The 144,179-nt window shown below is 41.2% G+C and overlaps 2 long non-coding RNA genes across 6 annotated transcripts; one reads left to right on the top strand and one right to left on the bottom strand.

The window, feature by feature from the left end:
• Window positions 1–60,729: 60,729 nt before the first annotated feature.
• Window positions 60,730–92,272, bottom strand: LOC132325124 (uncharacterized). Its single transcript, XR_009485839.1, has 2 exons — window positions 92,078–92,272; window positions 60,730–63,345 (listed from the first exon to the last, which is right to left on the bottom strand). It is a non-coding gene; the product is annotated as an uncharacterized LOC132325124 (long non-coding RNA).
• Window positions 82,997–119,036, top strand: LOC132325123 (uncharacterized). Of its 5 annotated transcripts, XR_009485838.1 has the most exons (7): window positions 85,541–85,795; window positions 86,357–86,467; window positions 87,514–87,632; window positions 93,411–93,729; window positions 107,486–107,646; window positions 111,174–111,273; window positions 115,299–119,036. It is a non-coding gene; the product is annotated as an uncharacterized LOC132325123 (long non-coding RNA). The 5 variants fall into 5 exon arrangements; XR_009485834.1 differs by lacking the exon at window positions 115,299–119,036 and adding an exon at window positions 82,997–83,103 and having other exon boundaries at window positions 85,618–85,795; window positions 107,486–112,500; XR_009485835.1 differs by having other exon boundaries at window positions 85,470–85,795; window positions 107,486–111,273.
• Window positions 119,037–144,179: the final 25,143 nt, after the last annotated feature.

The raw sequence follows: 144,179 nt of genomic DNA, 5'->3' as shown, positions 1-144,179 counted from the left end.
CCTTCCATTATCTTCTCTTCACATGAGTTTTCTTTATATCACAGCCTAACAGTCAGAAAGGTTTTACACAGAGGATTCCCACAGTCACTTTGTTCCCATAGCAGAGAGGTTTAGTCCAACACTCCAACCAGAAAAGTTGATGTTACAACAGCTGTCCTTGCAAGGAGCCCTCCTTTGAGTTGACCCTTAAGGAATGTGGGATCCAAAGTTTTGCATGAATCAGAGTGTGTCAAACAATGTCAGTGTGCTTCAAAATGTCATTAATATTAAAGCTAGAAATAAATTATCATTATTCAAATTCCAACCTACCTACAGTTTAGGCCATTAAAGCTTTACAGTCTTTCATTAGAATAATACAGGGATCTTTTCAAACAAGAGGTACTGAAATAACTGTATTTTTTTTTAACCAATCTTAATTAATTTGCATGGAAAGAATTTCAAGCCATTTTATGGACCTATTATTTGGTACATTTTTTTGCAATACATCTAAATTTGTACTGTTGACCTGCAGTTCAAGCATTTTTCTTAATAACCTTCTTCACTTATTTCTGCTACATACTTGAAAACTTTTCAAAGCCCCAGTAAAAAGCATACATATGAACTGACTGAAGCAAGACAAAAATCTAATAAAAACAGAGCACAAAATAAAAGATATCTTTCCCATCTATAAGTACAAAAGCCCCCAGCTCTTCCCCAATCAGTCATATAAAAATAATTTTGATGGCAACAGTAGCTGGTGATTTTGACTATCTTATTTGTGTCCATGAAGTCTCAATTGAGATTTGAACCTGAACTATTTAGGTGCTGTCAGCCTCTTTTCTCTACCCTGAAGAGCTTGCAATCTAGACAGCTGGCCAAATGATGCTTCTTGCTCTAGTTGAGGTAGATTCCCATTCAAATGTTACACAGGAGTCTGAGTTGCAATGAGTTTGTTTTCCTGCATACTCTTTTAGCATCCAGTACTGGTGCAAGGTAGCTCCCTAAAAATACCTCCTGAAAAGGTCCCAGCCCACAGGGATGCTGAAAGAGTGCTGATGTGGGTAGGTGCAAATTGAGCCTTTCCAGAACAGGATCCCCAGGGTCATGTTCCCTCTCTGTATCACACCAATAGTCAGCTGGCAGTGGGGCAGTGGACGCGGGGTTCCCATTCCTCCTTTTGAATATTGAGTGTTTTCAGAAAAGTCCTCATGTGCACCGCCTGACTGACAGGGATTTTTTCAGAAGACAACTGAACACCCATGGCATGGTTTGTACAGTGTACAAATATATGTGTGGCCCTGAAGAGCACAAGCAGACAGGTTGTTGGCGTCTGAAAAAGCAGCCCCTTGACTACTGAGCTGCAGCATCTGGCTGTACACACAGCTCCTCCTCCGCTGGAGCTGGGACATTAAACACTTTGCTGCTGCTGCTGGTGGACACCAAACAAATGTCTGTGCACACCTATTGCAAAAATAGGCTGTCCCTGTGCCTTGCACAGCTCACCACCCGTGCTACTGATGTTATGCAGAAATTTGGGTTTTGGCGTTTGCTTGTGGGAGACACAAAAGCAGTGAAATAAGTGCTGGATTATGGAGCACAGCAGGTTCCAGTCTTGGGCTGCCCCCTCTTCAGCCACTTCCTGATGGGCCACAGTATGAGAACAGGCTTGGTCATGCTGGAAGACACCTATAAGACAAACATGCACCATGGCACTCTTGACTTTGCAGGGCAGGCAGAATCTCAATTTGTGACGCTTTTTCCTTTTGCAATCTTTTAATGAGCTGGGTAGACTGGAAATAATAGCTTGTCAACACAGTATCTAGCATCTTCTGATGCCACTGCCATGTCAGCAAGACTGTATTAAACACTTCTGACCACTTGAAAAAAACTTATTTTGGTGCTGCTGCTGTTAAGCTGCTTAAAATGCCTGCATAAATTTCAGCCACACAAACCCAAGCAGAGGTGTGCTGCTGCTCTTTCAAGGAAAGGAAATTTTTATTTTAGAGGTGGAAACTTAGCATAAGGGTCAGGAAAGAAAGAATAACTGTTGTCTTGTGTATAACTGTTGTCTTGTATATGAGTTTGTCTAGCTGACTGAGTTGCCTATTTTCTCTTTCTGCATTTATCTGTGAAATGGATATGATTATTCTACCTTGTAAAGATATTTTGAGTCTCGGTTAATTGCTTGTGAGCTGATCTGGAAATCTCTCAGTACAGTCTCCAATAAACATTAAGATTTATTGCTTTTGGAGCTATTGTTTTCTTACTCCCTATATTTAATAGTCTTGCTATAAGGGCAACTGTTGTAAATAACAACCACTAGCAATTATTTTGTGATAAGGGCTATTTAGGAAAAAAAAAAAACAAAACAGTGTTATTGATTTGATTTTGCAACACAGTTTTGCTGTTTTAGGTTTTTCTTGGCTTTCCACTGCCTTAGCATCTCCATTTACATTTTTTTTTTTTGCAGAGATGGTTCCTGTTCTCCTGTTTTCTTCTTCTCTACATCAGCCAATTTGTAAGAAAGATATAAGCTTTCCCCTTGCTTTCAGTTCTCTGATTACTTTCTCTATGGACACAACCCTTGACCTCCCCTGAGCTCGTAACCCTCATCAAAGCCATGTCTTTAATTAGTAGATAGGGTAACATATACACAGAGTTGCTCCAAACTCATAGTCCTTCCCAGTCCCTGCAGCTCATATTTATCAATCTCCCCATTTGGCAGAGGAATCACATTGATTTTTCAGCAGACACAGCTGTCTCCTTTCTTAGTATCTCACTTTGCATCACCAGTTGACACACAGCTAAGGGTATCCAAAACCCTCTGTGCTGTTCTTCTTGCTGACATTTTCTTGCATCACAATGTTTTTCAGACAATTTGGATGTTTAGACTAAGGGTAAATGATACTGAGGCTGCTGAGCTGAGTTACGAGAGCAGTGACAACATCGTGTCTGGGGTAGAATTGCTCTAAGAATTTGACTCCACACTCTGTGGCATTTAAAACACTGTTAATATGCACTTGGCAGAAGACTGGGAGATCTCACAGCTGGCCCTTCCCCAAACAGAAGCCATGCTCAGCTCTGAAGGCATGTAATGAAGGCAGACCAAAGCACTCTTCAGGCTCAAGCAATATCTAATCTGATCTTGAAAGGAATGAGCCAGAGCAGGCTCTCAAAGGAACCTCCCCCCATTGCTATTTGATTTTAGTGATGGTGGATAATGAGGACCTGAAAGTAGTGGTAAAAGAGCTGAGAACATGTTTGGAAAAATCTAGTTAGAATCTGAAATTAAAAAAAAATTTCTCAGAAAGAGTGAGGTAAAATAAAACGTAAATCTTTAAATGAATTCTGCGCTCTGAGTTTTCCAGCAGGACAATGATGTACAGCATAGAAGAAAAAAACTTATGGGACTTTGTGAAGAGAAAAAAAACTATCACATCTGAACGGAGATCAAATTTTAAAGAGTTCAGTAGAAAATGAAATACCATGCAACATGCATTTACCAGTATGTCAAACTCTCCTGATGTCTTCCCTTGATGAGGCAAATGTGGATAATCTAATCCATATGGTCTTTAGTAACTCAGCAACACAGTGATAACCCAGGGGAAATAAGTTAAAATGGTGAATAAGAAAAGTCTTACAAATATAATCATGAGATAAAGGAGCAAGCAAAAAGTGTATTGTCAAGAAGAATGTTACTACTGGAGATGGGTTTGATACAGAGCCTAGGCTTGTGCTCAGAAAATTTGCCAGTGGCACATAGAGATCTGCTTAGCAAAATAGGCCTAGAGTGGGGGAGAAGAGTGGGAGGGAGGTTAGAATTGTGTCGCAGACTCCATGAGAAAGAACTTTGAAGGAGGACCATATGGATGCTTTGGTAACCCCAAAGAGATCACTTGGCCAGCAAATCTGACAGCTGCCTCTGTCTGCTAGAGTTACTGGGCAGGGGAAAGTCTACCCTAAAGGAAGTGTCTAAAGGAAGTTGTCTTCTTTAGCCTAGACAAATACAGCTGAAAGAAGAAACGACTGCTCTCTATAAATACGCCAGTGGTTGTATATATGAGGGAAGGGCACTATCTATATAAGTTATTGCTTTGTGTAGTAAAAGAGCAAATGGGAATAAATTGGTCATGTGTAAAACTAGGCTGAGAATGAAAGGAGGATTTCTAAATTTTCAAGCAGAGGGATTTTTCCAAAACTGGAAGAGAACTGGGCAGCTTCAAGCATTAGCTTGACAAATTTGTGACAGGAATTACGAGATGTGTTTAGGAAAGAAGATCAAGCTTAAGTTTAAGGAGTATGGATGTGCTTTCTAGTATTACATTTTTTATGAGAGAGAATGGAAGAGGTTAGAGGAAGGAGAAATGAACAAGAAATAAGATTTTCCTCTCTCAATCTTTTCTTTCTTTCTTTCTTTCTTTCTTTCTTTCTTTCTTTCTTTCTTTCTTTCTTTCTTTCTCTTTCTTTCCTTTTCTCTCATTCTGTTGCCCTTCCTCTATTCTTCCCTATTTCTTTTTCCTTTTATTCATTTTATTCCAAGCTATTATACTTTAGTTTTAACAGCACTTTAATATATTAGTTTTGAACAAGGGACTCACAGATACTTTCTCATCTAGATGTTGCCAGTTTTGTCTCATAAATATTTTCCTGTATGCTAGATGAAAACCAAAATATTAGCAGAGATCCCAACCCAAAGCACATTTTGGTTTAATGGGAAGACAGAACAAAACAATTTTTTTAAATGGAAAACCAGTACTGGAGCGTTGCACTGGTTTTCACCCATCGTCATTTTTCGTCCCATGTATTTACTTAATAGGCTTGATCAGGAAACAGTCGATAGGGAGAAGATGAGAAAACTGTTGGTCAGCTCAATGACCCTTTGCAGCAGGTTTGAAGCCTGATAGAGATATAAGGCCACCTTCATCTCAGTTACTGTAAAGCCCCACGGTAGCTGTGGTCTGCAATGCTCTGGTTATAGACTGATGAAGGCATCTGGGGCTGTGGGGGGCAAGGCTGGGAGCTTACAGCTTTTGCTGATGCTGAGAAAAGCCATGGATGCTCAGCACCTCTTCACACAGAACAAGTGAGATGGGAAAAAAATTCTCTGCTGCAAGTCTTTGCCTTATTTGCAGTCACCCAGGATCCTTGTCTCTAAAAATCAGCTTTAAAATTTGTGTACTTTTGTGACATTGGCCCAAGCAGCTAAGAAAAGCAGCAGTATAATCAGTCATCCCATACAGAGCTGAGATTTTCCCATGGTATAGACATTTTGTCTCTCATTTTCTTCTAGGTAGGCTCCCAAGTACCCTAAATAAAATGCATCTTCAGCCCTTAAACGAATTTCTAGATTTGTAAAAGTGGCAGAGCAGAGAGCAATCCCCCCACAGCACAATCTACCAGAGGGACCATAATCTGTAGGAACTCAGCTGGAAGTACTGCATTCAAAGGCTTTCTGTGTCACTAAATTACTGTAGCCCTAAAAACGGCACTCAGGTAATTCTGCAGTCCCCTCAGCCATGTATTGCCTTGGGCTCTAGTGCAGCCTGGGCTGTCATCTTCCTGCATGATGATGTTTACGGGTTAGTCTTTTCAGCTCGTGTATGGAGAAAGCTGCTGGTATGTAGTGCCATCATGTATCAACATAGAGAGGAGAAGGACATGGCTTCCACAAACCGCTTCTTTGGAAAAACTGCATAGAAACAAAGGGTGCTATTTTCTCTTCATTCTTGTGCGTTCGCTTTGGCTTGACCTAAATTGCTAATTAATGTAAATTTTCTCAGTGAAAAAGGATTATGGATATTCTTTCCCTTATCAGGTTGCAGACTAACAAATCCTTAATCCCTGCAATAAACTTCTTCTCTAAGACATGCCCTGTTTCTTTTTTTTTCCTTTTATGGAAGACAGCTATTTCTTTTCCCATTTATCAGTAATTTATCTTCTTCACATTCTGAATAAATTAGTATTTGGTCTTGGTCCATACCTAAGAGGATAACGAATTTCCATATTCACTGAGGTTAGCATATCATGAGCACAGTATTTAAGTGGCAGGGATGGTGCATCATCACTCACCCTGGTTTAACCATGTTGGTTTGGGTTGTGATATATGACATGGCATGTTGTTTTAATATGAAGGAGGTCGTATAGTGTAAAACACTATATCCAAAATCTTCATAAGGTAGGCCAGCGCAACAGAAGAGGCAGTGCAAATACCTCAAACACCCACTTGCCAAAAACACATCTGGCAGCGATGGCAGTAGGTGAAAATGGAAGACCTCTCTGCCCTGGAATATCCTGTTGGCTGAAGAGGAATAGCATATTTGTAGGTTTACCACATTCAATGATCTTTTGAATTGGGAACATCCTACTGTGTGGGCAATCCTGCACAGCTCTGAAGGATGAGACCTTTGCAGGTCTCACAACAGAAGGATGTGACTTCTGCCAATTAACCATCCATTTTTATTTAACTTTGGGAAAGTCAAGCTGCTGCTGGAATATGAAAAAAAGAGATTTCCCAGCCATTTATAGCCAAAGCTGTTTAGTGGGCTATTTATATCGGTATTCAGTATGCCATGGCAGTGGACAAGGAAAAGGATGGTAGTAAAAATGAAGGTAATTGTGTGCCATCAGATGAAAATGTCTTTTAACCTCCCAACCTTATCAGGAGGTAATCCTTTTATGTCATGGCCCAATATTATTTGAACAATGGTGTTTATAATTTATCTTCATTAGATTAATTTCAGATTTCCTCCTTGGAAATCTGGCCCATCTTCTTCTCTCCCCTTCTCTTTTTAGAGTTGTGCCATCTTTAATTAAAACACAATATTTAACCATTAAAACTTCTGATTCGAGGCACAATTACTTGTTACATCTCTTGCAATGAATAAAAGACAGGCATTGTAAATCCATTGGTTTTCTCCAAGCTGCATCCATTTTAAGTGGATGAAGTCCCTATTTTGTTGTTCCAACCCCACCAGAAGTGAATGCTGCAGGCTATTGTGCAAAACAAATAGTTTTTGTTTCCTTTTTTATTTTAATTAAGTGTGTTGCCCTTTAATTTCAGCCTTTCCTTCCTGTTCTCTGACCTCTGGACACGATTAGTCCATACCCTGAATCATCTGACACAGCAGGCAGCGTCCCAGAGGGGCAGTACTTTGTCATCAGAGAATAAGCCAGGCTTAAAAAAAAAATCTGTTCCTGAAATTCAAGTCAATGTTTGAATGTACTTTCAGCCTAGTCTAAATCCACAGAGCTCTGCCTGTCCTTTCTGCACTCTTGGACACAGCAACCAACAGAATTGCAATTTAATGAGAGCATAAGGCTCAATGGGAAATGACAACAATGAAGATATATCTGGCATTTTCTTAAAAAAAAAAATCTAACTGAGTTGAAAAATAGCAGAATTTCCCAAAATTTACTCTACATTTACTCTGATTTGGATTTTTTAGAATTAGACTTGGAAAGCACCACTACTAGAAATGTGTGCTTTTGAGGAGACCGACACAGTGATTTCAAACTGGAGAGATCAAAGCCCCATCCCTTGTTTCATCACAGACCCTGGGATCTGATGATCTGGGAGAAGCCTGTGCAGTACCCAAATAACAAATCTTCTTCTCTGCCTGAGTTTCAGGCATCTGTCAGTGAGGAGGGATAGCAGTACCTCACCCAGCAGCCAGGACTGCTGGGCTCTGCAGTGCAAGAGCTGCCTCCCGCTCGGGATGGATGGAGGATGCATCCACTGGGGTGCTGCTTATGGAGCACTGGTGATGTGGGGATGCAAACCATCAAACAGCTCCACCACACACTACACTCAGACCAAGAAACCTTGCAAGTGTGCTTCTGTACACGCAGGATTCTGGTGGTTGTCCAGCCAGTGTCCAGATCACTGGCAGGGGACCAAATCAACTCTTGAACCATCTCTCCCTGTTCTCCCAGTAGTTAACATGCAATGTGTCAGCAGTCCAGCAAATGCAAGATATATTTCTGGGAGCCAGAAACACTTTATGAGCGTGTAGCTTTTTTGGTTTGTGTACGTTCCAAACACTGGCATTGAACAATGGGGATTTTCTGCGAGGAAGGCAAGAAGGGTAAGAGAAACATCAATGAACACATATATCTCTTAACAGAAAAGTGCAGGGAGAGAATTCCCGTCTTTGTGTCTCTAAATTGATTTTACTGATTTCACCTGTCTTCATCACAAGAGCAAAAAGGCAACATCTCTTAAAATGAAATCTTCAGAAACCAAAGGCAGCTATTTGTCCTGTTCCACTGTCCAGGACTGTATCAGTATGCCAGTTTCTTCAGTTATGACTACAAATAACAATCTCTTTCAACAGAAAATTCACTGATTATCGGTGTAAATCTGGAAAAAACCACACAAATCACAATTTTCCCTTCTTCTAGAACAAAATTAGGTAGAGGTTTCCAGTGATAACTTCTCAGTGGCTCTAAACAGATAGAAGACAGTTGCCAATACAGGAACCTTATACAGGAATTGCAAGCCAGTTACTTTCCTCTTTTATAATACAAGTATAGTGAAACCTTCAAGCAGTTATTAAAAATAAAAACAGATAACCTTGCTGGTAAGCTGAGTATCAGATATACATGTGCCAATAGTAATGTACTTAAATGAGAAGCATGTTGGGATAAGAACCATTTTTATGGGGTGAATTTACATGCTGTTTGAGTTATCAGTCTGAGGCTTCTACAAACCACCTTGGAAACAACAATTGTTGGCTAACACTGCACCTTTTTCCTCTGAGTGACCCAGCTAGTATTTTCTACATCTGCCCTTAAATGTGGCATCTCGGTGCCTGAAAGGGTTTGACCCCAGCTTACAAATTACTTACTGGTGTAGACTTCATTATGTTTTTGCCTGAAGGGTTAAAAGGACTGACCATATTCTTGGCATAATGGAGAGAGAGAGAATGAATGGGGATGAATGAATGAATGAACTAATGAGTGAATGGAGCAGCTTATCTGCTCCTACTCCAGTCTGTTTAAAGAGAGGGTTGTCCTTTTAATCACTCAGGAAATCCTTTCCATAGTGTAGTCCCTGCTAACAGTCTCTTTCTGATGCTTTGCTTCTGCTGTCTGGGTCTACCCAGACTTATCCAGAGTACCTGTCCTGCTGCCATATGGAAATGACTTTGTTTTTCAAGTTAAATAGAGTGTGCAGTGTTGTCACTAGAAAAGAGTCAAAGAAACAGAAAGGACTTAGCTAAAGTGATGAGTTAGACCTGCATTTCTTTGAGGAAATCATCAAATAAAATGCATAGCAAATATTTTCTAAATCCTGATATATCTAAGTTAAAGAATATGAAAGAAAATCAAATCCAGGTGTAGCTCAGTCCGACTCTTTTCTCCTGCATGAATTATGATTACAGGCAAATTACAAGCTGCGAAGTATTTTCCTGAGCTCACAAATGCTTCTTTGTTCGCTTTTTTCCCCTACTTTGTGAGATGATGAATGGATGAGGGTAATGCTACACTTCAGGAAAGTAAATGGAAGGTGTGGAGGGAGTCATAACCTTAGGTGGATGTAGAGGAGCGAGTCAGAGACAAGCTGCAACATCCCTGCACACTGCTTTGGAGTGCATTATCCCAGCCTGAATAGCTGCCTGTATTGCGTCAAGCCTTGGGGTCAGCTGTGACAGAGATACACATTCCACAGCAGAGTGCTGATGTAATGCCTTTGGAGCCCCCAGCCTTGTCCCCCTGCCCTGCTCCTCTTCACCTACACTGCTATTGCCCTTGGTCTTCAGTAGAACTGCCCATGCCATGGGCTCCATAAAGTAGGAGACCAATGCACTTTCCATCTTCAATGACTTTCTCTCTGCTCTGGCTAAGTAAGAAATGCAGCAATAATAAAAGAAAAAAAAAAAAAAAGAAAGAAAGGATTAAAGGAAAATCTTACCCTCTTTTTAAAAAACTGAAAGGCTGAGCACTTCTTGACTGGAAATCCATTCATGTCTTTGTTGACCATTTTCCACAGTGAAGGGTACACAGTGATAGATCCAGTGTGCCAGTGTGGCACTTGCTCAGTGCATCTGTTTTCCTCTGTATTCTTTCAGCTAAAGAAGATAGAGCAGGGCAGGAGGCTCACCGGCACGGCTCAGGCAGCTGTCCTTTACACATCCATCCTCCTGCAACAGCTACTGCAGCAGCAGCAGCAGCAGTGGCAGCAGCAGCCTTTTCCAGCTTTCAGATGCAGCTCTCTATTAGCTTCTTAAAGCCATCCCCTAAATACATATACTCCTGTAAAATCCCGTGACAGCTCTCAGATCAGAGGCAGCAGACCTCAGGCTAAGTGGGGCTCACATGAACCCAGGTCCATCCACTGTGAGAGTTACTGGTGCCACATGCTGTATAAGCACAGAAGATATCGTGCTCAATTTGCTATTCTCCTTCTTCAGGTGGTGCGAGTCACTGCTGCTTGAGATGAGAGCTGGTTTTGATTGTGCAAATTTCAGTGGGAGCTGCAGTTCAGCAACAGCAGAGAGAGAGAGAGGGAGGGAGGGAGGGAGGGAAAGGGGGGGGGGAAGGAGAGAGAGAGAGGGAGGGAGGGAGAGATGCACAGGCAGAGCAGCTGAACACAAATAACCATACAAAGGATAGTAGGAAGGCTCAGGGAAAGAAGTGCTGAAAGGCAATATCTTTCCCCTGGGAGAGTGACAGGGTAGCTGTCATTTTATATGTGAACAGTCTTTGAGTAAAAGAAACACAGGTCAATTTAAAAAAATGTTTTTCTTACGTTGTTCTGATTTAAACAGTGGTAGTTTGGAAGAAAGCCCATCCAGTGATCAATGCCATACTGGGTTATGTGACAGGACATGCTGTAGAGAGTTCAATGAGCTTAAAGGAAACCCACAGTTCCTATAAAGTACATTTTTTATATGTGGTGCAGATAAATGTGAACCAAGCAGACACAGACACATTTGTCCAGATATTTCTGTAGAAACATAGATATATAGCTTTTAAAACCCAAAGGGTTTTTTCATTAGAAATAGGACTGAAAGAATCTTGAAAAGGCGCCTTTTTTAGCTTCCTTTTTATTAAATTCAATTGAGTTAAATGTCACCAAGTCCAGTGAATCCAATAATATGTGTTTAACTAAACTGTAAAATATATTTTAATTAAGCTACATTTTCCAGAAAGGTTTGGAAGATAAAATGGGGTTTTCATGACCTCCTGTCAGCCTATGTTCCAGGTTAATAAAAATCAGTTTCAAGAAAGCACCTAATTTCTAATATTGATCTGGCTTCTCATTCAAGCAATAACTTCCAAGACTGGTCAGCCCAGTAATATAAAGAATATTATATATATATATATATATATATATATATATATATATATATATATTGCTCTAATGTAAATCATCTCTATGTTTAGGTAAATAGACTGAGCATTTCACATTTTTCAGTGGAAGCCATTTTCAGTAGTCTTTGAAGATATTGTGTCACTCTTCCCTGTCTCTTTTATCCCCTCTTTTGAAGATCCTTTAATCATAAGAGCTGTATATCCTATCCCAGTGCGAGGTTCCTCTTATTGCATGTAGAGAGGTGAAACTATGAACTTACATCTACTACCATGGCTGCTCCCCAGAGAATCCCACAGGTCTTTGGACCTATGCAACTCGCTGGAGACCCCAGCCAGAGCAGATTGTAGGCTATGACCTTTTTGCAAGTCAACAACATGTATTTCCCAACTCCGTACCTTTAGCTCTCCCTCACTATTTATAAACAATTTGGCTGCACTCATCTTAGACTTGGAATTTCTTAAGGATGTAGTACCACAGCATTCATTCAAAACCTCTTTTCCCCATACCTATTTCCCCATTTTTTCCCTTTTTTCCCCCATCCTTTCCCATTATTTTTCTGTCCTTTTCTGTCTTTCCCCTTTGTCTTTAATTGCAGTAGTCACAGCAGTCCCAGTAATAGTCTGAGAAATATGTCTTGGGCTCAGGTTAAAAATTCTGGTTAAAATTATGAGGGGAAAGTGCAGCCTGATCCCAGGTCACAAATGAAGACACTCCTTGGGAAGCTACAGTTCAACATCCAAGCAGCACAAAAGACATAATCTTGATTTTGGATGTTCTTACCGAACTGTCTGAAGCAAGGGGCTGAAAAGCCAATATCTCATCAGAATTGTTTCACTTTATATAACTAATTGTCACTGGAGCAAGGACAGAGGGAATTTTCCACTCTGCTCCTCTGTCTGGGGCTAATGGATTTTGCCAAGGAGCAATTCAGCCCAGCCCTTGAAAACTGATCAGCAATTCAGAGTGCCCAGCTAGAGGAACATTGAGGAGATTTTTAGAAAATATGGAATTCTCAATATGCCTCTGCCAGGCTTCCCTGAAGTGAGCACCACCCTCCTCCACCTTGCAGCCAATCCCTCAGGCTCACTGATCTCTCATTAATCCTCTGCTGTGCTTTAGAGCTGCCAGAGCTATATTCTGGTGCTTACACATAGAGATGTAGACAATGGCGAGTGCCCAATTTCTACTGGTGGTGTCTCTCACTATTCTGAGCACCATGTGCTTTGCTGGCTAATCTGAAATGCAAGAAAATGATTGTCAAAAGAATGACTTTCATTCAGGCAAACCAGGAAGCTGGCTAGGCACGTACATTTATTTTTGAGATCTTTGATCTATTCAGCCACAGCTTTGATCTGTCTCTCAGCCTCAGATATTTCTCCTGCAGGCACTGCCTTCTCTTTCACAAAAGCATTTGTGTTGTCTCTACCTCCTCCGTAAGATTTCCAGGCTGCTGACTGAAACGCCATTCTCCTTCCAGCCTCCTAAACCCGGCACCCTGCAGGCTGCTGGGGGTGGTGGCTGCCCCTGTGAAGATATCTCATGAGTCCTGGGCCAGGGCCTTGACCTCCAGACCTTTTTGCTGTTTATTTTCTTTGGGTGTTTGCCTCTTTTCAGCTGAACAAACTATGCACTTATGTTAATTTCCATTAGAGAGAAAAAAACTCCAGCTGCTTTTGAAGTAGCCTGATCGTTTTAAAGTACTGTAGGAGTTATTTTTCAATGCAGGTGTGCTGCTGCAAGGGGAGTGACCTAGGACACTATCCCTGAATCACAGAGAGCCCTCCTTGGCCTCTTCAGGATATCCATATTTGGATTAGAATTCTTCTCAGTTGAAATCCCATTGGCTCTGTGGCCTCCAAGGAGTTTATTTGCAAGAATTTATTTTTTACTACAAGTATCAGAGTGCAACTCAGTGTCTGCAGAGCTGGTATCTAGCATAGGAGATCAAAAATCTAAAAGAGGAGGAAAAGGGGAATACCACATATTTGTTTTTACACCAGAATCCAAAGATTTAAAGCCAGAGATATTTTTACAAGAAAAAGTGTTTGACTTTTTTTATGATGCCAAAAGCATGGCTTCATAATTAAACCTCAAATGAGCACAAAACTCCGTGTTCACTGCATTTAACTTCAATAAAAAGGCATAAAAATTGAGTAGGAAAATAAGAATTTCAGCCAAGACAACCCACTCAGCTGTGCTTTATTGTGATTGTCATGAAACATCAAGGGCTTTCATCAGCTTGGTGGACTGCCAGATATACCAAACACTTTAAACAAGTCCTGCAGGTACTTCATGCTTTAACAGCCTTTAACTGTTCCCATTAAATTGTCATATACTCCCCCAATGATAAAATAAGTTTTTTATTAGGGCAGTCAGGAGAGAAATACACATATATTCCAGCTACAGAATTTTGGAGAGCTGCAAAACACATGGTAGCATTTGAATCCCTGTGAAGCAGCCCCACAGGGAGAGCATGAAGGTGCTTTTCTTGAAGATCTTCTTGAAGAAATAATATAACCTTTGAGTGACATAATATGCAAAGGACACCAAGCCTGGACCAGAATTCTCATTCTCTTGCTGTGCCTCTTATGAACACAGCATACCAATAATTTGCCTTGCTTTTAAATGCTTACAAGTGTAATGTCACAGATAACAGGTGGTAAATCAATCCAGGGTTTATCATGGAACAAGTAGATTACATTGACGAGTTTAATTAGCTGCGACCTTAACAGACTAAAGCTTTTTCTCCCACTGACTAAGACAAATGCTCAGTATGAAGTCACAGTTTTTAGTATCACAGTCACAGTTTTTAGTATCACAGCCCTTTTTTGTGGTTCCCTCTGCTGTGCTTTCAAAGTTCCTTACATCTCTGGCAGGGGCCAAAACCACATGTGGCAAATCATTTCCAGAATGTTATGGGCTCTTACACAGCTGCTCAGTCTGTGAGTGCTGCTCCCCTCACTTCCTTTGTGGGCAGGGAAAGGTGGATAGTTTCCAACACCCATGACTGGTATTTTACCCTGGTATCCAGTGATGGAGTAATGCACAGCTCATTTACCAGAGTACCCCAGGACCAGCTCAGAAAGTAAGAACAATAACTGAAGAGAGCAGAATGGGAGTTTGAACATTTTCTATGTCCAGAAATGTCTAGTTGAGTGTCCAAATGTCTTCCATCTCAGCTCTGCCTTAGAGCAGTTCTTGACACTTCTGTTGTTGCTCTTCTACTTTTGGCCTTGTCAACATCTACCTTGGAGTCCTGTTGTGGGGACACTACCCTTCGGCCAGCTCTCACCTGTTCTTCATCTTGTATTGCTCACCAGCATCACTTGTTCCCCAGTTTCTACTTGTATTTGCCAACCCTGCCCCTGATCACATGCAGCTCAAGACCTCATGGACTGCGTGGTGCAGCTTGTCAGCCAAAATTCCCCACAGTTCTTCCTCTGTGCTTGCTCTGTGTTCTCCCAGTCCCTGTGAGGAGTGGGGCACTGAGTGACATGGCAACAACCCCAACAAACAGCCTCCACATTCACACAGCAGAAGTTAAAGATGGGGATACAATGCCTAGCAATAAAAGACTAACATTGATGAAATTGTTGGGAAGAAAGAAAAGCATTTTTGCACTTTGGATGATTGCTCAAAACCAGCACTAGTTTTTTTAGGGAAAAACCAAGGTTAGGATCCTAGAGAAGTTATGGTACTTTCCTGCAGTAAGATAACACTCATGGTAGTGTAGGAAGACAGAAGAAAGTGGGTAGGGGTGTTTCCCCAGCTGGGAGAAAAGAAGGATGAAGATTCTTCTGTACAGTGCTGTCCAGAAATATGGCACAGCTAGAGCTGGGCCCTGCCAGAGCACTCCACTCTTTCCTTCACCTGACCCACTTGATTACACCCAGTCTTTCACAGCTTGTGCTGGTTGAACAGAAAAGGAAATCTAGCTCTTCCCTAGCACTTAAAACTTTTTAAAAATGGCTTACAACACTTTCTATTCATACACAATATCAGAAGCAATTTGAAGGTCTGATGGTCTGAAATCCTTCCAGGCCTGGAAGCAATTATTCCATATTTCATAGGGGAGCTGAAATCCCCTTCTGTCCAGCTGCATGTAGCTCCCATTTCTAGCCTACAGAGAGCAGGGGATATAAAACCTATTCCACAGGAAGAAAACATCAATCTATATCCTATAGGCCACAAAACAATCACCAGAAAATAATGAACTTCGCTTGCTGCTGACCTGAGCAGAATTCAAACTGCGAAAATTTCCATGTCCAAGATCAGTCAGCTTAGCTAAAGTGCCTAAGTGAGTTTAATTTTTGCATACTTGACTTTCACTGTTTGATTATTTCAGGCATCTCATTTCCTCGAGTATTACTTAGAGGAGGAATGAAAATAAAATGATACATGAAACCATGAAATGAAATAAAACTGACATTCACAAAAGAGAGAGAGAGGAGATCTGCTTCTAAAGCAAGCAAAATTTCACTGGAATAGACAGTAATGCTTTGTTTGTGCCAGGACTCTGTTTTTCCCAGAGAAGTCCAATGTAGGAAAAAAAAAAAAAGGAAAACAGGATAGAGGAAGGTCATCATTATTACTGTAGGCCCTTAATTAGATTTCCTAACTGTATCTTGATTGATCTGTAAGGTTTTTCGAGATAGGGAGCCAAAAAGCATTAGGGGGAAAAAAATCAAATTTTATGGAAACCCTACTGAGTCAGTAATTTTCCCTGGCTTCTTTTTTCACTCCTTGAAGCCATTCAAAAAGCAAAACCTCCTTCCAAGCCCAGCAGTGCCTTCAGGGCAGTGCCTGCCAGAGCTGGAGCCAGGGCTGAATGACCTCTCTGTGCCACTGTCCCTGAGCTCTCCCTGCTTCACCCACGGCACCCAGGCCACTGCTGGCCCTGGCCTTGGCACAGCACTCCTGTGCCACAGCCCAGCAGCACTGGGATTTTCCCAGCTGCCTGCAAAATACCTTCACAAATGACAAATAAAAAAACCATTAAAACTGAAATAAAAGTCTTACCATGAGAATATTTCACTTACTGTCCTTGCTGTCCACCAGGTTAGGGCTGTGTCATAACATTTACAGGGATAGGGATTTATGAACCATACGGCTTCTGAGCTGACAGAAATTGGTAAAGGTCCAAGCTGGGACAGATTTAAACAAATCCATGGTGTTTTGAGAGCGGGTTAGCAGCTGCCATGGACCGAAATCCAGAACTGAAAATCACTAATAATACCTAGCTCCCCACAGGAGACTTTAACTCAATCCTCCTCCACTGACAACTGAAGTGTGGATCTTTACTAGGTTTAGATGACATTACAAATAAGCATGCTTTGTGGAGGATATCATAATTTTGTAAGGATTTGGTAGTCTAAGCTTCTCACTGCAGGTTCATTCAAATATGTGCATTTTGTTTAAAAAATAAAAAGCAATCACATCTAGGACACACACTTCTCTAGGACATTTGCCACTGCTGTCAGGGTGGAGACACTGTTCATTTTCCTCAGATGGCTCAGCATGCATGCTTCAGTTCTCATGCTGTGGAAATCTGCTCACTCTGACTAGCAGGTGGGGAAATGAATTGCAGCTACCATCCCTCCAGGCAAAAAAAAAAAAAACAAAACTATTGGTTGTCACAGCAGTTAGGTGCGAGCTCTCGTTGTCCTTCACTTTTGGAGAAATTATTTTTGTCTTCTTCAGATCAGCTACTATTACTATCTACTCATTTTCCAGGGTGTTGTTTTGTCTCAGCTGCCTTTTTCACTCATATCACAGAGCCATTAGACACAAAGTGTACTGGATTGCCTAACCAAACCTCAGTTTTTGCTCCCTCTCCCTAGCCAGCTGGCCTTTGTGGGAGTACCTCTAGATGTCCCCTTTTTGATTCCTCTTCACCTATTCTAGGTCAGGGCCCCTACACTCCCTAAACTATAGCAATTTCCCTCTGTTTCTTTAAAAAAACAATTCAGTAGAATGGGAGTTTTCCAGCTACTTCAGTCAAGTAAATAACAACATTTAATTTGGCACTTGAAATTCCTTTGTTTCACTCTGCCTTGCCATGCAGAAGCAGAAGAAAGACACAATGGTACAAAATCAACATTTTGTAGACAATAGTATGTAGTTCATCTAAAATGGGCTGGCTTATGACTCTCTGGCACAGGGATGAGAAAAAGATTCTGTTGTTACTAACATCAACTTAGAAATATTCTGAAGAAACATGATCTCTCAAAAGTATCAGATGAGTCACAATTACTCATTCTCTCCTTCAGTTGGTTGGGGAGAGGGACTCAGAGAAATAGCTTATTAATGCTGGCTCATAATATCTAGCAATTTCAACAACCCACGTGTGGTACAGTTACAGTAGCTGTCATGTAGGGGAGACAGAGCCAAGATCCACTCAGGCTCCATTGCTTCTCTCCCAAACTCGCAGCTCCACCATTTCCCGTTACAGTCAGACCCAAGGTATGAGCTGTCTGTGTAGGAGTGTTTGCAAGTGGTATTTCTCCAAGGCAGTGTAACACTGACACATTCTGATAAGCCACATCATCATCCATCCCTGCAAAAGGGCAACTGAGGATAGCTGATTTTTGCATTATTGCTTCAGAGCTGCCAAACAATCTCTGCCTGCTTGTAAGACTTGGGCTAAGCCATGGTGGGGTCCAAAAGAGCGTGTGACACATTCTCAGGAGGAAAGGGGGATAAATTGCCTGTCCAGAAGACTGTGCTTTTAGTGGTTTGAAGACAAAAGAGGCTTGTACCAGAAAATCTTTGTGTATAGGCCATTTGAAAACATTCAGGTAATGTTACGCCTGAATTACTCGATTCTATTTTCACAGTAAACTCTGCTATTGCAAAACTCCCTTTATAGCAAGGCAAATTAAAGTCACTAATTGTTTCATATGTTCAACGTGGGAATTGCAGTTTCATTTATAATGAAACTTTGATTACGCTGTAATTGTTCTAGCGGAAAAATTTTTCCATTTTCTGAGGCTTCTGCTGTTTTCAGACTCTGCCTGTGTCTGCAGTAATTTTTATATTTCTTGACTAGCATTGTGTAATCACACATCTTTAGGCTTCCCCAGAACTGTGGTTCATATTGCCTGATTCTGAAATTCTGAACAAACTCAATGGAAGCACTCTTCTTTAGTGGGAAAAGCTAACAGAAATGCAGTGTTTTGGATAGCCTGGTAAGTCCTGACCTTTCTGTGCAGAATCCCAGAGGAAATACCAACTCATGGTTTTTACTTTACTCGAAAGTATTCTGCACTTGACTTGTCCTCTAGTGCTTTTCCTGTAACAGAAAGCCACTCTTCCCTTCCAGAAGGTGCTTCTGGGACCTCCTACTGAAGTTTATTTAGTAATTGCCTACAAAGTGTGAGCATGCCTGCACTGAACATCTGGAATGAGAAGGCATCATTGAAAAGACCTTCACAAACTTGTTCCCAAGGTAATTAAATACATGAATGACATTCCTCATGACCTTCTCCCTACTGTAATATGTTCTGCTTCATGCTCATCCATGAAGGTCATCTCCAGGTGGTTATTGGCATAACTTTGAATGTTAGAGTTGTTGATATTTCTCCTATATGTTTGTACTGGTGAAAGAGCAGTTTAGGACTCTGAACTGTTTGTAGAAAGGATCCAATTTTCTCGGATTTCTGTGTCCAGTGCCTACAGGTCTGAGAGCTTCATAGAATAATACATAGTAATAGGCTGATGTTTATCACTTCTGTTTCCTTTACAGCTTTTCCAATGTCCTCTCCTATTACAAAGGAATATTGTAGCTATCAGGTGGCATAGGAGGGGAACCCCTTTAGTTCCTTAGAAACCCTAGGGTAATTACACACTTTGCAGTGAAGGAAGAAGTATTTGTAATTGATGTCAATGGATATGGGCATGAAGTGACTGACGACAATGTGCAATTGTGGCCCAAAGCAGGGGGACTTGCAGCTGAGACCAAGGGTGTTGTTTCCTGTCACTGATATCAGGACTGAACTGTGAAGTGAATATTCACATCACTGGAGTGAGAAGTATTCAAATCCTCAAGATAAACTCTCAGTAGTCTGAAAGTGTGAAGAAAATGTGTCAGGCCACTTTCTGGGCATCCTTTTCTGAAAATGAAACAGGTTTTCAAGATACGAGAAAATTAACACCCTAGATAAAGCTGTTTTGCCAGATGACTTCAGCCTTTTCATATTAAACACTCTTCCACAGTAAGACTTGAATTCTTCTGAGTAACAGTTGTGGGTCTCAGCAGTAATGTCCTTTAGCACTTAGCTGGCATTACTAATGAATTTCTATGTATGACATACCTCTGGGTGGGAAAGCTACTATATGAACCATTGAAAAGTGGAACCATTTGAACCTGGATTATGTAGAGGCTTTTCCTATGCTTCCATTTTATAGATAATGATGACATGTTCTACTTCTCACTTTATAAATTGTCCAGATGACACAGGCATTCACTTCTAAATATTTGAGTTCTGTGCTGAAAAAAATATGTCACTATTTTAGATCTCAGTGCTCTCAACTAGAGAAACTGATACTTCTAAAGGTCTGTTTATCCCTACATAGGACTTGCAGTCTTCTGAAAATCTCAAGGATGGAAGTCTGATGCCATTAAAAATCTGTCTTATAATTTCTTCTTGTAATTGGTGTTTTATTCTGAAGGTTCTACGTTAGTCTTATATTTACCTCCTTGAAATTTCAGTAATTCAGCATATGCAGAGGCTGAATTTAGAGTAAATACATCTACATATTTCAGGTCTCGAAGTACCAGGTAGGCCAAGGAAATCCTTTGATCAGTTATAATAAATGTCTTGGTTCAGCTAATGTCGAAAATATCCATTAACAAATAACATTAGTGCTGAGATACATACCATAGTGGATTGTTTCCAACTGTATTCTTGATGAAACATGGAGACATCTGATGATGCTGGAAAAATATAATTAGCAAAATTGATTTTAATATAGCATAAACAAAATTAACATATGGAAAATGATTCAGATAATACTTTAGGAATTTAAAGAGAATTCTTATTATATTACAATGTCATATGTCAGACAGTGCCATGAAAAGAAAGAAAGGCAAAACTAATTAGAGCATTTCCAGTAAAAAGCACTTTTCATTACAAAGTTCCATATGTCAAAACTGAAGATATTCACAGAAGATGGTTGGTTTTAGCTAGTCCCAGGATAATTTAAATTTGAAATTGTCAAAATACCTCTTTTGGTTCTTTAAAGAAAAAGTCTTCTTTTCTGACATAAAATTATTTTTTTTTCTTCAGCAGTTTTCATTACTGTATCATGAAAAAGTTAAAAAAATAAAAGTCAGTTATCCGGAAAAAAAAGTAATGTTTTAACTAAAACAGTCTTTTTTATTGTTATAACATCACACATAATTTCTTTTCCTTTTCTTTTTCTCCTGAGTGAGCTTAGAAATCTCAAAAATTCTGGTAGATCAGAGACCTGCTTTGCATTCAGCTCTTGCACAGGTGTCAACATTTGATTATCTCAGCATACTGTACCATTGCTTTTAGTTAGGAGTCCTGAGGCAATGTCAGTGTTGTGAAACCTATCCAAACTTACAAATTCTTTATTTGAGAGCATATTTTTTTAGCATTTCTTTTCAGACAGATGTGAGTTTAAAATGGTTATCATTTTGGCCTTTTTTTTCTCCCTAGACCTTTTTACATTAGAAAACCAGTTATTATGTGATGCTAGGCCTTTCTCTATCATCCAGCAATAGGCAGTTGATCCATCAGTGTGTATTTCATGTGCAAATCCTTTGATTTTCTGTTACACAATTCATTGCTGGTTCCATGATTTTTTTAGTGTCGTTCCTTTGATCTTAAATAAATTAATTTGGAACCACAAGTAATTGACTGATTTTCCTACAAAAAAAGCATTTAATATATTACTTTTTGACCTCTTCTCTCTCACATGCTAAGAGGAATGTTAAAATTCATGTCACGTTTAGCAGAATTGCAAATCTCGCCTTCTCTACTACGCGCTGCTTAACTGGATGTTTTTAGTTAAGACTACAGTGTTGTCATGGCCAAAAAGAAACTGCCTCTTCAGTAACAGCTCTGAAATCAGTGCAGGGAGTACGTGATGAAAGCAAAACTTTGACCTTCACACAGATCCTTATCATGAACCAAACCTAAGCATAAAAGCACGAGTTCAGTGCACAGCTGAGACTTGAATCAGGGGCAGCCATCTGCTGTATCAGCTTCAATTTTGCAGGATTTTGTCATGAGCAGGAGAGCTGCCTGCTCCCAAAGTGACTAAGACTTTTGGTCAAGAGTGAGGCAACACCTGTGCTGAGTGTTGAGGCAAGACACAGCCTTGGCCAGGGTTCCTGGCTGGCAGATGCCTGGAGGCCCTGAACCAGCACGGGTATCCAGTGCTGCATCTTGGCTTTGAGCTCCATGACTGATGGCTGTCCCACATTTGTTTTACTCAAAGTTTGACAAAGCAATCTCCCTGAATGCTGTGCAGACCTATCCAAAGTGACTGCAAGGAAGGCTTGTACCTCTTTCATCAGCTGCAGATGGAAAGGTCCTCAAAAGTGTAAGAGAACCAAATGTAGGTGGCTGGTGCCTCTGGGCCGGTGGTACAGTGAAGCTCTTGACAGTTGTTGTAATGTAACTCATTCTTTATCTGTTCATCAGCTAATTACTGCTGGCAGGACAGTCACTGAATCTGTGCAGGCACCATGTCACTGGTTTTTGGTGTGTGGCAAGGCTCAGAGCAGATGGACATGAGGAGCCAGGAATCATTAACATACTGATACACATCTATAATTAACGGAGCAAGGGTCTTATGCATGTTCAACAGGACAGCTAAGAGGTCACAATGCCACACAATAATGCTTTTAGGGCAACCTCTGATCCTCTCAGGCATCTAGCAAGGAAAGGAACAATAGCTTCAAATCATCAAAGAACCAATTAGGGTCACCTTGTCTGCTGCTGACAGATTCTGCTGATTTCTACACTTAGCTGAATTAACCTAACTTTGACCTGGACCAAGGTCTCCAGGTCTCCGTGTCTATGACCCATATAGGAAACCTTGGACTTTACCTCCAGGCAAGCAAATTGATAGAGTTTTCTGCAGGATCTGGGCAGGCTTGAGTTGGGGCTACATAGAAAATATTCCTCTATGCTAGATAAGCTTTCAAATCTCCCTGCAAGGCTCTTCTGAGGGAGAGAAATGCTCTCCTGGCACTGTGAGAGCTGATGAGAACTATTAGCAAAATCAGTTACTGGTGACCTTCATCTCTTCTGAGTGCAGATGGACAAGTGAAGGGCAGGGAGGACATGGGATGAGGTGTAATTGTGAGGGATGTTCATGTCCAAGTTAATGTAGGTGCTCAGACTCCGGCAGCTGGCGCACAGAATAAACCAAAACCCAGTCAGTCCCTATCTTGCTTCACTTTTCTGAGAAATAAACTAGAAATAAGTCAGCTACAACCCATATATTGTGTAGCATATGCAAAAAGGAAACTGAACAGTTACTTAATTTGTCATTAAAAGAACTATCCACTTCATTATCTGATAGCCTGTAGAGGGACCCTGAAGTGTCCTGAATACCACCTGGACTCCTAATGCACCAAGTCTGAACTTAATTTCTCAGGAAAGTAATGGCTCTATCTAAAAAACTCATGCTTTCAGTCTACTGTTTCCTAGAGAGGGGCACCACAACAGCCTCCTTCAGATTGCAAGCATCCAGTCTGTGGCTAAAAACATTCTAATACCTTCTTCATGTCCACAATTGCTGCTTTTAATATTCCCCGTCTGACCAGCTGGGAAATCAGGCAAAACATAAAATAAAAATACATTGATATTTACCCTATTGGAACATCTTAACAGTATGGAACTGCATGCAAAGAAGAACACACAGTCACAAAGGCATCTTCATGACAGAGTTAAAGACAACAATAATTTAGCAGCTCAGTCAGCAGCAACACATTAACAGCCAAATCCAAAGGCGTTTGGATGTCTTCAGCTTTGTAGCCTTAGTGAATACCGTGGCTCACCTGCAGCCAGCCACCTTGCTATTACAGGAGACGAGATTTTGCACCCTTACACTCAAGTTGCTCTCAGCACAGATGCCTCTCCCACACAGGTTTTGCCATGCCCTTGAGGTTATGTTAAATATGAGAAAATTGTATCAAACATGCAGCATAACAGGTGACATAGCATGTTAGAGGCTTAGCATGCAGATCTGCACATCTTTTCTCAGTACTGCCTCCTCTGAGATACAGAGTCAAGAGGTAAGAAGGTTTGGTGTATTTGAGGTTAAAGCTGTGTGACCCTCTAGCATTAGACAGTGCTCACTGCTAAAAGGTGAAACCTTAATCACATCACCCTCAGGACCATGCATGCAAATTTGGGATCAATTAAAGCCAGATCAACTTTGAAATTAAATAGGAGTTTTCCACCTGATACAGATCTAGATGTGAGGACAAGCAGAAACCATAAAGATCACAAAAGTAATAGAAGGAAACGTTAGCATATCTTGAAGCTTCATCTAGAACAGAAATTATGTTATGCTGCATTATGTTTAGTAGAATCCAAATTCTATCTGTGACTGGGTGAAATATGCAGAAGTTTGACTGCTTCCTGGGATTCTGCATGGAAATTCCACTTAGAGATGGTAAATACTGAACCATAAACCTCTTTAGAGTTCAGAAGAGATTTCTTGTTTTCAGAATGTTCTTCTGATGACACAACAATGTGACTTGGGACTTGTTACATACAGCTGTTTCTTATAATCTAGTGTACTTAGCTTCAATGTCAATTTTAGGCACTCCCCCTGGAGCTACATGAAAAATGAAGTTCTTCATCATTGCCCAGCTTTATGGAAATTCAATGCAAGAAGTCGTGAGCTGAGCCCTGAGAAGGTCACACCCACAAGAGTGAATGAAGGAGAATGACTGCTCAGAGTACTGAGCAGCACAGCCAAAATGATGTGTGGGTGTGCTCAGAGTGCTCACTGCCTCCGTGCTGGTGGTGCATGCTGGCCTGATACCAACCATCCCCTTACCTCCAGCATCTCCTCATCTCACCACTGCCCAGCTTTTGAAAGGTTTGGGGCTGGGCTCCTTTTTCTGAGGGATCTTTGGTTGCAATTTAAAAAAAATCCTAATTTCAGTGCTTATGTCATATTGAATTATTTTGGCAGGAAAGAACTTAATGCCTCTCCTCCTTCTGTTTTATGTTATCTTTATTTAATACCAAGTGAAATAGAAAAGTACAGATTAAAAAAAAAACAACAAAACTTGTTTGTAATTTATTGCATTTTCTTTTTGGCTTTCCACACCATAACTTTAAATTTTTCCACTGTTTTTTGAAAAGTTGCCTAATGGTAACAAGTGAAAGAGGACGGTGCCGTGCTGCAGTAATTGATTCATTTCAAATGAATACCTTTGTGATGGAATGTTTTTCAAAGAAATCCTTTTTCATTCTGCCAGCCCCACTATTCAATTTGTAGACTGGAAATTAAATAGATGTATAGTGTTCTATCAGTCCGGAGTGACTTCTGAAGAATTGGGGTTACTTATATTTTTTAAAAATTTTACTTCATAAGTCTTTAAGGAATATTTTGGGAACTGATAAGTGCTTGTAATTTATTACAAGAAAGAGCTGTTGACTGAGCAGAGGTATCATTTATCTCTTCTGGCCTACAGCAGAATTGCTGTATTACTACACTGTAAGCTTACTGAGATAATTGCTAATGGTGAGTGACACAATACTCGACAGTTTGCCTATGGACAAGCTCACTCTGGGTATCACTGACACTGAGAAGTTCTCATGTACCACAGTGATATCAAGGAAAATACTGTTTCTTTATGGCCTTACAACATAAAACTGCATTTTTATACAAGCTGTAAATGCAGTAAAAGTCTTATATAGTATTTAAGGTTTTCACAGGGTTTGTTTTGGGGAGTTTTTTTGGTCCTTATGGCTTGGTAATTGAGCTAATAGAGATGTAAATTGCTACTGTTCTGCTCTCATTGTGTTTCAGATACTAACTACTAAAACCAAGCAATTGTACAGCTTATATTTGTGAGGTGATTGGCAGAAGTGTTGCAAAAGCTAAGGCAGTATAGGCTGGGAGTCCCAGCATGTTTACAAGGCAAGTCTTTTTAAAAATTATGTCTTTTTAAAAATTATGTCATGTATTTTGTGGTTATATTTCATAAAAATTTTCATAAAAATTTATTCTATAGATCTGCTAACTTACTACAAACAGTATACCAGCCTGCCACTCCTCATTCTTTTTTTTCTGGCACATAAAATTTCTGCAGTTCCTATATATTTTGGCAATCACATGGATGATACTGAAAAACAGGGTGAAGAATCTTTCCATATGCACACCTCTTTAAGCCAGGAGACTTGCCATCTAATATTAGACAGTTGATTTCATACTTGACACAGATTAGTAGTGCCTTAGACCTAGCATCTCTAGACCCATATTTGTCCATTAAATATCTTTGAATCTTTTGTAATGCAAACTAGCTGGATGATAGTTTCCCAGGCATACAGAATTGCTCATTATGTCAGCATCAGTGTCTGATTTGTGCTTTTGGCTCTGGCAGCAAATGGACCTGCAACTTCTATTTGTGCTAGATGAGTCTTCCTTGAAGGAAGAGAAGAAAATGGAGATTTGGTTTTTTTCTTACTTCCTTAAGTCTTTATTTTTGTTGTTACTAAATAGTAGCTTCTACCTTCAGACAAAAACATGGAAATGCAGGTAATTAAATCAAAGGATTGTAAAATATTCAGTGCCAAAAAGAAAGCTGCCGCAAAATCCATTTGCACGGCACATGGAAAGAAAGCAAAAAAAGTACAACTGGAGAAATTAATAAAACTTGACCACTGGAATCTCTTAGAGAAGACTTGAGAAGTGGGTCCACATGGACCTCATGAGGCTCAACAAAGCCAAGTAAGGGCCCTGAAAATGGGTCAGGGCAACCCTCAGTATCAGCACAGGTGGGGGCGAAGAGATTGAGAGCAGCCCTGATGAACAGGATTAGGGGTACTGGTGGTTGAAAAGCTACACATGAGCTGGCAACGCGCACTTTCAGTCCAGAGGGGCAGCCCTGTCCTGGGCTGCTTTGAAAGCAGCATGGCCAGCAGGCTGAGGGAGGGGATTCTGCACCTCTGCTCCCCTCTGGTGAGACCCCACAACTGGAGCCCACATCAATTGGAGCCACAAATACAAGAAGAACATGGATTTGGTGAAGCAGGACCAAAGGAGGACCATGAAGATGATTGTGGGATGGAGTAGCTCTCCTTTGAGGAAAGGAGAGAGATGGGTTTGTTCAGCCTGGGGAAGAGAAGGCTCCAACAAGACCTCATTGTGGTCTTCTGGTACCTAAAGAAGTCCTACAAGAAGGCTGGAGAAGGACTTTTCACAAGGACATGAAGTGACAGAACTAGGGGAACTAGGGCTTTTAACTCCAAGAGGGTAAGTTTAGGTTAGAGAGTAGGAACAAATTCTTCACTAGGAGAGGGTGGTGGCACTCTGGAACATGTGATATGGCGAGAAGGAGATGTGGATGACTCACCCCTGGTTCAAAGCCAGACTGGATGGGGCATGGAACAACCTGATCCAGCTGAAGATGTCCCTGCACATTGCAGGGGGGTTGGAACTAGGCAACCTTTAAAAGTCCTTACCAACCCAAGCTCTATGATTCAAGATGCCATGGAAATTCTCTAGGATCTGATGTACTGAACAAAGTAAACTTCTTAAGTTGTGGTTTGGCCCTAAATGCATAGGATTTTTTAAACTATGATAATATTATTCAACATGATTAATTTAATTTGAAACAGGACCCATTCATAAGTATTGTGAAGTGAGAGCTGCTGGATGTGATTTGATAAGCTGGAGCTCAGTGATTTTTGTGTTTCTTTTCATCTGCTCAGACGTTCATCCTCCTCCTTGCTGCACACTGGGTGTGCAGGATGGATTCAACCCAGATGGCAGAGATAACAGTGGGCAGCCATGAGATCTGCCTCAGTGCACACCTGCAACTGCCGACGTCGTGCCAAAGCTGCAGGCATGCTCAGCAGATGGCTGGGAGCTTCCAGGGCATGACAGAACACATGGAGCCATTGTCCACGTCTAGACACAGGCAAGCAAGAGAGATTTTTCCTTCTTGCACACACACACAGTCTATTTGGGGAAATAAAATGCAGATTTATAAAAAAAATCCAACCCAAATTTATAGAAAAAATAGGACACTGACACCAGAAATGAAGCTACCACAGGAGTTTTATATCAAAGGTTGCCCCTAAACAGCTCCAAGCTGCATTAATATTTTCAAATTTGTATTCATAGTCCTCTAAAAATCTTGCTGCTTCTTTTTCCTCTTTAGACCATCACATGCCTGTGAAATGTTTTGCTTGAACTTGGGAGGGAAATACACTCTTCTGCTTTTCTATGCTAGATTATGTTAAAGGCTTTTCTGCCTACTAATGAGAGATGGAGAGGATGAGCTTTCACCCAGAACTTTTCTTTGAAGTTGAAAATCTTTGGTAGAGCCCTCTCATTTCTAAGGACACTGTCATCATCTTGATGAGAGGAAGAAAAAAAAAAAAGATTTCTGGCTCTGTACCTATCTTCCTCCCACTCTCCCCCTCATTTTCTTTCTCCCTCTCTTTCATGCACACGTGCACATCCACACACACACACAATCTCTCTCTGTGGGGTACAGAAACAGCAACCTACAATGCATGTATTTTTTTAACTGCACATATACATCTACACAGGTACAGATATTTTATTAAAAATGGCTCTTACCTGTAGCACAAGCATACCAACGCTCACACACCATACTTCAAGGACTTTATTTTTATCCTTTTCAGTACGCTTTTATGGTTTTGACCTTTATTTTCTGTACACATCCACACATCCTGTCAAATCTTTTGCAAATGAATTTTATAGACACAAATATTTGCTCTAAAGGAATCTGGAATTATAAACACCCACACTCAAGGAGACTTCACTTTAAACATGAATACTTTGCTATGGAAATACTTGCATTCTTCACTCAGGGAATAAAATCTGCATCTTGTGTGACCGCTTCCAACCAGACGGCACAGCTTCAGTTACAATTATGCAGCATAATTCCCTGCGATAGAAGGATAGTGACAATAATCAATTCAAATGCATTCAGATAAATAATTTTAAAGTAAATGCGTATTGCTGCAGGATGTTCGGCAAGCCGAAAAAAAAAAAGCCCAGTAGCCTAATATGTTATTTCTTGGGAATAGTTCTTTCTGCCCTTAGGCTGATATATTCTTTGGGAACACTTTAATGCAGTTCCTATAATTAGCGAGTACTTCACAATCACCTTCTAGAGAATTAAATATCTCTGTAACACTCGTGAGTGCTTTGAAGGCATCGAAGCTTACATAGTTCTTGTATCAGCAGGAAAAGGATGCGGGGTAGAGCCGGGGGAGGGGGCTTTAAAGCGTTGCCAGGAGGCATCAACACGGTTTCACTGCAGTAGACACATCTCTACTCTTTGAGAAATACTAGCCAATACTGGTCTCACTGAAGCCGCTGGGCATTTTGACAGCTGCTCCCGCAGCAATCCAGCTCGGGAATGGCCTCATTTGCATTGTGCAGGGGTGGGGGAGAGGTATGTGGGGACAGAGTCAGGTGCTCCTTTCCTTCCCTGGATAAGGAGGTCACCCGTGGGCTGGGTCCCTGGGGAGGCAGGGGCAGCTCTCTCCCAGCCATTTCCCTTCTGCCCTTCGGCCACTCCTGTTCTGCCCCACTCACCCCTCTCCTGCTCACACCCCGGGGCTATGATGTCTACAGGCAAAATGTGTTCCTTCAAGTGAGATTAACTGCCTGTGATAGTATGGAAAGATTACCGTGTGGTTTTTAACTCTTTGAGTGTCCTGGGACAAACTCTGTCTATGGGAGCTCTGCTCTCGCTGCCCCTGCATCTTCTGTTGGATTGGCATGCCAAGAGATGTAAAAGTCATGTCTGAATATCAAGCTGTCATGCTTGGTAATTATTCTGTCAAGTGTCTTATGGGAGGCAAGAGCAGAAACAGCTGTGGAAAACCAGGCAAGGACTGTTGTTCTTGCAAATATCTTTGAGCTTGTTGTTCAATAATTGCATAGCTGTAGAAAGGACCAGAGCTGATATGACATATTCCATTTTGAGTGTAAAATTGGCCTGGTGAAGGAAATGTCTAGAAAAGAAATTGTGCGAAAATTTTACTTCTGATGCTGCTTGCCAGGTATCTGAGAACTTAAAAAGAATAGACTAAAAAAATCCCAAAACTTTTTTAATGCCATTTATTCCCTTTTTTTTTCTCTCTGCAAACTTGAATTTAATAAGAGAGGTTTGCACATTTACATAATGCATTAGTTGATTACAGATTCATCCCTGGATCCCCTGGATCTCTGTACCTCCTCATGTCAGTAAGCACCCCTAAAATTTCCCTGTTTCTCATTTTGAACCGAAGAAGGCTTTTATGACATTTCATGTTAAAATGTATTTAACTAAAATAATTTCTCAGAAGTGATCTTCAAGATTAGAATTTAGACTGCTCAGGAGTATTCTGTATGATTTAGACAATGATAGTGCTCTATGTCTCAAAAAAAAAAAAAGAGCAAAAAACTTATAACTAAATGTCTCTGTGGTAATCTGATTAGACCTTCACTTTATGTTTAATATAACACAGCTCTTTAATTTCCTGTAGAATTTCTAATGCACTCATGTTACTGTGGTTCCACAATTACTGGAATACTTGGAGCAAAAAGTTGAAGACAACTGATCAAACACTGGGCAGTATCTTTGAGAAGTTCAATTAAAATGTTTAAGGGGTCTATGAAAACCTGAAAGTGGCTCCTTAATAGAATGATTTGTTCATTGTTGGAAGTTGAGGGGAAGAGCATTTGTAAGACTGACCTCTCTTGCAAGGATAAGTTAGATTAATGGTTTACAAACTGTTCTGGGTAATGTAGCTCTTTTACCTGCAGGGTTTTAGGTAGGCAGGCACATGAGAAATCTGCAGTACTGTAGGGTTGGCATGCACTGCTTATTTAGATTCATACCTGCAAAGCCGGTAGTGATTTCATGCCATCAGAATGAATTTGGAACAGAATTCATTGCTTTCTCCAAGAAAGGTAATTTTTGAGAAGCCCTCCTGGTGCAGGTTGTACTTGTTCTTTCTTTGACCTTCACACCTTTTGAACCATATGCCTCTGAGGAGGATGATATAAGGACATTGAAGGACTTTGGTCAAAGTGTAAGACCAGATTCCTAAGTCCTAGATTCTTTGTAAACAGTACAGATATCCTGTGGGGCCTGGGGCTTGTAATCTCATTTTTTATGTGCCTTAAATTAATTTTCTCTGAAATTGTGAAATCTGTCCATCTCCCAAATAGGTAGCTGATATCAAAACTTATTTTTACTCTAGGACATGACATATAGTATGGACAAGAGGTGGCTTGGAATTTCACTTAATCTCTGCTTCTATCACACTTTCAAATTATCAGTTCCTAAGGTGTAAGTTGAGATGGACACACAGCTGTGGGAGCTGCCAAGCTACATATTCCATTAACTGAGGTGCCAGTAGAGAGAACTGAAAATCTCCCATGAAAGCCCAGAGAATTAAATCATACTGCAGAGCAGAGTCGGTGTAGATGCACATGCACACATACATATATGCATATCTATGCATAGATATCAGTCAATTAGCCTGCGATTAGCCTGATAAACCCAAATCATTCTGTGATTCTATAATATAAAATTAGGGCAGAATGGTTTTAGCTATGGGTTAAAATGGCTATATAAATCAGACATTTCCCTCTGCAACCCCAGCCATTGCCAGAGAAGGTATACGGGAGTTTATCCTCTTAAGTACAGTCGGAGTAAAGAGCAGCCAGCCCTTTCCCTGCCCTCCATTTCCAAGACAGCTTTTCCAGAGCTCTTGCTATAAGAAGGTCTCACTTTCCACCCCACTTGAAGGTGACTATGCTTTTCTTACTATCTGTTTACTTCTTTCACAGCTTCCAAGAGGTGCAAGGACCATGAACCTTTGTTGTGGACAGTGTTTGCCATGTGATGAATTGCCTGGGGCAGTAAGTTCTAGAAAGTCCCATTTTCTCTTCCTACAAAGGGCTGTCATTGTCTCTTCCATAAATGTGTGTTGCACACGTGGCAGGGAGAGCACAGTCTCTAGCTGTATGGCAATGAAATTGTCTTCAGAGGGGAACTTGCCCATACCTAATGGACTAGAATACCTTGTCGTGTTCTGTAACAATAAGCTTGACACAAGCATCAAAAATCCATTAAAATTTCCATAGCCCTTTCAAAAAGAAGGCTCAGACAGGATGGGTAGCCATTAAAGAGCAAGCCTGTAGGAACACTGTAGGATCAGCCTCTGAATATATGTAATCTGAATTCATTAAATTCCACACAGCTTTGTAAAACTTCCCCTTTTAACTGAGGAAGAGACATGTTCCCTGTTTTTGTCCTACTAGAATAATTGCAGTATATTAAGACACACCAGGTAAGCCAGAGCAAAGCTTGTTTGCAGTTCTCATTTCAACTGCACATTATGCCCTTGCATTGTAATATATTCAAACTGACAGCTTCATTATGGAGAATTAATCTAAATTATGTCTAGACGTATATTTGCAAGAACAAGCATCACAGAGACTATTTGGTGGCTGACTGTTCAGAGGAATTAAACAAGAAAATCCCAGGCTTAAACCTTAAGAAAAAAAGGGTTGAATTCATAAACAAAGGAATAAACGAGATTAGGTCCTGCTTCAGGAGCAATACTGAAAACTTCACGCTAGAATTTTAGTAGTTTACACATTCCTTCACCAGTTTACCATTTTAATTATCATCCCCTCTGCTGTAGGGATGCAACCCTGCTGTAATGTTACCACAGAAGCCCACACAGCAAGAATGTAGAGAAGTCACAGCAAGAGTGTAGGGAAGTCACAGCAAGCCATAGGAAGCATGACATGATTCCTGCTTCTGTGCAGTAAAAGTGCCTGGATATGCCCACACTTTGAAAAAATATTGTGAATCTCATATGGCTAATTTATATCACATGTGTCAAGAGGGTTAGCTATCATTTTAACATTTGTGAAGTTGCAGACATAAATTTAGCACTGCTTCACCATAATGGTGATATGGAGAAAGGAGACTTGTAGCTCACTATATAATTATTTATTATTTTTATTAAAGACAAAGGCTTTAGGATTTTCCATCTGGCGATAATAATTTTACTACCCAGCTGTAAAAAATCCACAACGCTACCAGTGGATCGTACAATTAATGGTAAGTTTAAACTCTCACTGTACAGAGTACTTCAGACTAAACTCACTGCAAGTTAAAGCTTGCAACTGCAGGGCAAGGGATGGCATATGAGAAGTTTGGTGTTTCACTGTAGCTGGGACAGAATCAGATGCTGGACAGGAGAAATGTGGGACTTGACACTGCTTCAGCACCAGGATTCCGTACCCACAACAGTAAATTCAACTCCTTGACATGCCTCTTTTCTCCATGGGGAAGCAGGAAAAACTAGCATGGGCACAGCCCTCAGTAACACGTCCTAACAGCTTCCAGCCTGGGGAAGGCTTTCACTCGTCTGACTCAGAGGGAAGGCAGAGCTACCTGGGCCGATGTGCCTGCAGATACACCAGGTGGGAAAGGTGCAGTGCAAGAATTGTACATGTCCTACAGAAATGGGAATGAGGTAACAATGACGGCAGCACAGGAAGGTCAAATTAATTTCTTAAGATTGCCCGAAGGGCCTGTGCCAAACACGGTGATTGAACCTCCTGAATTCTGAATGAGTAACTGGGAGTGCAGTGGAGTTTTACCTTCAGGAGCACTGCTGCTACCTTTAGTAGGTGCTTTAAGTACTCTGTCAAAAGTGTTTAACAGCTATTTAGAAAGCAGAGGCAAAGCAGAATGGCATTAGTTAGCCACTGCTGTGTGCTGGGCTGCCCTTCTGGTCCCTGCTGTCAAGGGACGCTGAGGAAAGACTGCAGAGGTTTCAAAAGGGGAGCCACAAAGCTGGATTGTGGGCTGCCAAGCAGACTGTCGGAGGGGAGACATAAAGACCACAATTTATTCCAAAAAAAGAAACATGAAGTGGTTTGGGTGTTTTGCACAAGTGTTACCACACAGGATGAATATCTGAGAGTAGAGAGCTTTTAAACTTTTACTGACAAAGACGTGACAAGATCCAATCACCGATAAATGTCCTTTGGTAGAAGAAACTCAAAATCACAGCCTGCAATCAGCAGTGAGTATCTCACATGATTGCCTTCAGGCTATGAAATGATTCCTTCTCCCTGCCTCCAAGATATATTTTGATTATTTCCCTATCCACTTACCACTTTCTGAAGTGTCAGAACCTGGTCACCAGTTAGAAGCAGGACAGTGACAGGGTAGACCACTGGCAGAAGGTGCTAAATATTCTCAGTAATCTGCTTTTTGTATCTTCCCCTGGTGCTCAGGGTCACAGCAATAACCAGAATTGGGGCGGGGGAAGTTTTTCTCCTAAAGATAGTCAAGTAGGATCTAGAGAGTTCCTTTTTTTTCCTTTATCTTCATCAAGGATTGTAGTTTGCAGGCTGGAATTCCTCATTGTCAGGGGTCTTCAGGGTTCAGTACTTGGTGTTTTTTTTTTTTTTTTTTTTTTTTGTACCTGGTACTGAGCTTTTTCTCCAAAAATCTGAAACACTTTTTATAACCAACACTTAGTATAACTGTAGTGTTTAGGTCATGCAGGAATTTAAACAGTTCTCTTGGCCATTAAGGGAACATCACTACCCAAGTAAACTTTTAAAACAAAGTCACACAAAGTCCTTCTCAGCCATTAGCCCACCTGACAATGCCCAGACTCCTCATGCTAGCCCCCTGGCAGAGATGAGCAACTCGAAGCCCATCTCATTTCTGTTTCCCATCAGAATCAAGAAAATGGAACTCTTTATGCTCATCTCCCTTTGATAACTTAATCCAGCTGGAATTCCAAGAATATCCCAATGTGACCACACTGCATTCAAAATGCAATTTACAACAGCTGGATGAGAAAAACATCTTTATGTTTCTGGTAAAGGGTTAAAATGTCCAACTGAGCTGTGGTCAGTTGACACGGGTTCAATTGTCCTTTCTTTGCCTGGGGGAATTTAAACTTCAGAGGAAGAAATCTTTGCTTCAGGCACTCCTCTGAGCACTAGTTAAAAGAACATTTTACAATCAGATAAATGCCAACATCAGCCATGGTACTGAAGAAAAGTTTAATGTCCACTCTGTGTGTTTGAAGGAAGAGCACTGACACAGCCTTTCTAATGTAAATTAAAGCCTGGAAACACTAAGTGAAAGTACTCAAATACCTGTCTGTAAGTAGATTTGGAATACAGGAGTTCTGACCTGGTTGTGTTAGTGCTCCATCAGTTTGTCTTCCCTTCTGCTGTTATCCACTGTTGCTTGCAGGGCTCCCCCCTGCACCCCGTGAGGAGCTTATCCCAGGACTAGCAAACAACTCTGAGTTTGTGCTTGGTAGCCCTTCTGTGAACTTGGAGATTAAAGTTTTCAGAAATTTACAGCTGGATAAGACAGAAATAGAGAAAGGCCAAGCCAGAAGAAGAAACCTAAAATTATGTTTGGTATGTGGTCACTTCTATAAGCTGCCCATGAGAAATACCTAGGTTTTGACAAAATTGCAAATGAAGTTATTCAGTGAGAAGAAAAAAAAAACAACCTAAATGGAGCTATCCAAGAATTACTGGCATGTTTCTGTCAGTCACATTTTTAGCCTTTTTTTTTTTTAATGGGCTGTATCTAAGTGAGCTGTATGCATATACTCTGTTTCTTCTTAGCTTTTGGACCTACTCCTTGATTTGAAGTGAATTCAAGACATTAATAAAACCCTCAAAGGTTTTTACTAGTAGAACATTATTCTGGAGGGGAACTGAAGGGTGAAAAAGTACAAGAAGAGGGGACAGAAAATCTTAATATTGTTCTGTTAAATCAGCCAAGAGATTCATCTCTGTAAGATGACTGACTTGATGTTCTGTACTCATTGCTTTTATCTGACTTTCTCTTCCTTTCTGCAGCTAATACTCAGAGTTTCTGAAGGTCTGAGCCTCACTCAGAGGCCCCTCCAATAACTGTCTGTTCTTGTGACCCTTGCAGGAACTTCGCAGGAACAATATATCCAAAGGTTGTCAAATTTCATTCAAATCAGCCCACGAGTTCTCTGACTACTGAAGGGGAAAATATATTCAGGGTGCAGTTCAGGCAGAAATAGGAAAGCTTGTCAGCCCGAAGCCATGAACAAACCACCTGATACCAGCCAGAGTTAATGAAAGGAGAAGGAGGGCTCAAGCTGCTTTACCCACTCCAACATATTCCCCTTAAAATGGCAGGTTGAAATGCAGGCTAGTAGAAACTGGCTTATTGGTTTTAAGTGCTTCAACTTCTGCTTGTGATTCATCAGTAGAAGAGCGGGCTACAGCATGCAGGGAGGTTTGTTTGGCCAGCTGTGAGCCAGAGCAAGTCCAGACTCATGTAACCAGTCATCACTTTCTCGCTGTTAATATAGCCATGCAGAGCTCTCTGTTGTTTTTCTTGGAAAGAGTGGGTAAGGATGGAGGGAACAAGTGGATCAAATCTAGTTCCAGGACAGCAAACATCACTTGATCAGCATGTGGAAAGGCATGGGAGAGGATCATCTGCACTGTGCTATCATATGTAGAGATCACTGTCTGAATATTACAGACAGATTTAAGAGGCTGCAAACTCATAACTAACTTTCATGTCCAACATTACAGGGTGAGAATCTTACTGAGCATTTGTGATGGTCAACATCCATTCATTTAAAAAGGCACATTTCTTGTTTTTATGCATTTTTTCTGTGCCCTTATGTATTTCAAAAAGACTTAGAAGAAGAAAGAATTAAAACATCATTTTCTAGGCAATGCAATCTAAATAATTATAGTAATAATTATGTTTGGTGTCTGCTTCTGTGGTGTAAATATAATCTATCCTACCATGTAATAGAAGTTAATTTTAAACAGTGCACATTTACACAGCTCATGTGAGGTTTGATTCTATTTTCAGTTATTAGCCATGAAAGCTAGCACTGTACAGTCCCTCAGTTCAGTGACAGCCATTTGGAGGGTAATTGCATGCCTTGCATTAGCTCAGTGCCACGTGTCAGCTAAGGCATGAAGCCACGGCTCAGGAGTGGCTCTGTGTCTGATTGAAGTGTTCTGTTAGACTTCTGCTGAGGAAATTTCTGCTGGCCTGGTTTGTGTTTACACTAATGACTTTATACACTGTCAAAGAAGAGAAAAGGAGCCTTAAACCACGTACAGTTTTCTCATATTTCCTCCCCTGGATCCCTTCATACTTCATGAGCTATGTGATTATTATAACCTGTTGATCTGGATATGAAGGGAGCCTACAAGGAAGGATACAGGAACCTTTTAACAAGACCAGCATATAGTTACAGGATGAGGGAAGTGGATTGAATCTAAAAAAGAATAGGTTTAGATTAGATATTAGGAAATCAAACTTTACAGTTACGGTGATGTGGCACTAGAACAGGTTTCCCAGCACAATTGCAGATGGCCCATCCCTGGAAATGCTGACGGCCCGGCTGGAGAACTGGAGCTCAGAGCAACCAGGTCTAGTGGAAGGGGGTTGGGACTAGGTGACCTTTAAGTTCCCTTCCAACCAAACCATTCTATGATTCTACACAGAGCAAGTAAGCAAACCCAGCAGATGGATCAGGCTCTGCACAGATGCTTTGCAAAGCTGTATTCCTGTCTGGGAAATCACTGACCTCACCAGAGATCCTCAGTGCTGCAGCAAGAGGTAAGGATTGGGACCAAGTATGAGGAAAGGTGAGTATAAGTGGCAGTACAGCACCTTCACAACTCAATATAATTTAAATCAATTTAATATTTCCCTCCAAACTGATGAAATATTACTTTTGGCACAATGTATCCACACTTCCCTCTGGCTTTGCAGCCAGCCTGCATTTCCAGTGACGTTGAATTGACTGCATGCTTGACAGCCATGTCACCTTCTCTGACATCTAAGTAGGCATTTCCTTTGCTCCCTGACCGGCAACTTGACAAGCAGTGCATCAAGAAGATGAGAAGGCAGTGTTTTTATGAGTAAAGGACAAAGAAATGCAATAAAAGCTGTCCCTTTTACTGATCACCAGCCTCTCTGGCAGACTCAGCTTGTAATGTTGCAATGCTGAAAGGCTGGAAATTATCAAAAGTGAGGAGCCATGCTGCTGATCAGCTGCAAACAGCCTGGGAAGTCAGTTGGACTGGCTGGTGGGGCTTCTGGGACTGCTGTGCTGATCCAGTGTGTGCAGTGCTGGGGAGGGACAGACACTGAGAAATGGGAGGGGGGAGGGAAGGGAAACCTCCATAGCAGCCCCAGCATGCTCCAATAGAACCCCAAGCTGTGATGCTTGGGCAGATGTTTGTTTTTCAGAGAGTGTGGCACATGGCAGGGCTGTTGATGGTGCTGCCTGGCCAAGTACAAAGAGCTCCTTGTAGAGTGACTTGTCCTGGAGTGCTGCCACTCCGGCTGTGTTTGCTGGTCTCAGTCACTTGGTCACCTGCTCGTGAGTTTAGCCCTGCCTCTGGCCACCGTGATTTTAGCTGGAATTCCACTTCATCAGCTATTAAAAGGAAGTGTTTGGGTGAGGGGTGTGAGCAGTGGCTTGAGGCTGTTAGGGCTCCCCGCTTCCCAAGGGGCACTGCTGGGCTCTCAGAAAGGCCACAGGGCTGCATTCCACATGGGCACATGGCAGGAAGCCCAGCTGGGAGCCCAGGAAGCCCACTGACCTGTTCCAGTGCCAGCTGCCCTGGTCATGGCATCCTGGTGCCCCCAGCATCACCATGTCAGGGACAGAGGGGAGCATGGGATCTGCCAGTGATGGGGGGTGGTGGGAAGAGAACGGGGACGCAAATGAGTACTGCCCTGTGAACCAGCTTGGGAACTGGTGCCCATCTTAAAAAACTGGTCTCTGCTGCTACTTAATAGAGGGACAGTTAGTGGCTAGAATTTGTCAAGGGGCTCACGTGCTCCTGCCGCCCTGCCAGGGCCTCTGGAAGGGTGGGATAGGGATAACTGAGCAGCTGCTGTCAACTTCTCATCCCACTACAGCCTTTTGCTTGGGGCTAAGCGAGGTCACCTCCTGGGAGCACCTGTTTCTTGGCCTTACAGATGAGTTACAGCAACTCTGAAGGGCTATCTTGGATGCAGAGGCACGCAAGACCAGAGTGCAAAGCTGCAGGGATCCAGGCTTCAATTTTCATCTCTGTTAGCTTAGCTGAATCTCCCCAGCAAAATGATTTATAGAACGTTAAAACTGGTACCTCCAAAGTGGAATGATTTGCTTTAGTAGGGAGAACTCCCAACTCCCAATTAACTCATCAAGTCTTGACCAAGAGCAACACTCCTGGAAACAGGTGGCCTGTAAAGAGTTGCCTGACTGTCAGCATCATGTCAGAAAACACTGTCCTGTGTGTAGGTCACCTCCACAGGCACAGCTGCTCTGGGTGGGCATGATGGCCGTGGCCCTGGGCCAGGGTTTACAGTACACAGCACCACCCCTTTGTGTGAAGCCGTCTTCAGGAATGATGGACAGGGCAAACAGAAGGCTCAAGTGCATGTGGCAGCCTGCTTTTCTGTCCTGCCATATTCTTTTTCCTTGACCACTCTGTCCAGTGTTCCAGATTGCAAGGCAAGATGTATTCTATTACCATCTGTAAGGCATTGTCTGGTGTCAAGTGGGCAATTCTCCTTATCTCTCTCCCTGAGTGATCATAATCACTCCTCCCTAGCAGGGGACATCTGCTGATAACAAGCTATTGAATGTCACTGCATGACTGATAAGAACTATAACATCTCATTGTGAGATGCTCTGCCCAGAGGGAGGAGCCAAGCATTGCTACCCAGATATAATCTAGAGATTCTGATACCCCAGCACGGCTTTTCCCCTGGATTCCCCAGAAGAACAGCAGCTGCTTCTACTTCCACAGATCTGCAGAGGAAGAATACACCCTTTTCCTACAGAACCCCCCTGCTCCTACAGAACCACACCTGACTCTTCAAGAAGACTGCAGCCACTTTTCCAAATGGACTGCTACCAACACCCTGATCAACAGGGTGTCAGTTTGAGTTCTGACTCCGTCACTGTTGTTCTAGTGTATTGCACTCTTTTATTTTATCCTTTTATTTTTTTTCCTTCCCTATTAAAGAACTGTTATTTCCTGCTCCCATATTTTTTGCCTGAGAGCCCCTTAATTTAAAATTCATAGCAATTTGGAGGTGTGGGGAGGGTTTGCATTCTCCATTTCGGGGGAGGCTCCTGCCTTCTTTAGTAGGCACCTGTCTTTCCAAACCAGGACAGGGGGAAAGGGGGAGAAAAAGCAAGACATCCATCATCTACTTCCCTAGTCTTATGGTCAGGCTTTGACACCTGACTGTTGCTGCCAGCATGACTACATAGGGACTGAGTATGATGATAGAGGTACTGCAGGACGAATCAAGAGGGTCATGAATCTCCCTTCATCCTGTGCATGTGACCTGTTTTACTGGGAGTAGCTTTGGCGTTCAATGAAATCAGGCAGTGAAAGCAGACTACAGGGATTTAGAAATGTGTCATTAAATTGAGGAATTTCTCCCTCTTGTATTAAAAATAGTTTTTCTATGCTGACTTAAAGGCTAGGTTTTGTTCATCAGATCATTTAATCAGAACTATAGTCTACAGGATAATTAAACTTTAAAAGTTAATTAAACCAGCAATGATCTAAGAATAAGTCTATAAGGAAGGCAGGGAATTCTGATACCTTAAATCTCCTCTTAGATGTCATGACTTCTATCACATATAATTACTCTCCCCTGTGGTGTGCATGGGAAAGATCTGTTTCTAAATGAGGACATTTTCTATTAAAAACAGCAGGAGAAAAGTTCAGACACCGAGGGCTTAATCTGTAAGGCTGATTTTTGAATGAAATCAGCCCCATTCTGGCCAAGCAGTGGCACAAATGTTTATTTATGACAGTGTAAACAGCTCTGTTGCCTTTAATGCCATCACTTCGCCCAACTCAGGCACGCCCCTCAATCCTTTGTTCAAGCAGCCCCAGAACACTCACTGGAGGCATGTTTAAATGGCAACACACAAACCAAACCCCTAGGAATCGTGATCTTCAAAAATTAGCCATCAGTACACAGATCCCAAGAACCCAGCACCTAGTTGCTGCTCTAGCAATGACATGACTGGTAAGTGGGCTGTGAAGGTGGTGGGACTTGGGGAGCAAGTCTACTTGGGGAGCAGAGCTCCCCATTGAAGGAAAAATATGCTGAGAATGAATTCCATAGGTAAGAGAGTTGACCTGTAGGGTTGTTCATGGGACTGGGACAGACTGGGACAAACGGGCTGTAGATCTGTGTGGAAAAGGGGTGAATTCATCAGAGGTGGGCTGTGGACTATGCCTGGGGCTGGGAGAAAGGTGGTGTAAGGTTGGATGAAAGTCTGTGGTGTTACACAAATATGAAAGTCCATGACAAGTTTTGGGGAAGTAAACTGAGGACTTTTCAGAAAATTCCCCAGCTAGCAGTGACAGATGTAGAGAAACATCTGGGGATTGTTTCTCTTTCCATAAACACTGCCAATTTTTCTTTCTGTTCTCTGCAAGGTGAGATTCTGTACATATTACAAACTGACCTAGGTCATTTCAGTAGCATGGATTAATAATGCATAATCCCACTGTACATGCAGGTAGTTTCTACAGCCACTTGAGTTTTGTAAATGTAGCTGACATCTTGATTGGAGAATGAGATTCTTGTGGAAACTGCTTCAAGAAGCTCTTGCACCTCAGATGAGGCAATGACCTAAATGCTCTTAAAGGGTACAGGGAAGGCTTGTGCTGTAAACAAGTCCGACAGAGAAACTGCACTTGAAAACAGTCCTGAGGAACTAATACATATTTCTTCTTAAGTAATCATTGTTTGATTTTTTTATAAATTAATAATGGCATTTCCTCTTTCTTACAGCTGTCAGTTTCTCACACTTCAGTTTTCCCCCAGCCCACCTCTCATTCCTGTCAACAAGGAATGAGAGTCACTATTTGATTCTTAATGTCTCAAGGTAGAGGATGTCTTCACTGTCTGATTCTGGATTTGAGAAACCAAGCAGAAGATTGCATAGGAAAATGGCTTCAATGAGCAGCAGTTTAAACCACTCTCTGCCCTCCCCATTAAAGCATTTTCTCCTTTTGCAGGCAACCTTACTGTCTGGAGTCCTGGTGATTTGTCAGCTTCTTTTGTTTTTTTTTTTTTCCTTAATTCAGAGGATGATGATTGGATAGCTTGTCCAAGTAGCTCCAAGATAGAAGCACAATTTCATTGTTGATTACACATCATTTGTCTAAATACTGAAGAATCTGGGAAACATGGCAAAGGCATTAATGGGTAAGCAGTGTACAAAAGATGACAATAATACTCATTATTGAAATGCACTTAGTGCAAGTGATTTGCTGAGCTCTGTTTGCAGAGCTTAGATAGATTTACATACACGTGTGTGTATATCAACTACAGGGTCTGAAGAGGTGTCTGCCTGTTCATAGGGTGTGTCAGCCTACCCAGAGAGTAGCAGCAAGAACGTTGCATGAATTTCATATCACTGAACTAATATCTTTGGGCACACTTGATCTCTTGCTAATTCCTGCCTGTAGCAGAAACACATTTCAGAGGTCGAAGTACTTCAGGTTCTTTCTGTCTTCTTTTGCTGACTTAGAAGGGCAAGAGTAAGTGCTGCCAGGACACCTGCCTGGGATCACTTAGCTGAAAGCAATCAGCCAGCATCATCTGAACATTTTCAGTCCTGTTGTTGCATGCAGGTGTACTTTGCTTTCAGGCTGTGAGAAGCCAGGTTCATCAGGCAGGCCTTCCCAATCATGTTGGTATCTATCCCTAGAAGGAACTGCCTGCCCATGGAGTTACCAGAAATCAGCTAAATGCTGAGCCTGTATGAAAAGTCACCAAAGGTGACAATGACATGTAACCAGATGACTGCCCTATTATCTTGGGAGACAGACTGACCTGAGCTCTGCAGGGTTCTCATTTTATATTATTATATAAGTGAGCTGGTTTGTGACTACCACTGTAGCTCCACTGGCATTTTTTTCAGCCTTCATGACCGGGTGGAGGTAGAGGTTACAGAGACGGGTGAAACCTGAGTGTGGATGCGGGGGAGAAGAAAGGTTCTGCAGTCACAAGACTGCAGCATCACATGACAGGGAATGTGTGTGCAGAGCAGGGAGGGTGGTGGCAGGAAAGGGCAAGAGCCCTCATGTTTGTGTCGCAGATCTGCATCATTGTACTGTTCGGTATCACAATGACCCCAGCTTTCTTGGGGAAAGCCCCTCCTTCAAAGCAGTTGGCTCATATTCCAGCAATGACTATTTCAAAAAACCTTGTTGAGCTACTGGAATGAACTTCTTTCCAGGTAGAGGTCACAAATGTTTGCCTTCTTGTTGAAATACTGGGTGTCCTACACATGCTTATTCAATACATAGGTATATAGACACAGCTACAACCACAAACCAAGCAGTGTTTCAGTTTTGTGAGAAAAAGAATTGCAGAGGTTTGGTGAGCAGGAGTAAGGCCCCACAGGTGTGGGAGTTGTGACTGGAATAATTCTTCCCTGTCTATCCACTTCTGCCCTTTGATTGCATACTACTAGCTCCCATAAAATGCCAGCAAAATCCCATGTCCAACTAGATAGAAAGATGGGGTGGGGAGGGAGAGACTGGCTCCCTTTCTTATTCTACAAGTAAGCTTTAGTCCATATCACCCCTGGGACCTGGTTTAGTGTGTGCTGCATGTGGGCAGATACAGTAAAAGGGAACAAATTTGGTAATAAGAAATTGAATGTGAGACTGGACAGGATTTTTTTCTCATATACTTGTCAGGTTTGCTTATGAGTTCCAGATAAGTAGACAGAGAATAGCATGGGTCTGTGAATTTTATTTCTCAGCTGTTATGTTCTTCATGTAGACAAACAAAGGCAGTGATAGTAAGGGATGCTGAGCCCAGCATTTCAGCAATGCCCTTGAATTCATGTTTTACCGGTTCATCTGTAATTGTAGCTTATCAGAAGCACATCAGAAGCCTCAGGTAGAAATAGACAGATCACTGGGCTTGAAAAAAATGAAGCCATGGGCTCCCAAGGAGCACAAGGCAAGAACCAATGCCATGCTTTCTTGAGAACATAATGAAATGCATGAAAGTGAGATAAATCCTTAAGTAATGCAGAGGAATGTCTTAGAAGCTTCCTGTGTGCTTCTCTCCTCAACTCAAATACTTATTTCTAAAAGTGGAAAAGAAAATCACTCTCTGTGTTCATCCACTTCTCTGGCTTATGGCTAAAAGGCTTGCCAGGATAAGCCCCTAGACCCTAACCCTCAGTTTCATGCAGGTAAGCACATCATTGCTCTTGGGGGTCTGGGCTTCAGCATGAAGTTGGAAGGTGCACTTTCAAATAGAGCATCTGCTCATCACACAGAAGTGCCACTAAATTGCTTCAGTGATTTCTCCTTAATGAGATGCATTGAGATGGGCACATACAACTCTGTCAGCACTCGGGAAATCCAGTCATAAGGTCAAAATGAGCACTAGTTTTATTTAATCTGGAAAAACCATAAAGGATATGAATATCAGAAATTCAGGAAAATTCTCACAAGGCATTCAGTGCCTCCTCTTAGAGCACTGGAAGGGAAAATGCATGACAGAAAACAGTACATTTACTACACATAACCTTTCAAACCTCCTGGAAATCTGACATGATTCAGAACTGCATATTTGTGTCTTCTCAACCTCAAAAATATGCAGAAAATCTGCAAAACTTCTGTAACTCTCAAACAATCCTCACTTTGCCATCAAGTGTTTACTTACAGAGATTCTGCTCCAGAGATGGACCATTCAGGAAAACAAATTAAAAAAAAAAAGGAAGTAAGTCTTTCACCTGACAAAAAGTAGTCTTGTGATTCCTCACACGAGCTTGATTATCTTGCAGAGTTTTTAAGTAATAATCAGTATGTGAAAGACAGAACCTTCACATTTTTTGTGCTGTAGATCTCAACATGCCAAGACAGTAATGCTCAGCAATATAAACCATTATCACACTAAGAACTTGTCCCCATGTCTTTAGTGGTATGTATTATTCAAACCATGAAAGGCTCATGACTACACTTGGATCATCTGAGGACAAGATCTCATTAAACTACTTTTCTTATCAGACTGGAAATAAGAGTAAATGATCCATATGAATGCCACAAAACCATACAAAACACTATATAAATTAATCCTGATTCAGTCTTTATTAATATGGAATTCTGTATCATATCCTGAAAGGGATTCAGTTAAGAACTGTGATCTGAGCATCCCCTCTTTCCATAACTGTTCTATAATACTCAGGTTGGAAGCAGAGACTGTGAATAAGTGGAAACAGATATCCTTTTGGAAAGGCCTGCAACCATAGAGTAGGGCATTCCTTTCCAAAATCTTAAAATTCACACACGAAATGAGAACTTTACTGGAATATTACTGCATTCAATAATGTTTAGAAACCACCACCACACTGCAGATTTTTGGGTGTACTTCAGTGTATCACAGAGATGCTCTTCCAGATTTAAACACTTTGTATGTTCAACCCAAACATTTCCAGCTTTAAAGAAGTGCATCCCATACCTTCCTTTGCTGAGATAACCTGGGAAATGCACATTGTCATGATACTGCCCAACCTATTTGTCTGCAAACTGAGTTTTGCAAAAATGCTGGTTGTCACAGGGTAGCAAAGCTCAGGTTTGAGAAAAGCAAAATAGAAAATCATTTTTATCCTGCCTAGAATGACAAATTTCATAGATTTACAAGGAAGGTTTAGAGACAACAGAAATGGTGGCTCAATTCCAAGTGGCACTGCCTGGGGCAGTAAAAGTGTCTCTCCTGTGGTCAAAGGAGACGTTGTGCAGGTCCCCACCCCCTCCTTCAGGTCAGTGTCCGGCTCTGCTCAAAGCTCTGATAAACAGCAGATTATTTCCAGACCTTGAGATGCCAGGGATATCACCTGGGTGTGGCACCTCTTATTTAATATTGTCATGACCTTGTACATAGTAACTGCACTAAGATAATTGGTTACATAGACACAAAGTCCAATCTGTAGATGCTCAAAGAAATGTTCCCTCTGACTCCTGATAAATGAGTAAGTCTGTCACTCACTCGGGTTGTCTCCTTTTCCCTCTCTTGTGTCCTCTAAGACTTTTAGTTCATGGCCTTTACTTGCAACATGGTGGTTGCCTGGAGAATTATAATTCCTTGTAGATAGCATTATTTAGAATGAAGCCCCCAAGGCTGAAAAGAAATGGGAAGGGCCTTTCAGTTTTAGCAAGTGTGCATACGTTCCCATTGCAGGGTTTTTGCCTGGCTGATATTCTAACAAACTGGATGTTTTGTTATGAGCACAAAGAATCTAATCCAATTTTCACAAAAGGCAATGAAAAAAATTCCTTTTGTTTTTCACGGGGCTCAGATTCTGCACTGATTGTGTTTCCTCTCTCAGCCTAGCAGATATATGAATAAAAAGCTGCAGATGTGGATTTGAGTGTCATTAGATGTTCTTTAGATCATGTTATTCCTCTAATGAGCCTAGTTATATTATTAGAACTCCTGTTTATTCCAGCTTTTTTCATTTTGGATACCTTTTCATCTCTATTTTGAAAAACTAAAAGTTTTTCTCCTGGAGAAAAAGGAAGAAGCCTAATTTTTAACACTGTAGGGACACAACAGAGAAAAAAGAGAAAAAAGAATAGCAGCACAGTGTCAGGGGTAAAATATTTCTGCTTCTGAAACATGGAAGAAAATTGGCTTTTTTCAAGACACCATGCCTCTCTCTTGTATTTAAAATTTAAGTGTTGTAGTGGCCCAGCTACTGTATCCTCTCTTGTTTCTTGACCAGTCTCCCTGTCTTTCCCTTTTCAGTTAGTGAAAGAAGGAGCCCTTTCCTTTCCTGTTCTTGAGACAGGCTTCTGGCTTCTTTTAGAAATCTGGGTATGGATGAAGGGATACAGGTCTTGGCATTCCCTATTCCTCACCCTAATTCCAAGCAGAGTTAAAACAGCAGAACCAGATGCAGAAAACATTTGCATTTGTAGATGACCTTGAATGAATCTGTACATAATTTGTTCGTTTTCTCCAACCATTTTTCACCTTCATCTGCATTTTATACTAAAGACTTCAGTATTCTGAAAGTGGATGGGCAGAAGTGTGTGCATACCTCTGATAAGTTAGAGTGTTATATATACACCTCAAGCAGCAATTATGAAAAGTCATGAGGGAAGTGTGTTTGGAGCTTGGGCAGCATCAATCTCTTTTTGTCGCTTCATTGGATTCCTCTCATGCAAAAAATATTGGCAAAATCAGTTAAAATTCCTGCAGAAGTCAAAGTAGGTTTTTTTAGTTCTGTTTGCCCTCTTTCTGTGGCAAGCACAGCCAGAGCCAAACCTCTTCTCCAGGCCCATATTTGAAAAGGGGCATTTGCCAAGGAGCCTTGCTGATTAGACTGTGCAAGGAACCCACACTGGATGTGGTGCAGGAATGCATGGGTGGGTGGATGACTACTGCAGTGGTTTCCGCTATGGTCTCCTTCATTGTTCCCTCTTGGTTTGCCAAAAAAAAAAAAAAAAAAAAAAAAAAAAAAAAAAAAAAAAAAAAGCCATTTTTTATTCAAACCTCTCCTCCCTTTAAATCCTTCATTGGATTCCTGATGAACTACACATCCCATTCACACTCTTTCTACTGGCATGAAAGACTTCCTGTGGCTCTCCAGACTGCAACTGTAAGTGCCTCTTGTGATTGTTCAACATAATGTCACATTCTTCACCTGGGCCTGGGTGACCTCTTCTACCTATCCCTAAGCTGTCTGTTGTGGAAGGGCTCCTGCAGACTTACAGAGGTGCTGTGACCCTCTTCCACATGTCAGTACTGTTTGCTTCTATTGTGATGGAGCCCAAGTTTATTCAACAATACCTTTAAAATGAATGGAAGCACCAACAAAACATGACTTGCATCATACCCAAGCAATTGCCCTTTGAGATGAAGGCTGTGATTTTCGTATTCCCCTAGTCCATAATGACCAGGATGGTTGCTCTCACAGTGGCAACACATCTAAATTTAGTGTGCAGATTCTTTGCCCATTAGATTGCTTATTTGCTGTGCCAAGTGCAGAGCACAGTTTAGGCCCTGCATAGTTTGGCTGTGGGTTGGGATGGCTTACAGCTGGAGCGGCATGCTGTTGCTGGCTTGTTGGTCAGGCTTTCTTAAAGGATGTTCTCTGTGCTAAGCTCTGCTTCCATTTCATTCCTGGGCACAAATTAGGGTGCTGTCTTTCATGATTAAACTCACACCAAATCTGGAAATGGCTCCTTAAAGACTGCACCTTTGCTTGTGGGAGACCATGGAAGTGGAGGACTCTGAGATGTTTCATAGGAACCTCTCATTTTCTATGCAAAAACTCTTCCGGAAAGTTAATTTCCACAAATAGGGATGAACTCCAGAGCTCCTTTTCCTTTCACCTTGAAATGGCTAACCTGCAGAATAGCCAGTTCTGCTTTCTCCAGTGTTAGAGTGGAAAGGTCTAGCACCTGAAAAGCTGAAAGTAAGTTCTGTTTTGTTTAGAGAGCAGGATAAGTAAGCATTGCTGGTGATGAGCAAGCAGAATTTTCTGGATCAACTAATCAGGTGTACATTTGTCTAGATCACCCTAAAAAAGAAAGAAAGAGAAGAGGAGTGTAGTATATAAAACATTTGTTAATGATAGCATTAATGATAAATTCAGACTGCTTTACTTAGTACAGCCACAAACTTTTCACTGCATTTTAAATTTTGATTTCAAATAACACTAGGCTTGTGTTGCATTTAGGACATTATTTAGTGACTGTTCTGGCTTAGTCAGTATTTAAAATAAAACATGTAAGGCCCAATAAAATGAAGGTATGGTTTAATCTAATTAATTTAAAAAAATTCCACATAATATTTGTTGAAAAATTTCAAAGTAAAACATTTTAACTTAAATAAGTACATTCCTTTATTTTTTTCCCTTGCTGAAACAATTTCAAGAACTTGTTAGGGATTTCCATGCAATTTTTCCTGATCCAACGCCCTCTTTTTTTGCAGAATAAGATACACAGACTGAAATGTTTCCAGTTCTTTCCATATTTAGAGACGCTCAAGCGACAAATTATATCTGTCAGTAGGTCTGGGAATTCTTGTCCTTCCAGTAGCGTGGCCTTCAGGGACATGGCTGGTCATTTGTGCCAAGAGCCACGGAAAACGTGAGATGAGCCTCACGGACGCTGATATTATTTTCTACAGCTTTGACTAGCTGGTGCCAAGCAGCTGTTTGCTGAGATGCACAAGCCTTATCCAGGGCTTTTCATCTCTAGTCTCCCCTGGACTTGCCTCTGACGATTCCACTGTCTGTCCTGCCTGCCTTCCTCTCTCTCCTTCCTATGCTTTGTCTTCTTCCACTTATCATGTTCCTGTCCCTGCCCCACTGAAAACTTGGGTACCTTCGTGTTTGCTGGTGTGGATCTCTGTTTTATCACCATTTTCTAGTTTTTGTCTTGTCTGTTTTGACGGTAAGCAATTCAGGGTGAGACTGTCCCCTTCTCCTCACCCACACGATGTCTAGGACAGTAGACCTCCACTTCCAGTTTAATCTTAACAACATGAAAAATAAGTATGTAAATAGAACAGACAACAGAGTTTTACCCACCTAGATAGGAAACGGTAAAAACCATGATAATTGCCCCAAAAATTGTCCTAACATGAAGCAAAATAATTCTCTCTTCCTATGCTAAGTTGCTTACATGCCAACGTTACTTTAAGTGTGTTTTGTCTTTTTATCTTCAACTGGCAGTCTTATGTGGTTCTGCACAGCAATCTTTCTAGCAAAAAAAATTCTCACTCATATTTTTCTCTCCTTTCTCCTGCAGACCAAATTCAAATTCCTCAATCTCCATATCCAGAGCCTTCTATAAATTCTCTCTTCTATCCTGCTCTGCAAACCTAATTAGCACCTGAGTCCTGCAAGAAGTCAGCACATGGAAAAGCTGGGGTAGACTTCTGCACTGCAATTTCATTCTAAGTAGTGAGGAAACCAAGGTAATAGAGGTATTCAGTGTTCCCTTATCTCCTGTGAGGTAGTCTCTGAGAGACTACCTCACAGGAGGTAAGGGAACTGCTTGCCAGCCTTTCTCTGACTCGCCCAGCAAAGCTGGGGTTGGAACAAAATGAAGGGAGCACTGTTTCCAAACTTTAGGCCTAATGTCCTATGCCTAGTTCCAAACCTGCACTTAAAGGGATTGCTTACCTCCTTCCTCCTCAATCCACAAAGTCTCTTACGTAAAATGTTTTCTTAGGTCACTCAAAAATAATTTTGTGATGACTCCATAATCTTTAATGAGCTTTTGGCAGTTGTCAGTGACTGCTCAGAAATTTCTTGAGTACAAGTTGCACTGCTTAAGTGTGCAAGGGAAAATACTTCTCCAGGGCTCATCATTTATAGCTCAGCAAAGATCAAGCATGAAAATAGCACATTCTCAATTAGCTGCTGGTCTGGATGGTGCTGGGAAGCTGTAAATAAAATCCGTCTGTGTTTTGCCCGCCTGTGAATAGGCTGCTTTGAGGAATGCCCTGAGCTGGCTGTCTGTGACAGGCTGCTGCCCTGCTCAGCTGTTGGCAGTTACCTCATGGTTTGGGTTTGGTTTCTTCTTCTTTTAAATCAGCTTGTCATAAAATTCAAGTTCACCTTAAGCTGAGGTCTAGTCTGAGGATAGGTGGGTGATATATACGTGCCTGATGCTAAAAGTATCTAAAGGGTTCTGATTACTTTCTGATTACTTTAACTCCTGTCAGTCTAGTTACAGACCATAATATGAGATAGAAAGTATTCTGGTCTCACAAATCTCTAGTCTTCCTAGCAATAGGATAAGAATAGGCCTCTTGGCTATTTTTTTTTTTTTTAGTATTAGTGATCAACACATGGTGTTCATTTCCCTCCTAAGGTGGAACAACCAGAGCTGAATGCAAACATAAATAAAGCGTGTTTGCTGGAGACTAAAAGCTCCTGGACAAGGAAACTTTCTGCCCTTACAGGAAAAAAAAAAAGAAAAAAAAAAAAAAGAGAGAAGGGAAAAAAGGGAGATTGTCTGACTTTCCTGAATGTTTTTAAGGTCCATTTTACAGAAGAGCAAAAAACAACCTACAAGATTTTGGGTGATGTAAACTGCTTCAATGAGGACTGTGATATAACTGATTTTTCAAAACTTTGTCAAAACTTATTGCATGAGATTTGTTGGAGCAGGGGTGTTCTGATGAGAAGTCTTTTACTGAACATTAAAAAAAAGTTGATTTCAAAATTACTTATGAGCATCAGTTGATTTATTAAACTTCTAGTTTGGAAAAGCATTAGAAGAATGTTTTTAAATTACTCAAGTACCACTTGTGTCAAAATATTTTTCTGGTTAAAAAAATTATCTTGGTTTACAACAAAAATACTTGGTCTTTATAAAATGGTTAGAAATAAAGTTTGTTTAAAAATTGCATTCATGGAATATTTAGATTTACCAAATCAAAACTTTTTTCAAATCTCACAAAAATAGTTACATATTCCACTTTTCTCTGAGCAAAAGTTAATCAAGTCTAGGATGTTCTTGTAGAAGCACTGAGTGTGAAATAATGGCTTTTTAGGTGACATCATTTCATTTTGCAGATCTGCCAAACCTATTCTTCTATCCCTGTGAAGTGGTCAGGTGTTAATCAGCATTACCCTATTAACTATGGAGTTCCCTGTTGTAATTGCCTGGGGATGTATTGTTTGCACAGGTGCCCTAGCTGAGGAACTGAATTAATATCCATTTTCCTTGGCTAAAAGGCTTGTTTTTCATGTCTTGTCTGTCTTCTTGCAAACATAAATGCCGAATCTCTTATGGACTTGCATTTACAATTAGCAGTTTCCACACTACAGGGTTTCTCTCCTGCTGATGCTGCTTCATTTGTATGTAGATACATTTTCATGCCTTCATCAAAGAGCCTGAGCCTTTCCTCTGAAATAATTAACTTCATACTGAAATAATTAAATATCTTGCCATTAATATCAGTGGAAGCAGTTAGTGGCCACACATCAATACTCCTGTTTACCTGAAGAGGTTGTGGGCTTTCCCAAAATTAGTGATTAGACAGTAGATCACTCTTCATTAAACACAACATTAAGGTGTGCAGCTTTTCCTAGTTCCTGGAGTTTTCAGTTGTGTGTGCTGTCTCACTTGACTGTACTCAGTCTGTCATAGTCCCCATATGTCCCCTTCACTTTAATTTGGATACACACTTCCAAAGTAGAAATGTTTCCTATCAGATTATCTGGCTATCTAACAGTCCGCCACTGCTTAATGCACTAGTTTATTTAACTGTCCTACAAGCTAAAAGTTTTCAATAACTAATCCTATTTTTCTCATTTGGAGTCTTTTTTTCTAGTTTGTATTTCTATAACTCTTTATGAAACAGCAAATCAAGAGAGTTGTATTTAGCTTTGAAGGTGGAAAGGCTGATTTACTCTACAGGACACATCCAGACTCTGTGACCTGTTCTCTCCCCAGTAAACTTGGGAGGGATTCCTAAGTAAGCTAGGTCTTTTATTAGAAAATTATGCCAATTTTCCCTGACACAGAGCCCAATTAAACCAAATGTGGAGGTTTCTGGGGTTTCAGCGAGATTCGGCTCAAACTGTGAAAGGAGCCCTGTTCCACAAAGCAAATATGGGCTGTCTTTTCCAGGGTATTTGGTCTTGTTTCCAAACAAAATGAAGCTTACTTGAGTCTACTACCAGGCATGGACATACTCTAACCAGGTCTGTGCAGGGTAATTTTTGTTATTTATTTTTAATTCCTAGCAGTCATACAGATTACTCAAAGCAGTGAAGTGAAAATAATCTTATGGCAATAAAATGACCCACTATGCTGTTCAAGAATATGCTTTCCAAAGAAATGGCTGCTTTCTGCTGCAGCAGACAGAGCCTCCATCCAAGAACACCATGCAAATGCAGGAAGCCTTTACATGCAAGGGCATTTGTTGTACAAATGACTCTTCTGCCCACACCTTCTTAATTTTACCTCCAGTTTTGAATAGCTCCCTTCTGTGAAGGTGATGAAAAAGAGCATCTGAGAAGGAGAGAAGCTGGCAGTTTCTTATTTTACAGCATCAGTGCCAGACATAAGGCCAGACTTAGCCCATAACTTCTCTAGAAATCCACCTTATAATGGCAGCTGGGAGACTAGGTATTGTGTGTGGGAAACTAGGTGTGAAAAGATGACCGTGGTCTACCCTAACCAGGCTATATATCCATAGGTGGTGAATCCTATGAAGATAAAGGCAGAGTGATGATCTTGTGTACTTCACTACCTTGTTGGAGAGCATTTCTCCCACTCTGCTGGGGATGCCTGAGTTTCGGGAGAGGAGGAGGTAGGGGTGGAGGGACAGAAGCATGGGAGAGGCCTGGAATATAGCATCCAGCCTCCATCAGTCGCCAGTCTCTCTGCTTGCATGGATACTATTGGATAATTCCTGAATGAAGTGAAACTTTCCTGCTTTAGGGAGGGAAGGGAACAAAATGACAGATCCATATCTTTCCTATCCCTTGGCAAAAGTGAATATGGAAATGGGGGTAGGACACAGCAGACTGGACAGATGTGCAATGGTTGGAGAAGCTGATTTCTGGAGGTAGAAATTAAGATAGTCAATATTTCCTTATCTCTGATTTTTGAAATATTATTGTGTGCATGCCAACTCCTTCATAACTTGATATTTGTAATTGCCTTAAGATATTGCTGTAGGCATTTGTTGAAATTGCTTCCAAGGGGAGAGTTTTCTGAGATGTTACCAGATATGAAGTAAATGAGGCAGAGCTGAATTCCTTGCCTGCTTCTTCACTGCACCATTTTGGTGACACAAGAAGCCACAGGCATGCACAGCTCATAGCTCCTGCACCTCAGCTGCCACTCCCTCAGCACTCGTCTGCTTCTCCCTCCTTCTATCCCATCCTCCAGCAGCTCAATCCCTCCTGCCTCATTTTGCTTCATAAACTCTTACCTCTCAGTTGTCAACAAAGTGGTTCTTACCTCTCACCTGAACCCCATAATCATAAATCAATAATTGCAAGATGACCCCTACATGAATAGAAGTCTGGTGAAGATGCTTATTATTTAGATGACATAGAGAGTGTTTCCTGTTTATCTTGTTCTGGTTTCATGAAGGATTCTGCTACAAATAGGTGCCTTGGCTGAAGCATCAGCTTTCATAGATCAGCCTGATTTTACTGGGGCAGGTCCATGTCCTGAAACCTGCAATTATGTTTTAATACTCTAGAAACTCTTTTCTTGCTAACAAGATTTTTATTTGCATTGTTATGGTGTAGGCATTTGATGCCAGTGCCACAAGCTGCTCTGTTGTGGTGTCACAGCGTAGCAAAGTGACATACTGGCATTTGCAAAGCAATAAAAATTACCACCAAAAATACAAGATATGGGAGGATTTCATTTGTTCTTAGCCAAGACTGGTGAGTCAAAAATAAATCAGCAGTTTAAAACATATCACAAAATTATCTAAACAGAATTTCAACAAAATGTTGTTTATTAGTCATTCTTCCATTACTAAGCTGCATCATAATTATGGTTTATACATAGGAAGCTTGCTAATTGCTTTTATATCGAAATCTCTAATTAAATATTTAGCTTAACTAAATCATAGATTAAAAATGACGTGAGAGGACATGATGTGAATACCTGATTTTCTAGTAATGGGGAAGATGCCTTGGGAGAGAGGTGTGTAATAGCAAACAGCCTCTCTGCAGTGAGCATGCAAGGAACTCATCTATTCATTATAATTCCCCCCTAAAATTCTTCACAGAAGTGGTCTCCTATCATTGATGCAATTTTTATTTAGCTAGTTCTTACTCTTAAATTGCTTGTTTTTCAGCAGTCAAGCTGGACCCCATAGGGTATCCTTTCAGCCTGTGTGTAGGGAATGCCTCTTGTCACACCAGCTACAGCATGTGCCTCAGGGGTTCCCACTTTCTTTGCAGTAACTTGATTTGTCTGCTATCAGTGCAAGCACCTTTCTTTTTAAGCACTAGTTACATCAGGTCTGGGCTATTTCTAGAGCCTCACAAGCAGGGATGAGCCATTTCCTCTCTGGTAATCTAAATGGGGTACTAAATCTAAGATTAGCAGTCTTCCTGCCTTAAATGATCTTAGTCTCTCTATAAATATCTTCTATGGTAAAATAAGAATTTACCTGGGAATACAAATCCAAAAATTGAATTTCAATTATTCTGTTGATCATCTTAAAGGAAACACTGTATAAAGTGTTAGGATTTCTTCATTTGTTCAATGAAACAATTCCTTCTACTTGCACACAATTATTTCAAATAAAAAATGAATATATTGCAAGGTGAATTTACTTGCATAAGGGCTGGCACATTAAAAGGATTTCCCTTTAAAACATCTCCTGTGTGTCAGATGTAAGAGCCAGAGCTTCACAGTTCAGTGGCCAAGCTGCTTGAAACAAATGAATTGGATCACTTCATTGATTCAGAGACAGGCATCAAGACAAAGTGTTTTCAGGCTGCTCTTTTCAGGATTGGCATGGACTCTGTCAGAGATGAAAATGCTGTATTAGCCATCCAGCTATTGAATTAATGTTCATAAAGATCACCTTGCAATGACAGTGCTTGGGAGATTTAAGCCAAAGTGCACAGGTGCAGGAAAACAGAGTGCTGTATTGAAAACAGCTTTGAAATGTACATAAGGTATATTTCCAGGCAGTTCATGGCTTTTGAAAGAAGAATTGTGACACAATTGCCTTGGTGTTTGCCACTGTCACCTTCACTTTGTGCACATCCCTGATGTACTCCAGCAGCCTCTTCTCCCAACAGCAGAATACCAGGGGAAGTGGAACCTTGGTGCTCAACATCACAGCATTGTCATCAGAGTTGGTTTTGCCATTGCATCAAGTGGAAGTAGAATCTTGAGACTCAAGTAAAAACTTGAGACAGAAGGCATGGACACAACAGAAATGGATATCTCAGGGATTGTTTTTTCTTTTTATTTTGCCCTGTGTTGGACAGTCCTTTCAAATGTCAACTTCACTGATCAATAAAGGCATGTCATGACAATTAAAAGTAGACAATGTCTTCTAAAACTGTAGATTTTAATCTTTTGCAGGAAAAGTTAGAAGAAGACAATATAATTTGTGGATGAATGAGTCAGCATCATTTCCTGGCCAAATTCTATTTAGGATTATTAGTTTCCTTTTGTCTTTTTATTCCTCCACATTTTCAGAGACGCTGTAGTTTACATTCAAACAGAGCACTCTGGCATGCTGTTAAAGGTCTGTTTCTGCACAGGTGACTATGTTGAGGTTGTGGGAAGAGCAATTCCTAATTGTTAAGTCATAGCACTCTGCATTCTAGAGCCAGTCTTTAGATTAAAAGTTGCTGTATAAATATAGATTGCTATGGAAATGCATTATCCTTTATTGGCTTTATTATTTTATGTTTATTAGGAATGAGTACTTTGAAATGTTTTGTAATGTCAAATAAATCTTAATTCTGGCTCTGAAAACAAACTAAACCCAGTGATGTCCAGCAAGATCTCAGCTGTGAGCTTTGGTCTAAATTTAAGTATTTTAGATCTTTCAAGCAGTGTTGACATGACTAAAGGGTAGAACTGCTGAAGTACCTCCAAGTTGCAAGCCCTATAGAGTCATATTGAATCGGCAAATAATAGTGTAATTAGTAGTATTAATAGGCCATCAAATTAGGGGTGGTAGCATGACTTTGTGTAAACATATCCTAGAACTTCAATCAAAAGTCTGACAAACAGGAACATGCTAATTGGTAACAAAACCAATTGCATTTAAAAAGGAAAACCTCAACCTCTCTTTACCTGTGAAGCACAAGGAGATTGTTTTCATGGTCTGATGACAGACTGCCCTTGAATTCCTACACCATAAACTAAAAATGGCAAACCTCTGAAGGGCTGAGCCCCTCTTCTGAAATGCACTGAACATACACCAGCTATGTTTGAGTCACTCAGTGAAGTACTTGTGGAATCCTAGCACATTGCTACACATTGCTTCAGGCCTGGTGTCACATGGACTAATAGCAGGGCAGAGAGATAGAGCTAATCTCACCTCCATGCAGTCAAGGCATACTCACTGCTTACAGAAGTAGTACCATGGTGTTGTTAGATCTTTTCTGAGACTTCTGCCCCACTGCACCCCACCAATGGGCAGGATGGTGGGGCTGAGGGGTGTCCCTGAATCAGCGTACCCTTTGGCAGTCCTGAAAGAGCCCTCCACTGTGGATTGTTGCCAGGGAAGATGGTGCCTGCCACCCTGCTGGTCTTCTCCAGGCAGGCTCTCCTTCTCCGGGGTTTCTTGACAGATTGGCAGAACTCAGCATGAACCCTACGTACATTTGTTTTCAGATGTTTACAGGCTGCAGGTTGCTTTGGTAACATGCTTACATCCCAGACTGGGTCTGTTTGATTTCATCTGTGTGGTCATCTTTATTAGACCGCCCGGGTCTCTTTTCCCTTCACACTCATCTGTTACTGATGTGGGACTGTGGTCAGGCAGCTCAGGCAGACTAAGACTCTCACAGCATTGTTATTGACAGGATCTATGCCACAGCTTCATCTGTTTTATTTTCCTCAGCAATGCAGCCAAACTAGCACGTTTCCATTCTCCCACAGTGAGCAGATGTCAGCCACACATCCCCTGCTAGGGATGGGGGGACAGTGCTGCATTTCCAGAGATAACTCAGCTCTGACTATGCCCTGCAGGGCCCAGCCCAGTTCCTCTGTAAACATCACACTCAGATTTTCCATGTGTGGTGGAAACCTGATTTTACTTCAGCCACCTCAGCTGATCAATATGCTGACATTAGTTATTACAGATGCAAGATCATGTGGTGAGCGGAATTGTCTCATCAGACACATCTGGAACAAATTGAAGAGTTACTATTCCCTGCTGTGCTTAGCCACAGTCACCATCTTATTTAGAATACAAGAACAGTAACAAGGTCACTGAGGCACAGACAAGAAAGACTCATCCCTTTCATTTCGAAAAAGGATCATGTCATTGTCATTTAGACTTGATCCTCATTGTGAACGGAAATATTAAAGGATTAGTGAGTCATTTATACCCAGTTATGCCCCCAAACACTGGGATGGCTTTCATTGCAGGTCAGGGTCACTTGCTCCCATGTGTGTGCAGAGAAGAGGATTGCCCAGTGTGACCACCACACTGAGAGGGGACTTGGCTAATGCTTTATTTTCGATGACTTAACAGGCTAAGGGAATCCTGTTTCTGAAGAGCTTCCTAAAATAACACTGCTTACTTGTTGTGACAGTAAATCCTAGATTAATGTCCTGCTCTCCTTTCTATCTTTCCTTCTATTTCTTTCTCTTATGAAAATAAAAATATTCTCCTACACCTCAGGAATGATATGGAACATAACTGTCCAGAAATGTATTTTTCATCTTGGAACACGGCACACGCAAGAGAAGGGCAAAATCCTAAATTTCATGGAAGCTGATATGAGCAGTGCCTGAAAACTATGTAAGATTTTTTTAAAAAGTTCTGAAGCTAGACATGGTGTAATTTTTTAGAGCACCAGAAGCTGATATGGAGTAACATCACAAAATCAATTGTTTTATGCTACACTCTTGAATGCGGTCTAGTGTCAGACATCTGGGGAAGTTTTATGTACTATTTTGATTGCTGGGCATTGAGACATGGCAACCTGCCATTCCAGTCCACCAGTTTCAAAAGCAGGAGCAGTGCAGGCCATGTCACACAGCTTGTGTTCTATGTAAGGCATTTTCTTCGAATGTAGTAGGATTTGGATGGCTACAACTCCCTGCTTAAAAATGACCAAGTAAAAGTGCTGCTTTTGGCAAGAATATGACTTAAATTTTGTATCTGACATTGCATGCCTAAGTAGCTAGCTGTGTACCCAAGCCCTACTCAACAGTCTATGTACACAAAGTTATTCTATCATAAATGCACTCTGGGAAACCGAGCAGCTCATGAGGGAAAGACAACTGCACCTCACACTCACATTTTCCAGTTCATCTGTAAATAAGCTGTGACTCCCTGATTTCCTCCCTTATTAAGCTGCTCAGGACTGCAGTGGAGAGGCCTCACCCCATGATCCTGCTGTGCCTGGCAGGTGCTTTTTGGTGGTTTGTGGGGTCTGTAAGCCCAGTACATGCCCTAGTGGGGTCAGGTCACTGAAGTGAGGCAGCTGTTGGGGAAATGTGTCACTATGGACATTGCCAGGAGGAATCTGAGCATCCAGGAGGATTCCAGCCAGGAGAAGAAAGTAAGGCTGATAATGGAGTTAATGAGATAGAGCACTTTCAGCTGGTATACAGACAAAGTCCTTTTTTATCTTTCAATGATGTTTCTTTAAAGAGAAATTCAGGTTTTCAATTAATATTTTTTGAACACAGGTTTTAAATTCACCTGTATTACCTAGCAGTCTTCTTTCAGCTGTATAATATGTCAATAAAGATTCATTTAGGGTCTTGAAGACCAAAATCCTTTGGAAACCAAAAAAGCCTCTGCTTCAGTTGTGGCTGGAAAAAAAAATCTCTCCTCTTTATTTCTGCCTCTGAGTTTCATGCTTCTCTACTTTCAAGTTGTATTCATTGCAGTATCATTAGTAAATGCTGCTTCTGGATGGTCTACACAGCAGGAAGAAATAAAAAGCAATGAGATGTCCATCATGGTTTGAAGACCTGATCGCTGCAAGGCTTTAAGAAAATTCTCATTTCTGGGATAGGGAGATATGCAAGCATACTCAAGCGCTTGCTGGTCTTACTGTCCATGAGGAATTTTGCACTTCATCCTTCTGCCAGTGGACAGCAAGGTGGCGTGACCACGTTGTGCAGGAGCCTGCTTAAAGCTGTCATTGGCACAAAAGTGCATGGAGACTGGTGCCTAGTTACTCAACAAGATTTTGGTGTCACAAGCCCCAAAGGGATTAGCAGGGGTTCAAAGTCCTCATTTAGGAACTCAGACTCCCCTTGTTCCATATGGAAAAGGTCAAGTAACTCAGGAAAAAAAGAGCAGAAGGGAAGGGATGCAAGGTGGGAATTTGGGACTGTGGAATTTGGGACTGAGGGTATGCCTCAATGTTCCCAACTTCTTTCCCTGTCTGCCCTTCCACCTCATTCTCTCATTGCCGGACCAGAGAGGAGTGGGGGCTGCATCCTGCCAGGAGGAGAGCCTTCACCTCCTGCCTCTTTGAGGGGCAGCTGGGGATTGAAGGTGGCTGCCTCCAGAGTGCTCTGGCTGCGCAGCATCCTGCTTTCAACAGGCAGGGCAGGACCTTCCTCTGAACTGCTTTTTTAAAGGAGCTAACTGAAGATTATGAGCTATGCTCTGATTATGTATCCTTTGATTCAGAGAGGATTAATCTGCACCTGGGTGGAGGTCAGCAGACGGTCAGGTCTGTGCTGTATTCAATGTTCTCTAAGCAAGCAGGCCAGGGTGACTCCCTCAGGTGACAGAGGCAAGAATGGGAGTACGTGGATATCTCTTGAATTCCCAGCAGTATCCCTCTGAACACCTGACCTCACCTGCTCAGAGGTCAGGTGAATCCCAGGCACAAATCAAGGCATGGTTGAAGGGTGTTTTTGGTGTTAAATTGCGGCAGGAGAAATCTCCTGTCCTGTTGTGTGACCCCAGATACAGAACGTCTTGGATGCTGAAGGAACAGCAGTGAGGAAAAGGAAAAGGAATAGGAAAAGGAAAAGGAAAAGGAAAAGGAAAAGGAAAAGGAAAAGGAAAAGGAAAAGGAAAAGGAAAAGGAAAAGGAAAAGGAAAAGGAAAAGGAAAAGGAAAAGGAAAAGGAAAAGGAAAAGGAAAAGGAAAAGATTAATCTGCAGGAAAGGAAAGGAAAGATTAATCTGCATTGGTGTGCATGGCCTTCCAACCTGGCATCAAGTCCAAACTGCTTCATTGGAAGCATCAAGGCTTTTAGAGTTTTTTTCCTTTCAGGAAATGGAATTTCTGATACTTCAGGAACTTTAATGTTATAACACATAAAGTGCCTCTGGATATCTTTGAGATCTAGACATAACCATGCAGCATTATATCTTTAACAGTGGAATCAGGAGAAATTCAGGAACCTCCATCCGCCCATAACCATTTTGTACCATTCTGAAGTTTTAATGCCCTATGGGAGTAATAAAAGGTGACACAAGAATCAGACTTGAATTCTCTGACTTTCGTGTTTTTACCATCACTGAAACACCAGAGGAAGCCAGATAAAGATCTCATATGAACCCTTCATATAAGGATAAAGAGCAATACTTAAAATTGTGGCATGTAAAGTCACACTGCCATTCACATTTGCTTGAACTTGACAGATCTTTTATTATTATTTTACGTATTTTCCATGTTTTCATTTATATTTATTTTTGTGTTATCTCGTGGCATTTTTTTTATTGCTATTATGGCAAGTTTTGTATTCAGCATATTATTCTGTGGCAAGAGGATATGAATGAACTCTGATTCAGCAAGTCAGCACTGCTGCAAGAAAGACTTCAGGGTCAAAGCAATTGGCTGCCATAGACATAAAAGCATTACACTAAAATAGCATTGCAGCATTCACAGAAGGCACAAAAAATCAATTTCTTTTTAGAGACTACAGAAATAATTATGATCTATTTTTACAGTACAAGTAGAATGCAATTTTTTGATGATGTCAGGTCTTTTAGGTACTCAGTGATGTCATTCCCATAGACGATGTAGTTAGAATAAGAACAATCAGCATTACAGTTCTCATCAGTAGTGGCTGGATTTGCAGTTTCACTTCAAATAGATGCAAGTCTAAAGTCTGGATTTTTAGTGAAATGTCACCCAACCACAAGGACCACACTGACCTGAAGAACTGAAAAAAAAATCTCCCAAGGGAAGTCAGTGTCTTGTTCACTTTGTAATTTTGTTTGTTCTGTTCTTCCTTAAAATGAAACAAAGAAAATCCAAAAGCATTTTATCATTTTGATTCAGAAAACACTGAGGCAGAGGAAAAGAGACTGCCCAGCATAAGATTTTTTTTTATTCCCCCTAAGTGGCATATTTTGAAGTATTTTCCAACAAATTTGGCTCAGCCTTGAGATGAAGGCTCTGGATGGTTTCTCACACATCTGACCTCATGTGTTCACCTCTATTGAAGAGGTGATTGCTGCTCAGCCCCTCGCAGCCCACCCCCCTGGTGCAGGGCAGAAGTGCCCTCTGGATCAGAGCCTGCAGAGGATGCTGGGTTTGCCTTTCCTCAGTGACTTCAACTTTGAGGATAGGGATGCAGGGGACATCAAAAGAGGCAACTCCTTTTCTCAAGAGCCTTTTTTTCTGCAGGTCAAGTAGGCCAGGAGGAGCCCCAGGGTTTCCAAGAAGCTGTCCTTTGAGAGATGGCATGTCACTCCTGGCAGCGTGTGAGCAGCACCGTCAGTGCAGGAGCTCTGCATACTTAGCAAACTAAGCCTGGCAAGGTGTTCAGCTCAGGGGCTGGGCAAGATATATCTCCTGCTGTGTTTTCTTGTTTGCAGGTGAAATAAAACACAGCCAGTCAGTGGGGAATATAATGCTCTAATGCACATTATCACTTCCCTTCTGAGTTTACGTCACCAACACCATTCAATCATCTCCTTATTATATACAGCCAGGTGCATGCACTTTCTTTAAATCTATTTAATCATATGACTACCTCCGAAAAGTTTAGGATACAAAAGGCATGTGGCCATGCAGAGAATAGAAAAGAACATTTGCTTCCCAAGGTGGTATTTTAAAAGCGATTGCTGTAAACAAACAAAGTCCAGCTAGAGGTGTAATAAAAAATGCAAATGAAATGGAAACAATTAAAAAACCCCAAAGCTTTTCCATTGTAAAATTGCCTAAATGCATTTAAGTAACTAAAAAAGGTCTTTTTTAGAAAAAAAAAAAAGTAAATTTTTTTCTACTTTTCCATTTTGAAGAGATTCTCAATGACTTAGTAAGATGTGAAATTTCTGAATTATGGAACTCCTTTAAAATAATGCTCAAAAGATGATGATTGCAATTTAGCCTGTTAACAAATGGCTGTTTGACTATTAATGATGCAGTGAATTAATATATGCATTGGTTTGTATTTTTGGTCTATGTGAGCACTTGGTCCTGATTTGCATATCTGCATACACAAGCAAAACCCCCACTAGCATAAAATAGGTTATTAAAGCCTTGTTCAGAAATACATGCAGATGCCCTTCACTTTCTCATTAAGAGATTGTTTCACATCCTAGGTCACCATTCTTACACCATTTCTGAAGTGATCAGCTACCATTAAAGACTTTTTCCAAGGAGGGGAAGTGGCCTCTGCCTCAGCATATCCCCATCCATTGCTTGGGCTGACCTGCATGGCTCCTGTGGTCAAGGCTGTGCTCTCTGAAAGTCACTTCTGACAGGGGCACAATGGCAGGAAAATGGGAGGTGCTCTGGGAGACATTTTCAGGGCTGTTTTCAGGCAGCTAGAACATGCAGCTAGGAGTAATACATGAAAAAGCCTCAGTTTTTGGCCAGTCCCAGCACTTCAGAGAAGGAAGCAACTGCCAGGATGAACACTCTTGTCTGATTATAATAGAGGCACACATGGAAAGAAAAGATTCCCCATAGCAGCCCATTTGAAGAATAGCTCAATCTTCACTTGGGAGTTGTCCAGCTGGTGGCCAGGAGCCTGGAGCTCACAAGCTCTTGGTGGCAAACACAGCTGAGGGACTGTGTCCTGCTGCGTTTCCTCAGCTGTAGTTTCTGAGTGGCTGGAAGGTGCAGTTCCATGGAGATGCAATTTGACCTGTGGGTGACAAAGATCAATAAACATGCCAAGGTGCCTAGCAGGAGATCAAGGATAAAACCTGCCAGAGACCCAGCACAAAGAGCTTGGCAAATCTCTGAAGTTCATTATATTTAGTAGCTCACTACATTGGATTTGCTGTGCATGTTGCAAACAAGGACTTTGAACTATTGAGAGTTTCTTTCCTAAGGATCCTCTAATGCTTTCAAGGGCATGGTGGTTATGGATCAGATTAATATATTTCAGGGTTGCCCACCAGAAAGAGAGAAATAGAAAAAGCCAAACAAAATGTCTTGACTTTCTTCCACAATATTGTATAACTATTCAGAAGTATGAATTTGCTTCTCCCTGTATAAAATGTTCAGCATAAAAAATGCTTAGAAAACTAGACAACGTGTTACAATTTTTCAAAAAGTGTTTATAATTGTCTTTTAAGCATAAGAAATAGCTTTTGGTACTGTGAAGGGTGGTCTGTTGACAGATTTTTAGTTCTGCTACTTAAAAATAGACAAATGGGTTTTTTTACATTTTCTAAATATCTTTTTGTTCTGAGAATATATGCTTTACTTCTCAAATCAGTGAAGGGATGAATACAGTCTTATCTGAGCCTTGGGGATGTTTGAGAAGGGCAGGGGGAAATTTACCTTTCATATAAGGTCATGGCTGTTTATTTTCTATTAATACCCAGCTGTTGATGAAAAGCAAAAGCTCTAATATTCCATTGCACGGATTACTTTTAAGAAGTGCTGCTATAAAAACAACCACACTGGACTAAATATGAAAGTTGTTACTTCTTTCATTATTTTTAACCCTTTCTGTCAGAGTTCTTTTGCTTAACATGAAACAATTGAATGTTCCTAAGGACAGAGATAGCAGGAGAGAGACCATTTTGGGTATGGATGGAGCAGGGAGTGCAGGAATCCTGATGCTGTACTAAGAGATGTCTCATAACTTTGTACCAAATATTTGCAGGTAGAGAGGCTGGATGACAAACTTATCTTTCCAAGGTTCTGATTCATCAGACACCAAAGTGGAGCAAATGTGGAGCAGAGAAATGTTGACTCGTGCAGGCCCTTCACACGAAATTTAGCTTATTCTGTGTCGTTGTGCCTTTAACCAAAACTCTTTATTTGTTGATTTCATAGGAGCTCATCCTGCTTGCAGGACAAAGAATGCTCATGCTCAGAGAAGGGACCAGCACGCTGTACTTTCAGTATTCCTGCCAGATGTGAGCATGGGGCATGAGATGACATGTGCACAAAGGCTTACATTATCTTTGAGAATATCAAATGAACATTATCCACAATCAGTAGGTTCTTTCTGGATAATTTGCCACCTACACATGCACTATTAAAGCTCTTGATGCACCTGAGTGCTCAACTCTAAGTTAGAGCAGCAATAGGAAACCCCACCAAGTTATTATTGCACAATTTTTCTTGCAAATATGGTATTTTACTGCTGCAATCACTTCCATCTAGGATACTCCAGAAGAAGGTTTCATCTCCATTATTGGTGTTTTATAGAATCAACTTTGTCCACATCTTGAGCTTTCCTGTGGCCTGCTGAAGCACAATTAATGGAAGCTATAACAAGGAAAGTTGACTTCCGTCTCCCTACTAAAGAGGAACCTTTGAAAACGGGGTGTATTCGGAAGTTTCATACAAAGTAAAATGTCAGCAAGTCCCTGCTCTGTTAGGGAAGGAAACAGGAAGAGGGGAAAAGTCTATTACAGCAAGAGGAAAATGTAGAAGAACAGGAACATATAACAATAAGAACGGTTGTGGGGAACCTGACCACAATGGAGTAGAGAGGTGGAGAAGAATCATGATAAAATAAAAATACTTATGCTGCTCAGTAAACCCCTTCTGGCAAGGATTGCTTTTACACAGAGAACAGTTTTGGCTTTGTTTTTAAAATCTCAATGCCCCATATGTTAATGGGAGAAAAAGTCTGAGATTTTTTTTTCTTGTGTTGAAAACTATATGAGCCAAACCCTGGCAAAAAAGACAATGCCCTCTACACAGAAGAGGGCTCACTGTGCCATTACTCTGAAGACAGAGGTCAAAATCTGCTTCTCTTGAGGGATTCTTTGGCCAAAGTCTCTCCTGATGACCTTAGGTCTGGAAGTAATGCCATGTTCTTTAGGACAGGGAATATAGAGTGTAATTCAATAAAAATTCTTCTGAGTGTGGTATTTTCCTTCATTTCCTCTTCCACTCTGCTGTAGTGCAGTATCTCTCTTCCTGGCTACAAACTGCAACCAAACCTGTCAGGGGAGAATAAGGTTTATGTACGATGCCTGATTGCTATACAGCTGGCTGGGCTAGAGAATGAACCCTCACATAAAGCTGCTCACTTACTTTTAAGACTTGTCTTTGTTGCTTCAAGCCTGTTGCACCAAAGGGGTTTGTACTTCTCTAATTCTGCAGCACAGGAAGGCTGCAAAACTCACATGTGGTGTACGATGAGACGTAAAATGTTATTACTTTTAAAGAGAAGTCTAGTGTTATAATTATTCACAGCAAGAGGTATGCTCTTGACTGCTGTTAAATCTTTTCTGGAGCAGATCTCCTCTAAAACAGTGAGCTTACCAGTTATGAAAAAGGAATGCTTTCCTTTATAACCTTCATAATGTCCTTGCTTTACTCCTGCTTAGCAGAAAGAACATTTAAGAAAGAACATTTCAGTTTTCTGACTTTTTTTTAGCAGGTCCCAGGAGCTCAAAATTTACAGATTTACTTTCGTCCTTGGAAATATATCTGCATGTTCACACCTTCAGATTGAAGCACAAATATTTTGGCTGTTCTGTTAAAGCCCTAACTTAGCTTTCCTGCTGGGATTTTACAGCCAGAAAAGATATATCTCTGTTTTCTTTTTACTTTCGAAATATTTTGTGTACTTGAGTTGTATTATCTTTTGTTTAGAATTAAGTTTTCTGTTGTTTTGTCTTGAAGTAGTTCAAGGACTGGGTAGGGAGGGTCAGTGTTAGATTTTAAAGAATACATGAAGCAAATGCTTGCAGAAATATGATCTAAGGTGAGACAGTTCAGAGATTTGCAGAAAATGTATGATTGCATTTTGTGAGGGTGCTGAATTGCAATTAATAATGCAGAGTGCTTATGATGAAGTAGATAATAAATCTATGTTCTGGAAGAAGTCATCGGTTTGCAGCTGAGGTTATGGTACTATTTGTAGGCATAAGTTTACACAGCCTCATTCATATGTGTGCTAATTACTTGCTCCCACACAGAGGACTTTACTTAGGTCCCTTGTACATGTGGGATATGTAACCTGTTTGTATGTACCACCTTTGTTCTGGCTTGGTTTTAGTTTTGGCTTGTTTCTTCCACTACTTTTAGCTTCCAAACTTAATGTAAGATGAGCACAAGTGTGTACTGTTGTCACACTGGGAGCTTAAATACCATACCAATGTCTGTACATATCATGCATAAGTATACTGTTCCTTAAAAATTACCAATTTGCCCACCACTTGGCAAAACTAGAGGTCCTACCTGTGTAAGACAAATGCATATGCCATTACCATAGTAACAAGTGAAATTAACACAGTGAAGGCATAAAACTTAGTGACAGACTATTACTATGAAAAACCTTTACCCTGAGAGAGGTAAGTCCTTTCAAGGTCACAAGTTGTATCTCCTTCACCTCCTGATTATTGCATGATTATGACCAAGAATCCAAATACTAAAGAAGAAAGGAGGGAGAGGGTTTGGGAAATAAAAACATTTATGAGGGAATAAATTAGTTACTGACTAAAAATTTTCAGCATTTTGATAAGATGTTTCTTGTGTGCCAAGAGACATTGCTGAGTAGGTGTCAAAAGTCCAAGCAGATTCAATCTAAAGATAACCTCAAAGAACATTCCCTGCCAGCATTTTGTTTATTTTAGCAGTTCAATATGTTTCACAACATGAGATGAATTTTCATTATGTATTGCTGGTAGTGTATCACTCTGCAAGAACCTACAATGACCTCACTTAAATTTTTCACCCACCCAGGAGCAATTTCTCCATTAGCCAGGCTGCATGGGGGCTGAGGGTGGAAAGTTCCTGCTGCTCTGAGGCTGAGGACAGTATGTTACAGTATACAAAAGCAGTCAGACTAAGAAAATGCAATGTTTTAATCTAATTTTCACCTGAGGGCTGTCTGTTAAAGCACAAACACAATCTAAAATCTGCAACAATCTTTTCTAGATCTTCATTAAAACAGGGGTTTTTTTCCTCAAACAGGACAAAATATCTGACACAGCCACAGTAAAATTATTCGAGCATTTCTTATATACTGCCTTTATGACTATCACTCTTTGTTTTTACTAAGAGAAGTACACCAAATTTTCAGAAGAGACTACACTACTCCTGGGTCTTTAGACCACATGACAAAAAACTGCAATTATGGAATCACAGAGTGGGCTGAATTGGAAGAGACCTTAAGGATCATCTAGTTCCAATCTCACTGCGTGGACTGGGACACCTTTTAATAGACCAGATTACTCAGAGCTCCATCCAACCTGGGCTTGAGCACTTCCAGGAATGGGGCATCCACAGCTCCTCTGGGCAAAGCGTTCCAGTGCCTCACCACCCTCACAGTAAAGAATTTCTTCATAATACCTGATCTAAACCTTTTTGAAACTATTGCTTCTTCTCCAATCACTACATGCCTTTGCATAAGGAGAGCAGAGGACAAGTTCTACTTGAAAAAAGGCTAGATGATTTGTTGTTCACACACAAGCACAACAGGATTCAATCTTTTTTTATCCTGTGAAGTTTGAAATACCAGAGAGCAGGGAAGGGAATTTCAAACTTACAAGTAGGATTTCAAGTAGGGTGTAAAATCAAAATGAGGAATAATACTCCAAAGAACTTCTCTGTGTACAGGCTGCAGGCTATCCTTAGCTACTTGGCTAAGTAGCTCACATAGCTACTTAGGAAAAAAAAAATCATTAATGCATAGGATTAAATCTGAAATAGCTCTTGTTCCCCACTTGTATTTTGTCATTTGGTTGCCCAAGCATCTCTTTTGCTAAGTTTAAATAGTGTCCAACAGAACGGAGTCCTCAGCCAAAGGCAGGGTCTCTGGGTCCTACTGGAGTAACATGGAAAATGATACCTTAATATTACTCTTTGGAGACCTGGAATTAAGTCTTCTGTTTAGCTGCTATTGTTTTGTCATCGCAGTTTCAGACACAGTTTGACAACACAGTTTAAGGTTATGAATGCTGCTCTTATGGTTAATGTGGCTCTAGAGATTCAGGTTCAGCTCTTGGCTCAAGCACAGGCTTCAGCTGTTCAATAAATCTGTGTGCCTTAGCTTCCAACCTGGAAAAGTCAGATAATAACATATTTTTTTCCCCTCTACTGTGTGACAGACCCTTCTATCTGAATGTGCCATCAGAGTGCTACAGCCCATTGATCAAGAGAAAGATCATAATTTAGTGTTATGCATTCAATTAAAAAGATAAGTAAAAAAAAAAAAGGCACAGAGAATGTTTTCCAAGGTCATCATTGCCTGTCTTGCTTTCCTTTTTTTTTTCTTGTTGCAGAGCGAATGCCCCCTTTTTCTGCATTTTTTTTTCAGTGAGCAGTCAGAAATAAAAAATTAATTGACTCCAGATCTAGAGAGGAGCTTGTGCTATGCCACTAAGTGTGCATGAGTACTCCCCTTAGCCTTGTTTTCTTATCCTCATCAAAAGAAATTTCTTCCTCATAACAATGCAAATGACTATAAAATTATTAAATCCCCAAGACTGTAAACACATTCTTGCAAAGTAGAGCATGGTGTTTGTAATGTAACTTTGCAGACTTTTTTTATCTGTGTTAGGCAGTAGGTACAACACAGTGCCAGCAAAATATATTCCTGACATTTGTTAAAATAATATACTCATTAAAATAAGTATTCCTTTTTCATTTTCTGCAGGTTCTTGACTACTTTGATTCCACAGCCCAATTATACTTGGTGAGAAAAAAATATGTCCTTTGCCAGTTTTGAGTTTGCTACCTCTCCACCTATTGAATGTTCCCTTACTAATGCATGAGCAGAGATGTTTCTTATCTATCATCTCTAGGTCTTTCATTTTTCTATAGACATGTATTATATCCCTTATTATTATTCACTCTTCTAGGGCCAATTAATAAAATATTTTCAGTTTCTCTGACATATGAAAGATTTTCTGAGTCTTTGCTCACTCCCATCACCCAAGAAGGAACTCTTTCAGTTCTGTCATAACCTCTCAGAGATCACATGGCCTGTACCACATACTGGATTCTGGACGAGTCCTGAGCATTGCTTTACAGACAGACATCATAAAGGAATCTGTGTTTTTTCTCTATCCTATTCTTCATTTCATTTCAGCTGCCTTTAAAATGTCTTTATGGTGTGCAAGTTCTTCTGCAATGATGCATAGGAATTTCTGAAGTTGGTGCAAGAGTGGATTTCTTGCTAGAATATCAGAGAACATTTTGCTCCCTGGTAAATGGGTTTTTTGGAGGACTTTTATCAGGAGCATGCATACCTACACCAGGTACAATGAGATTGCCTCCCAGAAAAGAAATCCTTGATGATGTTTGAAGTGTTTACAGGCAGTTGACATGTTTCTCCTGCTGTACCCCAAACTAATTCTGCAAATACAGATTAGACTGATGAGTTCTTGGCATGACAAGCAAAAGCAAAAAAAGAAAATAAAAGAAAAATCCTGGACTACCTGAAAGTGTGTAATGGACTTGAAATTTTTTAGGTGAAGGTCTCTCCTAAGGTATTCCTCTCTGCAGAAAAAAAACTCCTCAGATAATATTCTGTCTGCAGAATATGCTTTTTCCTGATTACTTATCAGCAACATTTAAAAGTGAACTGTGTGCCACTGAAAGATGCTAATTCAACAGACAAGAGGACTGAAGGTCTTTCAGAAGGGCAGAGAAACAAACATCCACGAGGCGTTCCAGCTCCAGCAAACTGGCAACGTGGCTCAGTCCAAAGGGAACTTTCTCAGCTAGAAATAATTCATCTTCTGCCTAGATTATATATTTACATGGTCCTAATTACTGTGTTATCTAAATTATTGGTAATCTAGAACTGTACCATTATAGAGTAATGGGCCATTTTACAGATACAAAATGCAGTTACATGCAACACACTGGAGCCTCATAGCAACAGCCCTTTCTTCAGCCATGGCTGCTGCCATGGCAGCTTACCAGGGAAGGCACATGGGAATGCATGGTTTTGCTGTGGGAGATCTGCAGCAGTTGTTGAGCACATGCTTGGCAAGTATTTGTCCACGGTCTTCTTTTTCCTGCCCAGCTGCAGAACTTTACCCAGGCCGCCATTCGAATTGCAGCGCACCTGCTATCTGCCTGGCTTGTCTGCTGCTCTTGCCAAGCAGTGCACATTAGTGTGGCCTTTGCTGTTTTTTCAGTATGTGAATGTGCTTTCTTAAACAAGGGAGAAGCCATGATCTCATTTCATAAAAGCCATCAGGTGTTTTAAGCATTAAACTTAAGGATATGTTGGCTCACTCACTGATGGAGAGTTCTTATCCTTCAGTCCATTTAATTCTCAATATATTCTCTGCTTCCCCAGCAGCCTTCTAAATATTTGTTTCTTTTTCAATTCTGTTGGACAATAAGGCCAGAATTACATACCATGCTGAGAGTAAAAACCCTGCCTCAGGAGAAACAGTCTGACAATGCCTGAATTTCATTTCAGTGCCCTGTTCCTTCTTCTGGAGCAGCAAGTGTGACAAAGGTTCAAACATCCATTTAAGACATGTTTGTGCACCACCCCGAGATCCTCTCAGCCCTCCTAATGGAGCACTTGAGGCAATTTGGCTGGAGCCAGACTCTGTGGGGCTGCTGTGAAAGGCAGATTTTCCCCAGCACTGTTCATGGGACAGGGCAGTCAGGAACAGCCAGCAAAGCTGCCAAGCACTGAACAAGATAGGGTACATGCCAAGAAGCAGAAAGGATGACAATGGGCTCATCCAGTCAGATGTAGATATGCTAGTCTGAATGGTGTCCTGGCAGAGAACCTGCAGCTCCAAGGTTTCAGGCAGATGGGAACACCAGGCAACAGGAAGGCATGGAGTTTGCCCAAGGCTGAGGACCTGTCTTTGCAACACAGCTGGGTAACTGCTGTCAGAGGACCACCGAGTGAGGCTCTCTTAGCCATGAGCAGCTGTGACATCCTCCATGTCCCTGAGCAGCTGCCCACCTGCAGGTCACACCAGGGATGGCAGAGAGTGTTGAGCTTTCAGCCTGCAGCTGCTCCAGTTCTTAGTGCACATGGCCATGCTTTTACACCTGCATGGCTGACCATGCACTGCAATTACTTGGGGTACACACAGGCACATTTTGTTACCCACACTTTACTTCATGTCACCTTTCTGTGGAGTCACTGAGGGATAGAGCAAGCAAATAAAGCTCATTATACATGAGTTGTAATGCTCAATCCAACCCAAGCCAGATGCACAGAACAGAGAAACAAAACACACAGGAAATATTTCCTGTTGGACACAGGAGTCAGGCTGCTCAGGTTTATCCTCAGCCATCTCTTTTTAATGGTGATCTGTAAGTCTCCAGCTGCTGTGCTGTGAACATCTCTGAAGAAATACTGCCAGACATCACATTCACGGCTTCATTCACTGCCAGCTCTTATATCACCTGTTGTTGGCAGACTCCATCAATGAGGACGGTTTTCTGGCAATGATGTCAGCCAACCTTCTTCTTTATATGGGTGTGCTGTTCTGCATTTGTTATCAGCTGTTGTGGTTTATGAACTGTTTTCTTGAGAACTTTCAATTGACATTTTTGCCTGTAGCTTCCAATGTTGTGTCACCTTGACTGCAGGTGCAATGCTGGCTTTTGGACATGTTCTGCTTTTGGTTTGAGTTTGTTTTTTTGTTGGTTTGTTTTTTTTTTTTTAAGTGAACTGTCAAACAATTAGAGGAAATGCTAAAGAGCCTCTTTGGGGAAACAGCGGCCAGAATCCCTCTAAAATGTTCAGAAAGATATAGGAGGCGGTTCCTGCAAACCTATCACTGAGCTTCCAAACTCCCCAGTGAGGGCTTGGAGGCTGGGGATGGCTGGTTGGGATTAGGTGGAAGCTGTTATCATGAGCTGGCTAGGTTATGCATTTCCTTCAATTCAATCCCCACTGTGCAGAGAGCCGCAATGTACCTAAGAGAGGCATGTTCTCTGCTTCCCTTTTGAGCCCTGCTCTGGCCAAAAAAGCCTTTATCAGAGAACACATTTGAGAACCGTTGTTCATTAATGATAACTGAAATGGAATGCAACCTCTTTTTCATCTCCATTGCCTCTGCAGTAATTCCTCATGGAATAAAATCTCCTGGGACTTTGCAGCACTACAAGTTGATCCTAAAATGGATTTAAATAAACATTGCCTAAGTTTGATAAAAGTAATCAGTTGGGTTTTTTCCCTTTGATGTCTACAGCCTGCAGTTGCAGAAAGTCTTAATCTCTGAGTTTAAGAGAGTGAATCATCAGTGCAATTTTGTGCTTTTTTTCTTCAGCACTTGCCTGCTTGTCTTTCATTTATTCATTATAATGACCAGAGGATTGCAGCCAGTCATCAGTATAGGAGGGAGCCTGAGTGCTGTTCTTGTGGGAATTCCACATTCCCTGCAAGTCTTGCATAATGCAGACCTTCCCTCAGACTCAGTCAAGGATTCCTTCCTGCCAGACACTCTTTTCCTTTAGCAATGGGACCACATGAGGAAAAAAGTATCCTTTATTCCCTCGTAGTATTCTTCCTCCTCAAATCTGAGATATGTTACAACTCTCATTGTCTAAACATAAAGCAGCACTTCAGTGAAATTGTCAGTGTCTTTTATGGTGTCACAATATTCTGGTTTGACAGGTTTATAAAACAAGTGTGGACTTTGCCAGGCTCCTTAAAGACCTTCCCTCTGCCAGTTAATGGCATTACTTAAGTAGTCTGTGTTATGACACTGAAGGTCACAGGTTCAAATTCTGCTGATCAGTTAAAGCAAATGTCATCGTAAAAGCTGTGGCTTCTTTTCTTACCCATTTTTTATCTGAGAATTGCTGCTGATGAGCAGTGCACACGCCCCTGGCAAGGATGCCTCAGCAGGTGCCATTCTTGTTTCAGTACTGGAAAAACAACCTCTTATGTAATTCTCATACTGCCAAAAATCCACACCACAGATGAACCATCAAAATACCGGCTGAATTTACTACATGGTCAGATGAGCAGCCAGAAAACAAATACTTACCTACCACTGGAAAAAAAAAAAAAAAAAAAAAAAAAAAAATTTAAAAAAAAAATTTAAAAAAAAGGGCCCAGAGTTCATAGGGGCTAGGTACAGCAAAATTGTGCAGTATTTTATCAAAATTGTGTTCTAAGCTCTAAGCACAGATTTAGTGACCAGGAATATAATAAAAAGACTTAGCTATCTTTTTGCCATAACCTCTGGGTAGTACACAAGTAATAAGAGAAAATCTTATGGAATGGAACACCAATCGTCTTGTTGGTAACTGCTTGCTTTTAATTGCTCTGTTTCTGCTTGTGAACAGCTGTGAATTAGACTGTGTGCTTAGTGACAGTGTGAAGCAATAGTATGTTGCATAGTTTTAGGTCAGCTGAAAGCTAAAGCATTCTTTATATCCCTAAGTTTTCCCAGAAAAATTGCAACATTAGCTTGTGAACATTATTAATAGGGAACTCTCTTACCCAGGAAAACATATAGCTGAGTTTATATAGTGTAATTCACTGAAAGATGTAGAATTACAATCCAGTGTCCCAAAGGAAAAGATGGTTTTGGCATTTCCAGGCTGCAGTGAGTGCCAGATTGTAATGGCTGGAAGTCCTCAAGGACAGTAGATGCTCCAGTGGGAGATATTCCCACTTCTCCCTTGTTTTCTCTTTTATCTCTGCTCACTCCCTACCACTCTGTCTTTGCCCTGCCAGATGCCAGAGGGATAATAAACCTCTTCAGTGTTGTAACAATAGCCTCTACCACAGGACAATTCAGTTTTCCCAAGGATTAAGCAGGGCAGCACTCCCATTTATGCTTTTCAAGACAGAGAAAAAAGCCAGGAGACACAGTGGAAGGAAAAACATATAAAGAGAGAAGGATGACCAATAATACACCTGTCATGTGGCATCTCTGCAGCAAAGAAAAAAGCTGCTGTATAAAAGAGGTTATCTTTTCCTTGAGGAAGCTGACACACAAAACCAGAATGGGTGACCACTCCCTTCCAGAAAATAGCCTAACTCAGTCTCACTCTCTGACTCTCCTGCAAAAAGGAGGAGGATTGCTGGCACTGTGAAATAAGTATTTTTCCTATGAATAAGTGAGACAAATGAACCCTCTCTCCCCTCCCTATGCTTTTTGACCTCAGTTGCTAGTTGTGGCTGGGGTCAGCACAGGTGATACCTGTGAGGCACTTCAACAATTCCAATCACTGAACACATTTGTGCCATGACACAGACTTCATCAATACTTGGAAAGTCCAGAAGTTCAACAAGGAAAATATTCCTTAGATTAATTAGAAAATTAGAGTTGATCAGTGCCTTGAACTCAGCAGTGGAAATGGACTTACACCTTGTTTGTTCCACTGGCTCTGAACCAAAGTGCAGTGGAGCACACGAGAAATTGACATGAAGCATATATTATTACTCTAACATGGCAAACCACAGCAGGAAATCTTGACTATCATTTTGACCAAGGGTCCTTTTTTAGAACTGATGTTCTCATGACTAGAGCAGGTTCAAGCAATGACACATTTTTTAATGTCAATTCACACGTGACAAAGTTGTCAGATTCTAAGCATTGTAGCTGCTTTTCTTTCTTCTCCTTTTCCTCTTTTTTTTCCGTGCACAGTTAGATGTTATGACCATAAATGCTGAGCAATGGTATAAAAGTAGCATTGAGGGAGGTGGCAAAGTAGAGAAATTGCAGTAACAGAGCAATTGCAGTGACAAGTTGATTGATCTGAGGAGTATATGCTCAAAAAAACCCCCAGAAAATGGCTGTGGCCTTGCCTGTTCCTTTTGATAGATATAATCCTCCCTGCATATGAGTGACAGAAAACATTAAAAATAATATGGTATAAAACAGTCAGAACAGTGAACTGCTCATGGAGGCTGACAAAGTAAAGCTGTTGCGGTGGCAAAACTGGGGACAGGAGGCAGTGTGCCTGACTGGCCATGCCTCTGCCAGCCTTGACTGCCCCAAAGAGCCTGCAGAGCCAGGCTGAGTGCCTTTGGTGCACTCCTTGGTGACCTTGCTTGCACTTCCATGGAATGTTTTTAACCATTGTAAGCCTGGGCTGTTGTATGTGTTCTATATGGCAGGGTGTTTTACAAGGGTGCTGTGCTTTGGCCTCCTGCTGATGGCAAAGCCTCGAGCCTGCAGATGTGTGTCATGGTGCAAACTGGCCAAAGGTTGGGGCTGGTGACATGCAAGCAATGCCAGCTGTTTGCAGTATGAATATTACTCATTGTCACGTCCTGATTGATGCAAAAGAAAACCAGCTGTTTTCAATGTGAAACTTGCCATTCCCCACTTTTTAGAGAGGAGATTTTTTTTTTTTTTTTTTTTTTTTTGCTATGAGGGACCAGAGGAGTCAGACAACCATGAGGGACAGGAAGATATATTAAGCCTCTCTGCTGTGTGACTCCGTCTAAAAGAATGAAGAGCATTTCATTTTGCCTTGAATCAGAGGCCTAGGGTGGGATTTATCTTTCCTAGCTTTATGTGTCTGTCAAGTCAATCATCTTTATCTGAGCTAAGCAACTTCAGCTGCCTGCACAGTCAATTGAGGGGAACAAGAGCTTCCAGAGGGCAAATCACTCAGTCTTATTTTAGACTCACATAGCAGTCAAAAGTGGGACCAAACATCTGCAAGTTTTTCACTAGATGCTGTCTTTGGTTTGGTCCCAGGGACAGGCAATCCATAGGCAGCCAGGGCACATCTCCAGGAGACCAGTTTATGCAACCCAAGGGGATTTGCAATATGATAGCATGCAAAATGTGGGATGTCTGTGGGACACCCATTCCAAACACGCACTCCTGAGGTAGGCGAGGATGGAAATAGAGACATGCACAGTCTCATCTTTACAGAAGACAAGCCTTTGGATAAGAATCAAGTACAGGTTGTACCAGACAGGATGTTCTCACTGGGTCCTTATGTACCACTGCCAAGTGTAGGTGGTCCACTTGCTTACCTCACGCACTGATGAAGTATTTCTCTTGTGCTTTAAGGAATAGACATGAATGGTCTTTGAGGAAAGAGTATTTCTTCCTTTGCCTTCAATAAAATACTTCTCTGTGGACATAGGGGTGATCTGATTTGGCACCCATGAACATCTTGTTCCATATTTTAATCAGTGCTATTGTTGCTATAAATACATATTATTGCTATTTACACTCTGTTTACAGTAGGTGTAGCCAGGACAAGAGAATGAGAAGTGGGAAGTGCAGTGCACAGTTTCATTCCTGATTTATTTTGATTTAGTTTCTGCCATAATGAAATAATTTTGTTGGTTCTCCAGATGTAGTAGGCATATAATTGTAAAGATCATTGTCTCTGCTGATCTAACAGCTACACAGAGAGTCCCGTACAACAGACAGGGCAGAAGGTAGAACATGATGGTAAATGATTTTGTCTCTGAAAGCTATTTCCACATACTCAGTATTTCTAGGTTGTTTTGTACTCTCTCCACACACACACACACACACACACACACACACACACACACATCCCTAAATGGCTGTTGCTCTGTGGGTGTGTTTAGGGGAGCTCTTTTTGCTTTTACTGTGCATGGTGGATCAGGCTCAAGCTGATGAAATTCTTGGAGGAGAGGTATTTAGTGTGGGCCTCAAGTCAATAAAAACTATTCTTGGCATGGCCCTCCTTTCACATAATGCCAGGCTGATTTTCAGTAGTTCTGCAATCTCTCTTCTTCCACTTAGCCCAAACTTCCCCTGATAATGCAGAGAGACTCCTTGCAGCAGTGGGCACTGTCTGTGTCAGCACATGAGCCACCTATGCTGGCAAGAACAGAGTGTAAATAGAATGCACCGGGACTTGGAACAGTTCTCTGGATTTGGCATTTAAAAATGTCAATTAATCTCAGTGAAAACGAATGAAGACTTTATGCACGTTGATTTGAAGTGGCACTTTGGTACCTCCTTCTGAAAGCTGCCAGTGGGACATTTGCATGGTGCACAGTGTCTCTGAGCAGAGTGCAGAATTACTTAGTGTCACATACTCCACGCCAGAACAGTTGGAATCTCTTGGGAAGTCTTTTGTTCTAACACTATAAAGATATGGGTTCAATAATGCCTTTAATGAGAATACCTAAAATGTACAAAGGGTCAATCACCCTATAAAGGAAGAGGAAATAGTTGCAAAATGCACAGGGAGGGGTGAATGTTAGAAGTCCAAGGAAATGTGCTGCCTTAAGAAACTGCTGATGTCTTCTGTGACTAATGTATTATTGTTCATAGAACAACAGAGGTCATAGACTTGCCCATGCTGCTAAATGAGGCATTGAACCAAACACTTCTCTACCCTAAAGAAATCTGTTCTTTTTCTTCTGAAACTTACATGTAAGAACCAGATTCAAGGGAAAACTTCTCATCTCTGAATTCCTGTAATGTCCGAGAAAACAGGAAGATACGAAATAGTGAATTATGGGGAAGAAAGTCTTGTGTTTCAGCAGCAATATATGTTTTCTCAGTCCAGGACAGAAGAGTTGTAACTGCGCAACACTGAATTTGCAACAGCGTGCTTGCACTCAAAATTACCTGAAGGCGTTTCCAATCTAATCCAGCGAAGTGCAAAGACAAGAGTAGCAGTTTCACTACAAATTATTTAACTGTTGCATGGTATCCATGTATGTCTGTGTGTGTGTATGTGTTTGTGTGTATGTGTAATAAAAGCAATTTAAAGTATTTCAACAGAAAAACAAAGGAGGCTTACTGCAGAAGAAAGTGGAGGGAAGCACCCAAAATGAGAAAATAAATGGTGAGCCAGCCAAGACAACCAAGATCCTAAGCAAGCAGTTTGCCTGGAGCTATGAGAATACATGCTGCAAAGTACCTAGAAATGTAGTTGGAAAGGAATATGCATTTTAGGTCTGCTGTGGAGGAAAAAGTAGAATATTTTTGTTCTGTTATTGGACATCTGTAGTTAATGTTGCTTGACAGCCAGAAGTATGAGACTGGGCAGTAGGCAAAAGGTCAGAAGTGAAGAGAGTCATCATATGTGAGTCATCATTCAGGTAACACCTGTAAGAAGTGGAGCACATGAGGTCATGGAAAACCATACACATGGAAACCTATAGCAGATTCTCCTCTCCTTCAGCCCAGTTCTGGGCCCCTTTCCTCCAGGACATTGAGGTTCTGGAGCATATCCAGAGAAGGGCAACGAAGCTGATGAAGGATCTAGAGAGGAACTGCTGAGGGAGTGTTTATTCTCAAGAAAAGAAGGTTCAGGGAGACTTTATCACCCTTTACAGCTACCTGAAAAGTTGTGTAGCAAGGTGGGGGTTGGCCTCTTCTCCCATAGCCTCAAGCTGTGCAACGGGAGGTTAGGGTTGGACGTCAAGAAAAATTTCCTCATGGAAAGGAAGGGTTGTGAAGTATTGGAACAGGCTGCCCAGGGTAGTGGTGGATTCACCATCCCTGGAGGTGTTTAAGAAGTGGAAGGATGTGGTACTTAGTGCTATGGTCTAGTTGACCAGGTGATCATCAGTCAAAGGTTAGACTTTACGATCTTAGAGGTCTTTTCCAAGCTAAATGATTCTGTGTGATTAACCTTTCAGTTAGCAGGACTTCTTCCATTTCAAAACCAGGTTCTCTTTAAGGTCCTGGTTGTCTTCTACCTACCTTAAGCACCTTATATCCCCTTCTTCTTTCGCTTTTACACTATTGCCATGCTGGAAGCAAAGCACTGCCAGCTCTTAAACTCCAGAAAGTGCCTAAAGCTACCTTGTTTACACTCAGAAATATCAGGTGTAACATCTGGAACACCTTCTCCTCCCAGAAAGGCAAATATTGAGGTCAAAGCTTTGGAATTCCACTGGTGCTGTGTGTATGTAACAGGTACTGGCACAAACAGGAACATCTCCCAGCCACAGTTTGCTACTGTGAAAGGAGGGCAGGCAAGTGGCAGCTGCCTTTCTGTTTCTCGCATGCAGACATTCAGTTGTTCACGTGTAACACAGCAACTAGATCCAGGTTTTGCAGAAATGCTCAGAATAGCTTATTAAGTCTTGTCACATCATCAAAACTGGCAAATTTATTTTTTAAAGTAATCAAGATTTCTGAATTCGTAAAAAAAACCATTACATACAAATGATGTCCTTAGTCGTTGAATGCCTTAGATGCAAGTTTGTTTTCTGCTTCTCGACATAGACTGCAAAACTGACACCTCTATTTTCTCTGTACTTGTTAGTGCTGAGAACATTGCTGCTGTGGTCCAGATTTCAGGCTACAGGAACCTGGACACTTAAGTGTCCATTCCACGTTAGTTTACAGAGAGGCTCCTTTGATGATCCTTTACTGGAAAGAAAACTCTCCTACCCTCTCTCTTTCTTGGGATAGGTTTCATATGCATACACAGTCTGAAAGAAAACAAAATCTACATGAGCAAGTTTATGGAAGAAGGTCATGACATTTCCATCAAAAGGACGTGATCTTGTTCCTGTTGAGATTACTAGTTAAATTCCCATCAGTTTCAGTTACTGTTAAAGTGGAATGTGAACAAAATCTAGAATGACTCCCTAAGCTACCTAATAAATTTTACACAGTTGTTGTTGTCTTTAAGTATTTGGGTTTTAGACAAATGATAGAGATACACTAAGTGGAGAAACTAGAAGAGAAACAGGGAGAACTGTTTTGTCTGGACTGAAAGAATGCTGTTATAACATGTCCTTTAAATAATAAATTGGCATTTTGAGCTGAAATGAAAATGTTTTTCTTTTTGAATTTCACGTTGAAACAACCACATTTTTTGCTTGTTCCTTCCTATGAAATGGAAAATTTTCATTGGCATTGTAATGTTCTTGTGCAAAAATGCTGTGGTCCCATACTCCATGTTAAGCAAGCAAACCTTTTCACAGAATTGAAAAGTTTTGCTTGTTCACCATTTCAAATTTCCAATCATATGTCAGGTACATCATCAAAGAGCAGAGACAGCTGTTTCTGCTCTGTTGAGTATAAAGAGCAAATATAAAGACAATGTTGCAATACCCAAATAGGTATAAAGCGTTTTGTGGTGAAGATGAGAATAATCTCCTCAGGCTTTGGAACCCCTCTGGTAGCCTCTGGAAGGCAATGAAGATGCCAGGGTACAAGGACTAGGGTTGTGATCCTTGTGTCTGGCTAGGTTTATATTTTGGAAGAACACAGATACGACATGAAAGACAGTGAGAAAGACAATTCTGCCCCTTTGGGACAGTCACAACATGAGCAGGACAATCCGGGTGTCCAGCCCTGAAAGTACCAAGGAGACATCTATGACTCATGTCCAACAGCAGATCCTTCTGGAGCAGCAGCGGAAGGTGAAGTGGCACGGTCATAGATGACCTCAGATACCTCTGCATAGCCATTTGAATTGCTCCTGGGGTGTTTTGGCTTCCCCACTTCCTGCCTGCTGACGTAGCTCCAGTGACCACTCAGCCCTTGGAAGCAGCCCTGGAGTGTGAAGCCACAAACTGTTTTTCCGCGGAATCATCCTCTGCTGGAGAAAAACACCTTCCCAGTCACTGTGGGCTGGAGGGCATCGAACTGCCAGCTATGTTCAAGTGCAGGTTGTTACCTGCTCTTAGCAGAAAAGTATTTAGGACAAAGCCAAGCAAGTAACAGCTCTTTTTACTAGTGCTTTATTGTTTTGATAGTGCCTGCTAATTGAGATGTTAGCAGGGCTGGGGTGCATCACACCTAAAATCAGATTTGCCACTGGCTCCATGATTAACCCTATGGTGCACAAAGGAAGCCTAAGTGCTAAAAGGAGAAGCCCAAGAGGGCACAGTTCTAACAAGGGAGAAAACAAGACAAAAGCTCGTTATTTTTTGATTGTAAATGTAGACACTAATTTCAGGTGGTTTTTACTCCTGATCTGTTCTACCTGCAACTGAGTGTCTCTGTCTGGATGTCCTCAGCTCATGTGCCTCTCACATAACTAGGCTCACCATGGAAATCTGAAAAGGGCCCACAACATCTGGAGTCTCCAATACAATTACCGCAAGTACAGAAAGATCAATGGGGCTGTGTAGCTTGACCATTAAATTGTATTAAATGCAGACTAAAAAGGGTGAAAGTCATAAGGGGAAATGAGACTATACATCAGCTTCTACAGCATTGGACTGTGTAGTAGCAACCCAGACAAATTAGGCAATTACATGGGAAAATTCAACATCATCTTGTGTAGAGCTTGTTTTCAGTACAGTTCCTGGAGAGCAGTAGGACCCAGACAAATAGGTGCTCTTCAGTTGATAACCACTCATTGGATTGCACACTGTGAGGACTTCTCTAGTTATTTTGATTTGCTCTAACTCAGCCCCAGGGAGAAAAAAATGACAGCATAATCAACTTCAGGAAGTTAGTTATGTGTATGAAAACATGAGGCATGAAATAGTATGAAGACACAATAAATCTATTTTAAACTGATAATTAAAAACATTCATGGCTTGAATCTCTTTGCTAATGTGCTTTTGCTATTATTTTCCAGTGCTGTGTGGCATAAGTAACCTCTGAAACGATCAAATTATAAGCAGAGTTTGTTTTGGTAACATGATTACTTCCGGTGTCAGTGACTACCTCCTTCTCATCAATGGTGGGAACTCTTGAGGAAGTGTGGGGTCAAACACATGGAATGACTTCAACTGACTAATTAAGCAAGTTGAGGATGACGTTCCAGCCTGAGGTGCTCCTCAGACATGGTACTTAAATGTATGTGGCTCTTAGAAGCACAAAATAACCAGATCAGGAAGCTGTGTCATACCTCCACTTGGCATAATTTGCTCTTAGAGTTTCAGCAGTTTGTGACACCACCACAGATGAAGGAACTAGAATGCAAACTTCCTTTAATTATGCAAAACAAAACCAGCATGGCGCTGCTTCCAGAAGTATTTAACATCTAGCAATTGTGGGCAATTCAAAAGGTCAAGGGGTTCATGCTAGCTGTGTTTATACTGAGATAGGTATTTGGGCCTTCCACATATTTCACCTTTGCATTAATCTCTCCATCCTTCAGCTCTCTCTTTCCCGGGTCCCCTTAGCAGTCACATGCCACTTGAATGATCCTTAAAGCACTTTAGCAGTTTCATGAAGCTCCTACAACAGCAAAAATGGATCCCAAATACATGATCTGATATCAAATCCAGACACTATTGTCAGAAGCTTCCCTTTATTCATCTCCTTTTGATTACATTTACTGTGTTCTGATACTTTAAATCAGAGCCTGTCTGCTGACTGGCATGTGTCTGTGAGGGTCATTTGGTTTAGGTGACTGTGTCTTATCTAGTTTTCCCCTATATCACATGGTGAGGAAAATCCCACCCACTGCAAATATTTAGAAGGTATAATTATCTGCCTATCTTCATATTTGCATTGAGCATCCTTTGTTTGGGACTTGGAGGAGCTTCATGATTCAGGAACAGGAAGAGCCAGGACAGACAGACTGGGACCTTACAGGGTACTGAGGAAACTCTAAAGAAGAACAATGTGTCCAGTGTTTGTCCTGGTTTGGCTTCAGGGTAGTAAGTGCTCAGTTATTCTCTAACCCTTGGACAGGAACTGCATGTGTGTCAGCCAAGAGAGTTTGGAATATCTGGGCAATACCTGTGGACTGATTTGCTTTCTAGATACGCTGGTTTCAAGCCATTAATCCAGCTCTGAAAGAACCGCAGACGCTATTACTGTGATTGCAAGTCACAGAAGAACTTTTTGGTGTTGTGGGACCAATGCTTTGCTTTCAGTTAGAACAGTTCTAATTCTCTTAAACGCTTATTGCAACGTATATTTTGCAAATGTTTAGAGTACGGTTTACATTTCAACTAAACCAACTTTGTGCTGAACCACTGGAAAAAAATAATCTTCAGATGATCCTAAAGTGTATTACACACTATAGATCTATCATCCCCAGAGCTGTATGGCCACACACACACACTCATGCACTCTGAACACTTACTATTAAAACTGGAGGAATTTTATTTTAACAAATAAAAATGTGCATTGCAAGAAACTTCATGAATTTCTGGAGAAAGTTTTAAAAATAGTAGCGATGGTTTCTTCACTAGTAGCCAGGTAATTACTTGAGAGCTAGGGGAGAGAGCACACACCCTACAGGGTCAAACTGGTAATGCCCTGCAATTATTAGTTAATGAAGCAATCCATCAGGAGGGGCACTTGGTGCATGAGTGATGTTTATTATGGCAATAGTCATTGAAGTCAGTGTGAATAACTGTGACAATGGTCCTTTGGAAATTCCAGCCTAATTTCCATATCAAATCATTTTCAGTGACAGGTGAAAGGGTAAGGTTTCTGCTTGCCAGGTACACAAAGTCACAATGGGCAATTGAGGTTATGTTGATGCTTTCTCTTTAATATGTCACCTATTATCAAGATACTGAAAGTCAGATTCTGCCTTCTGATAAAAGCATGCGAATTTGCCATCTTAAAACTTTGCCTTTGTTCCTGGGAATGCAGCAGTCACAGTGCTCAGATTGTATCTTCAGTAGCAGCTTGGGCAATACTCACAGCAGCTTGCACAAGAATAGAGACTTTAGTTAAGAGCTCTCTCAGTCAGTTATGCATAAGGTGAAATGAGGGATATCTACATCTGTAGCTAAGCCGGCTATGCTAATGTAGCTCTTTTGCATATCTTTTCATTATTCCTATTAGTAGCAGCACAATCAGCAGTAAATGTTATTTTGATAAGAGAGAAAAAAGGTGTCCTTTTTTTCCCCACCAATCATTTTGCTGGCCAAATCTACCTCTGAGCAATGTATTCACAAAGTAAAGATGCAGAGAAAGTTGGTGACTCAAAGAATGATGGTGAAATCATAGTAGGAAATAGGCACAGAGTTTCCATAGACAGTGGAAAATAACATTTTTGAATGGAGAACCTATATAAATGATCAAGACAAGGCTGGTCTGAGATCTATCATTAAATATCATCCCCTGCTAGTGCAAGGTACTCCATCTCATATAAATGCACCCATGAGTTCTGAAGAGGGAAACTATCTAATGAACAGTCTGAGGGATCACAAGGCTAAACTTGCTGCTTTGGGGATTTGAGATGTGCTTGAGCATAATAAATCCACATTGGGTAAGATCTGCCTGCAGTTTGTCTTTTGAGAATCATTCAGAGATTTGCCCAGGAGCACCAAGCCACCTAAGAACACTGGGTTTGGAAGAAGCTCATGTCTAGGATGAGAGCCGCCAGACAAGTCTCAGATTTACAGATTTTACATGTTACAAGACTACACTTATTTTGTAGGTGTCTGTTCTCAATAACCAACTTCCTAATCTGATACCTCACTCAGAATGGATCTGCAGGCTCTCTGTGTGCTCCAAGGCCTCATCTGGGACGTGGCTTGTGAATTGAGCCCAAAGGCTCCCTCTCCCTGACTCCAAAAGTAGTAATGGTATCTATTTCATCCACATGCTTTCTTCCTACAAAAATACAAGGCCTTGGACTCTACAATTGAAATTCCCTTTCCATTGTCTCCAGGAGGTGGCCTAGCTGCAAGATTTCACATCTGCTGGGGGATTACACCTCCCCACCTTCCCCCTGAGTCTATGCCATGGAAGGCACAGGAGTGCAGGATCTCAGGGCCTGGGCTGCAGCCCACGTCCGTGCCTAATGGTTATAACCCCTTGGCACACAAGGTAGAGCTGGATGACAGACCCACCTCCTTCTGCTCCAGCCTTCATGGCTGAGGAAAAATACTAACTCCAGGAAGCACAGCACCTCTACTTCTGTGAATCACTGAGAGTAAACTCTGCACACTGTGTATGTGCCTGCGGTCTCCTTCCTTTGCTTCCTTTTGTTGTGAGCTTTGGGCTGATTCAGTATGCACTAATGCAATGGGATCTTGCCATAATCTTGGACAGACATGAGATCAGGCACCATCTGACTGGAAAAAGTGACATAAAGCTTCTAACAACACAGATATTATGGATAGCTTGGCTTTATGCCGTGCTTTTTATCAGACAACATCATGTAGTTTTAACCTCTGTGTGTGTGATTTGCTTTTATGAACCACCAGGAAACAACCACATGTGGGGAGAAATGTGACTGTGATGAAACAGGTCACAGCAGAGTTTTGTTGTGATAGCACATCTCTCCAGTTCATGAAGCTCCAGGCAGCAGATGAAGCACTGAAAGCACAGTGGTCATATGCAGTGCAAAGACAGGTGAAAAGTGTGATCTACATTGTTTATGAGGTATGAATTCCTTGCTCAGGTTGGTGCTTTGAATAGAAAAGTTCATTAAAAATTCTTTGGGGTGTTTTTCCTTCTTGTCTCTCTTTCATGAACTTTGATTTCTGAGCAAGTTCAGTTTCTACGGTCCTGTTGATTGGATCTCTATTTCTCATTTCATCCCCTTTTGCCTGTGCAAAGCACTAGTAAGTGAAATGGATGATCAGTCTGTGTGTACAGTGTCACATTTTTCAATAGGATACCTTTGAAAAATCCTTTATATTGTATAGTTGGAGAATGAAGAAAGCTTTACAAATTTCAAGTTTTGAAACACATTCTGAATCATTTGCAGATGATCTCAAAGTGCAAAAGGCTTATATTTGCTCCAAAGAGACTATGCCTGTCCCTTGAGATATTCTAATATTGGAATTTAAAGGACAAAACCCCTGCTCTTTCCTCTCTCTTTCAGGCAGCTCTATTCCAGCACAGTGACACTAAACTTTTGGATTTCATGCACCGGTCAACACTTACTTACTTGCTTGTTTGCCACATTCCCTTAACAATTATAAGTGTTTTTTTTCCCAGAGATGATGTATCTTAATGAAGAGAAATTGATTCAAACTTGCCCTGATACAAAGGAGCAGAAAATGAAGAGCTGTTTCTAAAGAGCTGAAGCGGGACAGATGAAAGGATTGAGTGAGTGTTAACTGTCCAGGTCATCCACGTGTTTGAACAGCTGAGCTGAAAAGCACGGGGACTGCGTTACCCGCAGGGTTGTAGCCGCAGGGTACCTATAAAGGGCACTCAGAGGCTGGAAAGAATTTCTAGGAGGGATTTTCACTTCTAGAATGAAAGCACTGGGATTTAATTTCTGAGAAAACGTTACAGAAGCCTACCCTTCTCTAAACACACGTAATCGAAGTGATATGCTGAAGCCCTGGATAAAAACAAAAGGCATTGGCAAAGTCAAAGCACTGAGAGGTTGGAGGGGTTTGTCAGCAGATTAGTTTGCTGCAGGCTACTTGCCATATGCCTCCCGATGCTGCCTCTACTGGACTGAAATTTACTTCCATAGATAATGAATTAATGTTATTAATGATGTAATTATGGATCTGACAAAAGGGATGAAACCCACACAGCTAGGATGTAAGACAGCTGCAGAGAATGGGCCTGAAAAATGTCTGTCCTTAGGCAGTAACTAAACACTGTAGGAATGGCATTTTCCATCGGATCTGAGCTGAAAGCTTTGTGAAAAGCGAGGCAGCCCACCAATTCCATTGCTCTCCATCCTTTTTATAACATGGACTTTTGCCCTTAAGTGTCCCTCATTAGATTTCACACTCAGACTTCTGGTTTGTATAAACTGTCTTTCAGGACCAAATGTGAGCATCTCACCCCACTTTTCAGCTCTCAAATGAGCCTGACCTAGACTTATTTCATTCTATGGTTCATCTGCTGGATGTAATCTGTGTCAAAGTTTGCTTCACTGCAGTGACTGTATAATATATAAGAGCACAGTAAGCTTGTGCTCCTCACAAATAGCATTAAAACGTGGACATGGAGATATTAGGTTAATGGCTGGACTTGATGATTTTAGAGACCTTTTCCAACCTTATTGGTTCTGAGATCCTTATGATTCCAAAACACTTAAAGAAAAATCCTCCTTTCCTTTCTGCACTATAAACCTGAAGTGACTCTTACGTTTCCTAATAATGCTGGTATTGTATTTATTCCCTTTCCAGGATTGCTGGACCAGACTAAGCCAAGTGCCTATCCTAGGCTCCCTTAAAAGACTGGATCACTTGGTTATGCTGGATTAAACTGGACTGAAACTATCACCACTAGTGGCTTTTGTTTTAAGGTGAGAAATGCACACAATATAGAATGCCAAAAGAACATCATGTTCCTCAGTTTTCACATAAAGTTCACAGTATTATACATTAATGTTAATATTTGAAGGAGATTTGCTAATTTATGTGCCATTAGCACATAAATGATTCCTGCTATATGAGTGAAAAAAAATCACTATACCTCTGGAAAAATTATATTTTTTTTTACCTTTTTTCATTAAGGCAGTTAAATATAGGTTGCCACAGGAACGTAAGGTTTTTCATCATTAACATGAGTTTCATTTGACTATGTTAAATACTTTTAAGAACTAGTGTGAAGTAAAAAAAAAGGAAAAAATATAATCCACTAAATTTTATTTTGCATTTATTCTGTTGGAAAATGTACAAGGGTTTTTATAGGATGTGACAAACCTGGACTGGGCTTTTCAAGTTCAGTGTTGCAGATTTGCTGGCATTCACAGCAGTTTCTAAACCTCTTCCCTTCCTATGGGTGTCCAGGACACATTCCACATTTTTTGTCCCATCACTTTAAGTCAATATTTAAGAAATAAATGCTTAGGAAAATGTGACCTTTGGGATTAGGCACTGAACAAGGGTCACCAGCTGTGAACTCAGCAAAAGAAAGCAGTGGATGATGTTGCTATGGTCACCTCTTGGGCCTTTTCTGCTGGTACTGATACAGCTTTAGGTCAGTCAATGTCTACCTGACTACAGCCAGAATTGGGTTTAAAAACATGCAGATATTACCCTGGGTAAGAGAGGTAACATTTCAATATATTGGAGAATACGGCTTGCATTTTTTAACCTGTTTATCTTTTCTTTTCCTCTTTTCCTTCATATTTGCCAGCACTGATTTCTGGTCTAGATGAAAATGCTACATTCAGACAGCCTTTCTAGCAGGAATGTGAGGGTTTCAATGATGTTGTCTCAGAAGGTACCAAGGGTTCTGTAGGGTGAAAGGAGACAGAATCATTGGGGCGTACTGACAGTCACGATTTACACCTAAAAAAACCCCTGTAGGTTGAAAAGCAACAATTATTTCTTAAAGTCTGTTAGACTGTGAACAGCATACCAAGAAAAGTGTGTGTAAACCTGTAAAGTTGTGGTTTTAAAAATCAGGCTAGATTGTGTAAAATCTGCGTTGCATAAATTACTGTGTAGGGAACACTCTTGCATTGTTACAGGAAGGGCAAACCATCTCCAGCTTCTCTGAGTCTATGTCTTGACCAGTTTTTAGCTTGTACAAGTAGAACAATTGTTCTGTTAGCCACTAGAAATTCCTTTTTGCTGAAGAGATTGTTCTTGGCTAACAGCTCCAGGCAAGATCCACTCCTGGTATGACAGGAGTGTCATAGTCCAATGAATAGAGCAAGTGCCACTTGTGCCATACATAGTTGTCCGTGCAATAATTTGTGTTCAGTAAATCAAGCCACTCTGTTAAGTATCTTTACTTTAAACAATCAGCAAGAAAGGGAAAAAAAATCATTAGAAGTTTGGCAAACAAATCTCACAGGCTCTTGTGTTAGTTGAACCTTTGGAGTCCTGTACAGAGGAATTCTGCATAAGACACAGTATGGCTTACTGTGAGTAATAAAATCCTCTGCAGTTTTGCAGCATTCTGACTGATGTCCCAGAGAAGACTTCCTACTGGCTGAAAGATGGAAATAAAAAGAAATTTACATAGAAACATGATTTTTATCTTGTTCAAATGTATTCACTGATGTTTGCAAGTTTGTAACTGATGAGCTTTAAAGACTTTAGACAATGAGAAGATTGAAAATTCTTGACTTAGTTTTTTTTCAGTACAACTGTTTATAACAGTGGCTTTAGACAGTGATCATGCACCATTTAATAAACTGCTGATACAGAGAGTATTAGTAATATTTTTCTGACTGAGGCAAAGTTGAGTAGTCTGAAGTATTTTTGAAGACTAACCTCCCACTGCCTCCTACAAGCTTCCTACAGACAGGCAAGATATTAGCATGCAAGAAATAGCATTTATTCTGCATTCTGTGCCTTGTTTCTCTAGAGCATGGGGAAAGGTAACCTTCTTTTAGCTAAAACTAGCTGCCAAACATTAGTTGGGATTGAGTTTTGCAGAAGCAGACTCAGGTTTTCACATCTTGTGCTGGTGACAGTAACTCCAGTTCCAGCAAGACCTGCATTGTCTAAAGCCTGTGAAAAGTGAAAAGTGTCTGGTGATCTGGGCAGCCTCAAGGGAGTGTGAACAAAGACAAGAAGGCTATGGCAGGAGGGAAGCACTCTATAGCTTTGACTGCAAATGGACTAGCTACAACAGGCCACATAAATTAGGAAAAGGTTTGATGATATAAGATTGTAAAAACAGATTATTGTATCTAATTAACCGTGTGAAAACAAAATTTATAATAAAAGGGGAGAACCACATCTGAATGCTAGTTCTGGCTGCTTTCAACAGCTGAAATAGGGAGTATTTTGGAGAGGAAAAAAGCTAAAAATTCAGTCTGCTGTAAAAAAATGGCAGCAAACAGTTTCCCCAACATTCTTTGGAGCCTCAGAGCAGGGATGAGCTACACAGCAGAGATGCTGTGGGGCTTTCCTGGAAGACTGCCTTTGTACAACATGGCACAGAATGGTGGACAATCTCTCCTCAGTGCAATTCCAAGGCAATGACAACAACTGAAGTCAAAAGCACTAATGACTAGTTGAAACAACAGATGATCTAAGGCCAAGAGCTCAGCCAGCCAGTAACAATGTGGAAATGTCCTTTGCCAAGGTTCATAAAAGAATATTTTTATTTCCTTTTATAGAGGCAGCACAATATTCACAATTTTTCTGTAGTTATCAAAATGTCTAAAAAACGTGTGTTAAGTACCTCGATCAGTCTGAAGCTGTAGTTCTAACACTCTTTTTATAATATAAGCTGAGCAATTTTAGTTGTTTTGCTTTTTGGTTTTTGTAAGAAAAAAGATTAGGAACTGAGCCTTGACCTCTAATGCCAATTTCAAACATCCTGCTTGTTTTGATGGAGCCAGAATGTCACGTAGGTATCCTAATATTTCTTATTTGCTTATGTCCTGCGTCAGCTAAACCATTGATTGTTTGTTGGTGGCTTTAAAATGAATTCAAATAAGTCTCATTCTGTTAAGTGGGTTGGTCCTTCCTTCTTCCTGTGCTGGGTTTGCCCTTGTCATTACAGGCATACAATAAGAAGATTTCTCTGCTGCAGATGTTTACAATACAGTCTGTAAATAATAGATTCCATTGTTTACTCAAAAAAAAAATTTTTTTTAATGCAAAGCTAGAAGGTTTGCATAGCTGGCGTCAGCCTCCCCACACACAGTCTCCTATTTTCCGGGAAGAAGCCTGGGGCATCCTCCCCACTTGTAAAACGTTTCTGCCAAAAGCAATTTAAAAATATTTGACAATGAGAAACGTGCAAAATGAAGCATCTCAAAGGAGAAGGAAACAAGAAAAAGGGAGGTGGAAAATGGAACCTGCAGGAAAACCCTTCAATATTTGCAGTGACAGCAGCTGACAAAGTGTTCAAGGTCCATTCTGTAAATAGTGGCTCCCATACACAGAATTTGTCTTCAGAAGCAGTAAACATTTATACTAAATTAAAACTCTACATTTTATAATTCTGTTCTGCTGGCTTTGTACCAAAGCATCAGAAGAGATAACTCATGTCAGAAAAAGTTTACAGCTTAGAAGGTGTGAAAAGATGAAGAGCACATTTTTTCCTTTGAATTTCCGTCATTCCTAATTCTGGAAGAGAAATTTATGCTTGGGAGTAGATAGTCTGGTCTGGATAGTATAGGGTCTCAGGATTATTTCTAGGGTTATGATGAGTTTACAGGTGACTTCCATTTAGAACTCTGCCCAAATATTTGTAGTATTTGTGTCTTAATTGAAATGATAGTTTGAGATGTACTGGTCAGAAGGGAAAAAATTTGTTACCATTACCACACTTGTTTTATGATAGCATTTGTTTCCAGAGGCTATTTTTCTACTTCCATGAACTAAAGATAATATAGGCGTGATTGTTTGTTGGTTACCACACATTGTTACACTCTAGTCTCGAAGGTCTTGGCTGTGAGAGCAGAATTCACAGCCTTGTAAGCACCACTTATTTTCCCAGTACTGCAAACAGAGGGTTCAGAGGTGGGGAGATTGGACACACAACACCAGAGTCCATAAGACAGCCAGGAGGCAAAGATCAAAGAGTGGGATTTGTCTGAAGTGCTGTCATACACAGGGGCTGAGATGCTTCCCTCCAGCTCACTCTGAACATATGTCAAGGAGAAAGAGAAAACTGTTCTTTACAAAACTTTAGGCACCTGAGCCACCCATTCAAGCACAACCAGCCATCCCTTTCTTTTTTTAATTGGCCCTACATGCTGCTGATGCTGGATGAGATATTTGTGCTAAATTATTGCTCCTATTTGTGCTAAATGCTTGTGATTAATACACTTACCTAGAATGCAAAGACCTGGGTGTTCTCAGGCTTTTTCAGGCTAAGAAGGACATGGTGTCACCTGCCATATCCTCAGAAGATGGTTCATGGAAGGAGGCTTGATAACTGTGATGTGTCTCCTGGCCAAGATTAGGTACTGTCAGGCCAAGAGGAAGATCACAAGTCTGGAGAGTGATGGCAAACTAGAAGAATGTAACTGTATCTCAGTGAGATCTCTTGAAAGAGATGCCCTACCTTTATGTATTTTGTTCACTGACGTTTTAATGCAAAATACACAAGCACATTCCAAAAGGCTTTAAGTATCAGACAGACACAAAGATGCTCACTTTATTCACTCTGCCTAAATCTGCTCCTGGATTTGTTTTTAGCCTTTTATTACTTTCATATCCTACCTTGAATGAAAATGTTAGGTACCTCCTTTCATGCTTGGATAAGTTAATCTGAGAGGTCTGCCACAACCTTGAACTTGTCTCAGTTTTTCCTTCTTTTAAATATTGTTGACATCAGTGTGAGGGTCTATCCTACTTGACTCCATAATAGTATCTCCAGGGCAAAAAAAAAAAGGGGCCTAGCATCTTTGGTCTCTTTTTTAAACAATTGGTCAAACACAAAGGTACAAACCCCATGAGGCCCACCATGAGACATCATGCATGAAGACATGAAATCTGCTACCCTCACAGCAGAAGGAGTGGAAGCTCACATATCTGAATTGTTTCCTAAACTCCTTTTATCACTAATTTACACAAAATGTACCTGTTCAGCAGTCTGAGCACTCTCCTAAAGTTTTGGGCACTCTCATAGGGTTTAGCCATGATCCAGAAAGCAGGCAGTGCTAATGCCCCAGAATCACTTCCCAAAATCAACTTCTTTAGCCATGCCTTATCCATTTCTTCCCCAAAGTCCAACAGAATTGACAAAACTACTGGAATTTCCAGAAAGACAGCCAGTCTGGATGCCATCAGAGAGAAACCGTCATGACATTGCCATTTTCTTCTCTTACCACTAGTCCATTGAATGTTTTTACTTGTAAAAGGCATGTCCAAGTCCTCTCACTGCAACCATCTTCCCTGTCTCAAGGAGAGGTAAGCACTTTCTGGTGTGGTAGAGGCCCATGCTGTTGAAGACCATGGAAATGTAAGGAAATCGTGTTTGAAGCTCAAAACAAAATCTAATTAGGGAAGAGTGCAGATTAATGCTGAATGCTGGCCTAATAAGCTTTTTCCTGAAGCAAGGGTCTGAAGTCAGACATATTCTGCACTTAGTGTCTGAATATATATCTTGACAGAGCAACTCCAATTTTTTTTTTTCTTTTTTTTTTCTTTTTTAATGCCAGCATTGACAGCAGTGGGAAAAGGAGAAGCAGGAGAACTGCTGCTAGTCAAGGCAAGGGGATGTGGACAAATCAGTGGGTCAGTGCTCACACAGATCCTTCAAACAGCCAGGACATCGACAACTCTAGGAGATCCTTCTGGGTAGGGATTTGGCAGCATATTGCAGCAGGGAGCTGTAAAAGTCTGTCACAGAGCTCAGCTGAGGAGTCCAGCAGAAGACTGTCAGTCACCATCATGCACCCAGAAGCAGTCCCAGAAACCACAGGAAAAGGAAGGATACGTGGCTGAAGGGAAGCTAGAACTCTTGCACTAAGGAGCAGGGTAAGACACTCCATTTAGCTAAACCATATGATTAATGGAACCAGCCAAAGATTTTGGACAGAAGACAGAAAAATATCTCTTGTTGGAAATATGATACCTCAAAAATATGTTAAATACCCCTACATTTTCAAAACCAGATTCAAATCTGCTGTCCCTATTTTCCCAAATATGCTTGATGCACTCAAAATATTTTGAATTCCTCATTTAGATATATTTTCATGTTTCATCATGAAGTCTATATATCTAAATGCATCACTAAACTAAACATATTAATATTTCATAATTTTTTTCTAACATTATACTTCAACTTTTCAGCATTACTGAAGGCAAATACTGTTACCTTATCAAATGCTGCAGTGTTATGGGTAACAGCAATTTTTATTGAGGCAGCACCAAGAATTTCAATGACAGAGAAAGTCTGAGTGTGTTGAGTTTTCCTTCCAGTTCAGAATGAAAGTAAATGTCAAACTGCTGTGAATTCTTATGGAATAGACATGTTATCCCTGACTGCATCCTCAGACCACAATCGCAGATGGCCCTTCAGCTGAGAATATTTTTGAAGGTCAGCACAGGAGTGACAGAGCATAACTGCTGCTGATGCCTTTGATTTCAAAACCAGCAATGTAACCAAGTTGCCTACAAACAAGCAACAAACAGTTGCTTCCTGAAAGGGGAGAAAGTATTAGAGGAAAGGGACATGAGATCATTGCCTTGAAGCATCCTGAGTCAGCAAGTTAGGTGAGAAAGTTTTCTCTGGTCCCGAGACCATCTGCCTCCAGAAATGCTGACTGGGCTCATGCTGAGGCTTGTTCACTGAGCAAACACTCACTGGGGGAGGGACAGGGGGGACTGCAGGTGTACCCCAGCACCCAGGCATCATGTGGGCCTTGTAGTCCCACTGGAACCTGGACTGCCCCTGCTGATGTAGGGCACTTTTAGATAAGAGCTATAACAAACTGGTGTCTGGAAAGCAGTGATACAGCTTGCAACACCATGTCCCCAGCTGAACTGCTCATTTCTCGGTCACCTGCCTGCAGGAGCAGCCAGAAAATGGCACTGGTGTCTAGCAGGTGCCACTGCTGGCACCTGCACAGCCAGCAGGGACAGTCCCTGCCCTTTGGGGATCTGTCTGACCTGCACAGAAGAGTTTGGAAGCCAAGTCTTGGTGTAACAGCTACTGCAAAACTATTTGGGTCGTTAAAATAGCAAAGCAGTGTATTCCTAGGCTCTAAATCAGAGTTCTAAATTGCGATGGGAGTTACAGGGATTAACTGTGTGTGTAGTGTGGCCAGACCAAACCAAGATGTGTTTCTTGCTGGCTGCCTGATGAAGAATTGTCTTGGGGTGTAGCTACCAGCAATATAAAGTAAAACCCTGCACTGCCACTGGCCACTGCCTGACAGAGAGAGCAGGTAGCTGTGTGCTCTCTGCTCCCTTGTGAAAGCTCACAGGTGTGGAGAAAAGGCTTCTTTTCATCTCTGATAGTCTCAGAAATTATCTGTATGCCAGCATACAAACACTTTGACTCCTAATCTTAAACAAAACATTGATGTATTATTTTCCATCAAAAATAATGGCTATTCTATTATTAATTGTTTTTTCCTCTAATAATTTTTTCCTCTCTATTTTTATAAACATTAACAAGTTTTGATCTTGAAAAAGCAGAAAAAGAGTTTTTTGTCTCAGACCTAGTACCTTGTTTGCTTCACAGGCAAACTAAAATACTTTCCAAACAGAAGGAGAGGACACAGTTTCCCCATGTCTATCAAAATATCCTATCCATTTCTCCTTCTCCTTTAGCTTGTATCTGTGCTGCAGTTTTAATCAAGTCCTCTTAGTTCTGTCACTCCCAAGCTGCAGTTACATGGAGTCCTACAGAGCCTCGCATCTGACACAGGACTTGTATCTGAGCATAAGGAAAAGCTTTTATTAATTTTTGAGGCTGGGATTTTTTTTGTCTTTTCATAGAGTTTGGGTTACTGGTGACTCATTTCTTCTTGTTTACTTAGTGATGAACCCCAAGATGTTAAGAACTTCTGGCCTGGATTATTGTCCTGACCTTAATGACAAATTTTAGTACCCTTTCTTCCTGTGACACAGAAACAAGCTCTTTCTCAAGAAGTCCTGGCTGCTGTGGTAGCAGAAGTTTCTCAGGAAAGCCCAAAACAGTTGTGTTCTTCTATTGCTGTGGTCAAGGAAGCCACTCTTGAGTCACTGAGGAGGCTTTTATCATTCCACAATATATATTCAAGGGAGGAATCCTTTCTAACCTCACATCCACAGCATTTCTGATCTTCTGTGTGTGGTGCAATCAGTAAATAAAATCACGAAAAATCCATCCTGCTTTGAATTTGGGAGACTGAAGTTACAGAAAAGACCACGCTCTGTCCCCAAGACTCATGAGAAGGGAACAAAGCTGCAGCAGCCTGGGATTCTCTCTACATCTTGAAATAAGTAGAAAGTTCCAGAGGGAGGTGGGGGGGAATGAGAGATGACAAAAGACATATTTCAGATGGTGGTCTCCAGCCCTTTTTTCTTCACTGAGTTGCAGTATGGCCTGTGCAGACACCTCGCTGCTGGCCTCTGTTGCTCTGAGAGCTGTCATAGTAGGGTGATACTCAGATTATCTCAAGGACATCTTTGCTCAGAGGCTCCCCAATGACTTTTCCAAAGGATTAATATGTCCCTCAAAATCCATGGTAACCCTACCAGGGAGGAACTAAAAGACACAGAGGTGTCAGTCCCATTGGGGATGTGCCACTGCAAGAGACCTTGGGGACTCCCTGCCTTACGTTTTCAGAAGCCAGAACATGGTTGCAGACATGCTGTGCTGCAGACAACTTTGAAGCAGGTTCAGGTGTCACACTGAAACAAGAAGCGAACCTCTCCCAGAATGCTCTCTTATCCCTAACCCAAGGATTTTGCTACCCAGATGAGGTGACACAGACTTGGGTGACACCGTTTTCTTCAGCACCCAATTTGTCTGGTGCGTGTCTGGCTGGCTGGTGTCTGTCTGTCTGGCTGGGCTGCAGGCATAGGGTGCAGCAGGCACATGTATCCCACGCTGCCAAGAGCCTTGGAGCAAGGCTCAAAGTTGCTGCCATCCCCGGCAATGCTCCCTGACGACACTGGCATCTGCATGGGCTCAGAAAAACCACCAATTACTGCCCTCCACTGCACCTCAAACACTGCCAAGGTGCTGAGCCAGGGCATGGGGAAAGATCACTGGATGGTGGCCAGCGTTTGGGAATTTTCACTTGACTTGTAAGAATGCAAAGTAACATTTGCAAAAACCAGTCAGGGTGCCAGGTGAGGCCTTTCCTATCCCTTTTATATTTATAACTGTAATATGAACTGTCATGGAGTTCATACATGGCTTGTAGCAGGCTGCTTACAGTTTAGCTCTGCCTTAGAAATCTATGTTGTTGTAAGACCTTACTCTGAAATCTATGTTCTTTCCCTCAGTGTAAGGCAAACAGCACCATAAACCAGGCAATTTCTGTGCAGAGCAGTGCACATGGAACCACTGCAGTAAGGCAATTTGGTCTGGTTTGTCTGCTGTTACCTTAGTAGGAATAATTTTGTTTCTTGTTTTGAGGGGCAGGAAGAGAAAAGAAGGAAGGGATAAAAGGAACTGCCTCTGTAATTCACCTACCCTGACAAAGCTAGAAGTGTCTGGGAACTCCTTAGAAAATGAAAAATGAAATCTACAGGGAAGAGGAAAAGACTTCATCCTTTTGACTGGCTAATATGTCCAATCACAACTTTCAGTAAACAGAAAAGGAAAATAAGTTCACCTGCTGGCTGGACAGTAAGCCCAGAGAGGTCTGATTTATGCAGCTTGATTGAAGTATGTATTTGAAGACCTAAGAAAGAGTCTGAAACTGGCAGCCCCTCTGCAAGTGATTAGTACCCAACCCTGCCTGCACCATAGAACAGCAATGCTGCAGGGAGGCACCGAGGGGCAGATATTCCATTTCAGAGTCTATAACTGCCCTGGTTATAGAGTTATATATATATAGGATATATCTATATATACAGGACATATATATATCTATATCTCCCATACCATATATAGAGGATATAAATATAGGATATATATATATATATATATATATATATATATATATATATATATGTATGTATGTATGTATGTATGTATGTATGTATGTATGTATTGCATAAGTGAAACAGAGAGAGATTAATTTATTATTGGATGGAGGGAAAAAATCAGTGAGGTATAAAGCAGCCAGCCGAATGGACTTCATCAGCCCTTCAGCTACATTCCTACTGGTGCTTGAGTTCCCTTCTCCTGGAGCACTGGGACAGTGTTAGCTGACTCTGCGTGTCCTGTTCAATCCATGTTTTCAGCTGTGACAACTGGCAGCCAGGAATCCTTGGGGCTTTGAAAAACCACTTATAGCTCTACTTGCTTTCTAATGACTGTTCACCTTCATGTTACTCACTCACAGCTATATTCCACAGCTTTTATTTCTGTTCTGTCTGACTTGTTCTGGAGAGGTTTCTCAGTTAACAAGCAACAGTGTGTCAGCTGTGAGTCAGTATTGCATTGTATTGTATTGCATTATATTATTGTTATATTGTAATATTCTATTCTATAATTTAGTATAATATTGTGGTGGGCAGTGATAATTTTCAGGTAGAAAGATACAGCATATTCCTCACATTACATAATTATATCAAATTTTAAAGCCTTTGACAGCAATAAAATCAAAAAATCAACCAAAATATTATACACACACACACATACACACACACATATATATAATATACAATATATAGCACATCTTGCATTAAAATACAACTAGGATTATAAAAAGTAAGAGCAAAAGGCATCAGATATTTTATTTGTTTTCTGCACCCTTTGCAAAGCAGCCATGCCATCTACTCATAAACACTGGAAAGGTTGCTTCCCCCTGTGTCTGGTTTTCTTAAGGAGGTTAAAGAGAAGTATGAACCCATGACCTACAGCTACTGCTGAGCCAGTCACCAGAAGTGAAGGATAGCAAGCAAAAACTATTATTTGTATTTGGTTTGGATGTGCAAGTTGTGAAGCAGACACTTATAGTATGGGAGATACAGAAACATCCAAGTTCATATCTCCTCTGCCTAGTCAACAGCCAGAAGTGCCAGGTCTTTTACTATGCAGAAAACAAGTCATGTCAGCCAAGTTCTGGCACAGAAAATCCTCCAGCAAATGAATTCTGGGCTGCACAATGTGTGGAACTTACTGCTTTGGGCCTGTTCACTACACCAAATTTCCTGGGATGAGCACACCCTGAGTAGATAGCTGTAACAACTATTGGCTCAAGGATACATTTAAGATTATAATATTCATCTAGACACCATCATTGGCTAATATCTCGACCCATTTTTAATTAGAAAATAGTCTGTGCTTTTACAAAATAGTATTATTTATTCCAATTTCTCTAGCTTGTTTTTTATTTTAATTAGCAATACAGAAAAAACCCTGGACATTTGTATCTTTTCATTTCAGTATATGTATGTTTTAAATTTTTGTGGAGTAAATCTTTACGTCTGCTACTCCATGCTCATACCACTACAGCTGGCAGCAGAACTCTGCTCTAATTTAGGCTGGATCTCCAGGGCATTCATGTGTTGTAACCAGTTCTGCTGACTTCAGAGTCAGCCTTACAATTCATTATTCCTAAAGGATTCCTCAGAAGTTTAATGAGTACAGAGAAATCTCAACTTTCATTCAAGTCAAAGCTAAGAGATTTTAGACATGCCACTGTAAAGTCCAATGCGTAAGAACCCTAAATTAATTAAAAAATAAAAAGTAAGAAAAACTGAGCATGGCTATTCTTTAAAATGATGTTGTTTTAAATCACGGAACTTTGTGCATGGTGGTGGTGTGGTTTCAGTTCTTGATTTGGCACCAATGTACTCTGCATTCCTCTTTGTCTAGCATTAATCAAGTCTTCAGGCATGGTAATGAGCCACAAAGGAGTCATGGCAGAATTTAAAAACACCGTATAGTGGCCCCTTTCCTCAACGGTGTTCATCTGTCCCAGCTCACCCAAAAGCCTGATGGTATTAAGAGGAAACTTATAAAATGACCTCTGAAGGGGGAATAAGATGAAAGGCAAGCTCATGTGTGTAGAACATAGGTTTGCAACAAATGGCTTCCCAAAACAGCTGAATGAATGGGTAGCCTCAGGTCAGGGTTTATCTCAGAAAACCGTCATCTCCTTTCTCAGTCTCAGACAAGACATGCCAGACTAAATAAGAGCAGCAGAAGATTCAGTTGGCTGCTGAACTTCAAAGGAGTCGTCTCTGGTGAAGTTTGTGATATATTGGTCCACAGCTGTAGTGGGATCTTGCCAGGCTCTCACACTTCTCTGGGGTTCCAAAAGAGCAGCAGTTTTGAGCATGCTCCACCTACAGCATGTTTGATGACTAAATTCTCTGTCTGAAAACATGAATGCACAGTGACTTGAGGGATCTACCTTGGATTTTTGTTTTCTTCCTCTCCGTGTCATTTTTGGACTAGGGTAGGTCTGCATATTAATTGTGTTCATTTGCATTCCATTTTTGTGGCTACATTTTGCTTATAATAAGCCAAAACCAAATTTTGGAAAAAATGCAGACGTAAATCTGCCCATTCAACTTTTTCCTCTTCTCTAGCTTGGTTTTCCTGAAGCCTGGAGAACTGTTTGTTTGTTTTAGAAAGCAAAGCCTATATATACATTTACTGTTCCCAGATATATCTTTAAATTTCCAAATGGCACAAGTTCATTCAATGGGAAATGCTCCACTAGGAAGCATTTAGGAGGTGCGTGCAATTAGGAGGTGGGAATCTGTCTTTCACTGGTGCAGTACTATGATAGGATGAGTCTGCTCATGCCAGTTGATTTCATGCAGAGGAAAACTAGAGCTGTGTAGTGATCAGTCAGGTGCAGAGGTTTGATTCACATGCAAATATGAAATTCCTAGGAGTTATTGTGCCAGTTGGCCCTGTATTTGTGAGGGAAGATATTTTCCAAGCACTATTCAATACAATACTCCTGCACCAAATAAAAGCCTATTTCTTTCATAGACACAGCCTCTGAAATACCAATTATCTGGAGAAGCAGCAAGGACTGGATAAACTAATGCCATTTCCTTATTTGAGAAATTTTTGTTAGTCATGCACATCCTCGTCACACACAAAATAAATGTCAATATTTTACTAGAAAAGTAAGATGAGGAACACTGCAATTTTATCTGGGTCATTCCTATAAATAGGAAAACACAGGAAATTGCTGCAGTTGCAGAATGTTCTATCAGATATCTCAGATCCATTCACTCAAGGATTTTCAGCATGCTCCCCTTTCTGTCCTAGCTGCCATTTACCATTCTCATTATACACAATACAGTTCTCAGCATTTATTTCTTCTCTCATTTCCCTCTTTTCTCTGCCCTTCTCCTTTCCCTTTGGGGATCATGCTTCTGTGGCTGATTGTGTTTTATCCTCCCCAATTCAATCTCTCCCTCTCTCACATCAAGCTAAATGCAAATTCCATACCCCTTTTGCCTGGCCAGCTTTTGCCTGGCCTGTCCCTTCTTCACCTTGCTCCAGCCCTGGCTTTTCTCCAGCCTCACACTCATACATCTGGTGCCATTAACACCTTCATCATCTCATCCCTGTTGCTCTCCTGTATTGTTTCTTGAGACCCAGCTTCTATTCTACAGTGATCTGGCACTGTTGAACTCAACGTGACCTGACGCCTTCAGCTTCTGGCTGTGCTACACACCTAGGCCTTCCTGATAGTCTTTCCTGCTGCTCTTTTCTTCTCCCCTACTTTCCAGGCTGTAAAAATCAGCCTCTCCTCTTCCATTTCGTCTCTCTCCAGTTTCCCCCACTATCTGACTCCTTATCTTCCCTTCTCAATGTCTGTCATCACTGACTAACCAGGTCCTGCCTCTGTTTGCCTTGGAGTAGAAATGAGAACTTTCATTTTTTATTTCATGTAACCCTTTGCATTAGGTATTTAGCGCCTGGAAATTCTCTATAACCAATCACAAAAATCTGTTCTTCGGATTCCCATGCTACAATTACTTTTTTCAGAAAACTTGGCAAAAGCTAAGCTGCCGATGTGCTGAGGCAATTGTCCGAGATATGCTGGTCAGTGCTGGGTTACCAGACCTATTATTTTGGATGTACCCATTTTTTGCCTCTCAGTTTTCATTTACTTTGTAAACCCACACAGACACTTTTTTTCCTCTCCGTTATGTTGCCTGACACTAAGGAGACTTGATCTTTTTCTTGGGTTTTCAAATTGCATGGCAATGCAAATGATGAAGAATCTATTTCAAAACATGACAGCAACAAGTGGCAAATAAATAAAATTAAAAGGAAAATAAACAAACAAACCCACAAAAACAAAACAGAAAAATCCCCAACGTCATATTGCAAATATTCAGTAACATTGTTCCTTTCTCTTTGGGAAAATATATCTCAGAGGATGAATGTATAGTTTTCTGGCTATGGGAAAAATCACTTTTGAAGGATGATACTGAATTGCGTTTTGGCAACTTAACAGCAATTTAACTGTTTCTGCACTAATTATGTGGCCATCCCTAAAACCAGAATTGAGGTGAAATTTATCAGGTTCTTTGTTCAGCTCTCTAGGTCATAGCCAGCAATTCAGTAGAATTCCTGCAGCACAGGAATTCTGCTATTTCTTGATATTATGGCCTTCTACAGGCAGGGAGTGCAGAGGAGATAAACCAGGTGGTTTCAAGTGGAAGAGCCTGAGTTCTGGGCGCTATTTTGTTGTCATAGTATGCAGCAGTTTTGGTTCAATTTAACATGAGATGGGCAACCTGCTGGGTGTATAGCCACAGCAGCACTGTGAGAATGAAAAAGTACTTGTCCCTGATATAATATAGCCTCAGAATCTTTCATTTTCTATTGCCAGAATAGCTCTAATGAACATATGAATGCAACTTCAGCTGCCCCAGATTTAGACAGATAATAGTTTTAGTGTTAGCGAGCCTCAGGCAGACTTCCATAACATTTGTCAACCAGCAGGAGACACAGAGGAACAGAAACTTGATTTCTTCTGAGACATTTGCATCTTTTCTCTATGCTCGGGACTGGAAAAGCATATAATATTAGGAAACACCCTTTATACTTACTCCTGGTAGCCCAAACTGTCACCATTTCTCTCCATTTAGTTTAACTGTTTGTGTTTTTAACTAAGAACAGGTGTAGAAGTGGAACTGAAAGGACTTTAGTGTCCCACACACGTTTTAAGAGAGGCAGGAGGGATATGACTTTCTCCACCATCTGACAGTGTAAAGTCCTGTTGTGTCTGTGTTCTGCCCTTTGCCTCGGGGTTGGAGCTACCTCTGTTTTGCCCAAAAGAGTAGCTTTTACCAAGCTGAAAATCAAATATTTAGCTCTTGCCTTGAAGAATGCATGCAACAGGAATATCTATATTTATATATTAAAATTCCTGAGAGGCAGGCAATGAAGAAAGATCAAGATCCAACACATACCAGAGAATCACAGAACAGTTTGGATTGGGAGGTACCTTAAAGACCATCTAGTTCCAACCCTCCTGCCGTGGGCAGGACGCCTGTCTAGACAGGTTGCTCAAAGCCCCATCCAACCTGTCACTGAATGCTTTCAGAAAGAGAGCATCCACAGCATCTCTGGGCAACCTGTTCCACCTGTTTACTGCCCTCTGGGTAAAGAATTTCTTGCTAAGATCAAATCTAAATGTGGTCTTGTTCAGTTTGTAGCCATTCCTCCAGTCCTGTCATGCATGCCCTTGTACAAAGTCCCTCTCCAGCTCTCTTGTAGCACCCACTCATCCCTAACAGGAACCCACCAAAAAGTGAGGCAGCTAGCCCTGGCTGAGGTATGATGGACTTCTGTTGAGAGGCTCTTCCACTTATAGGATGTGATAAGAGGATCTTTGTCACATCTTGGGTTGTGGTAAGAGGCTACTTTATTTTCTGTGCCTATACACTACAAACTAGTCCTAACACTGAGTTTGAAGAAATAGCAACATGAACTGTTAGAACAGAAAAAAAAAAATCCTTGTAGTGCTTCTCTGGCCCATTTTGCAGTAGCAGTAAGCTCCTTTGAATGTTTTGGAGATACAGATGTAGGAGGATACTAGTAAGTAGCAATTAATTTCGACAGCTGAGCCTCAGCAAAAGAGCAGCTCCCAGCCCACAACATTTTAAATTTTTGGAACAGCTTTGCAGAGATCTTGTTTGAGAAGGCTGGAGGCTAAGGCAAATTGATCTTCACCAGCCATTTTTTTTTCTTTTTTTTTCCTGGGAGGTGTCTAGTCCCAGTTAGCTAGCAGATTTTTTTTTTTGTGTGTGTGTTTTTTTTGAGAAGGGAATGCCTCAGCACAATGCACAAGGAAATCTCTGTGTTGGCCTCTCCTGTACCTTTTCTGTGAGTAAACAGAGGACTAATCTTCTGGACCACCAACCAGTGATTTCTGGAAACTGTATTTACTTCACGTATCAGGCAAATTGAAGCTCCACAGCTCAGCTGCTTTCAGATTCAGGACTGAATCACCACACAACACAGTATCTCTCAGTCCAACTGTTTGCCTGCTATAAAGATTCAAATTCATTATTGAGTATTGACCTGGCTGAACTCCCATGCAATTGAAATTTCGATTCACTGCTCTCTTGTGACCAGTCTCTGGTAGAAAGTACACATGCCCCAACACTGGCTCTTGCCTTACTCAGGGCTTGAAATACGTGATATTCAAGTGTTGCATTTTTATTTCCTCATCTAGTAGCTCTCATTCCACACAAGCCAAATCCCCTTCCAAGTGCACTATTATTTATTAGCTCATGATCTATTAAATAATCTCAGCAAGTCACCATCAGTAGATCTCAGAGTCTTTACAGTTAACTGTGTGATTTGTTCTCCTATTGGGAGGGGAAGAGCAGGGAAGCTGGAAGGAAACCACCTGAACTTTCACGTTTCAGTGCCCAATAGCAGATATCTAGAACAGGTATTCAGAACACATCTCATAGAGAAATACTGTGACCAAAGACAATCTGTAGTAAAAGCAATTTCCCCAGAATCACTGAGCCCACATGACAAAAAAAAAAAAAAAAATCCCTGTTGTTTCATGTGATAGAAGTACTTATTTGCAGTTTCCTCTAATCAGAGAGTTTATTACTCTAGATCAGAAGTATAAATGAGGTTAAGAGTCTTTTGATTCACCATTTTGCTGACATTTTTATAACAACATGTTGGGTTAAAAAGGGGCAAGAAAACAACACAGGGGCTTTAACAAAACAAAGTAACAAGCAGCTGATTTTAATTACAGCTGGTTCCCTTGCTTTTCATGGATTTGCATACCAAGTCCCCAACGCTCCACGTGCTGATTTCCTCCCAGTACTACATCTTCAGTTCTCAGTAATTTCACCTGGAGTTTCAGGTGCCTCTGAAAAGTCCTGCTGCCCCTCTCTTGCTGCCACTTCTGCTGGTGCTGGGGACCACAGACATGTGATGTGCTGCCCCCTTAGCTGTGCATACTCGACAGGGTTATAATTCCAGCCTCCAACCAGAACTGCCACCTGTGAGCACTGGATGACTTGAGACAGAAAGTCCTTGGCAGGAGCAGAGCCTTAATGAGCTTAAAATGCATTGAGGAGCTTGTCAATTACAAAGCAGGGCCACAGAATAAGTAGTTGCAGAAAGTTTCCAGTGCGAAATACTAACAAGACAATTGTTTACATTATCTAGATGGTTTTAATTACAGGGGAGTTCAGACCAGTTGCTTAAGTTTTCCCAAGGGGTAATTAGTCACCCGGTGAATTTGCATATTTTCCACTGCTGTATTGAGGCAAATCAGCCATACTTATCAGAAGACTGACCTGGCAACCTCTGTTCTTGGCAGATTATAGTCTGAGTTTCATCATGACATTATCAAATGTATTGGCAAATGTTCCACTGCAGGGCTGCAGCAGCCAAACTTTGGGGAGATGACAGGATTCCTCGTTTTAAATGTAAGAAATTTCAAGCACAGATAGAATGAAGAGGACATTTTTTAACAGCCTCTACTCATGACAGATGCAGTATTTATTAATATATTACAAGTATATTAATAATCTGCCCTCTGCCACATGTTATACAGACTCTGTTTTTAGCTATGCTGAGATTTACTAAACTGAATGGAAGTTTCCCAAAAGGGTTTTTTCTTTCAGATGGCTCATTTTATGGTATTTTATCAGCTGTGTTGTTTTGTTTGCTCTAGGAGGCATGGATATATTGACAGCTGAGAGTAGCAGCCATTTTTATTTAAAAATCAAAACCATAATAGACATACAAAAATTCCAAACACTATCAATATGTAAGAAATTACATATTTACCTACTCTTACAGATTTCACAGCAGAAATAAGTGGGATTTTTTCAAATCAGTTTGTTGGTAAATGGCAGCATTTTTTAAGATTATCATATTCTTACATTTTACTCACATCTCCCAGTGGTTTTATATCTATTATCAGAGGAAGGGTTGCTTCCACTAGAGAAAAAGGGCTAAAGGCCATAAATCGCACTAAAAGTGAACTGAAATAGATATTTAAGTAAATAAACTACATTTAGATATTTAAATAAAGAAATTACATTTTTTCAAAAGTACCTGAAATTATATTCACCAAAGTAGAAAATTGTAACCTGACAACTGACATTATTCAAGTGCCACCCAGCTTGGTTAGATAGGTTACCCTTGAGGCTGTGTATGCTAGTATTATGAAGTGAAATGCAAGCTAGACAAAGCAGAACATTTTGGATCTTTTAAGTTACTTTTGTTAATACTGAAGTTAAAATCTCTGAATATTCAGAACAGGACAGTCCTAAATTTTTAGATACATAAGGAAAAAGGGCAATTAATGAATGGCAGACATATTTTCAGATATCCTTGTTTTATGAAGCAGGTCAGAATCTGATATAATAGCTTACACATGTATATACATACAGACACACATGTATAAACACAGAATGTCTCAAATAAAAACCATATGGCAAGCCTAGGCATATTTGTTTTCCATTGTTTTCCATGTGAAAACAAAATGCTAAATCTTTATTTCTTGACATCTGTGCCTTTGCTTTACCATGAAGCTAGCCATTTAGATCACTTACTATTTTCCCTGGCCCATTTTTAATCCCCAGTTATCTAGAAAGTCAGGTGTCACCACCAGAATAGTTTCTTTACTCTGAAATTTAGGGAAAAGTGCTGATTCTCAGAGAAGAGAACACATGACCAGGTTCTTTTCTGCTGATATCCTGCAGCAGGCAGACAGGTATCTTTAGGATGCTGATGTCTGCTGACATCTTGGAGCACACACCAGCAGCCCATTTGTCTTGTGCAAGGGACAGAGCTGAGGAGGGTCTCATATTGCACACGCCATCTCTGTGATGAAGATATCCTCTCTGTAGAGTGCAGTAGTTGTTAACTACTGCCCTCCAAATGCTTCACATGCTCACACCATCTCCTGCAATACACTTTGCTCCAAGGAGTAGGACAGAGGGCTGGCCTGGAGCAACAGCTACTTCTCCATACTCTTCTGCAGGGTCCAGCTGATCCTGCAGGAATTCCTGGCTGAGTCAGGCTTTTTCTCCTTCAGACCATCTGAGCACTGCCAAGACCCTGGCTCTTTTCCTGCCTGCCACACTGCTTATCAGAGTGCTTATGAGGCACACGTCTCACTTGTTGTCTTTTGCTGTTTCTCATGTTTCACAGTGATTGATGTAATCAGTCAGCTGCAAAACCTGATGAAGAACAGCAAGAAAGCCAAGGTGGACTCACCTCTTTTCTCAGTTGGGATAGAAGCATCTGAATACGCACCTCCAACTGGACAATGAAGGGAAATGAGCAAAGTTCGTTAAGTTGTGAATATCCATGTGTGTAAATTCATTTTTATATGCAGTTATTCCTTGTTTTCTGAAATAATATCCACACTTTAGATTCAAATAATATTGAACAAGAAGAAAGACCTTGCCATTTTCTGGGGTTAGCATGGAAATGAATGACATTAAAAAGGTGTTTTCTGGAGTGACAAGGGTAGGGAGAAGGCAATTCAGAAGTAGAACTTCATCACATTAATATGATACTGTAGAGGCAGAACCTTCATTGTAACAAGTTGTCAATAATGGCTAGATGCTTATATAGATGACCTAATTGTTAAATTCCATGTCTTTAAACACACCAATTTCACAAAAAGGATACCATTGTTTACTGTAGGTATCCTTTTATGAATCATCTATCCATGGGCCTGCAGCCCTCTGCCTGGAGCCTGCTATAGCACATTTCCCACAGGGTCACAGTCTCCTCTCAGGCATCCACCTGCTCCTGCATGGGCTCCTCCACAGGCTGCAGGTGGATCTCTGCGTCCCTGTGATCCTCCATGGGCTGCAGGTGTCTCACCATGGTCTGCGTCACAGACTACACAGGAATCTCATCTCCCCCTCCTTCTCCACTGACCTTGGGGTCTGAATAGCTGTTCCTCTCCCATATTCTCATGGCTCTTCGCTGGCTGCAATTATATCTGCCAGCCTTTCTTTTTTACTTCTTTTTCTTAGATCAGTTATCCCAGAGGCATTCCCACAATTTCTGATTGGCCCAGCTTTGGCCAGCAGCTTGACTGTCTTGGAGCTGTCTGGCACAGGCTCTGCTGGACATGGAGGAGGAAGCTTCTGGCAGCTTCTCACAGAAGCCACCCCTGTATCCCCCCTGCTACCAAAGCTTGGCCATGCAAACCCAACACAACAGGCTGTAAATTCTTTGTTGTTCTATTCTGCTTGTACAGCAGTAAACACAGCGACCATCCACATTTGCAGATACAGTAACTACAGCCAAAATAATGGCAATTCCATCCAAATAAAAGTTTAGATGTTCTGCAGGAATGTTGATAGTAGGAAAAAAAAAGTGATAGACCACATTAAGCCAAGAAATTATTCCATTTTCAGAGAGCATGTGGAGAATGCTTTTTCCACAAGGCATCCAGCTCTACTCACAAATTAAATTTGTTCAAGTGGCAGTCAAACTGCACATGGTTGCAGTTCACTGTTTTCTGGTGAATGAATGTGATGGGGATGTCTCCATCTGCACAATAAAGAAGTTCACTGGTATTTAACTCAACCCAAACCCATCCCTTCACGGAGTTTTCAATACCTGTTTAGGAACATGGACATAAGAATAATTTTTAGCAAACACAGGAGAGCCAGAAAGCTTTAGCAAAGATTCCTTCCTATTGACAAAGCTAAATCTACCTGTCACTAGGACAGAGAAGAGTTTATGGGCGTAGTTCTGTTGGTTAATCAAACAAACAATTTGAAACATGGTAACAGCCCAAGACTAAAGAGAACAGTTTATTTGTGAACGTATTTCCACTGAACATGATACAAAGAATTATTCTTCTGACCTAATGTTACCCAAATTAAAGGAAGAGTATTTTGTCCCTTTGTTTAAACCATGAATAAATACAGAATAATGAGAAAATTATGCATAATCCCAGAGCTGCAAAAGGCACTTAAAAAAAATTCTAGTAGCTTCTCCCCCTCCCTCTTCTTGAGTCACTGTCACCTGCCTCAAAGCTGCATCTGGAAAAAGGATGGAGGTGTAGTCTCCTGAAAGGGCTTGTTTTGCCAAAGTTGGCATGGGAGCACTGGGCAAGAGTTCAATCCCAGCATCAGTTTAGGATTACGTAAAGTCAATTCTCTTCATTGTTTCTGCTGATCTTTAAGCTGTTAGAAAAGAGTCAGTGTGACTTGATTCCTTTGAATGGAAAATAGCACAATGGTTCCATGGTGGAAATGGTTGTGCTGATTAGGAAAGCAGTTTTCCGTCACGAAAGCAAACATGTGGCCACACTTCCATGCAAGTATGGAATGCCATGTGGTTACTTTTTATGCAGCCAAAACAATACCCTCAACTCTTGCTTGACATGGAGGATTTTATGTATGATGTGGACTCCAGAGCTGTTTGAAGACCAGGGTTCTGGAAAAGTCATCAAAAGCTGTCTGCTTTCCTCTGGATTTTGCCTTGAAAATGACTGACATTTTAAAGTAATTCTATTCATTTCTATCGTTTCACCAACTCATACAAGCAAATCCTCCTTTCCTCCTAATAGCTGAACCAGGTTGTCTTGAAATAATAAAATCTAACAAAGGAAGCGCAGTAAATTATTTTGGGGGCATCGGTACAGGGGAATCAAGGATCTATCTCAGCTCCTGCTCCTAATGGCATGCTTTCCATCATCTGTAAATTGCAATACTCCATGGAGTGATGTTCACAGGCTGTGCTGGAGGAAGAAAGGCACATTATTTGGTATCTTGTACCAAAAGCAGGTGAGGAGCATGCAAAGGGTATGGCTGGTATTAATGTGTGGATGCCACATTGCAGCAGGAGCCATGCCAGCTCATGAAGGGCAGGTCTTACAGCTCTCATCTTTGCTGCCTCATTAAATCTGTGTAGCTGCCCAAAATAGGGTTTCAGTTGAGGGCATCATGATGCTTACTCCTCCTTTCTGACCCATCTTATGTTGTAATGAGCCTAACTCTCTTTCTCATTTCCCATTATTTATAAAATTTGCAGAAAGTTAAGTACCTTTGCAGCACACCTGCAGTCCAGACAAGACAGCTTCAAGTCAGACAGGGATCACAAAGAAAGAGCTGTTATACAGAGCACTCATGTAAGCTTGTATTTCTCCAAGAAGCCAAGCTAAGGTTGAAAAATCCCAAGTGTTTCAGGCTGTTCACACTGGACTTTTTTTTTTTTAATGATATAGCTGCCTAATATAATTTTTTGCTAAGTTAAAACACTGATCAATTGAAAATGAAATATTTAAGGGGGCTTTTTGGGAGATACTTTAACAAGTAAAATCACATCTGCTTCAAAACCAGAAGCTTAAATTCTTGGAAAAAGTACCCACAAACATGTTTCAGGTTTTTTTTTTGTGTAACACAACTCTTTGACTTCAGCTGATGGATTCAAATGCAGACTGCTTACATTAGATCCAACTTCACTAATAGTTTCCATTCTCCCTGAACGCACTTTCTGGCAAAACAATTCCCTGCAGCTCTGTCGTCTCCAAACACTTCAGTGTCATCACTCTCACAAGCCAAGTGTATGAAAACATAACATAAATGATAGCTAAACACAAAGAAGGAACAAAGCTGCATAAAGTTGTAGAGGAGATTAGGAATCTCAATTAGTTTATTTCTAAATTCATTCAGATTGGAAAATTTAGGAAGGGTGGTTCTTACGTGCCTTCATGAGTGTGACAACGAATTATTAATTTGAGGACTGAGAGAGGCTTTTCCTCCCTGCTCTTGCCACGGTTGTATTCTGGCATTGAGAAATTCCCATGTGTTCCATTTGTGACAGCAACCATAGAGACTAACTCCTGTCTCCTTGTGTCCTGCTGCAGCTGATGAAGCTTGGTGGTGCCAGCAGAGCATCAGGAGCTTCTCACTGGTCCCGTGCAGCCAGTGCAGCAGGCAACAGGGAAAGCTCAGTGCCCGGGGAAGGTGAGCCTGAACCCTCCAGACCCACCCCTTACTTCCCAGCTCGATGTGGTGCTGTGCCAGGGGACAATGGGCCACTTCAGGGCTGAAATTCAGCAACATGTAAGGAGGAAAATCCTCACAGGGAATGCCAGAGCCACACTGCATGCCCGTTTTTGGGGTAGGGGTTACAGCAATGCAAGTTTTATCTCTCTTAGTCACCGACAGTTCAACATCTCTGAGAACCTGCACCGACAGTTCAACATCTCTGAGAACCTGCTAGACCCAAAGATCAGCTGAAGCATGCAAATCTTCTCCATGTGACTGCTCTTTGGCAAACCTTCCTTCAATTCAATTATAAATTACAGTGCAGGAGCAGGAAATGAAAAAACAAACTCCAAACTATTAAGCAAAGAGCCAAGTCTGGTCTTTACATAATAACCATGACTTGTTTTTGGAAAATACTTGAAAGCAAAGGTTGGACAAATGAAAGACCACAGAACAGCAGGAGTATACTTTCTTTTGCCCTGTTCACTCTAATATGCAACTTTCTGAACAAATATTGCTAGAACTGGCTCTTTTTGGCATCAGCAGGTAATTAACTGATGAATACACACACTTATGAGATGAATTTCTAATCCTTCAAAAAAACAGCCCTATTGCCTTGCTTCCAAACAAAGGGTGAGAGAGGTTTAGAGAAAAAAAGTGCAGTGCACTCATTAACTAAGAAGATTAGAAATCCTAAGGTACAGGCAAGCTTGAATAACTTTTTTTTACAATATTTGGTTTGATTTGATTTGATTTGATTTGATTTGATTTGATAAGCCATGTCAAGTAGAAAAACATCCTAAATCATAACCAAGCACTAGCTAAAGAAAAAATAATGTAATTTCCAAGAAAGTATAGGAGTAAAAAGTTCAACAGACATGGATAAAGAATGTTTGGGAACCAAGAGCAAAAGTTGTTGAAAGCTTTCTGTTAGAAAACTACTGTGTTAGGAAGTAGTCATTTAAGGAAATCAAAACATTTTACAGGAATGTAAATAACTGTTGGACCTTTCTCTAAGATTTCATAAACATACTTGTGCAGCATCTGATGGGCTTCTGTATGAACAAGGAGTCAAAATGAAATATTCGAAGTAATTTTACAAGGCACTTTTCTGCAGGCCTTATTTTGCCATAGTGGGGCTAAAAAATAAAATAAGAAATGTTTGTTTTTTTCACAGAATAAACATAATCCTTTGCAAACCAACAGATAGATGAATGGGTTTGTTAGCAGTCATTGCCACCCCAAATACTCAAGAGAGATTTCTGAAAAATTGTTCACAGAGATAGAGAGGCAGGGAGTTTCAAATTTTCAGAGTTTACCATGGCAAATGGGGAGATTTCTTCAATATGAGGCTGGTGAGGCACTGGGAAGTGTTCAAGGAGCAGCATGGTCTAGTGGCAGGGGGTTTGGAACTAGATGGTCTTCAAGGTCCCTTCAGAGCCAAATCATTGCATGATTCTATGATACCCTAGCCAACTGCAAAAAGAATACCCATGATTATATGGTCAAGCAACCAACAAGAAACAGCACGAAACAAAAATACCATGAATTTTACAACATCAGCACATCAGATCACCAGATTATGCAGACAGACAATCTCTAAGGTAGGCCATGTAATATTGTTACTGTGGTTCCATAACAATTAAGAGTTATTGCAACTAGGTTGTGCTGAGACTACAGCTAATTTTACATGTCCTCCCTTGTTTGTACTTTTCCAGGTCGTAAGAATGGCTGAATCAAATGGCAGTGTGGTGGTTGTGTTCAAATTTCTGTGTAGTATATACCGATGAGAAAATTTGATCTTGAAGGTGTGGAGAGCTGTGCCTCACTGATGCACGACAGCCTCTTGGGAAACGGCAAAATTTGAATACGTACTACTGCATAGGCAGCATGCATAAAGAGTAACTTTAAAAAATTTTATTTTCCCATGGCAAGTTTTCTACTATGTAATTGCACACATTTAATGTAATCTTCAGGTATTGCTGTGACATGATATCTGCTTTCATCTCTTAGCCATAGCCTCAGTTCTGCTCCATTTAGGACCAAAATCTGGACTGTACATGGGGTTGTGCTGACAGCACAGATAGTGACATGATCAAAAGATTTTGGAGTGAGCCTTGCATTGAAGTTCTTTAACCTACAAAACAAGTGAAAAGCACTCATGGTAGCACAGAGTTCAGACAGGCTGGTTTATCAGGCTCCTGAGGTGACTAGCCATGCATCTGTAACCTTTCTGTGTCTCCCTCTCCAGCAATGTAGACATGGCTTACTATGTCAGAGGGAATTCAGAAGTACGAGAATAGCAAAATAGCACCAAAAAATACTGACTTCAACTCATGCTTGACAGGTTTCAGTTCTGTTGAGACAACGTTTATCTCCATTACACCCTTTGCAAATACGCTATTTGTCTTAAGCAATACTTAATCCTTTTCCAGTGTATCTGGGGTGGGCACCTGCTTACATAAGTGTAACACCAGTGTGTGTGCAGGAGGGCCTTTCCAGGGTGTTACACAGGTCATTGTATTACAGCAGTTATAATCAAACTATTGTTCATGCTGTAATTGAGTTCCTGGAAAAGGAGATTTGAAAAAGAGGGTTAAGAGTAGGTTTATAAAACTTAAGCATATACCTAATCTGTCTGGGAAAATTCTTAATGTTCTTTGCACATTTTTGAAGCTGTCTGTGACCTTAACATCAGAGCAACAGACAGAGTCTGGAGAAATGTAATTAATGTTTCAATTTATAAAAAAATCCCGCAGAAAAGTTTACATTTAAAGCTGTCTGTTTCTATGCTAAATATATGTCTATATAAAGGTAAAATGTATGTTGTGTGTCTGCGTAATAACACAACAGCTAATAAAACAATATTGGTTAGCAATGAGGTTGCCACTTGCCAGAACATCACTGTAAAAATTTCAAGGCCAGGCTTCAAGAGTTCTGCCTGACCTTTCTAGTAAGAATATTAAAAGAAATGGGCATTGATCACTTCTACATCACCAAGAACCTTCTCTTCAGCTGACATTAAGCCATAGAAACAGTGGGACTATGATATTCAGCTGAGATGCTGTTTCCTGACACACTCTTATAGTGACTGTAGCTTTATGTTATTTGACCTAGCTGTTTTTGTATCACTTTCAGTCTCTGCCAAATGGCTGCTTCCAAATTGCCTTCAAGGCAGTCAGTGAAAAGAGGAGTTTCCTACAGTCTCCTAGGAGTTAGTTTCACTGACCTTTGCTCAATGAATTGCCACTTAAAACCAGCTAATAGAAAAGTCTGGAAGACAGACCACTTCCTAAAATGCATCCCTGCTTGTCTGTCACTTGCTGAGGAAAGGTGGTGGTACTGAGCTGGTGTGATTGATTAGAAGTGGGCTATGGCACCAGTCCCCATTTGGCCATACTTCTTGGTAAACATCACAGCTGTCCTAGAAAGGAGTTTGTTAATCTGTTGATGTGCAAGGTATACTCTGAAAATATTTGAAGGCTGGATCATCACCAGAGGATGTGGTGGAAGAACATATAGGGTGGGATTTAGCTGAGCAGGGACTGCAGTGTAGAGCTGGGATTCCCACATGAACTGGTGATAAGTACCAAATCATTACAGATGTTTTGAATATCTAATCCTCTTGCCTCTGGCTTCCTATTAGGATTGAGTGTTACATTGTCTCCAAATTTTCCCAAAACCCATAGGAACAAAACTATCTTTGGGGCTCCAGTCATCTTCCAAGCACGATGTGAATTCTCCCAAGGGTTCAAAAGTCAGGATGAGGTGCAATTATAGTCAAAATTCAGTCTCTTTTACTTTCTCCACAGAAAACCAGACTAGCAAGCCTGTCCAGGAGCTTAGGTACTTTCAGGATTTGACAGGAGGTAAACAGGAGTTCTGAACTTTACTTAAATATTTATCCAAGTACTTCCTCTTCTAATGTGTACTTGACTGCTACGTAAGTCCCTTCTTCAATCATATTCTTGAATATCTTGGCTTTTATTTGTCTATTGCAGAAACATGCAAGTTCATGACACAAAGCCTGGCCCACAGGCAGCAAGCAGACAAGCTTCTACTTACTGCAAGGTAAATCTTTTATCTCACCCCGCTGTTGAGCCAGAAGGGCTGGAGCAGAACTGTGGTAGTGTGGGGGGAGAAATGGCTGAAGAAAGTGCAGGGGATGCAAAAACCCTCCTCCTGTGCTCATTCCACCACAAGAAAGACAGACAGCTGAGAGTGAGCTTTTCTTCTTCCTCACAAGCTAGAAACTGAAGAACAATTACCAAATTGTTCAATTGTTCAATTCCAAATTGTACCAAATCATAGTTTTGCATCTACTGACACAGAATGCTGTACATTAGAAACATTCTCTTTCCCCATTTCTTTCACCCCCTCCACTCCCCGTCCAAGCTTTTGGCTGCTCCAAACCTTCTGAGGTTTGACCTGAGGACAGTCCAGCAACAGTTTTCTGCATCATAGCAGATCTAGAGTAGCATAAAATTTCCTTCAAAGTGTGAAGTCAAAAGATAAGCCAGTCCAAGATGAGAAAGAAGGCACGGATGTGCTGTCTGCTTTTTAGTTGTTTTCAGCTATTATTTCAACTATTAATTCATTGTGTAAGAGGAGGGACTATGGCAACAATTCATGTTTCATGCAGATCACCATTGCAGAAATGGTCCCCATGCAATTTTGTATTCTCAGTGCATCTGGATGCGTTGCAAGTGAAATCAGTCATTTTGAAAAATTACTACAATTTTCATTAATTTTGAAGTAATTTTTGAGTCATCTAGTTAGCATAATGAGTAAAAGTAACAGACTTTCAGTGAACTGAACAGCCTTCTTGCTTGGTTTTTATCCAGTTTTTTTATGAAACTCCTAAAAATTTCAAGCAACTCCTGCAATATCTGGATAACTACACCCACAGCACCATGAAACATGGCATTATTATGCTTTTATGGAGAAAAGTGACTGTCCTGGACTGAAAGAGTCCCAGACTAGGCATGACTCATGTCAACCCCTATGGACACACCATGATCGAGCCAGGGCTCCATGCAAGGCTTTTCAGGCATTTTCTCAGAGAAGAGCGTTGTGTCAAATGTCGCTGGACACTTGGCACACAGAAGGAGAAAACAAACAGATGCAAACATTCAACAAGGAAGTCAAAGTGTAACAGACAAAGTCACAGTAGTCTGAGTGGGGAAGATAAGCCCTGGCTCCCCTTCAGTCGCCTGTCAACAGGACTGCTCCTATCTCCAGCACTTGGCCTCAGGAGCAGATTTTCCCTTTGCAGTATCTGTCCCCCATGCATGTGCTGCTTCCCACACATGCTGGGCACACTGCTCCTTATCCCGGGCTTGGGGACATGCTCCCTCTACTTGACTCCTTCTGAAATCCTCCTGCTGGCCCTTTTCTTTTCTCCTACCTATCTCTGCCTTTATAGTTATTTCTTTCAACTTGTTTGTGAAGTAAAAACAGAAATTTATAATTTCCGTCACACAATCCTGTAGCTTCTAGGTTAGTTTTCACACTAGGTGGTGCTTCTGCAGGTTAAGGCCTCTCCACCCACTTTCTGCCCCAGTCCTCCACCTTCTCCCATCTTTCCTCATCTTTCCTTACCTCATTCAAGCTATGGAGACAAGAGTCCAATTATAATTCTTACTTTCTCTTTCAACTGGATTTAAACTGCTTACACATCTTTCTTGCACCAATAACTTATATATAAGAAACTTATGCGTATATATTTACATATTAACTAATGCTCAAAGGTGACTTCGGTCAGGCTGTTGTGGACTCTCTAGCTTCTTCCACACCCCCAGGTTTCCATTCTCAGAGTTTGGAACGGGACAAGACTCTCTGGAGTCTCAGGGGCTGATGATGGTTGCTCATGTTGTGTGTTTTATTGCCTCAGGGAAGTCTCGATGTGCTCAGCCTGTCACTTGCCCACTCTGACACTTGCAGCCCCCACACAGTGCCAGCATCCCTGCCTGACTGCCAGGGGGCTCAGGCAGCTCCAGCAACAGGCACAGCTCCCATAAAGGGGAGACAGGAGGGAACTGCCTCTTCCCAGTGAGATCATACCTCCATGTTGGACCCTCTAGATCAGGGAGTGCATCCTGGCTCACATCCTGCAGCCAGGGGAAGACAGAGGCTTTCCCCACTGCTGCAGCTGAAGCCACTGGAAAGAAGGTGCAGTGCTGCCCTGGGGTGAAGGAGGCACATGCAAATTGGCTTCTGGTGCTCAGCTGAGTTGCAGCAGAGATAATGGAGAGGGTTTTAAAGCTTTCCTCAAATCCTCTCTCTCCTTAGGGAAATCTACATGTAGTTCATCTGTGCCTACAGATTCAGACTTCACAGCAGCATGCACCAAGTTCTGAGAGCTAATTGTATATAGCTATATCTGTTGATTAGCTAGGCTGCTCTCCGAATTTGAAATGTAACCATCCAAGCAAATGGTTGGATGCATTGCAGAGGCTCCTGCTCCACATGCCAGCAGTTTCCTTGAGGGCTTCATGTAGCTCTGGAGGTATGCAAAAGATAAATGCAGCAGATCAGCATATTCTTAGTTTACCTTTTTTTCCCTTTTCACCTTGCCTATTTCCTTTTTAACATTTTATGATCAAGTAATTAGTGTTAGTTGCAGTGGATTCTTTACCTGCAGTTTGTTTGCTTAACTGAAAGAGCTCTGTTTATTCTCAAAGCCAATCCAGAGCAATGCACTAACAAACCAGAGACAAGGATGCATGTGGTTTTATTTACCCTCTAATACTACTTCACTTTTCATATATTGTTTCATGCATCAGGTATAGTAACTGAAAAGTGTATTTATTAGTCTATCTGAACAGTAGAGCAGCCTGGAGAAAAAAACATTTATTTCTTTTATGTGACAGCTAGTTCTGAAAGCAATAAAACCCACATATTGATAAAAAGTAGGAGGAGCAGATAACATTTTTAATTATATTTCAGAAGTCTCCCAGGCATCCTGCCCTGCGGAGGTAGTGACTTGTATCAGGGGCCCATTAAAGGAGGATCTGTTCAGAGCAGCACCCCCATAGAGCTGTGTACCAGTCACTTCTTCTGGAAGCTTTGGTAGTTTCTGGAAGTAGTTGTTTCAGCTTTAATAACCAACAGATTAAAAAAACTGAGAGAGGCAGAGTTGTGGAATGAAGACCCATGTCACTATATGTAGGCAGTAAACACCTCAGTAGCTTCTGATCCCTTTTTTCACTTCTTCTATTCTCCTTTTCTATTTCTGAATATTGCCTGTCTTGATGTTATGAAAATATTTGTTATTCCACACATAGGGTTTCTTCCTCCAAAATTGGGTTCATGCAGTCTTTTGTTTTTCAGTTTATATGATCTTAGAAACATATTTCTCAAGAGAGTAGAGAAGGTCTTATGATATTACAAAGTAGCTTAAGAAAGATAGTAGCTATTTCCAAACAAGCAGCAAATTATAATGGTTGTGCTGGATTGAAAAATTTCTTTCATATTTCATTAAACACCACAGGACTGAATCAGCTGAGTCACCTCAAGTGACTCTTCTCAGAAAAGATAAGTGGCCACTTATTTCCCATTACCACATAAAGTGTTTCTCAAATGTACCTGAAAGTTATAAACAAAGACAAAGGACAATGAACAGTTTTCTTCTTTTTTTTTTTTTTTTCTTCAGATGGGATAAAGTTGCAATTGTTAGTGCTGTAAAACAAACTGGAAGTGAGTGTCTAAAATAAAAATGGCTTTCAAGAAAAATTAAAGCTTTTGTGCAAATTCCTACAATATTTTCCAGATGCAAGATCCAGCCAATCTGTCAAATCCGATATAAGGCAGCTTTGGTCTTTCTGTTTCTAGAGAATATTTCCCTCCTTGGAGACCTTCTGACTGTTTCTCTAGTTTTTACTGTTTCTAGATTCCTTTTATTACCTTAGACAAAGGCACCTTTCTAATCACATTCCCTCAAGAGACAGAATCCAAAACCTCTTTTCCCACTTGTCAGGACAATGATCTCTTGTCCCTTCAAAAGGGTTTCCTGCACAACTGGTCCTAGTAATCTTGCTGGGTCATTTCTCATCAGAGGTTTAGGGTAGATGCAGGGTAGTATTTTGCCTTGTCAGTGATCTTGCTGCATCACATAGGTAAGGAGTGCTCAGAATAAGTGAGAGAACACATCTCTTGTAGAACATGAAGCCAGCTGTTATCATTTCTACTCATTCTGCAGATATGACCACCAAACACCCAGAGTAATGACCAGGTCATTGTTTGTCTGAGGATTACTCTAAGGAAGAGCAAGGTGCTATTTACTTAACGATGTCAAAATGTTGTTGTCCTTGACTCCCACCACTAGGGCATTTCAAGATGGAAAACAACTCCTTTGCAGACACTGGGTAGGGTCTAGAATGTCATTTTGTACCTTCAAAGTTAATTTATCAAGGGACTAAAGCAGAAAGCTCAGTGAAGTTTAAGGCAAGATGCTTGATAGAAGCGTCTGTAGATTACATCACTGCTCTGCTTCCACTTGTGATGCAGATGGCAATGAATTGATCACCTACAAGGACAAGTTGGAAGGGACTGACAAGGATCATTGAGTCCAACCCCCAGCCCTGGACAGGATCATCCCCAGGAGTCACACCATGAGCCCAAGAGTGTTGGCCAAATGCTTCTTGAATTCTGTCAGGTTGGAGCTGTGACCACTTCCCTGGGGAGCCTGTTCCAGTGCCCAGCCTGGGTGAAGAACCTTTTGTAATATCCAGCCTGACTCAGCTTCAGGCCACTCACTTAGGTCCTGTCACTGGTCACCCCAGAGAAGAGATCAGTGCCTGTCGCTTCTCTTCCCCTCACAAGGAAGTTGTAATCGCAATGAGGTGTCCTCTCAGTCTCCTCTTTTCCAGGCTGAACAGACCAAGTGACCTCAGCTGCTCCTCATACAGCTTCTCCTCAAGGCCCTTTACTGTCTTTGTTGCCCTCCTTTGCATGCTCTTTAATAGCTTAATGTCTTTTTACGTTGCTCTTTCAGAAGTAAAAGATGAGAGGTCAGAAGAGGTCATGGTAGCTCTTTATGGTTTTATTTTTCCCCATGTTTCCTTCTCCTGAGGAGGATAACAAGCTGTTTTAATGAGCCCTGAAGCTTTACAATCACTTCGATTTCTCAACATCTTAATTGCTTTCTGTGGTATGTATCCATGAGAGCATGATAAGGCTAAAATTCCATCTGAAATCCCCTAAGTGTTTGCAGATGTAGGAATCCGATCGCCATGCAGGACACAGCTGTACCCTTTCCGCTGGGTTCTGCCAACGCCATAAGCCAAACACCCGGAGTTTTGGAGAGACCGTAATCAGTCAAGATCTGCATCAAAAATGAGCAGCTCAAATCCTCTTTTGGTCTAAAATATGACAGGCCATGTGCCAGAGGACACATACCTAATTACCAGGCTGTGTTGATTATTCCTCCTTCTGTACTTTTCTCAGTAATTTTAGAATAAATTATATCTTTTGCAAATTACACAAGGAGATGATTATACACTTAATTAGATGTTTACCTCTCGTTTTCTTCGTGCAATAGGATCTAGTACAGATTACAGGAACTCAGAATAATTTTTCTGTACGGTCACATTTTCCCAGGGTTAGATTTCAATGAAAAAAAAAACCCAAACTGAAACAAAACCAACAGTAAGGTTTTTGGTTAGGGGAATATTTACACCCTATTCAGATTTTTTTCTTTTCCTTTAATATGAAAATGAATAGTATCAAGTATCAAGTGTCTCGGCTCCTTGCAATCCATTGGAAAATGCATATTTGAAGGAAAAATACATAATTTATTAAATGTGTTGCTTAAAGTGAGAAACTTGAAATTAAGTTTAGTAAGTCTGGGGATTTGAGGTTATACTTGGCATAGGCTACTCAGTCTGCTGAATTATTCAATGCTAAGACTGCCAGTGGGAATAACAAGAAAACAGACATAGATTTCAAAATATGTTTTCATTTGATTGGGAAGGAAAAGTTTAAAAATTAAATAGCTACACTCAAAGATTTATTCCATCCTCACTGAACAACTGTTGATGGATGACTGCAGTTCTGGCTATGAAAGGAGTACCCGTGTGTATTCACTTAGTGGCACTTAAACAAGAATAAGACACTTACTGTCCATTAAACTGACACAAATTTTATATATAATTAGAAATTGCTTCCCTTTGAAACCATTTTTTTCAAACTATCTAAAAAGTACATATATATTAGCAGATAAGGATGAAAGGCAGTCACAGTGTTGGTGTCTTTTACACCTGTTTGAAGAAATCAGCTTAAAACAAACCGCCTTCTTTAAAGATTGCCCTTTTGCCTCAAGATCGGTTCCTTATGTTAGGAAAACACTCTGATTTCCTTTAGAAATTGAAATAGTTGTGCAAATAGAAGTAATTATGCCTTAGTTTTAAATGTTATCAGAAGAAAGTCTGTTTTAATCAAAGCTACATCTGGCTTTCTGTCATGTATCAGATGACCTAGAGTCTGAAAGATTTCTTATATATATAAAGGAAAACAATTTCTTTTGGCTACACATATCTTCAACCACCACAAAGAAAGAATTGTTCCAGGAACTGAAGCAAAACCCCTCACTTTGACAAATTCTACTTTTTTTCAGTAGGAGGTAACTCCCCTTGATAACAGCAGGCCCTTCTACTCCTCATCTCAAGGTTGTGTAAGACCTCAGGAGATAGGAGAGATCAAAGTCACTGAGAGCACAGTCCATCTTACCTAAGCCAAGTCACACTGTTTGGTTGGAACCAGGAACTGCTAGCAGGGAACAAAAACATCCATCTGAATCTTGAAGCCTTTCATTCCTGTCAATCTCATTTTTCCCACACCGTACAACCTTCTACCCACTGCTCTCCTGTGCCCTACAACCAACACTCCAAGTAATCTCATTGAGAAGGGGTGAAGGCAGAATCTCTGCACATGCTTTCAGCCTCACATCTCTGCTTCTGCACTTGCTCAGCAATTTATAATCCCCCAAAACTGAAGTGCTGTTTTTGACATTTCACTTAATATGTCATAAATTTGTACTACAATTGATTGATATACATCGTGTTACCACTATCATCAGGTTTTGGTAAAATGGCTAATGCTTTTTGTGTTTTCTTTGATTAATTTTATCAATAGGGGAACAATTGTCACCCTAGAAACAGCACTTCTGCAAATTAAAAGGCTGTGGAAATTTTCTAGGTTTGTCCAAGGAAAGACATTCTAGACGACAAAGAAACCACTGGAATGATTTGAAGAAAACACTGAAATATCCATTTAATCAGCATTCATTAAAAGTCCCTAGGAAGAAAATGTTCTGCATTTTTAATACAAGCAAACACCAAACTACCTTTTTTCATTTTCAAGTGGTTCATGGAACAGTGACTTAAAAACAGCAAAGTTTTCTGAATATATTTTCATTTAGCAATATAAGGCAAATATTTCAGCTGGATGACAACAGATCAAAAGTATGGAACAGCAAATACAAATTGGAAATTTTTTTTCACCATAGGACTTGAGAAATATCCCCAAACTGACTAATAACTCTAGTCATTTCTCCTTTGTCTCACTCTTGTCCAGTCTGTGAAGGGCTCTTAAATAGGCAAATGCAAGCAAGAAATAAGAAATAGGAAAGGTAGTACTGTGTACAGAAAAGTGGACATCTAAAAATTTTACCACAAAAAAAAAAAAAAAAAGAAAAAAAGAAAGGAGAGCGAAATATTAATTACAGCCTGTTCTAGGGCTATTAAATTTATCTGGAGCTCTTCCATCAGCCTCAATGACCTTTGGATCAGACCCGCCACTGCTTCAGAAGAGCAGAGTTCTCATCTCTTGCAGAAATTGTCTATTCAAGCCAAAGCCAGTCTCTGTGCTGAAGCCATCCCACTCCAGGTGGGGCTGAATTCAGACTAAGCTTCAGTCAGGGCACCTGAGCTGAAATCCAGCCTATTTAGCAAACAGAGAACATTGTTTATTGAAGCAGATATCCTGCTAAAAATGCAAGCATCATGTGGATGGACTCTGTCCAACTCTCCTTGGAGTCCAACAGACTGGAATCAAATTGATCTATCTGCTGCTGCTGCTCTGTGGCAGTCTGGCTGTACAAAGCAGCTGTGAATTTAAGGGACCATTTGAAATGTATTTGACACAGGTATAAATGGCTGCAAAGGGGAATGGGCAGGGCAGCATCATCTACCCAGCACAGTTGTTTTAAGGCAGGGTCATGACCTTTAAAGCTTTTCTGTAGGTGAGCCCCTCGCTCTGGGCAGCAGTGAGAACAAGGGACTGGACACTGGACAGTAGCTTGCATATGCCCTAGGAATTTTTCCAGTGTGTTTCATGCTCTGTAGGTGAAATAATTCACTTGGATTTCCCCAGCTCCTTTGCAACTCTATAAAATGCAAAACTGATATATAAATAAAGTGCTTACGGGCAAGATGAAAACAGAGTGATGTACTTATGTAGTCCTTCCCAAATACAATAAATTAGTGGAGTGGTTTGGTGGTTTGTTTTTTTAAAGTAAAACAGCTCTTGAAAAATTCTGATAATTCAGAAATTACTTGAATCTTTCCCAATTTGAAATCTTTTAACAACTTGATGTATCTTTTTAGCAGAAACCTTTTCTAAGAAATTCCTAAAATTATTGTTTTCTGAAATGCTTTTCTATTTTTTATTTCTTTAAGTGAACCTACTCAAACTAGAAACAAATTTAGGCTATTCTGAACAATCCGTATGTTCTTTTACTGCGTAATGAAGTAACCCCTTGGGCTAAACAAGAACTGAATGAACTTACATGAAAAATAATATGAGTTGCTCCATCACCTCAGCTTGACTGAAAAAAATGTGAGGGTTTTTTGGTAGGTATTCATCCATTTGGAAACACAGTTCAGTAGGTAAATGAATAAATGAGTCCTCATACAACATCACTCTCCACAACTCCTGTAATTAACAAATTTCCTGTAATTTCCCTACACAACTCTCCATGCTGTTTTCATCTTCTTCCCACCACCCTGGAAATCATGCCTGTTCCATTTGTAGCTGGTTCTTACCAGTGTGCAAGAATCTCAGCACTCAACTAGGCCACATTTCTTCTTGCTGACAGTTATACACTTCCCAGCACAAACCACAAGATCAAAGCAGACTTCTATCTGCTGTGCAACAACTCAACAATTTTGGAACAATTGGAAAACCTAGAGGCTTTCAGAGGTCATTCACCTCTCCCTTTGTGTTGCAACACCACACTCGCTGGTTTTTCATATAGATGAGATAGGTTGGGGTCTTTCCATAGTTTGGTCTTTTCATATATTTTCATATATAATTTGTGTGTTTTAGCTTCACATTTTTAGCTATTTGAAATGTTAGCATATTTAGTCTTGGGAAGACTATTCAAAAGCCTAAATTAGAAGCATTATATCACATCTGGTTCCTGAGCTGAAGACAGCATAATAATTTTGGTATAGAAAATTAAGGCCAGGTTTCTGAGTATTAATTGTATTTATGAATGTCAGTGTATTGATGGCTTTAATCACATTATTGCAACTGGTGATATCACTTGAATCAAAATGAGTTGTGATATATGCAGCCAAATTGTCATCTTGGCGCTTCTGTGAGAATAAAATCTCTGGCAGTTATTCCTCATGGATGGTTGCAGCAGCAGTAAAACAAACTCTGGAGGCCTGGTATGTATATCATGTCACCCTCTATCAGTCCTAAAAGTTAGGGCCCTTCTGATACGATGTGTAGATGGCAAAGGACCTTACTGGCCAGAGCAGAAAAGTCTTCATGATTCATTTTGAGTGTTGGGACTCCTAAACTAGAATCATAGATGAGCCTGTTTTGCTTTCCCTTCAACAAAAACAGTAGAAACAGAATATAAACTTGTGTAAGTATATGTACACATTTTAATTGCATATATTTTTGCCAGAAGCTAGGTTTTCCTCTTCTGTGTACTAACCTTCTCTCTTTGTATGTCTCTGTGTCTGTCTCTGTTTCTCTCACACACAGGGGTTCAGTCCCCATATGGGCCATTCACTTACGAGTGGGACTTGTTGATCCTTGTGGGTCCCTTCAAACTCAGAAAATACTTTGATTCTATGATTCTTTAGAATGTAATTCATCAATATTTGGAGGAGCCTTAAGTTTGTTGTCTTTCCACATGGCCTACAATTCCAGCAAATATGCAGAGATTCCATTGCATTTGTGAAATGTAAAAAAAAAACAAACTTATGCACTAAAAGTAATAAATACAGGATATAACCTACAAATTAATGCCGGGAGACACAGCTGAAGTTTCTTTTAAAATCAACTTTATTAAAAAAACAATTATACTCTCCTCAGATAACCCTTCACACTGGTAACTTTGACTAGACATTTAAGGTCTGACATAACTCATTAAATACACTAAAGAAGACAGGTTTGGGGTAGCTTTTCTGATAGCTGCTTTTTTCTCCCAATCAATATGCTATCGGGGCACCATAATAGGAGCTGCCCACGTGCCTGTGGTACTCAGTGATTGTCCTCCCAGTGCTCCTGGTGTTGTGTGGCTCCTCACAAGCCAGGCACAGACTTGTGCTGGAGGCTGGCAGCCCACGGCACCGAGCTCCCTGAGCAGCTCCTGTGGCAGCAGGATGCCTGGCCCTTCGCAGCCGTGCCTTGGAGCCGCGGCGGCGCCGGCTGCGGCAGTGAGAGCCCAAAGGAGGGGATGGATGGAGCCTGCATCCCGCCCCTGCATCCCGCCACTGCATCCCGACCCAGCCCCCGTACAGCCAGCGAGCTGCGGCTCCCGTCTCGTAGGAAGCGCCCACTCGGTGACCTGCAGCTTCTGCTGTCTGAACGGCTGTCCCTCAGCTTCCTGCAGCACAACAAAACAGCACTGAAAGTGTCTGTCTCTTCCTTTTGTCTCACTGTTTTCCTTCCACGGGGGCTCCCTGAGCTTATGTGCCCAGCTGGAATTAATACACCCAGAGTCTCTGCAGAGAAGACTGGAAAAGTGGAGGAGGGCCGAGGGGGTGGAGTGAGTATTTGCTGTTGATTTACACATAAATCAGAGCCAGCATATCACTCCATTGGATGTCTGAGGCAGGTCAAGGACAAAGGAACCTCAGGTTTTGACCCTCTGCTCCAACCTTTTATGTGCCTGGTCCCCAAACTTGTATCAACAGCCCATGGCGTAAGAAGTAACAAATGCCAAGGAGAGCAGGGCAAATCTTTCTGCAGCTCGGCATAAGCCAGGACGTATTATAGGCAGGCTGAAAGGACTGCATATCTACCTACCTGAGCTTCAGAGCTGGCAGCTCTTTGTGGAAGCATCTGAGGCAAAGGTGAGATAAGCAGGGAGGGAGAAAGGGAAGGCAACAGCTGAAGTATTGAGCACTATTCTCAGGTTAGTTTTTTTGATGCCACTCTGGTAGGAGCAGCTTGGCACCAGTGGGTGCATAACCCAGCAGAATATCACCCTGGTCAATACCACCCCACTGCTGCATCTGTGTCACAGGCGAGCATCTGGTTTCTGGTTTTCCCCTCTGCAGTGCAAGGCATGTATCAAGAGAAATGGAGAAGGAGACATGCCAGGGTTTTCTCCAGACATTCTTCTGAGAAAGTCCACCTTCTTGTGCAAACAGAGAGATACTTCAAAGGTGACTGGGGTTTGGAGGGTTTTCCCTGCCTTTTCACTGTGACTGTAAGCCTTTGTTTTAGCTTTAGATCCTTGGCACACTGGTGTCTGTGAGAGATCTATGCTAAATGAAAGAGATCCAGCTGAGCAGTGCACACACAAGTGTCTACATCGTTTAAGTGTTAGCTCAGTCCAGTTTGGATCACTGCAACAAGATTTCTTAGAGTAGTTTGAGTGACAGGTCACTCAAGAGGCCACTCTCAAAAGTTTTATGGATGCTCTTGAGTTGTCTCCCCTGGCTTACGTAGTTATGCAGTAGGCTTTGTTCTCTGCAGTAGTTCATGGCCTCTAGCCTCAAGCCGTAGCATGCATGTCCTCAGTGTCAGAGGACAAAAACACCAGCTGGGTGGGATGCAAAGCAATCCTGTCATTATTTAGATCACTTTGAACTCAAAGAAATTACCCCACTAAAAACTGAACTCTTAAGTCTTAATGCCTGAGACGTAACTCATGTGACCTAAACAAACTCGGGGCCAGCTGCTACAACATACACAAGTAGCCAGTCTGCTCTGGAAACACCGGGGGAGCAGTGGGTGGGTGGAGAACATTCTGCTGCCTTTGTGTCCAGGAGCCACCTTTTTGAGGCTGTGGTATAGTCACAGCCATGTAGATCTCAAAGATCCTTTCCACCTTGTAAATTCTGTGATTCTGTGTGATTCTATGTGATTCTGTGGTTCTGTGACCCCAGCCTTGAACTCATACTGTAGTAGGTGGCTCTTACTGTTCTCTGATCATTAAAAAGTCTAAGAACCATTGCCAGTTTCATTTACAAATTATGGAAATGAGGCAGAAACTAGCTGATGGGCTGGCTTAGAACCAAGACCAGGACTTTTGTATTTAATGCTCAGCTAAGCTGTTCTCTTCTGTTGCCTAGAACCTTGAATGAGGATTCAGTCTTTAGAAGGGGAATTTACAGAGAAGAGTGAAATCTGCTCTAAGAGGGAGTTCTGGTGTTAAGTGGTGCAAGTTTGTGTTACAGAAAGACAAGATTATGAGGTCTTAAGTTTTTATACTGAACAAAGAAGATAGGAGCTTTATGGCAAAATTATTATAGAAATAAAAAGTTAAGGTTTCCAGAGGTAATGAGTAGATTTGATTCAATAAGTCATAAGTCAAAAAAATAATTTCAGAACATAGATTTGGCCCAGTGGGTGAAGTTAGTCAACCCAATCTGGTATTCAGACTGTGTAGTAACAAGTAGCACATGGTGATGAAATGGAATTACAGACAAAGCGTGCTGTCCTTACCCAATCAGACATTGCTACACATGGCATGGAGCATTTCTTTCCAGCTCTCACTGCTGATGACCTTGTGCCTTCAAGTATCAGGCTGAATTATCCTTATCTCCTGCAAAGCTATATATAGTACTTGCTGTTGTAAAATCTGGCACCAAGAGGGGGTGTTTTTTACACATTAACCTTAGGCTGATTGTAGTGGTTGGGACTACTGGACTTTCCAACACCACAATATTCTAAAAATACCTCTGAAAACCTTGACCGTTCACGTGGGAAACAACAACACTCAAACTCTTGGAACAAGGTGTAAAGCTTGCTCTCAGCTAAGTTATGGTGCCATGATTGCAGCAAGTCATCTGGGAGCAAAGCTGAGCAAATAGAGCTGATGGGAGATTTATTGATCAAATGAAAAGAATGATTGTCTGCCAGATCTCTTGTTCATCTGTACTGACAGATCCCGACATGTCCATTGCATGTGGCCAAGTCATTGGCCAGGGTCATAGATCAGAGCCAGCTAAGGTGTATCAGCTGAGAAGCAGCAAAAAGAAGCCAGTAGTTTCCTTTTCCTTCTTGTGTTGATAGCTTTCTATCAGAGCAGAAAAGCCAGGCTCACACATTCCTGAACCTGTATTTGTTTTAAGGGAATATCAATGACAAGCTGTTCTTCAATACTACAAAAACTGCCTGGAAATGATGTGAAGATGCAGCTTGCAGGCAGAAATGGATGATATTAACTAAGGGGAGTCAGCACCCTAGTGTGTTCCTTGGACCTGATGCATCTCTTTAAGATCATAAATGTTTTTAATGCTCAATGAGTTTAAACAACCTCAGTGGTAGATGTCAACTGGTCACTGAAGTGACATCTAGCCAAGGACAATGCGTGTAATATCACAGCTACTGTATTCTTTGAAACATACATCTCTAAAAAATGGAACAGCCAGGGAAGAGGTAGATAAAAGATAAAGTTCCCACTTTTTTTTTTTTTAATTTAACACCAGAAATACTGAACGAGAACAGTCTAAGAACTATTCATGTTGTCAGTGACATGGTTTTGGGTGGGGAAGAAAAGGACTACACAGCCAAGAAAAGAGTATCTATCATGCTAACTGGTTTTAGTAGTTGTTTTCCAATTCTGCTAATGACTTGTGCCATGTCTGTCTGTTTCTGTTGTCAGACCTGCTCAGTCTGGAATTGCCTTGAAGTCACTTTCAACTTGCAGATTAGAAAAGTGACAAAAGAACATAAATTTTCTCAGCAAGTCACTTTTGCTGGCAGCCCTCTAGTTCAGTCCAGTCCAGAAGCTATCTGTATTTATCACCATCTCACAGAAGAGTTGTACTGCTTCCAGAGGAGCTCTTTGCTTTTGTGCAGAAGAGCTGTCATTCCCTCAATATCAGTAAGTCTAAAGTGAGCAGCTAATATCCCCTGGCAGTGCTTCCAGGAGGCCTGGGTGCTACACAATAAAGATCATGTTTTTCCAGAAGATGAAGGGCTTTCTATTCTGGTTGACTGGGGAGACCCCTTCCTGACACTCCTTCCAAGCATGTTGGTTTTATTTTTAACTCCCTTTGCTTTAGTCTCATCTTTGGCACCAGGGATAAAGATTTTTTCCATTGCCAGCAAAAGGTGTCAATGCCTGAACACATGGATAGGCGCTGATCGAGAGTCTCCAAAGCACATCACTCTGCAGCTCACAAATTGGTGGGAATTAGGCAGTGCCAGGCATGCAAAGTTTAGATATTTAACTTTTATCCAACTTCTATTTTGGGGCACTTAAATACAATTCTGTAAGTCTCCAGCTACCACTTGTAGTAGTGGACGGCAGTTTCTGTCACTGAGAGACATCTCAGAATACTGGGTTAGAAGGGACCTTGAGGATCATCTGATCCAAGTTTTCTTGGCAAAAGCACAATCTATCCAAAATAGTCCAGCACCCTGTCCAGCCAAATCCTAAAAGTGACCAATGCTGGGGAATTCACAGCTTCTCTAGGGAGATTATTCCAATGGCTGATTGTTTGCTCTCATTGTGAAAAATTCTACCTTGTGTCCAGTTGGAATCTCCCCAGAAGTAACTTGTACTAAATACTTCTTGTCTTTTGACTCCTTGTAAAATGAGAGTCTCTGTCTTTGGAGGTGCTCAGAAACAGCTCTATAGTTGCACAGATGAACAGAGTATGTTGTTGGACTTTCATGTCTGTCTCATGGTGTATCCAACTACTTCTGGGTACACACAGACTTGCCTCGAGCCCTGTAGAACCTTAACTCCTGAGCTGACCCATCATGGCCCAAGGAAACAGTGCTCGTTGGCATTCTATAGGCTGCTCTGACATGCATGAGGAATTACCCACCACAAATTGATCTGTAACATGGAAAAACAGTTATGGATTTATTCTTTTCTCTTTCGTTAAACTGTGCCAAATATTTACAGCTCAGGCTGTAAATGAACTGGGGATTTCATGCAGGGATACCTTAAATTTCACAGTTCCATGCATATGTAAGGCTTTCTGCCATCATGTCAGCTGTTGAGAGTTATCACTCTCTCTCTCTCCATGAGCTGTATAGCGTACTCCAGGAGCCACAGAGGTGTACCTGCACTGTACCTGCACAGGCTGTACCTGTACTGTGCTCATAGGCTCTCTCCTGCCTCCAGAGAAACAGCACAGCATCCTTGAGAAAGTGGTTTAAACACAGCCGCATGCCAAATCCACTCCTGTGGTAACCACTGAACTAAAAAGTTATTCCAGGCAAACATTTGGCCTTATTTGTCAGCAGTTCTTTCAAAACCTCTCTCGGCTTGAGTCTGGAGGGAGCTGGTGGCAATATGCCATCAGCAGCTGACTAGCATGACACTCGGTCCAGAAGTGGGGTGAGTGAGGTTATCAGAAGGTAATTCAACATCATTGTCACCATTCAGTCACCATTTTCCCTGGCTCTGTTGCCATGGAGTTGTAGCCTATGCTACATAAAATAACAACGTTATTTTAGGAAAACTATGCAATGAACTCCTGTCCTTAGTCCACCAGGCTCCCTACATGCAGATCGCTGGGATGCTGACTAACTGGAGCTTGCAGTTTTGCCATTGATGGAAAACTCAAAACTTCACGTTTTACCAAAGAACATGATACACCTCTATGGCATGGGTAAAAGGCATAGTTATGCATGACCAGTATTAGGGGAATGTTCTTAGACTGTTTCTGTGGAAAATGAACATTTCCCCTGATGTGCTTGACTGGCTTCATGTCATTCCTCTGGCGAGAGAGGCAGAATTACAAAAGCTTTTTTTTCTTTTTTTCCATGTGCCATAGCCAACAATGTTGTACATTATTAGCCTGTAGCACAATTTCTAAAATTGGAATTTCCATTGCTTGCAAGGCAGATTAAAGTTTTCTTTCTGGAAAGGCTGTATCTCTTTCTCTCTGCTACCTCTCCTGTACCTCTGCAAAACATATGTTTTCAATCTTTTTCATTTATATGTAAGAAATCACTGCCAGCAGATATTTTTGCTTTGCAGTTTATCTTCTACTGACCTCCCAAAAAAGTAAAAGAGATAAAGAGGAGAAACCAGAGATGGATTTACTGGTATGACAGGAGAGAAATGAGAAAATAAAAAGAATAAATTCCTCAGTTCAAATGTGAGCCTGCCAGACTGCAAATAAAAAATTTGCTAAATTCCGGAAATGTTCAGGTCATTTTTCCTTTTCCTCTTTTGTGCTTCGAGAAGCAGTCTGGAAGACAAAGCCAAATCATTGTGAGAAAAGTGGCTGTTCCCAGTATCTTTGGCTGGCACCAGAAGCACCAGTTCTAGGAAGTCTTCCAGATGCTTTTTATACCTTTACTCTAATTTTAGAGACAAGACAATAAGCTAATGTGAGCATGCATCCACCTTGCAAGAGGCTTCTGCAAATCGAACCCAATTAGAGCCTTTCAAGGGTCATGTGTGTCTCACAGAAGCCCTGGATTTCAAGTGATGATCTTTAAAAGCATGAATGGCTCCTTATTTCCTCATTTAAGGAGGCCGTGACACAACTGAGCTCTGAGTTGACAACTATGGGAAGAGTATGTAGAAATCAATAGTGCCTGAGTATATGGGGAAAAAAAAAAGGAGAAAGACATCTCAGTTTCTAAATCTCAGCCCAGGAGCCAAGGCTCACATCTGATTGCTGTAAATGGTACTTACCAACTATAACCAACAAAAAGGGACACATTTCATGAATCAGTACCCACTTCTGTGATCGCTGTGGACTTTGTTAGCTTGGTCCCCCAGTGTAACTCCCCTGTAGCCAGAGATCTTTGTCATGAGTCTGGCTGGCCTCCCAGCAACACCTACTTCCATCTGAACTGGATGCCATGAGATCCCACCCAGAGGAGTCAGGCCTCCCCAGGAACAATGAGTAATTCTTGGGAGACGCCACTGGAAGGCTGCTGCTGTGGCACGGGAAGGCCGATAACATCTCCAAGCCACAGCAGCCCTTTGTGTCGGCAGACACAAGTGGGATGTTCCTTCTCAAGCTTTCCAGATTTGGAGGAAGTGGACCTTGAAACACAATGCTCATTGAAATAGACTTTCATCTAGGGGATCTCGCAGTGCAAGTGCCGCTCGGTGATGTGCTTTCCATCTGCCGCCGAGGCCTCCTGATGCATTTCCTGTGTTTGTTCCAGAGGGACGGATGGCAGCACCTTAAAGCAGGCACAAATTGTACTGGAGGGTGGGCATTATTCTGGGCTGCGGAAAACAGTAGACATTAGTAATAACAGTATCCTCAGGAGCCTCTGGTGGAAGTGGATGACATATGGAATTACCTCCTTTCTCTCCTTCCCTCTCCAGAATAATAGTGCTCTCATTATAGAAGGGTTTAAAAGCATTTCGTATCTGGCTGTGGTGATGTGAAGTGCTCTGTTGTTCAGAGCTTGGAAAGGAAAGTCCACCTACACTTATGATGCTAAACAGCCCTGAAGAGCAATACTGTAACTGGGAGTGAACTGCAAGGGCTGGAACACCGAGTGGCCTTCCACCCTGGCTGGCAGATTGGGTGCTGCAAGAAATATGAAATGCAGTTGAGAAGGACACTGCCACTAAGAGAGGGTCACTTCAGCTGTCAGCTAAGGCACTGTGAAAGCAGCTCAACACAACAGTACTTTTCCTGTCGTATGGCTACTGACCAGTCTCCGGGCTGTGGCTTTGCAGGATTTCTGATTGTTCTTGGAGTTTTGTAATTAAGCCTAAGCGGGCTGCAAGTGCAAATGAGTGCCTTGTGAGTCTGCCATGTAGACAAGTGCATAACTAAACATAGGGACAAACAAAATGTAGCTATTTCTGGGGAATAAATGTTCTCATCAAATCCTGTGGAATAAGTCCCCTTTTCTGTTATAAGCTTCAATGGAAAGAGATAGAAATGTGCTGTACTTAATTGGCATCTCCCTACCAGAAGTGTTTCAGGAAGTCTCAAATGGCAGGGGGATGAGGCTGGTTAGAAGGAAATAGAAACAGTTGGTCTCTCACAAATCAGTTACTGAGTCTTAGGCCTGAGCCCAGGGCATGGATCATGAACTGCAGGTTTTGGAAGCTGGAGATAGCTCCGCTACTTAATCATCTTGAAAGGCTCATAAAGAGAGGAAAACATCCAACCAAGAAGTCATTGAGGGTATGTAGGGATGGATGGTATGTTGTGTGGGAGGAGGAAATTATTACAAAAAAAGTAGTATCAGCCTCTCACAGTCCACTTTGGTTGCAAAATCTATTTTAAAATTTTCATGTCTAGAAATACTACTGGCAGATCCCCTCAGTGCCAATTATTCAGGCACTCTAAAAAAGCCTCCTTACTTCCATCTGCCACTAATGACCACATGCCATCCAGTCTGAAAGGGAGAAGGATGTCTCTTTTTGCTGTTGATCCCTTGTGTGTCTCAATCCAGACATCGTGAGGCTCCCAGGGTGGGCTCAGAGCGTGGGGTAAGGCCGAGCTGGGGCAGGGACACAGCAGGCAGGGCAAGCAGGCAGGAGGGCAGCCTGCCTGCCCCACAGTACTGCTGGAGAAGAGTCACTGGATCAGAACTTAAGACAAAAGCAGAGTGGAAGGAAAATCACACAAATGAAAACAACAAGAAAGAAAATGAGAAAAGAGGAAAATTAAATGTTTTATAAAGTTTTGTAATTTTTTTACCAAGACAGTTCAGGGTATGCTAAACAAAGGGCATCAGGATACCCGTTAGAGAAACCAAAAGACTTATTGAATTATTACTGTAGTAAGGGGAAAGCAATTCAGCTCAGTGACCAAAGGAAATTTTTGCTTCAACTTTAGGAAAAATTATGGCCAGTAAGAATTTTGATAATAATACTGAGGATTACAATGATGCTGAAAGACTTGAGCCATGTTAGACCTTTGCTGGGAGTAATGGTGGGTAAGCATATAATGCCCATCCAAGAACACCATATAGAAAGCATCCTAAGAGCTGAGTGTCTGATAAACACACAAGTACAATGGCCACTACCCAAAGATACATGAAATGGTTTTCCCCACAGTGACCTCTATTCAACATGATTTTTCATGGCTGACATTTGGGTACCATTAGGAACTTTAATGCCTCACACAGGGAGGTTGGGGGTCAATTGGTAGCCCTGAACTGGGAAAGGATGAATTTTTGGTCTGAGTTTACTGAAGAGGGTTCCTGGCTTAGGCTGAGGCTATTCCCATAACTATAGACAATTAAAACCTGGTGAAATAAATTCCAGCCTTGAAATCTTTCACCTGAAAGGCAGCCATGTAAGAAATGGTACTAGTGTCGTGATGAATAGAACATAATAGAAACCAAACCTTTAATTTGCCCAATTTATGAAATTAAGACATTATTCTAGAAATTAGGCGCTGCTGAAGTATATTGTTCCCACATTTCAGAAATCAAGGGAGCAGACTGGTAAAGAGTACCATATGGTAAAGACTGTCCTAATGTGACTGTGTATTCAAAGTAAAATGTATCTTCAAGATTAGCACTGTTTAGAAAGCAGCCACATCACTCCCAAACATGTCTAACCATTTTCTGGGGTTTCCCAGATGCTCTGTGTTGAAAACAAGTGCTCTGTGTCAGAAGGGTGAAGATCTCAGACCTACTTAATATTATAATTCTTTTGATTAATTAACTTAGGCTCATTGTGTTTTTCATTATTCTCAATGCATCTTTGAAAAGACACGTGTCAAAATCCCAAATTCATTCTTCTAGAAGTGACTACCAAAAAGACTTGCACTGACACTTAGGAGTGCACCTGAAACAGAGAAGGTCAGCAGAGCAAAGTGAGATTTTCTGGCAATGATTTAAAAGGAGGTGATGGAGGAATCTTATATCAGTTTTAGCATTGTTCTTTATGCATTTCCAGCTCTAGCCATCCTCCCACAAACTTGCCAGACTAAACAGCTGCTTCTACTTCCTTTCACTGAATGTGATATTCAAGCATGGTGGAAATTAAACCACACAATGATCACAAAAGAGACCAGTTTATTAACAAAAAGCCTAGAATGTCAGAGTAGTAAAAACGAAACATGATATTGTGACCTCTGGTTCCACTGATATCTCCTACAGATTTAGCTAAATGTTACCTTAAAATCACCTATCATACAGGGGCTATCATCCCTTGGCCTCTCCTTTCCTTTAGCTGAAAGCATGTCTCAATAACGTCACATAAAATTCATTGACTAAGTAACATATTTCATGAGCATGGATCTCAACTGCTTTTTCACAGTGTTGCATCTTTAGCAATTTGCCAAAGCATCTGAACCTCCCAGCCAGCAGGAGATCTGTAAAGCAATGCAGTGGGACAGGTTAGTCACAGCATCTCTTGGTTGCCTGGGACTGGGCAGGCAGTGAATAAGCACCAAATGTGGGTGTCATTAAATAAAGTGTGTCAATATAACTACAGTCTAAATATTATAAGCCTAAAGCAGCTTAAGTTCCTAACTGCCTCCACAGACACACAAATCCATCATTAAAATCTGAACAAACCCAGCTCTGCTGTTGGATAAGTCTGGAGTTGCTTAAATTCTTCATGATACCCACGTTCCTCGTGGGGCATGAGCCGAAACACCAGGGGAGGGGATAAGAGGGGGTGTGGGGAGGTGTAGCACAGTGGCAGCAGGATGAGCTCCTGGGAAGAAGCAGAGACTGAGGCAGATTTTGGAGCAAGGCTCACTTTCCCCTGTGGCTGTTCCAGCCAATTAATTAAGCTCTGCTGCTTTTCTGTCTCCTCTGTCTTTTTGTCCCTGGTTGCTGCACTGGAAGATGAGGGGAAGAACTTTAATGGGCTTTTCAGCGTCCTCCCCCTTTCCGTCCTTCCACCTACGTCCCCACTCAGTGCTCCCCATATCTCTGGAGCTGGCTTTCCTAGCCAAGTCAAGAAGAATTGTGAGCTCCTTCCTACTGACCTCCTCCCAGCTGGCTGCAGTGTTTGTGGTTATCTCTTTTCCTCTCTGCATTCAGCATACATAGGTTTAACAAAACTCATGTTTCAGTTAAACCTACAAATTTTTTTTCAGCTCTCCAAAAGGCTGGTTTTGTGCTTCATTTTGTTCTCTGCATCCCTATTACTGAGCCAGTAAAGGCTGAAACTTTTCAACACAGTGCGCTTTTAAGGACCTCATCCTCAAATTGACAACATTTCTAGCATTAATTTAACATTTAACTCATTGATAAAACCTGTTACAAAAAAGGCTGCAGAGGGAATACACACTAAAGCACTAATAATGAAAATTTCTTCTTTAAACTGGGATATCTGGGAACAAGCCCACAGAGCCGACAAGAAACAGAAGGCCACATCCCAGGTCCACTGCAGAATACCAGTGACTGTGTACCCAAAAGTGCCTTCTAGGTTGACCCTGTGCCCTTGAATCCCGTGTTCCCTGGCAGCCAGAGCTCAGGAACCACAGGGCCCCTCAGGGTCCCTGGCTGCTGCCTCCCTGCCACCCGTGACGCACGCACCCGGTTGTAGCAGGCCAGGGGGGGTTTGGTGAGTCTCTGAGCAGCCCCAGGGAGCTTTGCCTTGCCTACAGAAAAAAATAAAAGGGACAGAAAAAAAATAGAGGTGGGGGTTTGGAGTCCCTAATCAGCAATGATTGCTTCCTGTGCAAAAGTCAGCTGTTTCCATACAATAGCCAAGCTGTTCAGGCTCCAGGCGCCATCCCAAGGTCATCACTTCTCTATTGTTGCTCCCCACCCCCATGGAAAATTCCTGTGCTCTTTTATGTATATAAGCATGTTTGGTTTGGGTTTTTTTTTGTTGCTGTTATTGGTTTTTGGTTTGGGTTTGTTTTTTTTTTAGCTTGGAAAACTCACTCCTGCCTCTCGTGGTTGTGGAGGGGTTCAGCACTTGGCGCTGACCCGAACTTGGCTTTTCAGAGCTTTCATTTGCTCTGCATCAACACTGCCTAATGTGCTTCTTATCTCAATAATTTTTTTAAGGTTTTCAAGCAAAATACTTATCTGCACTGAGTTCTGTGGAGGATGTAAATCACACTCAAATCTGAAATATTTTTTCCAACTTGCTTTTCTAGGAATTCCTGTGTGTCATTACCCTCTGAGACAGTGAGAAATGAGGCCATGCAAGTTACTAGATTTTGTTCCCTAATAAAATATTTATTTCCTTACACACATAAACCCCTTTCCCTTTTACATCTACCTAGTGGAAACCCTGTGGAAGGAAATATTTCATTCTAAGAAGCCATCAAGATATCATTGCATTGGTTCATTTTGAGACCTGCCGAACAAAATTCTACACCCTTCAGAATTCGGAAGTCCCGTAGAAAAATATTCATTTTGAGCTGCTTGTTGGATTTCTCAGAATTCTCCCAAATCCCTTTCATTCAGCCATAGCTGATCCTGGGCAACATTAAGCAATTTCTTAAAAACCACTGCCTGTTATTTGTTGCTGCTGGCATTAATTGGATGCAGCAAATTTAGCTTTTTGCAAATTTAGTACCATATAGTCCAGTCTGCAGCTTTTAGAAGCATTGACTAATTGACTGAGGATTTCTCTAGGCATGTGTACTTTACTAAGCAGAACTAGAGAAAAGTGGTGGACTTCAGGAAGGCTGATTTGCTCGCACCCTGTGCTGTGCAGTCATGCCAAATGGAAACAGTTTATTGCCATACCTACAGCGGGAGCTCTGCCTGATGTTGGCTTCTCAGGAAGTTCAGTGGTGTTTGTTGTCTCGTGACATCTTCTCTGGTGTCACTGCTAATAAAACAATTGTGCTACTCAGTCTGTGGCTTGCTCAAAATTTAGGACAACTCAGTGCTTTAACACGCAACAATTGATGGAGACCAAGTCAGACAAAAACTCTGCATTTAGTTATGAAAAATGTTTTTTCCTGATATATGCTTTTTTAAATTTTTTCCCAAATGAACATGGTCTTGATTGTCCCTACTGCTTGCTGAAGTAAGCAAGTCTAAACCACAGCAGGGCACCCCACTGTGTCTGGGTTTGGGGGTGAGGGCATTTACTCAGATCTACATACTCCTTTCAACCCATAGGCTACTAGTGCTTGTAACTCATCCTTTAATTTCTCTCTGGGTGATTTTTTTGCAGTTTGTGCTTCTCAAGTTCCCTCAGGAGCTCAGAAATCTGCTGCTCAGCTGCCAGCCAAGTTCATGAACATTTGTGCCTCTCAGACTCCTCTTCAGCAGAAGCTAGCCAGACAGGCTTCATAGTTCTGCTGGGAGCAATCACTGTTAGAACACTTCTGTTTGAAGGCTTCTTCCAGTTCCATGGGCTCTGATTATGTATTTTCCAGTACATTATTGCACTGTAATAGTTTCTTTGGGGCCATTTCTAGCTCTTGAATAGATGATTATGCTATCATTAGGCAAGATACCACAAAACCCCTCTCTGATAATTGTGTCACTTTGAAAATCCTGAGTTACTGTTAAATGTGAAACCTGTGTAGTGCACAGAGAGCAAAAAGTTATAAGCTTTTTAGCTTCTGTGAATAGAATTTTGTACTACTTGAGGTTATTTCAAATAAAATAAAGTGTTTTGATTGTAAACCATTGCTTTGTTACGTTAGCACAGATTCAAAATGACAGGTAGAAACTTAAGCACAAAAGGCTGCAGAGATTTACATATGGCATCTGTACAAAGCCCTCTTACCCTTTCTCTGATGACTGTCACTGATATTGTGTCAGTAGGATTGTACTTCTACTACATACAGCTTTTAATTCAAGTTCCTTTTTCAGATTTTTCACAAAAATTCAGCTAGAAAAGGCTTTTCTTTCCCAAAGATGATTTTTCATGTCTAGAATTTAGTGCCACAGCAGACTACCCAAGCCCTTTCTATTAAGTGTGGTATTCTTTGTCAATACTAAGTGTCTGCATTCTTAAAGTTTACTTATTGCTGTTTTCCAGAAACTGTCAAGTCCTCAGTTGCCCTCTATGGGACTTAACACAAGCTTCTCTACAACCTCTACAGCAACGGCTCAGAGCATTGTAATTGCTAACAACACAGTTCTTGGGTTTCATATATCAATGTCTGGCACTGATTCTTACTGGAAACAGTGAATGTACGTATTCAGATACTGTAGTACAAATGCATTGTCAAATAATGTTTTAGAATTGTGACAAAAAATGAGGAATTTCAGTGAGATGTATAAAGTACTCAAGGAAAGAAGCTGTAATGACAATAATTTGGAATACACAAAAGATGAACTGAAATTGCTGTTTGCCCTTATATGTTATTATATGCTGTAATAATGTTTCTGAAAGTAATGAACATATTTACTTCCTCACCTGTGCTGTGAGGGAGCAGCATCTGTGCTGCTATTTCCCGAATGGGTTAATAGGTAATATTCTAATATTTTTGTGTGTTTATCTTCTCTTCCTAGTTCTCATTTATACCTTTGAAGAGGATGATTCCTTCCTGCCATGATCCAATACCTAGTTTTTAAAAGTCTTGCCAGTTACTTACATCTTTATGCTCAAAATTGCTGTTGTAGAGGTGAAGAGTCTTGGAATAATGACTATGACACAACTTCTAAAAATCCCTCAAGTAGTTAATTACATTCCTGGAGAGCTGGAGTAATAACAGGAATACTCCAAGTTGCAATAAAAATGTAAGAAGATTTTTAGAAGGGCATAATTCACTTTTTAACTACAGTCTGTTTTGAATTATCAAAGGCAATAGAGAGAGAGAGGGAAGGGGAGCAGAAATGAGATAACTCACGTGAAGAAATAGCGCAGGAAATACAAACCATATGTATGCTAGACTATGAAAACACACCGACATATTCACCTTCAAAAAGCTTGTAAGCACATTTCCACGGAGAGCAGGAATACCTTTAAGGAGCAGTTGGTCACTTGGGGCCCAGCACATGTGGCTTTCCCCACCCCTGGCTGAGCCCTAGACATGGCACTACCCCCACCCTGCTGGGGTACGGTGGAAACTGGTCACAGGTGTCTGAGGATGGCTGTGCCAGGAGAGCCTGGCAGGTGGCCTCCAGGCAGGCTGTCCATGCCCAGCACATGTGAAGCCATGGCACAGTATGGCATTTTCTACACGTGTGGAACTCAGCAGCCCTGGTGGATGAGAGCGCTCTGCGGTGCACTGGGTCTTTCCTGTGCAGCATCCACCACTGCCTGGGAACTGTGCACAGATGTTTCCTCCCACTGCCAGAGGGGATGAGACCTCACCTTGTCACAGGAAGCTGCCTGGGACAGGTCTGTGCAAGCACACAGGTCCTGTTGAATAGCTGGAGCCAGACAGTCGCACATAGAACCCTTATACACATTGTAGGATTTAGTATGTGGAGGGACTGAGCAATTGCTGGACTTCTTGATCCTGCTAACTAAAGGCTGTTGTTTCTGAGTTTGTAGCAGCTGGGCACTCTTTAAGAAAGGAAGATAGAACTAAGCTTACTGGTGACATGATTTTAGGCAGCAATTTCTGTGTGCCTGCTCTATTTTTTGGCATTCAAAAAACAGCTATAGCATAGAGGAGTATTCTGGATGCTTCTCTTTACCTTCTGCTTTCCAGGAACCCCAACGCTTGGATCAGTTCCTGTTGACACTTTATACAAATCATGGGGTTTTTTTTCCCTTGGCCTGTGACTCTTGTATAAAAGAAGCTTATTTATCACTACCTAAAAATAAAGAACACTAACAAAATGCTCTGATCAAAGTAATTCATTCATCAGCAGAATGATTTTTGCATGCTGCTACTTTGTATGTGAGAACCATTACCCAAGGAGAGAGACTGTGAATGGGCGCAGTGTTTACATAGTACCAAAGTATAAGGTTGCTCCTTGTGGATAAAACAGAACTGAACCCTCATGACACACTAACATGTGCGTGGTAGCCGATGACACATCACTGCTGCCTACATTAGCACAGCAAAGATGCTTTGTTCTCTGATGTCATGAGTTTCAAATCCCAGCTGGGGATTTACTGACTAAGCCACAGTGAGCTGCTGTGACTTCCCTCCCAAAAGGAGAAGAGGAATAAAATAGAACAGCTTTCTGCTTTTGATTTCACTTCAGAAATACTGCTAAGCACTAGGAGTTATTTCCCTGTTGGTACCAAAATATTATTACAGTTCTTGATGACAAGAGCTACATAGACCCGTCAGTGGAGAAAAGGCTCATTACCCACCTCAGGACAAGACATAATTGCAATTCTTCTGAAGTCAGATATATAAACCACAGATTAAATCCGCATTCAAATAAAATTCCTACTGCAAATTGGAACTGGTAATTGCTCACCATTTCTCTGTGGCAGGGCACTTGTTCCCCTGCACAAATATAGACTGAAAAATTCCCATTTTACTGTCTGGTAGCCACTTCTTTATCTCTCACATTTCTTCAAGCTCTTGTCGTTAAGCAATGGCAGAACATATATTGTGCATGGGAGGTGTTAGAACATACAAGCTTTGTACAGACACTCACAGAGAAAATGAATTTTTCTGCTTGTGAGATGAGGGTAGTGCAAGTGTGCCACCAGAGCTGAGCCTAGCAAAGCCTCTACAGGAGGTTCTTCATGCTGTGAACGAAAACAGTTGAGGACAGAGGCTTGGACTCTTGCCGTCACTTGCTGTGACTTTTTGAGTGATGATCCCAAAGTGTTATGTAATGGTTGAAGCATTATCCTCACTGCATTCCTAGAAAACAGGCATTATTACTTCATTGTTCAAGTGGAAACTGAGTCACAGAAATATTGTGACTTGTACATGGTCACAGAGGAAGGAGTCCAGAAGAAGGAAAAAAGGTGTAACCAGTGACATAAATTTTTCACCTCTTCTTCCTAGTTATTCACTGCATGGTCTTGGACACTTTCTATATACTAACATGCCACAGAAGTGCTTTAAAGCTTTCTTTGTGTGTGGACAGCAGATGAAGGTACCTGGATGGAAAGAATAACTTAACTACTCCTTATTGCTGCTGTCAAGAAGCATGGGCTGGAGTCATGTGCACCTGGGTCAGGCAGGGTTTGTAGAAGCCTGGCTTCCCAGAGGGGTGTCAAGAGAGTGAGTGCCAGTCCGGCTTTTCCTGCAGAAGCAGTCAGACTCATTCCATAAAAACAGTGTGAAAAGGGGAAAAGTGGGTGCTGGGGGGAGAAAACAGATTAAGCAGTCCCAGAGGATGAAAGCATTCAAAAATCATGACTCTGTGTTCTGTCACATGTCTTTCCCCAGAGTGAGGGACAAGTCAGAGATAAAAATCTCCATCCTGGTCCCCAGGAATAGACACATCTGAAAAAGCTCAAAACTAAGGGAAGATCTGAAACAAGACTAGGCTCTGAAGTGAGAGATTGACAAATCTGGGTGAAAATAAGGACTGGATGGCAGTGTGAGAGAACTAACGAAAAATAATGAGAAAGAATTAAAAAAATTTTTATAATTGATCTAGTGAGTTACTGATGTCCACTGGATCAACCAGAAAAAGTGAAAAGTAAAAAAGGGTTTTCTCATTTTTTACTCTAGAAAAAACAATGAGAACTTATCTGTTTAGGGCACAGGAAGAAAGTTTTTTGCTGTTGCAGAGATTGTAGCACATCAGATGAGGGGGTTATGAAAGTTCAAGCACACACAAAATTTGTCAGCTTCCTCACTGCCCATTTTGGAGTAAGTGCACACCATGCTAGATGTACAGGCAGGGGTGTTGCAGGAAAAGTGCAATGGTTGTGTTTAAAATAGCACCAACCCTTCCTATCTTACCGGCATGGACTACAGGGACGGGCACACCCACCCAGGCCTGCTTTGTGCTTTAAATATTTTACTGGTCTGACTATTTAGATTAGAGATGGAATTTCTTTTTATATGGAATTATTGTGGGAGTGAAAGCCCTCAGGTAGAGGCCACTGAACAGGCATATAAATATGACCACATTAATGGCCATTCAACATTCCTTTCAGTTTCCACATGGAATTAGGCAAAGCAGTATAAACCAATACTGTATTTCTAACCTACGCAAGAGCAGAGATTGCTGTATTATTTTAAGTTCACCAGGCAGCAGTTAGATTTTCTGGATTTATCACTCTACATGGATGGAAATGTTTGTCTCACCTTCATTAAAGCTTGGCTTGCTCACAGCAGCTGAGGGTATAAACTGTGTCTGACCATCAGACACCACTTTTCAATCCATGTCCAAAGCCAGGCTTATCCTTGCGTGTTGATTCAAACCTGGACATTTAATCTGGCTGTCCTTTCTCTGGCGACTGTGGACTGTCTCTGGATTACTCCTTCGGCAGAAAAATGTAGTCAAAACTGATGATCCAATTGCAGTGAATTTAATTCAGTTACACCATTACAGAGTAAAGGCTGACCAGTCATTACTAATTTCGTCATTGCTGTCTCAGAGCAGACCTTTGTAGGACCTTTGTACAATTTGTTGAGTGTTGCACATGCATTGCACAACCCTTGCAGACCTGCTCTGGGATGAACTGTACCTGCCCAGACAACCCCCTGCAGGGGCAGTGTCACACCTGGGCACGGCCTGCTCAAGGGATCTTT

This window comes from Haemorhous mexicanus, chromosome 3 (genome assembly GCF_027477595.1).
Source record: "Haemorhous mexicanus isolate bHaeMex1 chromosome 3, bHaeMex1.pri, whole genome shotgun sequence".
Lineage (NCBI taxonomy): Eukaryota > Metazoa > Chordata > Aves > Passeriformes > Fringillidae > Haemorhous > Haemorhous mexicanus.
The sequence above is the reverse complement of the archived record's forward strand: the minus strand, read 5'-3'. Positions and strand labels throughout refer to the sequence as shown.